Source organism: Asterias rubens, chromosome 10 (assembly GCF_902459465.1).
Source record: "Asterias rubens chromosome 10, eAstRub1.3, whole genome shotgun sequence".
Classification (NCBI taxonomy): Eukaryota; Metazoa; Echinodermata; class Asteroidea; order Forcipulatida; family Asteriidae; genus Asterias; species Asterias rubens.
The window spans coordinates 10,454,268-10,568,920 of NC_047071.1; the positions used below are offsets into that span (position 1 = coordinate 10,454,268).

Here is a 114,653-nt window from a genome sequence, read left to right on the forward strand (position 1 = left end):
GAGGTTGCCAAAGTCTGCAGTAGGGTTTACAAAAACATCAGTGTTTATACACGAGAGAAATTAAAATTTGGAATAATAGTTTTTATTTCAATTATTTTGTAAGACTTTTATTTAAATGATTTATTTCAATTGAAAGTCAAAAGTTCATTGATATGGTAGATAATAAGTGAAATAAATAAATATCAGATATTTTGACAATTTTTCGGGGGGTTTATGTATCGGTCACAGAGCTAGCTTTATTTAGGGAGATATTGGGGGGGGGGGTGGCGATTTAGAAAAGTTTAAATAAGATGAATTCTGTGAAGGGGTTTCTTTAGATACAAGGGAAATTATATGGATAGATACATTTGGGGTCATGACATAATGACAAAAATGGTCTGAGCTGAGGCTGCTTAATTTAAGGAAATATTTTGACAAAGAAAGATTTTAAGCTTTGCATGGTGCAGAAAGTAGGAAAATAAACTAGTTTCTCTGCTAGCAGCCATTAGGTTGTTTACCATTAACTTGTTTCCTCAGGCTTATTTACAGTCATAATGGATGCTATAAGACTGACTATCACAGGAAAGCCAGTTTTAAAATATTGTTTCAGATAAGACACTATATTGGCAGTGATTCTTTAAGAGAATGGCATGTAGTAGCATACTGTCGTTTTATTGTTTAAACTGTAGATACTTCAATTAAAGCACTTATCTATGTACCTCTTCATCAGAGATGAAACTCGTTGACTTGACACAGAAAAAGATGTAATTTATTTACCCTACAATAATTTTGGGAACGTTTTTCAGCTCTTTTTTTTTTCTCCCCTCAAAGCGTGCATGTAGGCCAACATACCCCTCTAAGAGAAACGACCGTAATTATTTAGTATTAGTTCTTGAAGAGGGACTTAGGTTGGGCGCTATACCAAAATTAAAGCTAACGTCGACTTGAATACAGTGCCCAGGAAGCAATTTGATTTACAGCCAAGTCTGAGATCTCTGGAGGATAAAGTTTAATGGAGATTATATTGATAGGGCGAATGTTATGCCATAACATCTGGGCCCATGCACCAACGACTCTTGAAAACATCTGAGGGGGTGATACAACGCTGCCGGCTGGAAATTAAAAGCTTAGGTTTACGGTCTTGCTGTCAATTTTTTTATTTTTTTGTACGGTCATTTTTTTTTAAGTGGGTGTTTTAATGAGCCAGGAGGAGGAGTGAGTAAATATTTTGTTTTGAATTAAGTCAAGCCACAGTGAGTTGTGTAGGCTGTAGGTTTTGTTACTGTTGTATTTATATGTTTTTTGGCGACTCTTTTTTTTTTTTTGGGGGGGGGGGAGGGTAGAAATGCTTGAGCTAATGTTGACTAGTGGTGGTGCTGGAGTTATATTCTATTGTTTTTAGTTGTTGTTGTTTGTAGAATAAAAGCAGCCTTACATGTTGTTTAGCATATTAATAGTTTGAAAACTTAGACGCAGGGTTTTGACTTCATGGTATTGAAATAGAGATGATGATTTCATTATTCTTTAGAAGTTGTTCCTTATCCTTAGGAAAACAATCACGACACCAAAGAGAAAAAACTAAGTATTACTCTTAAATCATTTCTTTTGCCATCAACACAAAATATACAGCAAGGCAATAAATTGAAGCAACAAAACATAAGGAATCTCGGGTAGGCATTTTGTAAAAGAACAAAACATGCAAGCTTTTTATTTTTTTGGTGAAGCGTTAAAAGGTTGGAAGAATATGTAGAAAAAGCCAGGTTTATGAAAGACTGATCAAAGTTTAGATCAACAAATTAGGCTAAAAGTAAGCTAGCAATTACATATAGAAGAGAACTCTGTCTTATTTCTTTACTCAAGCACAATTTGATGTGACGTTCTTCTTAAAACCAACACTTAATTTACATGTACTCAGTTCTAACTTACTATACACCATGCAAAGTTTCAAATCTCTTGTAAAACCAAAGTAGCTTTAGACTCCCATCTCTTTAGACAATGACAGTACAGTACAATTGACTCTAGATCAAGTTTATGTGATGGTAGATGACTAAAGTGTTATACACCATAATGTTACCCTCAAAAACGTTCTCTCATAACAGTGGTCCACTAGCCAGTATGCCAGTCAAAACACCAGAGGGCCAGTCAAAATTCACTCCAAGTGGTCCAACTGGCTAACTGTTCAGTATTCAAAGGCGTCCATATTTTAGCATAAAGTGTGGACTTGTGAAAAAAGCTGGCGGACTAGCTCATTAATCCGGCTGGCGAGTCACTGACAAATTTGAGGGCACACCGTGCCTCATGTATTAATTTACATGTGATTGGATATTCATACACACATCCCAACCAGTCTTCATATAGCAGCTGCTGTTGTTATTATCTTTACAGGGATAACTGTTATCACAACACCACTTTTGTTTTGTTTTAAATCCCACCATATGGTACGTACTTAAAATAGACGATCAATACGTGTGGACTTGTACCTTCATGTCATTTTTTTTGTACTACTCCATAGTGGCTCACACAGAAAACACCAAACTGCATGGATTAAAAAAAACCTAATCATTTTACAAACAATGCTCACATTTTGTTGTTTTTTTTACCCTTTCTCCCGCCCGTCATGTAAATGCCTGCTTGCATGGACAAACACACTGCTGGTGAGTAAACGCACACGGATTATTTTATCTCATTTTCTGAGCTGTCTAAAAATTCTCGTCTTGACGTAATCATCACATCGCCTCCGGGGGTCCCACCCCCTATCTCATGTCTATTTTTTCCTCTTCATCTGTTGCTTTTTCACTTCTTCTCCCTTGTGGCCCCCCCCCCCTTTATGTCTCGCTGTGAGCATGCTAATTGAGTACTCTCAACCCCCTACTCTTAAATTCCGTCTTTGCTAATAACTGCACTCTTTTGATGAATATTGACTGGTGTGGGACGATGCTTTCCTCCGATCGCCCCTGCGCCGCCACCACGGTATCATTAGATAACTAACCATGTCACCAACTGTCTCCTAGTCCTACTACTGTAGAGTACCCATGCTTGTGTCTTGTGTTGTAGAGCACGTGTGAGGTACATAGCCATTCTAGTGTAATATGAACGGTATTACTGTATCACTCCACATATCCGATCCTCGTGTGCTGTACTCTACATGTATAATACGTGTGCGTGTCTCTTGGCCTCTGCTGTTAACCCGTAACCAGTCAGTGGAGTCTTTTTTCGTCTCTTTCGTGTCAAGGGTGATGAGGGAACATTGATCACTAACGCCTCCTGCCCCACTCTTGTCTCGAGAGATGGATTATTAATTACCGAATCTCCGAAACCCCCTTGCCCCCTCCCTCCTACCCCCTCGTGGGTTCGGACAATGTGGATTTATCAGGGGCGATGAGTCCTTGTGCATGCTTGGCTTGTCATGATTAGGTACGCGGGTCCAACGTTACTACTAGATTACGACTACAGGATAACCATCGATGGTAAGTTTTAATAAACAAGAAAGGGGTAAGTGAGCAGCTGTGTCAAGAGACTTGTTCTGTATGTGTTAATTTTGTCCGTTGTGTATGTCCGTTTCATGCTCAGAGTGACTCTTTATCAGTATTTACATCATTATTAAAGGTTATGCGCCTTCCGGTGAATTGAAACCAATTTTTGGACGGTATTTTGTCCATATTAAATGTGACGCACTGTTCTCAACTTATAAGTGCTTAATTTCATGCGAGTCGTTACAGTTTGTACTAAGTGCATTCATGTTTGTGTTACACGACGAGGGTAGGATTTTACGTATGTTTAGAACTTTTCAGCGAATACATCGTTGAGCTCGGCGGTCATGTCAAGTTGTAGCGGCGTTTAAAAATTAAAATGATCAGTTGGATCCGATTCATTGTAGGAGTTTATAAGGATGTAATTGCAAGTTGGCTTCTATTTTGGTGGTCTGGATAGTTTCAATGTCTCCACAGACTAGATGTACATTTACATAGACTAGAACATGTAGTTCTTAAACTCGTGTTGTGTAGATTATAGGCATGATATTCCTCCTACTTTAGTCTGGTGTCTGACTTTTGTGCCATTGGAAAAATCTGAATTTTATTTGAGAAAAAATAGCCTTTAAGAATAAGTATTTTGATACTCAAGATATTTATCACACTCTAAGTCATTATAAATTTGTCTTTAATTACGCAGTGAGGGGTTTTATTATTCAATGGGAGACTTTCTGGGACGATAGAGGGCAGCAGACTTACCGGGTAAATCCATTGTTCTCAGAATTATGCGCATGTTCAGAACCACGTAAACAATGGAAATTTACCCGGTATGTCTGCTGCCGCCTAGCGTTGGAAAGTCTCCTATTACGCAGTGAGGGGTTTTATTATTCAATTGATCAGCAAACAAACCATAAGACTAACAGACTTGTACAGTCGTGAGTTTATTGGCCCGATGCTAGAATCACTTGCCTCTCCGGCCTGCGGCCCAGTGTTAAATTCAAGTCCTGCTTTTCACATAGCCAATTATTTTAAAAATACTCACTTGGATACTCAAAAGATTTGAAAGATAGTTATCAGACTCAAAGTCAACCAATGTGTTCTTAATAACACAGCGAGGTATTATTACTATTATTATTCAATATAAAAACAAATCAACCTGACATGTAAGGTATTATGTTTACTGACTCAATGCCTAGAATCACTTGCCTCTCCGGCCTGCGGCCCGGTGTTAAATTCAAGTCCTGCTTTTCACATAGCCAATTATGTTAAGAATACATACTTGGATACTCAAAAGATTTGAAAGATTGTTATCAGACTAAAAAATCAACAGTTAGTCACCCTGGTTTGTTTTTAACTACACGGTGAGGTATTATTATTATTCAATATAAAAGCAAATAAACCAGACTTGTACGTTTACTGGCCTGTTGCCTAAAGTCACTGGCCCCTATCCTCCGGCCCAGTGTGAAATACGAGTCCTGCTTCCGCATAGCCATCATGCCCTCATCAACCGGTCTGTTTTGTCATCCGATTGTTTGTTGCTGTCGCAGGCGTGTCGTAACTCACGTATCATTCTATCCTTCACAACGCTGTTTGTTGTATTTCCTTTTCGGTGAGGATTCAGTCTAATCTCTCCCTAATTTATTTACGCGTAGTTTGTTGCTTCAGATCACCGTCTGATCGACGAGGAGGGCGCGTTGTAGAGTTTTGTCGTGGACAGAGTCGCCTTTAATGTGGGTAGGGTTTTCTAGTTAATGAAGTGTAGCCTATACGACCCGCTCATCTGTTTGTTTAAACCATTCATGGTCTCCAGTCCTGTTGACCCAGCTGCCGGGTCGCATGTGAAAGAATTATGCTTAGGATATGTCTACCTTGTTTTTACTCTGTGAATCTCGTCGTAGAGTCAAGCTTCTGAATTAAAATGTTGTGTTGGTTTTTTTTTTTCCGTTTTTTTTTCTTCCCTGGGTTGATTGGCAGCATATTGCGCCACAGCACCTTGTAAACCATTACATGGTGCTTTATAAAAGGGGTACATGTAGGTCTCATAATTCAAATGTAGTCCCACATAAACGTGCAGCAAAATACTGTATGTTACATAGTGACAAATATGCGCCCTAAGACTATTACAGTGTATTATTATTATTCTTAAAAACGAATCAACTTTAAGCTATAAGGAATAATAACAACGTCTTAGAATATTTTCTTTTGAAAGATGACTGAGGCATGATATAGTTTTTTAAACTTTCTGATTGTGTGTTTCTTCGTTCGTTTTTGTACAATATGAAGATGATCTTTTTGGAGGATTCAAAGTCTGGGTACATGTCCGATGTCTAAGCTATTTAGTGCAAGGTTTTAGCCAGGATCTAGTAAGGGTGTCCAACATTATATGTAAATGACAGATAAAAACAGGATGCCAAAATTTAAAACAGGATGTTCAAAACACACGCAGACATCCCTCTGGAAAACACTACATGTATGATTTGGTGGCAGACAGACGAAAGGTACAAATGAGTAGGATTTGAACTTCTAGTAAATATCCGTTGTTGACCAAATGGAACCTCTCCCTGTATAAATTATTTTAAGATCTATCATTAAAACAAAAATGTACCTCTTAGAATTTGTATTTCTTCCCATGAAGTTGAACTGACCATCCATGACTTTGGGTCCATTAGTTATCTGTCAACTTGTTTCACAGCAGATCAAAACAACAAAATTACCTCCTTTTAGCCAATGGCATTAAGGTTTCATCCATGGGCAGAATCCCCAGTTTACTGTCCCCATTTTTCCATAATTCCTCTTTTTATGTTCCCAGTGTAATATAATTTACAGACACCCACTGAAAGCTTTTGCCGTACCATTTTTTTTTGCATCTCAAAATTCCCTATTTCAAAGTGAGTTTAAAAACCTGGCGGCTACATTATTCAAACAAAACCTGGTGACTAATGAAGAGTTTGATCATCACCCTCCAATAAATCAGCATTTTTTAAGAGGACGGATTTCATCCCGACTTGAAATCCGCAGTAAGTGTCAGCAATTGGCGTATTAAGTGAGGTGAAGGCACTTGATAGACTCTGTTCTACTCAAACGGAAAAAAGTACACTCAGATTTGCAAACCATCTTCCTCATCCTTCTTTAAATGTCAAACTCTCCATCTTAAAGATAGTCTGGATTATTGCTCAGAGAAGAGAAAAAACACGTGGAGGATCGGACACAAAAATGCATTACATCGTTCCATAACATGATTGCACAGGTTTTTACTTAATCCTGTTATGGAAATAATAACGGCAATTTACATGCGTGTTGAACCGACGGCTCCATTAATTTGTCAAGTACAGGAAATTGTTATCGACTAAGAAGGAGTGATCAGCGAGCAAGGCAAGGGAATGTCCGCCCTTGTGCTCTCATCGCCTGGATTTCTTTTTCAAAAAAGTTGGAGAGAACACCTGTATCTTTTATCTTATCACCTTTGGATGTTGGCGACAGATTTAATACGTGCGCATGGACACGTGTGACGTTCTTGAAATTTACGGTAAGAGGATTTCTCGAGTCTTCTCTATGTCCCATTTAGAGACACTCTATTTATACACTTTGTGAAAATGCCCGCTCGTTGGCTAGTGGCTGCGAAAGATTGTGAACGCTTGAGTGATCTCGCCGTCGCTTATTAGTGTCAGTGTGTCGTGGGAGAAAGCTTCCTGTTGTACTTGGGTCTTTAATCGAATGTGTGTGGACTTCACCGGCAAATATTTAGAAACTGCCAAAATACTTGCAGACAAACTGCACTCACCATATAGCATTTAAACTACAAGGATAAGTTGTGTCTTCTCTCAAGTGATGATACCAGTATGTCGGTTTGTCCTAGTGCCACTTACATGTAGGCAGAACACAAACATTTCCTTTTAATTTTTAAGGTTATGCTTTTGTCTGGACAACTTCTTCTCTAAGGGCAGAAAATTTATGATTATGCAACGAGGTTATGATTGTTTGGCAATCCTTGGCTGTTGATTAGTTGGCCTTTACTTGGAAAAAAGGGAAAAAACCAGATCTGCTGATAGTCAAGTGGTTGACCTTTTCAAATTTAAATTGTCTACCCCGCCAAGCTCGGTGGAAAAAGCTACCCCCGCTCAGAGTAGGGTACATGGTTAAAAGTAAATAAATGATTGACCAAAAAAACTTGCTTGGAAAAAAACACTGCAGCTGTTGATTGATGGTTTAAACCGTTTTTGAAAAAGAATATCTCTGTAAAGAATTTCACTTTCACATTTGTGATAATTTTTTACCCAAAACATCTGAATGTGAGAAATGATTTATGCATGCATTTAATTCTCAGACTTTGAGGGTTTTGTCTGTTCACGAATTCTTTGGCCATATTTGCCGTTGGTACCCTCTGTCACCTTACTAAATGTGAATGGATTCATTTTAAAATACCTTTACATTTTGTTTTCTCAGCAACTATACACTGTCCTCAGCTGGAACTTTCACATGTGACATTTATTGTAGTATTTTGTAAATTTTGTCTATGGATAAACAAGCATTGTGTTGACAAAAATCAATCTGTTTGGGCTACCTTTAACACGGACATGTGATTTTCTGTCAGGAAATGAGATTGAGTCTTGGTATCTTAGTGTCTTATCCTCTCTTCATGCTCTTCATGCAAAATAATGTAGCAAGAAACCACTGTCTTCGTTTTAACACATGTTGTATTTCTTTTGTGACAGTTTATGTAGAATTCATCTGGACTGTCATAAGGCTACTGAGTCTCGAACTTGAACACCAATATTTAGCTGAATAGGTAATTGATACATGTTCAATGTTGAATGGGTAAATGAATGGTTTTTCAATGTTGAATAGGTAATGGATACTTTTTCAATGATGTGTTTGGTGTTCAATGTTGAATAGGTAATCTATACCTTTTCAATGATGTGTGTACATGAATTGGGAGATGTGTTTAAGAGGCAAGGAGTTCTGCGGGTTCCATGCTTTACAATGTATTTGTCATGGAGGAATCTTGTTAGTCATTAAAGGCAGGGTAAACTTTTGGTAATTGTCGAAGACCGGTATCCTCACTCGGTGTATTAAACACATGCATAAAATAACAAACCTGTGACAATTCGGGCTCATTTGGGCACCGAAGTTGCAAGAAAATAATGAAAGAAACAACATTCTTGTTGCATAGAACTGTATGCTTTCAGATGACTGAGAAAGGATTAATGCCTCAAACCTTTCTCAGATTCAAATTTGTTGGTGAAAACTTACCTCTTTTTCTAAAACTAAATTACGTTAAAGGGTGCCGTTTCTGACAATGTTTTATAACATCATCAGCTCTCCAATGATCTTTATCAAGTAAGTTTTTATGCCCATTAATTTTTGGAGCAATTATCAAAGGTGTTCTCTCCCTTAAATATTCAAATCTTTATTGTTACAATCTTTAAAAATATAAAAATTGAAAATTTTTACATTTATAAGAAAGCCCCAATAGGACAGTCAATATTACTGCATGTGCGTACAATCCCCATTGTCTGGTTTCATTGCTGTTTTTTTTTCTTCTTCTTATTCTGAAGTTGCTCATTTCCCAACAGTGTTTACTGAATAAAATGCCATAGCTTTGATTAAAAATTGTCATAACAACCCAAGGTAAACTTTGTATCAGTGATTCAATTTTTGAAGAAAAAGTCAACAAAGGTCTCTCTGCGGACGCTAACATTTTACTCAAGATTCTGTAGTTTGGGTTTTTATTTTAGGTAATTTCTCAAAAAGCAAAGCATGTTTTTCTTCTCCTTACGAAGAGTCAGACGCTTTTTAACGCAATTTGCATGGTATAAAAGATGGTCAAGGTGGGAAAATATTACCTTGAAATAGTCCATGCTGAAAAATAGTTTGGGAGAAATACGATGATTGAAACTGGGATCGTTTTTCCCCACTACTTTTTTGTGTCTCTGATGGTTGATTGAGATTATACTTTCACAGGTTTATTGTTTCATGTTTATGTTGGGTCACACAAAGTTTGGGGATACGGGTCTTTGACAGTTACCAATATATTGGTCACTTCCCCTTTTTCTGTTTTACTTCAAATTGCTGCATTTCTTATGGTAATAAAGCTTGTGCTAACTTACAATAAGTGGCCTTTTCAATGCTGCTTTGGTTATTTTAAAGTCAGTGTTTGATCAGTTTACCTAAACCCAGGTTATCTGTTATCTCTGTCTGTTTAAACCCAGCTTACATCTCTTTAAACCCAGTTTATCGCCCTTTAAACCTAGTTTACAGCCCTTAATTAAGCTTTACACTGGCATAAAAACATAAATATACAAATCGGAACATAAAGAAAAAAAAGAAGCAAGTTTACCTCACTTAAACCCAGGTTATTTTACTTCAAACTCAGTTTACCTCTATTTAAACCCAGTTTAAAGCCATTGGACCCTTTCGGTACAGAAAAAAAAAAAAAAGTTCACAGATTTACAAATAATTTACAGGGTTTACAGAAGGTAATGGTGAAAGACTTCTCTTGAAATATTAGTCCATGAAATGCTTTACTTTTTGAGAAAACAGTAAAACAATATAAATTCTCGTTAGCGAGAATTACGGATTTATTTTAAACACATGTCATGACACGGCGAAACGCGCGGAAACAAGAGTGGGTTTTCCCGTTATTTTCTCCCGACTCCGATGACCGATTGAGCCTAAATTTTCACAGGTTTGTTGTTTTATATATAAGTTGTGATACACGAAGTGTGGGACTTGGAAAATACTGTTTACCGAAAGTGTATAATGGCTTTAAATTCAAACGTCACTCTACATACATGTAGCTGACTTTGCCTGCAGCCGTACACTTTCTTTCAGCTTCTCATATCTTCATTTTATTTTAGTGTACGTACATACGTAACATGTTGATGGATATTTGTCATTGTTTGGACCAATGTGCATCGGATGTGATTTAAGATCAGGACTGCCTTTTAAACTAATTGCGTCTTGTGTTTTGATGAACAATCTTTGACTTGCTCCTCCAAGTAAATGGCCTCTTCTGAAGAGAATACCCTCCCCTAGAAATTGGAGCGAGTTCCGTCCCGGCAGCGTATTGGTTTACTCGATCCATCAGTCAGATCAGGGATGCTTTCCATTAACTGTATCCTGAGTCATTGCGGGAGACGGTAACCACAAGAGGAGAGAAGAAAAGAAAGATACGCAGGGATGGATATCTTTAAAGGGTTTGGGTACTTTTTTGTCCGACACAAAACACAAAAGTCCTCACAGTTTTACATTATGCTTACTTTAAAGATAATGATGGTAGAAAGCTTCCCTTAAAATATTACTTGCGGAGGTGCTGTAGTGTTTAAGAAATGAGCAAAAGATTTGGCTACTTTTTGGACGAGCTCAAAGCACAAACACCCATAGATATACATTAAACTTACACAATTTTAAGATAATGTTGGTACAACGCTTCCCTTATAAAATAGTACTTGCTGAGGTCTTGTAGTTTTTGAGAAGCTAGGAAAACAATTTAATGAAGGTAATTTTTGTACTCAGTGAGAGGAAAATTATCTTAGTAGTACAAAAAAAATAAAAATACAATGGATTTACGTGACTCTCTGAAAACATTGCTCTGTGATTTTCATTGCTCTGTTGTTTTCTTCTGTTAAATAAATTGACAACTGATGAGGCTGTAACTTGTACAGGTAAACTATATTACATACATGTACATCTTCATTCACTATGATTCATGTCATGGCCAAAAACTTGATCTACAGAAGATGTAAAAACCCTTTAAAGAAGAAGTAGAATAAGAGGAAGACCACGATCCTGTGCATCATCGGGTGACACATGATCAGAGAGATAGTCTTGGGTCTTCTAAACTTTCCCATGGTAGGCCGAGTCTATACCCACTCTTGTGATCGACTACGAGTGTCGAATATCAATCCGTCAGTTGTTTGGTCAAAACAGGGCTCGGTATTTATCTGCCATCACTCCTCCGCCGTTGCTTCGGTTGGTTGTCCTGGGCTGCACTGTGGCCATCTTCATTCGGCAAACAAGGCCGCGCATTGACATGAATTCAACAATAAAGGAGGAGTGTGGGCTGTACTCTTTTTTTGTATCAGTAGTTTGACACATTCACAGAACGGAATTTGATATTTCTGATATGTTATTAATTGTAAATGGCATGTCTATCAAGAACGAAAAAGTGTACTAGATGAGGACGTTGTTGTTGTTGTTGTTGTTGTTGACGTGAATTCTACAATAAAGTAGGAGTGTGGGCTGTACTTTTTTTGTATCAGTAGTTTGACACATTCACAGAACGGAACTTGATATTTCTGATGTGTTATTAACAGGGATGAGATTGTTCAGACTTTTGGCTGAATTCAGACTTTTTATGTCGGCCTGGTGAAGAAAATCAGCCAGGTAATGTTTTTTTCCACAAATAAAGAAATCCTGCTCATTGGTCTACTTACTTCTCTAGTGCTTTGGATACTATTTCCAAAAGCTCCTTGGAATCTATAACCACAGGGGTTACCAAACGGTAGAAATGGCATCATTTCAACATACCTTTGAATTTGTATCCAAGTTTCAGACTTTTTCGTTAGTAATGACTCTCACCCCTGCATTAATTGTAAATGGCATGTCTATCAAGGAAGAAAAAGTGTACCAGATGAGGATTTGTTGTTGTTTTTGTTGTTGTTGTTGTTGACAAGTACATGTATGCCGATTGAATCCGTTATCTATCTATCTGTCTGTCCCTTACATGTAGCTAAGGATGAATGTGTGACATGATTGTTGTTCCAGACACAACCAGCCTCTTCGTGTCCCTGTTCCATCGTCGACGTACTTCTCAGCATGTAGCTTTTAACCAGTAAACACCTCTACTGCATATTGTGCTCTGAACGCTGAAGCACAATTTGCTTTTGTGTGACAGCTTTAGGGGGGTCATGTTTAATGAAGTCCAATTTTGGAGGTATTTGACACAATTTGAAAACCGCTTCTTGTTAATCCGGCATTAATGTTAATTGCTTGAGCGTTGTGATTTATAAATAGAAATAATGATTTGGAGATTGTGAAATTGGAAATAAGTGTGGGGGAAGAAAATGTGTAAACAAATTATTAGCTCACCGATTTAATTATAGCACAAGTTTTAAATGATGAGGAGTCGGGGTTTCTCACATCTAAAAAAAAACTAAAAATAAAATGTAACCCCAATTAAACCATCTATGACAACCCTTTGACTTCATATTACATGTACATGTAACATTAAACAAACAAAAACTGCCACTCAAGATTTGCACTATGTATTTAGCCACTGCAGTTGCTTTTCTACCAATCGCTAAATTGACACGTCCTCATACCCTACTGTCACTGTAGACAAGGTGTCTCACTATTCTGAACACGCGTCTCATTTGGAATTCCTGTAGAACAAGTGGCGTTTGGAAAGCAAGATTATTTTCTGTGCGAAGACATGGTAAGAGTAAAAGGTCACAAAGTGGGAAAAAAAAGGAAAACAAAAAAAAAACGACTCAGAGAAGATTTGACCTATCTGCTTGCAGTGGGACAAATACACTACGTTCCGCCCTCAATACTAAGACATGAGTCCATCTCGGGAGGGCTATTAATTTCCAATACAGCCCTCCTCTGTCTCCGTCATAATCATATTACATGTATGAACTATCACTCAATCAATACCACTCCCAGCCCCTAATTATACTGATTGGACTTTTAAGTAAACTAAAGCGCTGCATAACATTAAGGAGTAAAGGTACCCTCTCTAGTCTTAGTCATGCCGCCATCGTACATCATCAACACCGCTGAGGTAGTCTTGCAGCTGGTAGTTGCGGTAAACGCCGGTGACAGACAAATGAATGTAACACCGTCTTTTTTTCCTCTCAAATGCCGAATTATTTATGGAATACTGAGCGGGACGACGAGCCTTGGAAAGCGAGTATAACGGATGATTCAAGTATTGGGGTCACACGTTTTAGTCGAGGGTATTGTAATCTCGGCTCTTGGCCTTATACAGTTGTAAAGAATAGCAGGACAACATCTAAGATGGCATCTTACACAACGTAATAATTTTCTGCTGAGGGAGTGTTGGCTTTGAAAAGAGCCAGTTTGGTCTCGACAATCAAACAGTATTCTCTGCTCGTCTTCAGGAGATCAAGAAAAGTATGTCTTCAGAGACCATTCACTTCTGTATTATCATCACCATACGCCTAGATTTTACGAATCTTGTTGATTAGTTTGACCTGTTATTTTCAGGGGGAAAAAAAGCAGGAAAACTATTTAGGAAATGGAAATTTATGGTTCTGATTTAGAGTTGTAGATTCTATGTTATCATTGGAAACATTTGAAATTGTCAATTGAGTTTAACACCTTTTCTTTGACCCTCTAATTTGAGTGAAAGTAGGTCAAAGCTTTGCAGGCGTTATGAGCATTTTGGTACAAATCTGATAGCGTTTCCCAGCCGCTATGGTCTCTAAAGGGGGTAAAGATGGTGGACGAACTTGAAGACTAATACTCCTTAACTTCCCTCGATGAAAACAATAAACTTCAACTTGTGCTGTCAAAATCGTTTCCGTGTATGCTTTCTCAGTGAAATTGAAAACTTCATTTCCTATTTCCTATTTCCTTTTATATAAAAGAAAAAAAACACACCTCGCTTTCGCTCTAAGTCTTCCGTTAGAACGTCTTAAGAGGACGGGAGTGCCAGATGAATTTTTATATATCATAAAGGTGACATTTAAAGAGTTTGGCTGGAAGAGAGTACCTTGGTGTTTGCTCTGTCCATGTTGATGTTGAGAGCCATACATCACGGCGCGTCTTGAGGTAGAATTGTCACTTCAGTCATCGAGCGGCAGAAAAAGAGAGCTGGAGAAGTGAGCTGGAGAGAAGAGTAGGAGAAAAGAGCTGGAGAAAAGAGCTGGAGAAAAGAGCAGGAGAAAAGAGCTAGAGAAAGGGCTGGATAAAAGATGAGGACAGACTTACTCCACTTCAGAGAGCTATCTAGCTGGGTAGCGCTGATTGCAGCATTGTTTACTGTCTGTAACAGATGTCCCTATTTTTCTGACAGTGCAGGAATTTTTGTTGTTGGGGCTGCTCATCCTGTTTGTCCCATCTCTTGATTGCCAGCATGCATCTTATTTTATTGATGAGGATGTGGTTGGTCTGACTTTCTTGTTAGTACCTGATGATTGATTACCATGTTTGTCTGTGAATCAAAAGCAAGCAAGACACTGATTGTGTTGGTTGACTACTACTGCAATTCAGGGCTCCGTTTGGAAGGGGGGGGGGAGGTTGGAATCCTCAAGACTGCAGTGTTTGTAGCTTTAATTGTTTACAGGGCAAGGATTTTATCAGACCCAGGCCTGTTACTTTGCGGAGGCAATGAAGGCGATTGGAAGGGGGGGGGGGGGGGGAGGTTGGAATCCTCAAGACTGCAGTGTTTGTAGCTTTAATTGTTTACAGGGCAAGGATTTTATCAGACCCAGGCCTGTTACTTTCCGGAGGCAATGAAGGCGATTGTCTCCATACCTCGATGTCATTAGCCTTTTTTGTATGTATGGCGGATGTGATATGAGTGTACTGCTTGGTTTGGGTGTATACAGACATATTTACCCAAACCGTTTAGTATTATATGTAGTATTGTGTCCGCCATATCTCAAAATGGCTTATTGCCTTGGTGCCCTTGAAATGCTCCAGTAGAAATTTCCTCATACGGTGCACTTCACTTTGCCCTTTCAAAAATGGCACATACAGGCCTGCAGACCAGAATGAAAATAAAATAGATGTACTCCATTTTGCATTTGAACTGTTTTAAATTGAACAAGCACACAGAGGATGAGCAGATTTATCTCATTTGTATCGTAGAAGGATGTTTATCAGATTAAAGGTCAGTATTTGAACAAAATACACAAGACTGTCTGATTTGTCCAGTTACAAGTTTATACAGGCCTGATGCTAAACTCACAGTCTTCGGTCCTTTGGTGTTAGTGTAAATTTTCAGCACCGCAGTTTCAAGTGCTGCGCATTTGACGTAATGTTGAATAACACATTGTATACATTACAAAGATAGGTCTATAAATCCGTCTATCAATCAGAGAGTGATTTGTGTACATCGTAATGGCAGTTGCGGCAATAGTGATCGCTTTATACATTTGTAAACCCTTTATACATGTAGGCCACAGCAGCCGCAAAAATTGCTTGTACCAAAATTCCTGAGGCAGCCGCAAATCAGCTGCAAGGTTTGACTTACTCCCCCACTGCTCAATGAAAAGGTCAAAAGTAAATGTCATATCCTCAATTGATTGTTTGCAACTTTTACCATGTTTAAGGTAAAGTATACCTAGATCGGAACCATACTTTGGTAATCGGGGATACTTTCATTGCAAAAGGCAATAGTGTTTTTGAGGTATCGCGAAAAATCTGGAGTGGTTACGTCCATGCAGGAAGAATTCCTTATTTGGAGTACATAATCTGAGAAACGTTTCATGCGCCTCTGATCATTTTGTATGTAAGGGGCGCATTATAAATTTTAAATATTATTATTATTATTTTTAGTAAACGTTTATCAGATTGAAATTGTTTGAATCTCTTCCTCTGAACCACTTTCCTTGGAATGGAATAGTTTCTCAGTGCGTCTTACCAAATAAGTTTTTTATGGTCATTCAGTTTTGGAATCATTACCTAAATGTGTATTTGTGTTTTCCGAACATTTTCTCCCAATGAATGGGCTGTTAGTCTTTGTCACCTCGCTTTCTGATAAACGAATCATCATCATCAAGAACCTGAACTGTATTGATCAAGGACTTAGTAGGGGACTATGGTTTCCTGTCCCACTACCAGGAATAGATGCTCTTCAGTCACCTACTCCAACCCTGTGTTATTGGATTCATTTACCCGTAACTTTCTTGTGTTTATAGTAAGCACTTGGCTTGTCCCCTTCATGGCATCTCATGAAGTAGTTGTTGCTGCAAAAGCTCATGCATTTGTAGAGTAATGTAAACAGTCCATTTTTACAGTTCTTGCCAGGAGTGTCCGTGCTCAGAACTACATTTGTACACACGCAATACTAAGCATGTGTGCCCAGATTTGCAAAATAGGACCAGTATGTCTGCTGCCGCCATTGCTCACAAGTCTCCTATTACGGTTTTTAAGTGCTATTATTATCTTCCTATCTACATGTACATGTATGAGACTATAATGACGGTGATTGACTCCATTATGCCTTGGTGCCCTTGTAATGCTCCAGTAGTAATTTGCAAATTCCTCAAAGGATGCCCTTGGGCTCTACCAAGGAGAAAATACTTTTGTGCCCTTGCCCTTTCGAAACTGAAGCATACAGGTCAGCAGATAGTAGTGCCTGCAAGTCTTGCTCGTATTTGAACCTTGACGTACGCAATTTCGTTTCCTTCACATTTTAATGCACTGTCTGTGAAAACCCAAGTTTTCTTGAAGACGTTTAGAAATACATGTATAAACTAAGACTTGCATGGTCTCAATCAGACAGGGCCTTCTGATTTGATTTTGCATCTCTATTGTAATTCTTTCACCACAGTTTTCATCGACAGTGATTGCTCTCCCAGACAATTGGGGAAAACAAAGTATATAAAAAATATCTATATGAAGGGGTATAATTTGTTTTAACCCTCACATTGTTGTCTATTAAGCATTGTATTGTACATGTACGTGTACTCATTACTTTCCTGAGCTATGTTAGTTTTTGTTTGGTGGGATTCGAACCCACAACCTTTGCATTGCTAAGAAGGAGAGTTGTCTCATTTAAAGATGGACCCCAAGGTCAAACTCAGTTTTGTGAAGCACTTATTTGTTTCTGAGACACTCAAAAAAATTCTTTTCAAGTTGTTGTACATTACGGTACAATAGATAAAACCTTGAATGTGCATTAAAACATCAAGTTAATCAACATTTGATTTTTTGTCCTTTTATGTAAAAGAAAAAAGTCAATTCGCTGCACGTATTTTGTTGTTTCCAGCGCAGCTATTTCTCAAGGGAAAGAATTTGCTTCTTTTCCTTTTTTTTCCTAAGCTGGGTTTTGAAGTTGCCAGTCAGACTCAAGGGGATATGTGACATGACCATAAATAGGTTTGCCAATGTCAAGCGTTGTCTCTTAAATTTTGTACAATTGAAGAAACCCCCAAGCCAATATTGTCCGCCAGTAATTATGGAAGGCAGCTTTGTTTGCCACTATCCTTCTCTTAAAGGGTCTGGTTACACTAAACACAATGTCCACAGATTTACAATAAACTTACATGGTTTGAATATTAATACCAACACTTATTTGAAGATAATGAGGGTATAAAGCTTCCCTGAAAATATTACTTGCTGAGGTGCCGTTTTATTTTTGGAGATAAATGAGTTAAACACTGTCATGAACAATGTCGATTTTAGCATGCACATGATGTACAATGTATTACACGACTCTCCTAAAAATACTGCTCTGTGATTTTCAATTTTTTCCCTCAAAAACTTTAGGACTAAAGTAGCTGAATCTACTACAGGTAAATTACATTACATCATCTTTACTCCCAGTGAGTAGGGATACACGTCATGGCCAAAAACTTGATCTACTAAAGGTATCAAAACCCTTTAACATTAGTACTTGAAAACCTGAGCCAATATTGTCCGCCTGTAATTATGGTAGCCAGGTTTGTTTGCCACTATCCTTCTCTTAATGCAGATAAGGCTTAGTGTATTTATTACATTTATTCTGTCTGAATGAATTGATGAAGTTAAGGGGATCGTGGACTGAACGTAAAGAGTGGACGCATGTCTGATTTAATTGTAGGATTATGTTTAATTCAGAAAAGTGCATAATCAGGGGAGCGTTCTTTTTTTTTCTTGTTCTCCACTTAGGGCCACAAAGTATAAGATTCACTAACTGGCAGTCAGGGCAGGGGCACCAGAGCATTTTTTTGTTCTTGGTTAAAGGGCACCCTTTGAGGAAACTACCAATTTCTACTGGAGCATTTCAAGGGCACAGAGGCAATGACATGGGGGCATGGAGGCAATTGCCTTTGTTGCCTCCTTGGAGTATGAGGACTGGTCATTTTGTCACCTGGTGCACTCGCTGGTCTTGCGGTTAAGATATCTGCGCTTAAGATATCCCACTGGAGTAGCTTGCCTGTTTTTTTTGGGGGGTACAGGACTGGGAAAAAGCATAGAGTGCATAGTGCGCATTAAACACCAGTGTAGGAAAGAAAAAATAAACAAGTTTTCTCAAATTGCAGGTCGAGGAAATATTTCTTTAAAACGTTCTTAAAAAATGTTTGGACTTATTTTCCACTCCCCCTGATGTGTCTTTCTTGACATTATGTATGTCAGGTGTCAAGGCTTGGGCGATGATGAAGTTAATACTTCAGTTTTTTATTTCTCCAGTTTATGCTTTTTATTTTCAAGAAGGCAAAAAGGTGAAGAAGAATGTGAGCACAAAAGAGTTCCCCCTCGATAGTGTTGTGTTTCCTTGAGTCACAACAATAAGACCATAAAACCAGGTGATGTGTGAAGACCATAAAATCCATGAGAAATCGCTGGGCTTTTCTCTGGCATTCGCACTGCCCAGATTCCCCTACATCCATTACCCACATCGTCGTTGCCGTCGTGCTTGAGGACTTGACTCTAAACAAGGCTGTTGGAGCAAGCTATTGGCCTCTCAAAGCACTCCGTTGAGCATAAGCTCTACCTTTTATGCCCCGTTACTCCTCCCGGAAGAATTTGATTGCGGAATTGTTTATTCACGCACAGTTTTTTTTCTTTCTTTTCTTGGAGCTTTTAAATAATGCGTATTGGTGTGGACTTTTTTAAAGGTTCAAAGATGGCAGTTATAAATGGAGAGAAAAAAGAGAAGATTGAAAAAAAAAATAAAAAATAAAATTAAAGGAAGAGTATGGTTTAATGTAAATCTGTCATAATGGCGCGTTAATAAATCATAGAAATTGGGTCACTCTTCACATCATGCAACTCTAAGTCATTTAACCCAATTTCATATTTCAGTTCTGTTGAGTGGTTGGCGGGCGTTGATATTTCGTCTGATATTTTGAGCTTTTATTTAGCTTCCTGAAAATCCTTGAGTTTGACAGTCACTCTGACATGGTTTTTTTCTTTGTTTTTTTCCCCCTTCCCCCTTTTTTTGGGGGGGGGGGGCTGTCTATAAATTGAGAACATTTTCGACATTATTGAATGAATTGTGCAGTTTTTGTTTTGGTGAGAGTTCTTTATTCAAACCAACTCAACTGAATTGCAGGAAACAGTCCTTCAAAGTAGACTGTGGTGACTTTGGTGAAATAGTCACATTTTTTTGTTTTGATAGCTGTGGACTATTTTTTTTAAAGATTATTGTATTTTATGGTTATTCTTCTTCCCTGGCCAGGAAACTTTTGGACAGAACAAGTAAATTCAAAGTGGAAATTCGTTTAAGCGGTTTTTGCAAAAAGTTTTTTTGACTTTATAACAAAGAAGCTTTTGTACTGCAGACTGTTCGTTGGCTACATGGGTTTGACTTCAAAGGCAACATTAGTATACCTTTGATTTTTTTAACTGTTCTAATTGTTTTATAGTCCTACACTGTATACCAATGTAGGTAACACATTATAACTACGTGTAATCTGCAATTTCATTTCAAAAGGTGGTCGTTTTTGAGATATTGTCAAAAATCCGGAGCAAATATGTCCAGGCAGGAAGACTATAATCCTCAAACAGGAATACACATGCTGAGCACATACGCAATAAAACTTTTTAGATTAACATTTTCTGGGCATAAAAGCTTATTTTTATTTTTGACATAAACCATATTACTTCTCAGTGAAATGTTTCTCAAAATGTGTAATACACTCTAAAGCTGCTGTAGGCTTCCATCCAAAAGTTGTTATTGCCATTCATTTTCAAGAGTGATTACCAAACGTGTACATGTACCTTCCCTTTAAATAGCTCATTGATTAGTTCAGGTTAAAGATTGACAGTGTTTAGCAGTGTTTACAGGGAATAACAAGTGTACCATTTGAAGAATCAGTACACCATTCGGTTAAATATTTGTGGCCCGAGGATATAAATCCAGAGTGATTGATCGACATGCTTGAATTGTGGATGGATATAGCCTCCTTAGTGGAAAGAGTCTACCTCAGGAGAATTCTGCTGTGTTGTAATGATGTCGCTTTATTCCAAGCTGCACTCTCATCACACCAAAAAATGCAATAACTTTTTGGATCAATAGACTGATGTCACCGGTGCAATCTCAATAAAGTTAGCCAAGTTTTTGGCTGTGCACAGATATTGTGGACAGCACAACAAGTTTGTCAACTGTGTTAAAGGCACAGGGTACTATTGGTAGTTACTCAAACGATTGTTAGCATGAAAGCTTACTTGGTAATGAGCAATAGAGAGCTGTTGATAGTACACGTATAAAACATTGTGAGAAATGACTCCCTCTAAAAGTAATGTATTTTTTGAGAAATGGGTTATTTCTCACTCAAATATTTGAAGACTTTAGGCCTAAAGCCTTATTTAGGCATCTGAAAGTACAACAGTTTGTGCAACAAGGGTGTTTTTTCTTTCCTTATTCTCTTGCAACTTCGATGAAAGAAATACTGGTCTACGACAATTACCAAAGATTTTGTGCAAGTAAAAATGCAAATGATTTTGCAGGAGCCTGGAGCCAGCTTTTTGAATACATTTGAGTCTTTTTTGACTGGCACGATACTAAAAGATTTTGAAGAATGCTAGACGACAAAAGAAAAGAGTTAAAAGTTGTTTTTAAAACTGCCTTTTTGTGACTAGTTGCACCTTCTATTTAAACTTTGTCTTCAGATGTTATGTACAGAAACAACACTACCCCAATAAAACAAACAACCTTGATCATTTGATTACTGACGTATATTTCGTGGACTTGCGTAATTTCTGACCAATTTGTCATCTTTGTTTTTTTCATAATACGAAATGTAGTAAGTTAAAGGATGATATTGTATAGTAGTTAATTTGAATGACGCACTGCAGGGAAAAAACCTGGCGTGGCTGTTTACTGCATTTGCCTCATAAAACTGTGTTTGTCGCTAATTAAATTTTAAAGAGAGTTTGTAACCATAGAGTGATTCCCTTGTATTTCATCATAGTGTTAGCCAGAGGGGTATCTTTTGGACACACTGTTTTTACATTTGGACACCTTGTTATATCTGTCTTTTACATGAAAATGTATTGTAGGTGAACCATTTGGACATCCAGTTTTAAAGTTCCCAGCAAACTTGGGCCCCGTTTCGACAAATTCTTTGCATACATTTTTGAAGATTTCACATCCGATTTGATGTCAAGTTTAATGTCACTTCACCATACATCACGCTGTAAAACCAATTCTCGGTCTGCCTTGTACAGCAAATTGCTCAGGTAGTGCTTAGGTTTTTTATTAAGCCAACCCTGCCATCAGCATATATCCAAAAGGCCCGAAGGATTTAATCAAAGTATCAGACTACGACTACGACTTCACACGAATGCAGCTCATTTTGTCCACGGTCTCTCTCTCTTTCTTTTCTTGTGTTTTCAGTCTTTCTAAATTAGAAATAAATTACTTTAGGTTCTGTACGTTAACGACCCTTTTTTTGTGTCGTTACTGAGAACTGTTTATTGCCTACAGCTGCACCACACAAGCGTCTCTACTAGTTTTAATAATGTTTCAGGTTTGGGCCCGTAAGGTTCTTAACAGAAGTTGCAATAACAAATTGGCCAAGCATTTCCTATGCATCTTTGTGCGGGGGTATAAGGAGAGTTATCATTGAAGGTGTGGGGAGAGAATTGTATCGCTTGATGTTAACGCTGCGTTGAGTAGCATCGCTACATGGGTGGAATTCAAAGATGCGTGGAGAAATTATGCCATATTCCAAAGGTTGCACTTTTTGTTGTTGATGGTCTCTCTAGGTTTGATATAACTTTGTGGAGGAAATTACGCCTTAGTGCACCTTGAAATGCTCCAATATGATGCCATATTGCAAATGTCGCACGTTTGTTTTTGCTGTTCTGCAGGCCTGGTACTCCGTGGAAGCAATTATTCCCCAGTATTTTGGCTTAGTGCCCCTTAAAATGTTCTAATATTATGCCATATTCCAAAGGATGCACTTTTTGTTGTTGATGTTCTCTTGTCTTGATACTTCATGGAGGGAATTATGCCTTAGTGCCCCTTGAAAAGCTCCAATATTATGCCATATTGCAAATGCTGTACTTTGTTGTTGTTTGTGTTCTGCTGGCCTGGTACTTCATGGACACAATTATTCCCCAGATTTTTGGCTTACCTTGAAAGGTTCTAATATTATGCCATATTCCAAAGGTTGCACTTTTTGTTGTTCATGTTCATTTTAGGCTTGAGACTTCATGAAGGAAAGTATGCCAAAGCGCCCCTTGAAATGCTCCCATATTGTGCCATATTGCAAATTTTGCACTTTTTTGTTGTTATTCTGCAATCATGGTACTTTACGTGCAACTATGTCCTGGTTATAAGTTCAAATTTGATACAATATTGCAAATGTTGCACCTTTTTTGCTGTTCTCCAGTCCTGATACTTAATGGAATTGCGTCCGTGTTTCTGGTCATTACCTTGGTGTTGTTGTAGTCGCTGTTCTCAATGACCAGGTACTTAAAGGATTTGGGTACTTTTTCAAAATGTCCATAGATTTACATTCAACTTACATGGTTTGAAGATGATGATAGTGGAAAGCTTCCCTTCAAATTATTACTTACTGAGGTGCTGTAGTTTTTGAGAAATTAGTAAAACAGTGTAATGAAAATACGTGTGTAAATGCTTAGACCAAAATTATTTTCATGACTTTGTTTTACACATTACCCAAAAAACTACAGCACCTCAGCACGTAATATTTTCAGGGAGGCTTTCTACTATTATTATCTTCAAACTGTGTAAGTTAGGTGTAAATCTGTGGACATTGTTTTTTTTTTGTCCTACAAAAAGTACATACACCCTTTAAGGGAGGCAATTGCCTCCAGTGCCTCAGTTGCCTTAGTGCCCCAAAAAAGCTAATCAGAAATTTACAATTTCCTTAAAATGTTCCAACAGAAATTTCCTATTTACCTTATGTAATTCCCTCATAGAGGTGCCCTTTTAACGCCCTTGCCCTTTTAAAACGAAACATCACGAATGCTCCCCTCTGGACCAATTTCATAGATAGGGAAAGTAACTCACTTTAGCAGAATTTCACGTCAAGCAATTTGTGTTTGCACATGCGGTTGAAAAAGTATGCCAAGGACTGCAGAATTGGAAAAAAAGCAAATAAATTAAAGTGCAAATTTGTTTTTAATGGCCGGACGCCTCAACCCGTAGCAGAATATTTCCCAAAGGCTAAATGACAGTACAAGTATACTTGTGTTACAGAAGCACTCAAGTGGAATTTATTTATTTATTTATTTATTTATTTATTCAAAATTATAATTGACTGAAACAGTGTGGCTGGTACTGAAAATATTAAATGTTCTCAATAAATTATTTGAAGTAAACAAATGAGCTAAAATTCTTAGTCTAATAATGCGAATGAATGCTGTTCTCTGCTGACTTGTATGATAGACTACCATTTATTCATAACTCAAACCAGGCCTTGAATTTCCCTCTTGAAAGGGCTTGGCAATTTTTTTTGATAAGGGGGCACTTCTATGATTAAAATTTAAACTTGTGTTAGAACTTTGCAAATTACACCACAGCTATAGTACAGGGCACCAAACACGTAGCAGTTGATGTGGGTACTATGGGCCGCTTTTATAAGGCCTGTTAAATTTAGCGATTGTTGGTTGAGTTGGCTGACTCTCATCTGAAGTTGATTCAAGTTGATTTTGAAATTTTTTGTTTTATAAAAAAAAAAAAAAAAAAAAAAAAAAAGACTGAGTTCTGAGATTTGTTTTCTAAAAATGGGCTTCACCTGAGGCATTCCTTTTCTTTCTCAGTGTTGTAAAGATGATGTTATTATTTTTTATACGTTGACTATTCTGAACGACCCCTTATTGAGCACAGCCTTTAAAGGCACTGGACACTATTGGTTATTACTCGAACAAATTGTTAGCATAAAAACTTACTTGGTAACGAGCAATGGAGAGCTGTTGATAAAACATCGTGAGAAACAGCTCCCTCTGAAGTAACGTACATGTAGTTTTGGAAAAAGAATTAATTTTCCACTGAAATATTTGAATTTGATTTCAAGACCTCAGAATTATATTTTGAGGCCCCGAAATCAAGCACCTGAAAGCACACAACTTCTAAACAAGGGTGTTTTATCTTCCATTATTATCTCGCAACTTCAACCCCCAATTTAGTTCAAATTTTCACAGGTTTGTTATTTTATGCATAGGTTGAGATGCACCAAGTGAGAAGACCAGTCTTTGACAATTACCAATAGTGTCCACTGCCTTTAAACTAATCTGATGCCCTATGCAATGGCAGTGCTGTCCTGTCCACCCCATTTCCCTCTGGTTAGTCAGCTCTTTTTAGGAATCTAGGACGGTAGAGTCAAGACAACCTGTTAAATTAAACGAAAAGGGACCACCAAGAAATGTGTTGCTCCTCCCAAGTGTCCAATAAACTGTCAAAGAACAATTTTTTTTATTATGTGAATTGGTATCAGATTTCGCTTTCTCTCTTTCCTCGGCTTGTCGTCGGGACAGGATGTCTTACAAAACAGTGAATTATTTCCCACCAAAAGTGGTTGAGAGGCCCGAGTTATACACATGCATTATGGACATTTCGCCCTGGAGTGCCCCTGGGCACTGGGTCCGACAGGAGAGAGGAAATGGTTTTATTATGCAGGCTGCCGCTGTTCCATATTTGTTATTACAAGTGAGGTAAGATTTCTGTGAAGTCAAGGATGGCTGGAGGTGACAGCAGTCATTCGGAGGAGGCTGGGGGGGGGGGGGGGGGGGGAGAGAGAGAAGGAAGAAGAACGGGTGAAGAACGGGCGGGAAATGTTAATATTTAACCTGGATAATGTGTGGACGACATCCTACAACATGGCCGCCATCACACATGCATTGTAATATGATGTGACTGGAATTTTAAAGCTTAGCCCTGTGTTCGCTCATGTTTAAAAACACTACAGACATCTTTCAACCGTTGGATCGCATCATGGTTTTCAGAATTAGCTTCTAGCCATTGTTTGTGACAGTGTGGATTACTCTGTCTTTCTAGTTTCCTTTGAATCAATAACGTTGATGTTGTCTTATAATTTGTTTAATTGACGCCTTTTCTCATAGACAATCTGTTAACTAGCTTTTGGAATGCGCATGATTATCCACGCATATTGGTGTGTGGGATAGACTAATTCTACAAAACATGAGCTCCTAAAAAAAATTTTTTAAGGCATACATGAAAGTTGTTGTAATTTGTTAAATTTACTCAATTTCTCTGTAGACAATCTGTTAATTAGCTTTTGGAATGTGCGTGATTATCCTCGCATAATGATGCTTGAGTTAGACTAATTCTACAAAGCTTTGACAGGGATACACATGTACATTGTCCAATGTAGGACATAGGAATTGTCATGGCATACAGTACATGAAAGTCGTTGTAATCTGTTAAATTGATAGTGTTTTGCTGTATACAATCTGTTTATTAGCTTTTGGAATGTGTGTGATTATCCACGCATATTCCTACTACACTAGTTCAGTTAACAGGGATAGCTCCTAATAATTTTAATGGCATGCATAAAAGTCCTTGTAATTATTTTAGTTAAATAGACACTGTTTCTCTGTAGACAATGTGTTAAAATTTAGCTTATGGAATGTGCTTGATCATCCACGCATATTGATGCATAGGATAGACTAATTCCACAGTAAACAGGGATAGCTCCTAACAATTTGTACAGCGCCCATGAAAGTCGTTGTAAAGTGTTGTTCTCGGTTCTTGTTGACTTTAGTCTAATTGGTATATGCCAAGGGGGTTACACATTAACCAATGTGATTTCTTACTCTATCTTCAATCAGTCGATAGATCATGTCGGGATTTCTGGCTTGTTTGGAGAAGCAGGTGTAATATTCAGCCGTTTCCATTGTCTGTATACGTGTCGCGATCATACACCCACGATATGACAAGAAAAGAAGAAAAAGAAGAGGGGAAAAAAAAATCAGCATGCACAGTCACGTCACCAGGGCCCCATACCCCGGAGCGTTACGGCCGGTCGTTCGGCGTGCTGATTAGTCAATTATTGTCCAGCAAGACGAAACGGCATGGACTATTTTCTTCTACTCTCTGTTATTGGGAAAAGGGTAGGGGGAAGGGAGGGCTTGCGCGTTGGTACCCTGTGGCAATTGGTAACCAGCGATGCACACATAAATCTTGCACAGCGTGGTCTCCGCCCCAATGTACCCAAAAGCCAAAAATTAGGGACATCTTACAATCTTTCGCTTGCCATATTTCTCCACTTTTATTTCCTTTCCAGAGATTTTTTTGCCTACGAAATGACGGTCAAAACGAAATAAAAAATACTGACGCATTTGGTATAATCTGAAATCATACATTACATCTCAATTATTTTCTGGTTTAAGGACGAGCAGAATTTATTAATTTTGTTTTGGGCTGGGTGATGATGATAATTTCTTCAAATAAATAAATATCAGCTTCAAAATTACATGATGTGTTTTAAATCTTGCCATCTCAGCAATGTTACTTCCTGTATTATGTTCAAACTGAATGGCTTATTGTGAATTCGGCAAGGATCGTTTGTCTCACATAGTCTACATGTATGTTTTTCAGATAAAGTCATTATGGAGGAGGATTGCTTTAAAACATTGGAAATCTAAAGTTCCAGCGTGTCTCGCCATTAACGTGTGGAGAATTCTAACACTGAGAAAGGTCACAGCGTTCGACTTGCACAGTCTATTTGTAATATAAACCACTCTCTGAATAGAGCCGGCCATACTGACTCTCTACTAATTGGAACGTAATACCTTTTGTTGTTGGAACTGTTCGTTAGTTTGAATCCTATAAAATGTAGATTATACAATAGAACAAACCTGTGAACATTTCATTTCAAAAGGGGTAGTGCTTTTGAGATATTGCTGAAAATGCGGAGCAGTTTAGTCGACGCAGGAAAAGTAATCTGTGATTAGAATACATAATCTGAGAAAAGGTTATGACTGCAGCGTTTCTCAAATTCAAATTTTGGGGATAAAAACTGATATATTTTTTTGTACAGGAATTGAAAGGAACAGGAATGAAATGATTTTCAAAAGGCTTTTTACTATCGAAAGCTGTTGTACTTCTAACCATGTCAGTTTTTATTACCATTAAGTTTAGTACCTTTCCATTAACTTGATTTATGGGGTGACTTTTTGGGGGGCAAGTATATAGTTGGGCAGCAATTTTATAGAGTTTCCTGATAGTGGGCATCATCATTTCTGTTTATACTTAGGTTTTCAGTTGGTCATATTCAAAGCCAGATTTCATAGGACACTGCACAGTTTGTCTGCAATGCTTGGAGCCTTTATTGAGTTAAGACAAATTTTAAGACTGATTACCAAACACATACCTTCCCTTTAAACTGATGATGTAAATGTATGCAGATTCTATGCAGTGCCTCGCTGCTGTGATTGTAGATTCCGATTGTGTCTCAATAATGACAAAGTTAATTGACTGACACATGAGGGAATTACAGGATGGTATTAGTCAACTACCTTGAAGATAATAACAATCAATCACTCCAAACTCTTTTAATTTACTTACTTAAGTGTCTATAATAACTGAGGGTTTCTGATGTCATCCTCTTACCTTGGTTGGCGTGTCTTGGCTGAGCTGTTTAGTGCTTCGGACTCAAGCTCTAGTGTTTAAGGTCTTCAGGTTGGAGGTTCAAATCCTGTTCATAAAATGGGTACCTGTGAGGGTAGAGATTTTTCTTGTGAAGTCATCAGGGTGTGGGTTCAGATCCCAGTCATGACACTTGTGTCCTTGAGCAAGATCTTTAAAAATGCTTTTCTTTTCCACCTAGTGGTAAATGGGTACCTGTGAGGGCAGAGATGGTTCTTGTGATTGATTTAGCTTTATGTGCTATACATTTGGCTGCATACTCCCATGGGAGCTGAGAAGGTTTTAAGGAATGAAACAGATGGTTCAGTAAACCAGGATGTTAAAATGTTGGAGTCTCAGCCACTATTATTATTATACAGGCTGGCAAATTTTCATTTATCCTTCTTTTTTCCCTCTTTTATCCTGATTGCCTCTTTTTTTAAATCTCAGTTATTTAATTACCATTCCAAATTTTAAAATACTATACAAAATCATTGAAGTTTTGTTATTTCTTCTTTTTTGTGTGAAGTCACAGTCAGTTACATACCACTATTATAGCAAGCCACTATTTTTGCTATAATTTTTGACTGCTCCCCTTTTGTGCCAGAACATATGGCGTGATTGTTGTGATAGTGAACTCATACAGCAGGTTTTCTTGTTTGTTTATTGTGCCCCTATGCCCTGTTAGTAATGCCACTGCCACTGCTGTTACACCACCTGCTTGTTAACAAAAGCTCCTTGAAAATTCCAGGGGTTACCAAAAGGTGGAAAGCCATCGTGAGTTCAATATACTGCCTACATTTTGGTTCCTATTTTTATACCTATTTGTCTGAATTGACTCTAAACCCCCAGTGGTGTCATGAGATCCTTGAGGGTTCTTCTGAGTCGTATTCTTGACCTGGTTCCCTGGAAAGCCGGATGTTTTATTGCAATTTCATTTTTCTTCTTCCCACGGCCCGTTTAATTTTCAGGGAACTTTGAATACAAAGCAGAATGAGTGAGATTTCTATTGAGGTTTGTAGGGTAATCTAGTCTAGAAATGATTGGCCAGGAATTTATAATGAGGAAGTTCTCCAGTATTTAAAGCTCAAGGATTGGGGACAAAAAGGGGGAACAAATCTAATTATTATCTTGTGCGTATTCAAACTTCTGAGACCCAAATGGTCCAACCTGATGTTGAATTTTATGTGTGCGCAATTTTGTTTCTAAAAAACATAGTTTATGGCTATGAAAACTTTTTTTATCAGGAAAATAAAATAAAAAGCGATGAAATAGGGCCTATAGGAAAGTATAATACATTTAAAAAATCAGTGAAGAAAATCTGAGAATAAGACTTGACCTTCACTTCCGGTTACTTCTGACCGATAAAGACTTTTGCCCAACTGACAAATCATACATGTAGGTGCCCTGTCCAGAAATATTCCTGCTGACTTTCAGACTCTCCAGTTTGTTTGTTTTGTTTTATTTCCATTCATACGATCATACTTAGAGATAAATAATGAACAATGTTCAATACAGAATGTATCGTACATTAAAAAAAATACAGCTTGAAGAAGGTTGACATCCAGAGAATTGGACTGGCCTTCTGTAATAGCACACATCCAGTAAAGCTACATGTACCTTTTCATAAATGAAGTTATCCTGACAATGATGAAATTCAATGCCTCGTGCCCCCTCTGCTGAAAAAATAGGCCACTCTTGATCAACAGAGGTCTCAAATCTGCAATCTCGACTCCCCACCATACTATGCAACAGAGCCCTCTATTGACATTATCCTGGCAGTGAATACTAGCCCTAAGCTAAAGTCACCCACGACACTGCGCAGGTGAAATGGTGATGCAGTCTTAGAAGAGGAATAGTGGCTTTAGACACAGGGAGGTGTGAAATTTCATCTGGTGGGATTTGTCAGTGGCTGTATGAATTTGGGTCTCGGCATTGACTCCGTGAATTCTTAGACCTCTCAAAAGAGACTCTCGGATGAAATGTTATTAAGTTCTCTTTCTCTCGTTGGGGAGCGATAATTTATGGAGTACACTTCTTGACACGGTCAACGATCTTTTATATTGGCATTGAACGTTGGATGATTTCTGGGGTATTGTACATTGATATAAATGAAGGGGAATTTCATTAGTGATGCTCCGCTCTTGCCGACTCGAGGATTTTCTTTCTTCTGATGATGTTGCATGTTTTATTTTTTATTTTGAGGCAGTTTTGTTAAGGATAAAATTTGGGTTATGGATTAGGTTTTTGGGATTTGACGTCTTCATTAAGAAGGGAGTGCTGGACTGGAAGGAAAACATTGATTGCCATGCTTAGTTTAATTACTATTTACAATTTAGGATCAGTGCCTTTGTGGAATGTTTTTATATTGTGCTTAAAGGGAGTGGACACTACTGGTAATTACTCAAAATAATGATTAGCATAAAACCTTTATTGGTAATGAATAATGGAGAGCTGTTGGTAGTATAAAACATTGTGAGAAACGGCTCACTCTGAAGTAACGTAGTTTTCAAGAAAGAAGTAATTTTCCACGAACTTGATTTTGAGACCTCATGTTTAGAATTTGAGGTTTATTTTTTTTATATAAAAATGAAGCATAATTATGTTTAATAGCGAGTTCATTTAACATTCTTAAATCACGCATTAACAAACAGAATTTTTCTGATTTTGTCTAAGTGGTTCAAAAGCACACACCATGAGTTAATGTGCTGTGTACTGTGCATTTATTGTGCACGATATCCTTCCTACATGTACTCAAGTTAGATTTCATTTTTTGGACGGTCAGAAAACCAGCAATAACACTAAACAATGGGCTATTATGTTAGCCTTTTTGTGGTATGGTGGACGTGATAGGAGTTTACTGTGTGGTTTGGGTGTATGCACACAAATTTACCCAAACCTTAGTGTTGTTGTATTGTGTCCGTCATACCTCAAAATGGCTTATTGTAATATGTTTTCAGGGCTAATGTTAAGGCTGAAATCGTCTTCATTTCAATTGTCATTTCCCTCCTCCAAAGAAGTGAAAATTTGAGCTCAATCGGCCATCGAAGTTGCGAGATAATAATGAAAGAAAAAAACACCCTTGTCACACGAAGTTGTGTGCGTTTAGATGGTTGATTTCGAGACCTCAAGTTCTAAACCTGAGGTCTCGAAATCAAATTCGTGGAAAATTACTTGTTTCTCGAAAACTATGCCACTTCAGAGTGAGCCATTTCTCGCAATGTTTTATACCATCAACCTCTCCCCATTACTCGTCACCAAGAAAGAATTTATGCTAATAAATATTTTGAGTAATTACCAATAGTGTCCACTGCCTTTAAAGTTGGTCATTCTGAGAGGGTGCTCGTTTTGTTCTTGTTCTTCAGTCAGCTACGGAGCTCGGAGACTGATTAAGAAATAGTCCAAAGATAGAGACCAGGATCTGTATCTGCTTACAGGAAACACAGAGTTGTTGACCTTTAATGATGCACGTGAGGTTCATACCGTATGTATTGTACTCCGTCATTCCTGGCGAGGTGTCCTGATGTTAAAAACCTCTGAATACCTTAAAACCACCGTTGAATGATGAGCGAGGGTTTACTGTTGGAGATTAATATGAAGGACATAGTGTGGTGTTTAGTTTTTAAAATGAGTTATGCTGAAAGCTGTTTAACCCTTTAAGGGCACTGGACACTATTGGTAAATTGTTAGCATAAAGACTTACTTGGTAATGAGCAATGGAGAGCTGTTGGTAGTATAAAACATTGTGAGAAATAGCTCCCTCTGGAGCTGCAAAGTTTTTGTAGAAAGAGGTAATTTTTCACTTAAACCCTTTTTTAGTCATTTACATTGTAAAGCACACCAATTTGGGTACATGTACAGGTTTTGTTTCTTCTTTCATTATTCACTTGCAACTTCTGAGACTAATTAAGTCCTACAATATTATTACATCAATAAAATAAAATAAAAATATATTATTTTTTAAATCCATCTTGAGAAATTGTAAGAAATCGAGAGAGAAAATCTAAGTTGCTAATTCGGTGTAAGTTCCTGCTTGTCATTGATCGTGTTTGACGATGAATCCATTTGACCTGTTTTTGTAAGCTCCGGCCGGCCTTGTTTTTTTTTCTCGACACGTGCTTAATCGCCCTTCAGTCTGATCATCATTCTTTACCCGAATGAACCCCTTAAACCCAATGACCACAGATTTACATTAAATTCACACAGTTTGAAGATTATTGATGGTAGAAAGCTTCCCTTAAAATATTAATTGCTAAGGTGCTTAAGTTTTTGAGAAATGAGTAACACAAGTCACACAAATTATTTTAGCACTTGGTAAAACGTATTTTTGTGACATTTTTTCACTAATTTCTCAAAAACTACATCACCTCATCAGCAAGTAATATCTTAAGGTAAGCTTTCTACCACCATTATCTTCGAACGGTGTAAGTTTAATGTAATTCTGTTGACAAATTGTTTTGTGTTACAAAATGTACCTAGACCCTTACCTTTAACTAATAATGGCTAGTAGAGACAGGTGGGATCGAGCGAGAGTCTTAATTGACCACAGGTCATCAACCAAAGGTCAGTGTCTATAACATGTCTTAAGGCATATATTGAGTGTTGTCATAAGCTTTACTAGGAAAGGGGTGGGGAGTCCATAGAACAAACAAAACCCTTGTCTCATTGTTGAAGATGAACACTTAAGATGAGTAACTTATAACATTTGCAACACTCGTCTCTGGTGCTGATGCTTAGAATTGTTGGGACTTACATACATACTATGTACAGAAAGTAATCAGCACAACAAAATTATGTTGCTAAAATAAGGTTACCAGCCAAAAGAACATATCATATATTTGATTTGTGACTGGTGTTCTGCTTACTATTTCCGCTAAGCAGAAAATGGTTAAGCAACTTTCTTCTGCACTGCTTTGGTCCAACGTACGTTACTTTAATGCGTGAAGGTAAAACAAACTCCACACTTTAGCGGGTCTCAATGTTTGCACAAATTCTTGCTTGCTAGAACTAAATTTTCTTTATTTCTTGTTGGGGGAGTGGTAGATAAACATTATTCTCTCTACTCCATGCGGTGCAGACAGGAGTGTACATGTATGCATTACAGACTAGAGTGTAATATTGCACTGTAAACCAACCATGAATGATGTAATTAGTGATGATGACCAATCACAAACTAACAATGTGATACTAGATCCCAATCTGTCTCGTTATTTGAACACCACCGGTGGTCCGCAGCTTCTTGTTTGTGTTTTTGTCTTCTTCTTCATTCAGATAAGAAATTTAGTGTGTGTATTGTGCACTTAAGGTATACACGTGGCAAAAATTTGTTAATGCACTCATGATGTTAATTTGTAACAACAAATACACATAATTTAAGAAGTATGTACAAGATGAGCCACAGCTTCTTGGGTTTTTATTTGATTTTCTTTATTAATTTTAACAGACTGAGCTCTCTACAGTCTAACCTTGCGTATAGTTTTTGAGGCAAAACAAAATGTAAAATCTCAGTACGGATATACAAACCTGTAGCCTATAGTCTTCAGATTTTTACATATTCCCCGTTGTATTAGTCTTTCGTAAATTGTTTAACCACCAAATAATTGAAATGAACGGGAGCCTTGGAAGAAAGTCATCAAATATTCAAGACGCAAGAAAACAGCAGGGGTTTTCTTTGACGCATGATTTACACCATTTTGCCGACGTTATAAATTCACATCGTAGTGGTCGCAGCTGCAGACCCTGCACATAATGAAGTCCGTTCCCAGTTCGTCACGCGTTGCGCGCATCACCCTGGTCTCTCCTGAGCTGTGACGGTGAGACTGAGGAATCTAAAATTGAGAAAAACTCACCCAGGCGTGATGCCATCATTTACAACAGGTCTTAATTAGATCACCAAATGTGTGCACTCGAAATGTTACTGATGTCATTCCTCCCTTGGAAATGTTTTGTTTTAACTCTTTGATGTTTGTTTTTGTTTGTTTGTTGGGGTGTCTGTTTGCTTGTCTGTTTGCTTGTTGATAGTTTGTTTACTTCATAGGACTGATGTAGGTTTTTTCTCAGCTTTGCTTGACTGTCATAGGTTGCCTGTGGGAGGAACTACCTTCACCCTATCTTTACATTATAACTGTACATTATGTTATACCTACAGGTTCAATATAAGATGCCATTCTTTTTCCATATGTTGAACTTCGCTACTCAAAGTATCCCCCTTCCATGTTAACATGCCATTCTTTTCCCATATGTCGAGTTTCCGCTGGCCACGTGGCACTTGACTTACCCCTCCTTCCCAATTTTTTTTTACGTACAGTGTAGGCTTTGGTTTCCTGCCTCAAATCTATATAGTTGACTACCACGTAGTTGGTGACAGCATCTGAAGTGATTCAGTGGGTGTAAACAGGACAGGACATGAACTACAAGGCATTAGCCTTTAAGTTGCTTCCCGGTGCAATTTGTCATGCTACACGTGTAGCCGGCAATTACTGTTTAGTCAATGCTCGTCTTCATCACTTTCTGCTGTATGGCTAAAAGGCAAAGGTTGGACGAGTATTTTTCCTCCTCCTGTTGTTAGTTGTCACTGTGGGTTTACGGACCAACCGGAGAATCCACTATAGAAATGAGGCCTGCGTAATTTAAAGAGAAGGTAGCTTTTTAGTGTTTGCTGAATTTCTTTAATTGTGACACTTAAGCCCATTTAAAAAACAATCTTGCCATCTTGAATAGCTTTTTGCTCCATTAAATTAACGATAAAACAAAGCAACGAATGAATTATGTCTCCCATGAAAATTTCCTCTCCCCCCTGTTATTGACTTAAATGGAACAGTCCATCGTAAATGGTGGTTTCAAGTGCTGGCTAAAAATAGGTTAATCACTCTCGAAAGTAAAGGCACATAATATGAGTGAGAGTATAATGTAAGATCATCATGCACTTCCTTTTTGGCGTCTTCCCTTTTTGTTTATTTTTTACAACTGACAGATATTGACAATCAAAAAACGTAAGATGTTGAGAGTAAAATTCTTTGAATGTCATTTTCTTCAGTGGATATGCAAAAGTGTCGTTAGTAACATAGGGGTCTACATATTTCATTTCTGAGTTCCCAGCAATTTTTGATAAAAGTCAACTGGAGCTTTCCAGATGTTTATACTTAATTTATGCTCAACATAAATACCTTGATTTGTTCGTGGTATATTGTTAACTCATCAGCACCTATGTAGTCTACAGTCACCAACCTGACCAAACTTGGTTTCTTTGTTTGTGTGTGTCGCTGCGGCTGTGGCTCTTCACAGCTCGGCAGAAGGAGATAATTTATTTTTGGTCATGCTCCAGCTATCCCCTGCAGGAGAGATGGTAATGCTCCCATCACAGGCAGGTTAACGCTGAGCCCCCGACACGCTAGCGTACTATTGATTGTTCGCGGGTCACATCACAAACTTCTCAACGATTGCATCCTACGATTTGGCATCGCGTTTAACTCCCCGATAAACCGCCGCCTTCGTCTGTACGTGATTCTTGCCGGATTTCTCATCTAAGTTGGTTGTGGGTGTTAATGTCTCTCTGTCTTAACTCTCTATCTACTGCCTGCGCTTGCCCCCCCCCCCATATTACGTCCCACAGGCATAATCACACGGTGTGCTGAGTGTTAATTTCCCCTGTGATGGCAACGGAGAAGGTACTGGGATCCCTCTCCCCGTGGAAGGCAGCTGGGCCGTTGCTGAATAAACACCCGCTTGGAAAAATGCGCTTTATTAAAGTTATGTCAGGTTGTGTGGGTTTAACACAGTGCACACAATGATCTGACAGCACATTATGAGAATTTATCACGACTGGATAGCTTGTACTTCTTCCTCCCCGGTGCCGTGGCACATTAAGGGGCCGCGGACACACAGTGTCTTAAAAACAAATTCTCCCGTGAATAGAATATCAGCTGCCCGGGACGGCGAGATTGGAGAATTATTCCATTCAGCTTTTCAACATAATATTCACAATCTACAGGTGAACCAGCACGGGCTTCCAGGGTAATTCTACCAGTCTTTAAACAACACAGCCAATTTAAAAAGAAGAAAGCCCTGGGTAAAGTTGCAGAATTAGCATCGCCTCTTGCGTGTTTGTGTCGACACTCGAGTGAATATTTACCATTTCCTGTATCTATTCGGAATACGTGAGGGAGGTTGTCAGTCTGGGTTCGCAGCCAGTCATCCGACATTGTTTCCACCCCCCTGCCTCTACCCTCCGTTTTTTTAGACACGCATTGTTTGATTTAAATAAAAGATAGGATACCCGGAGATTGTTGATCTTTTGTGCCTGTCCCCGACGACGGAGCAAAGGATCACTGCCATTGATGATAAACTGCGTGCCTTCACCGTCGCTGGCCGAGTTTGGAGTACAGCACGACCGGGGATTAATTGATGTGAACGTTGCGGTAATAGTCACTTGGGACTCATCTGTGCTTTGTGTGTCAATTGGAGTAAACACAGTCTGTGGAGATGCGGAGGGTACACCCAATTGTTTCTCTATATCCAGCCTTCACATTGGCCTGGCTTGGGCGTTCATGTGGGGATGAGAGTGTTCGGTGGATGTCTTGGATTATAAAGACCAACAGTTTGTTTATATTGTGACTACTGACACCTTCCCAACATTGAGGAGACTACTCTATATTGCATTGCTCGTACCGATGGGGATCATGCTTTGGAAGATGAAATTGACATGAGGGATGTTGCTCTTTACTTCGTTTCTTGACAAGAAATAATCAGAGTGGAGATTGTTGAAGCTACGTGTTCTTCATCAAGTCAAATCAAGTCAATGTGGTTTTATTAATTGGCTTTGAAGGTGTTTTCTATTGAAGTTTTACCCCGTTGGCTTGCCACTCAGGTCTGCCTTGGGTGTAGCTTATTTTAATGAAAGATAGCTTTTTGGTTAGGAGATGTAAAGTTTGTTCAGGTGGTGAAGGAAAACAATATTTTTTTTTTTTTGAAATACTTGGAAATGACCAAATATCATCATCTTTTGATGTTGCATCTTTTAGTTGACATTTCAGAATATTTTGATCAACTGTGATTTTGATGTTTCTACTGAAGGTTTTAACGAGGTGGAACTTTTCGTAAACAATTTCTAACTTAACCCTGCGTGCACTAGGAAAATAATGACAGAGAATTGTCTTTTCTTCTATGATGACTTTAAGAAGGTTCAATAAACCTAATTGGGAATAAACATAGAGCCAGTATTCAGTTGGCACCGTGTGACTGGCTTCAAACTGTGTAACGATCGAAAAAGGCCACGGAGTGAGGTCAGGACGCTGTGAGCTGCGCTGGTATAATACCAAAGGCCACTTCAAGGTGTGTCTGAGTCTATCTTCTCAGCCGGCTGAGGGACGACACCATGATGTTAATTGTTCATTTCGTAGATTACTGACGAGACTAGACACCTTGGCTGTTTCTTGAAGTAGTAGTAGATATTACCACAGATTAGTTGCGAATGGTTAACATCGATGACTGCATGGATGTGGCAAATGTTCCATTACCAGCTTATTAGCTTACAGCGCTAAGGACTCTTCATGTTGGATTGGTCTTTGTCGTCATCGACTGCTCCTAGATAGAAGCCAAGGTGGTGATGATGATGATGACACCCGAACTACCATCATCAGACTGTGCCTTATATTCTCTACAGCTCTGTTGGGATCTGTTTTTTTCTCTCTCTCTCTTCAACCGATAAATAAAACGTGCATTAAAGCAGGCCCATCAAAGTGAAACAGGAAGCTGTTTATGTTAAGCATTGGTGAACATGGTAGGCAAGTAGCACACCGTACAGCAACCGACGTGCACCCAGTCAAGGACTCTGTAGCTACAAGCCAAGAATTTAGCGGGTTAGCACACAGCTTGGGACTTTCCAACAACAATTTTAAGCAGTAGAGATCCCTTTTCCTGTCGGAGCAGTTGGTTGCAGACTTTATGCACAGAGTGGTTACTTGTTGTGAACGGAGAGTAATATGTGAGTCACCATCGTGCATTAAGGTACACGTTGTAGTAAACGCAGCTCGATGTGTGTGTATACACACGCACACATGTCCAGGGATCCTTTTTTAATAGCAACTCTGCGTCAATCACATTTTGGAACCCAACTTTGAGTCGACTCAGAGTGGGGAATTGGTGGGTATAGCGGACCCACTGGAACTCCCTTCAAGAAACTGTCGGAGGGGGACTTATAAGAAGGATGGCTGTTGTTGCATCCAAGGCGCTAAGAACTGAGGATAACTATCTACTACGGTATAGGTGTCGCAAGAGACCGGGAGGTTGTAAGTTTGATAAGAAACTGTCTCATTCTGTTATTTAAGTTACTTTTGTAGTTTGGCAAACTGTGTGCAATGTAGTGTTTTACATGCGTGGCTTATAAATTTGTTTCAAACACTTGTTTTTGGAATATTTCGCTAAGGCATTGTACGTAAGGCGGTGATTATAAGCAGACTCTTCTAAGATATACTTTTTAAAAGTATAACAAAGAAATTTTTACTTCAGACGTGACTTTTCACTCTTAGTGCATTTTGGTATATACATGTACATGTAATGTCCATAATTATGTACTATTTGCATTACAAATGTGTTTTACAGATTTACAACAGGTTGATAGCATTTTGAAAAACGACTCCCTTGTGGTTTTTGAGAAACAAAATTCAATCTGAAAGATGTTTAAAGGCAGTGGACACTATTGGTAACTACTCAAAATAATTATTATCATAAAACCTTTCTTGGGTAACGAGTAATGGGGAGAGGTTGATAGTATAAAATATTGTGAGAAACGGCTCCCTCTGAAGTGTCGTAGTTTTTGAGAAAGAGGTTTATTTTTCCACGAATTTGATTTCGAGACCTCAAGTTTAGAATTTGAGGTATCGAAATCAAGCATCTGAAAGCACGTCACAACTTCATGTGACAACGTTGATTTCTATTTCATTCATATCTCGCAACTTTGATGACCGATTGAGCTCAAATTTTCACAGGTTTGTTATTTTATGCATATGTTGAGATACATGTACACTAAGTGAGAAGACTCAGTCTTAGACAATTACCAATAGTGTCCAGTGTCTTTAAGGCCTGAAACTTTTCTCAGATTGTGTAATTCCAATTATTTATTATTCTGCCTGCGTGACGGACATACATTTAGCCGCTCCGGATCGCATAAGCGCAACCACCATTGAAATGAAATTTTCACAGGTTAGTTTTATTGAATACAATCATACAGGCTTTGAGCGATTCCAAAAACCAAGCATATACTTTGCCCTTTTAGCGCTTCCTTTGTGATTTAGTGATACTGACGTCTTTCCGTTGTGACACTAATTCATATGTACATTAATGTAAATTTATGCGCATACACTGTACACTAAGGAGACATGTTGACTCGGATAAACCTTTACACTTTCCTTGTGAAGGCATTCAATTCAGCGCTGCAACATCCGTCAATTATTAAAAACTATTGAATATTTTTCCGGCATGCGCAACGCATGCACTTTTTTCCCTTTCTTTTTTACCCGTTGCACTTTTTACGTACTTTGTATGCATATTTTCTCTGCACTGCCTGTGCATGATTTCAAATGTACCCCCTCTGCTTGGTTGTGCACACTTTGTGCCTGGTAACCTTTGACCCCTTTATTAGTTTGTGATGTCATTACAGGGGTGTGAACCATACTTTTTTATGATCTATTTCTAGGGAGCGAAAAATATTGAATCAAACCATCTTTGTATTCCTACCTTTAAAATTGTGGAACAGGCATTTTTTTCCTCTGATGCACCAATTCCAAAGTTACAAAAGCCATTTTTGCTTCTGCGAATGTTTGTGGGATGAAAGTGGTTTGCCACTAAACACCACGTGAATTGTAATGTTTTTTAAAATTTGTTTTACTTTTTATTTTTTTATTTTAAACGTCAAGCACCGGTTCTTTAATTTTCTGAACCAACCTCACAAGAGATTTTCACATGGTGTTACCGCAAACCACCTTTAGTTAGTCCATAGAGCAAGGATGGCTAGTCTGCGTACATGGATGTAGGTATTTATTTATATTTTGTTTTTGAGGGAGTCTATATTCAATCCGTATGCCAGCACTTGACATTTTCCCTAAAGGGAAATGGTGATGCTTCTAAGTACAGGACACACATGATAAAGAAGTTGGACTGCATAAAAATCAGGAGGTACTGCGGAGTCTCCTTTCACTTAAAGGCAGTGGACACTATTGGTAATTACTCAAAATAATTATTGGCATAAAACCTTACTTGGTGACGAGTAATTACTCGTGGTTGATGGTATAAAACTTTGTGAGTAACGGCTCCCTCTGAAGTGCCATAGTTTTAGAGAAAGAAGTTATTTTCCACGAATTTGATTTCGAGACCTCAGATTTAGAATTTGAGGTCTCGAAATCAACCCTCTAAATGCACACAACTTTGTGTAATAAGGGTATTTTTTCTTTCATTATTATCTCACAACTTCGACGATCAATTTAGCTCAAATTTTTACAGGTTTGTTATTTTATGCATATGTTGAGATACACCAAGTGAGAAGACTAGTCTTTGACAGTTACCAATAGTGTCCACTGTCTTTAAACACTGAGCGACCAATTTTTAAATACATTTTGTCTGTATTTAGAACCGCGGTCATTAATCATCCTTTATAGTCCATTTTGGTGTAATATTAACCAAGATGGCACCGGGATGGGTGGGCATAGTTCCTGTAGTTAGTGACACGGTAATGGCCCTTATTCATCTGTTTTTCCATCTAGAGTCTACGTCCCGAAATACAAAGGTTTTATACATGTGCAATCCTGTTGGTGCATGGGAAGTATTTTTAAAGTAGTAAACAGGTAACAGGACTAACTTTGTCCAGGGAAACTATCTCTCACTCAAAGTTCAGTATTTTGGGGTGAGCAGACTGAAAAGAGTTTAATCTTGTTTCTTAATCTTGAAGCCCGGTGTTAAATGGTGTTAGTTAACTATCAGTCTACAGCGTGTTTGCTTTTTAGAGAATGGTTATTTATGGCAGCTTTGCTTTCAACACAATTTTTTGTATTTGTGTGAATGTTGCAAATAGTCGAACCCTGTTTTAATTCGCGATCTCAGGGTGACAACGTGCTTTTTACATGTTTTGTAACTATCAGATTATCAGTTATTTTCAATGATTTATGCAACGTGTTTGCCATTAGAGAGTGCTTATTTATGGCAGCCTCGATTTCAAATCATCCGTGAATAACGGGAATGGGTTTTTATAAAACGTTGGACAGCCTTCACAAAAACCTGGACCTCATTTCATCTGCAATACCTTCCTCCTTCGCAATTAGACCAGGCTGACTGATTTGACCAGAAGAAAATAGCAGGAGAATCAATTTTGTGCAAGGTTTGGCAAGTCATCGTCAAGTCCCTGCAGACGTTTTCATTTTGTTCCCTTTTTTTTTTCTTCTTTTCTTCTTTGTGTGATGCAGCTGAGAGCAACCCTACAAATCATTTATGTTTTGCATTTCCAAAGGATCACATGAGAATTCAATGATTCATTGTAAGAAAGCTTTCCCGTCGTGCGTGTTTCCACCGCCTTCGCAAACTCTTAAGAACCGGCCTTTTTTTTATTATATATATATAAAAAATACATTGACCCAGTTTTATAAATTGGAATGAACACCTTCAGAAATTCTTCCATCTTGAATTGGATATTTCTTTGAAGTAAGGATTTAACGTTTTATGCATAAAAAATACATCAACCCAGTTTTATAAAAATAGCACGAAAACCTTCAGCAATTCTTCCCATCCTGCGTTAGATAATTTCTTTGAAGTAAGGACTTAACATTACCGCCTTCGCAAACTCTTAAGAACCGGCCTTTTTTTTATTATACATATATAAAAAATACATTGACCCAGTTTTATAAATTGGAATGAACACCTTCAGAAATTCTTCCATCTTGAATTGGATATTTCTTTGAAGTAAGGATTTAACGTTTTATGCATAAAAAATACATCAACCCAGTTTTATAAAAATAGCACGAAAACCTTCAGCAATTCTTCCCATCCTGCGTTAGATAATTTCTTTGAAGAAAGGACTTAACATTACTTTGTGGAGGACATCTCTACTTCAAGGTCTCTGCTTCCTATAGAGATGACTTGAGTGTTGTCATAGTTGAGCATTATCAATTGTCTAGATTTATCTCTTTGTCTCCTTTGTAATGGAAAATTTATGTCAGGCACTTTAGGGAACACTGTGTATTTCAAGGTCTCTGCTTCCTATAGAGATGACTTGAGTGTTGTCATAGTTGAGCATTATCAATTGTCTAGATTTATCTCTTTGTCTCCTTTGTTATGGAAAATTTATGTCAGGCACTTTAGGGAACACCGTGTATTAATATCTTCCAGGGAGAGCTGAGCTGTGTCCGAGTTGGTGATTAGGGCCATGGCAATATGGCTACAGCTCTGGGCCCAATTTCATAGAGCTGCTAAGCACACAAACTTGCTAAGCGTGAAATTTCTTCCTTGATAAAAACAGGACTACCAACCAAATTTCCATGTGATACTCAGGATAAGCAAACAACAGCTGAATACCAGTAACAAGCAATATGCAATGAATTTGTTTGTTTTTATCAAAGAAGAAGGTTCATGCTAAGCAAATTTTTGTGCTTAGCAGCTCTATGAAATTGGGCACAGGTTACAGCTAAGGCTACTGCTTGATCATTGCATCAACATGTTTGATAGATGTTGAAATTTGTATTAGGGAAAGAGAATATTCTAAGATATTACCCATACCGATGTGTGTAATACTAAGTACTTTCCTGAGTCTTGGGAGAAAAACCTCCCACATGTATATCACTTGGTTGGGATTGAAACCCATGACCTACTGGTAAGACATCTGCAATCCCAAGTTGTGGGTTCGAATCCCACCTGAGTAATTTCCCACCCCACTTTTTTTTATAGGACTTGGGAAAGTACCTAGTATACAGTGCTTTACAAGCATTGGTGTAAGAGTAAAACCAAACGATATTCCTTATCCCTGATACAGATTTAACATAGATGTTGCAGTACCCACTTCTGAAATTTAGGAAAGCTGCCTACATGGCTATCTTGGTGGTTTAGTGGTTAGATAGCTGATCTAGAGTGGCAAAGGTCTTGGGTTTGAATCTCACAGAGTTGTATGTCTGTAGATTTTTTTTCACAGGACTCTGGAAAGTACCTAATAGACACTGCTAACATGCAGAAATAATTGTTGATGATTATAGGCTAGCTTTAGCAACTTGCAGTCTTAGCAACAGCCATAGCCACAACTTGCCGCAGCCTTCTCTTTTTTTCCAGAGCCAGCATTTCTTGATTGAAGAAATAAAAATATGCAGTGTAAAGGACTTTACTGTAATGCCCAACTCTACCACGCTAAGCCTAAAATCTGACAGTGTGGAAAAGGCTTTCAGAAATCAAAGGGTCTTTGTTGTCACTGCACTTCAGTAAGTCATGTATGAAATTTATTCAAACGCCAGCGGCGGGGACTTAAAACTGAGTCATACCTGTCGTAGCACGATGACAATATCTACTCTAAAATTGATGGAGTTCTGTTCATAACATTGGTTAGATTCAAAATATAAATCGTCACGGATTTGTGTGTATTTTCATGGAATTAAAACTGTCATGATTTAAAGTTGATTAAAATTTTGTTTTTATGAAGTTAGATCAATCAATTCGTTTCACAAAAATTAAAGATTAAACCATTTGATATTTCACAGATTGGGCAGTTGGGCTTTTTAAACCAAAATAAACATTAATTAAAAAAAAAAAATGGAAAAAAGAAAAAGAAATTCAGCATGCTTAAAGGCAGTGGACACTATTGGTAATTACTCAAAATAATTTTAAGCATAAAACCTTACTTGGTAACGAGTAATGGGGAGAGGTTAATAGTAAAAAACATTGTGAGAAACGGCTCCCTCTGAAGTAACGTAATTTTCGAGAAAGAAGTAATTTTCCACGAACTTGATTTCGAGACCTCAGATTTAGAATTTGAGGTCTCGAAATCAAGCATCTGAAAGCACACAACTTCGTGTGACAAGGGTATTTTTTTTCTTTCATAGTTATCTCGCAACTCCGACGACCAATCGAGCTAAAATTTTCACAGGTTTGTTACTTGATGCACATGTTGAGATACACCAAGTGAAAAGACTGGTCTTTGAAAATTACCACTAGTGTCCAGTGTCTTTAAGCCAGTTACTAAATCTACATGGGTTCAGACGTCTCCATAGTTTAGACAAATCCTGGGGAGCAGACAAATCCTGGGGAGCCTACTAAAGGTGCGAGCCAGAGGAGTGTAGTGTGTCTTTTGTAAACCCTGTTTTGAATTTGGACAGCCTGTTTTATCTCTCATTTACCTTAATGTAAAGTAAGGCAAGTCAAATGAACAATTTAGACATCCACTTTTTAAATTTCCAGCAAATTTAGACACCCTTTTACATAATTCTGGCTAACCTGACTGGGAACAACCCTGAGTGTCCGCAGCTAAAATCAGTCACTAATCACTGCAATTGATTAATATGTCGTTGTGAGAGCCTCAGTTAATGGGAAGACGATTTTTAAGTACAGAAGATTTTCTTCCACTCCTACAAGTGGTAGGGTGTTCTTAACCAATCCAATCTCCGTTGCCGAACGAGACGACGTGCTTCAATTTTCATAATTTGCACTCGGACTGAGTAAACTGTCACCCTTCAATGGGGGAATTGTTCCCCATAGTCCTTGTAGCAGCCTGGAGTCCGGGCTTTCAGTTACACCCCCCCCCCCCATTTTATTTCACTTCGGCATGTATCAGGTGTCACATCCATCATTGGGAATTTTTTGTGTAGCCATTTATTTCACCTAGATTTTCCACTTGTTTTTCTTCTCTCTCCGTTTTCCGCGAAGACTATATAAATTTAAACATGCAGGTTGTCAAGGAAACTGCTTTAAATTGCAAGGCAGCTTTGTGGAGCTAGTTGTTTTCTCTATATTGATTGCGTTATGATCTATACGGTTTGATTTGGAGTGATGGGATAGCATATACATGTAGCATTATGTGAGAAGTTTGACGTGTCACAAGATTAAAGAAGAATTAGAGTGGACCAGTGGCTCTGTGACTTGATTCCTCTGTCGCAGGCTACCATACTCGAGCACCCTCGTAGAATTGATCAGGACTAATTAACAAATATCCAATTTAATTGTATATTTCAAAGTCACACTTTCATGGGGTTATGATCGAGCGGGCGAGTTCGTACACAACTGGGAGCAAGGCTGCACACGAGCTACAGATTTATTAACAAGTACACTGATAATCTATTTTGGCATGTAAATAAACGTGTCACCACAACTCCCCATTAGTCCAGTCTCTGAGGTGATTACTTTTCTCTAAAATAATATTCATTTTGTCAGAATCAGAAGATTAATCTCTGCGAGAAGGAAAAAACCCAATGTGTCAAGATTTCTGCTTGTTTACACACTTCAATTTGCACCCCTGATAAAGTAATTAGTTTATTCACTCAACTGTAGAATTGACGTACCTCTCTGCCTGCAGCCTAGCCCCGCATTAAGTTGAAGGTAAAATACATCATTAGTTTTGGGGAGAGTGCGTGCGTTCATTTTCGTGTTTGCTCCAGTACAGCCTGTGCCAACATCGTAAAATTAGGCGGTAATATCTTAAAGAAGTACCACCGCGATTTTATGTTTTGTTGTAGGATTCTGTGGAGGCTTTCGGGTGTGCTTACTTTTTATTTTGTCCAATCAAACCACAGAGGGCTAAGAACTGGGCATCCTTGGTTTCATCCATAGAAATACATAGCAATAATATTTTTAGTGAAGTATATGCCAACTATAGCCCTGGCGGCCTTACACTTTCGTATTGTACATGTACTACGGTGACATCCTGGATATCAGGGTACATTTCTTGGGCGGAACAGTTTCAAAGCTTCATAACTCAAATCTTACCTGCACAAAACCACTAATTTCAACAAATTCATATTCCATGGCAGCATATATAATTCTGCTGTGGGTTTTGATCATCAAATATTCTTCACAAATCCGTAATTTTCATGAAATGATGCAGCTCCCAACGTTAAGGAATTCCCAGTTTTGTTCTTACTCTCACAGTCTGCCGTGTGTACGCAAGACGCAAGATGCACAAAATCTTGCGTTGCATTTGCGTGTTAACGCTGTGTATCATGCATCTTGCACGTGAATGTATACGCGTACGCACGGCAGCAGACACCAATTTGAGAAAACGATCAAAATGGGAATTTTTTTACGCTGGGATCGGGAGCTGCATTATTTCACGAAAATGATGGATTTTGGAGGAATGTATTTAAGACCAAAACCCACCGCAGAAAAATGTATGCTGCCATGGAATGTGAATCTGTTGAAATTAGTGGCTTTAAATTGTTGCAGGTAAGATTTGAGTTATGAAGCTTTGAAATTTTTCCGCCCCAGAAAAGGGCCTTAATAGTTAGGACTCTGTATCTGTGTACAGAGAAAGAGTCCTCTTTAGGGCTAATGCCAACTGGACTACTTCTGCGTAAGACGTAGCAACCCAGCACTTGTATAAGATAAGGAGCACCAGAATAAAGCATCTCTATTTGCAGTGCTTTCCTCCCCACCTGTTGTATATTTGTTAGTCTAATTGTAACACACATAAAAAATTGCTTAATTTCAATTTTGAAATAACGGATCAAATTCATTAGGGTAGAGATAATTGACTTGCATCACAGGATCGGTTTCATTGGGATTTTGAGATCATGTCGAATATGTAAAAAGGCGTACGTAATTTGATCTCAGTTCAACTGGATTGGAGAGAGTTGTGTGGAGTCAAGTTTAAAGGCCAGGTGTCCGTTTGGTAATAAATCTACAAGTCAATGACCATAGGAACTTACATGTACTTAGTGAAGAGCACAGGAGAGCTGTTGATGTTCTAAAACCTTGTTAGAAATTTCCCCGTTTGGCGTAATGTACTGTACATGTAGTTTTAATGAAAGAGGTAATTTCTCATCCACAAATTTGAATCTAAGAAAGACTAAAGACAAACTTTTGAATCTAAGAAAGATTTTTGAGAAAAGGCTTCAGACACACTTTTAAGTTACTACATGTAAGTAGGGTGTTTGTTTTTCTTTCGTTATTTTCTTGCAAGTTCGAAGAACATTTCAAGCCTAAATTTTCACATGGTTGTTATATTATGCATGTTGGGATATACCAAATGAGGACAATGGTCTTTGAAAGTAACAGAAGTATACCCTGCCTTTTTAAAGTAAAGCTTTATAAAATAAATTGTCAAGAATGCATCTCATGTCCTGTCTCGTCATAAACATCAACAATTCTTTTCTCGTCCTAACTTTTCTAAATTTGCCCTTGTAACCCTCCCCTTTAATGCCCTTCTGGCTTTTGTTTCGGGCCGATTTTTGCCTTAGAAGAAACAAAGAAGGACTACACTACTTTCCAACGCTCTTGCCGCACATTTTTGTCCCCCAAAACCCTTTTAATCTAGACGCAGCCTTGCTGAAGGCCTTGCTCGGACTTCGTCTCACAATCCTCCTTCCTCCCCAAGGTGAATGAATTGTACCTCGTTGTTTGACCGCAGGTGTGCACATCGCAAGATCCCGTCTTGGGCAGTGACTTCGAGGCTACCATCGATTGTTTTCTTTGATGTTGTAATGTTCCCTCACGTAATCAGCAGCGATAGGAAATGTCTTTGATGTGTTTTCGGAGCGACAGGGACCCATTCTTTATATTGTAGGACAACCATACATTTATGATGATCTACATGTACATGTACAGACATGCAATGTGGTTTGTACACAACTTACATACATAGTACATGTACAGTACATCTATTTTAACATTCTTTCATTTTAGCATTCTTTATAGCATTTTACCATAGTTCCTTTTGGTTGGTAAGTAGTTTGCAACAGCTAATTCTATTTTTTCAATTTACACAATGTATGTATATTGTACATCCATACATGTACATGTACATACACTGGGCCGATCTAGTCCATTAGGAGACTGCCATTTTATTGCTTTGCGCATGACAACTGTTTGGGACACAACGCCACACAACTACACACTTGATTCCAGTCTCTCAAGAATGCTTTGCGGAATTTTTTTACTCAAGATTGCAATTTTTATTTTTTTTCCTGACAGCGATTATCATGCCAATCACCATAGTTATACCCAGGTCGTAAACAATCGGCGAGTGACTTGACCAGTCTTAGCTCAGGTCATGGAACTATAAATAGCTCCATGCTCAGGTGTAGTATTTTCCTGAAAAGTCAGTCAAATACTGTTTTCGTGTCATTGCAAGGTCAGCCTGGGAACTTATATTGTCCCTCTCTCTTAATTAGTATGAAATTGGATGTTTTGGTGTTGCCCACTCCTTATTAGGCCTAATTTATTGTTTATTGCTTGCATTGGCTCTTGCATTTTGTATTTTTGTTGTTCATATCCTAATTATACGTAACTTTATAAACATTGTAAGCATCGGGTAGAAGTCTTTGGATAAAATTTGCTTGGTTTGAGGTTTGGCGATGTTGACATTCCATGTTTCATGTTGCTTCTGACAGCATAAAAAAAAACGGAGACTTACAGAGACGTGGAATCAATATTTTTTTCAAGTCGGGCAGCTTTAACCAGCTGCATAGCTTTAACCAGTTGCGTGTTACTGTATTAACCGTTGGCTTTGGCGAGAAGTCCGTCTGGATTTCCCCCTAGAAATCTTACAAGTGTGAATAGAACTGAGTCAGACACATCAGTTAAGGCGTCAAACACCTTCCCCCCTCCCCCCCATACACCTGCCTCGTGTTCCGCCCTCAAGGGCTAATGGATTGGTAATGAGTCCAAACTGGGGGGGGGGGGGGGGGAGTCTCAAGTACGAGTGTGTTCAGTTAGTAGTTTCCAACGTTTCTCGTTGACGTATACTCAACTCCACACTCTTAGAAAATTTGTTTCTCCTCGCCAATCGAGAGGAAGGCATAGACTGACCAATGACGTCTGTGGTCTCCGTGGATACGCCATGCTTGAGTTGAATGCTCTTTAGGCCCCATCGTGGTAACCCCCGATTGTGCTTATTTTGCTCCCCTGCCAATCTTCGTTTTCAAATTGTTACTTGGGGTTTGCAGTGTTGTCTCCTCCTTGTTTGAGGGGTACTTTACGTTCGTGATGCTTCAGAACGACTGCTGGTAGTTGATTTGATTCAGTTAGTCAGGTTTTTTTTCCATGCAATGTTTACATTCATGAAGGATTTTTATTAGATTTCGTATGACGATATTCTTTTGATTTATTGACATATTTATAGTGCAGCTAAGACCAGTTAGTCGTGTTTTTTTGTCCGCAATGTTTACATTCATGAAAGATTTTTTATTAGATTTCATATGATGTCGACATTCTCTTGATTTTATGTCATGTTGGTGTTGCTGCTGTGACCAGTTACTCGTTGTGTTTTCTCTCCAAAATGTTTAAAGGATTGTGATTTAATTTCATTTGACGACATTGATTTGATTTATTGACATGTTTGGTGATGCAGCCTAGCCCCGTTTTTCTTTAACAATGTCTTACAACCATACAGGAATTTTTATTAGATTTTGGGAGACAACATCCTTGCATGCAAACGCTCATATCCGTGAATGGTTTACATGTACTTTTTGAATACATACATGTACTTTAAAAATATTAAAAATAAGACCTCCTCAGCCCCGCTGATGAATACAATGGTCTTTTCTTGGTCTGCCGGAAGACACCCCTCCCACCTGTCGCTGAACCAAAGCTCGGAGCTAATGCATTAACCGCCTCGAGGGGAATCAAAATACCATCAGTCTCACCTCTTCCCTTTTTTATTTTTAACCCCTCGCCAATTACTTGTTCCCCTCGTCAAAATCTAATATAAAAAATTGTAGGATGTGTTTTTCCATGTTGGGATGTGGTCGTAGCGCCCTTTATTGGATTGAATCTTGCCTCTGGAAATTCGCCGGCCCCCCGAAAAAAGGGGGAGGATTTCTGAGAGATGGAAAATAACGGGGTTGTGTAGCCACTTGGCAGGCGAATCACGTACGCTTTGCCGTACTGCCCCGTGGTGTAGAAGATTGGGTTTAGTAATTCTCAGGATGTGTACAGTTCGGATAACATCTCCCTCTCTCTCTCATAAGATTCTCCCCTTGATATCTTGTGACGCTCAAATCACAGGAATTTACGCGGACATGAATTTATCATAATAATACCGGGGGACGGCTATCAGACCCAGGCACGATGCTCGGCGTGCGCGTTCGACGGAGCTTCGTTAGCTACCCCTTCTTCACACGTAAGTAACAGGTCATGTTTAAATAAATCATTTCGTTTTCATGGCTTTCAAATCCATACTTATCTTGGTCGTGGATTTCTTTTGTGGAATGACAACGAAGTCTTTTTCGTTTGGAGATGTAGCGAGGTATTCTTTCAGCTTTTTTTCCCGATGTCCCTTCAGGCTCTTTGTTGTTAATGTAAAGATACTGCGGCTGGATGTGGTTAGCACTCGGGATTGTTTACTTCGTCTGCATGTTATTGTCAGGCGTCACGTTCGCTGCTGGATATATTCCTCAGCTTCGTTGCCCTCATTTTGGGCAATAACAAGTATCTTAAGATTTGTATTATTGTGTTTTTTTTGGGGGGTTAACCCTCTGCTTTCACTCTCGGCATGGTTTTCTGTGTCGGGGGATGAGTCATCGTAATCACTGTGTATTGAAATGATAATCTTGATGTCATTATGTTAAAAAAAAAAACCTAAGGAAACCTGTTTGAGTCGATGGTTATTTAATCATGGCGCTGACGACGTGGGATTATAGACTAGTCGGTTCCTTAATCAGTTTCTTATGTGAATGGCCTGTGAGACTAATGTCAATTTCCTCTAGTATTCAATTTGATCAGATTACAATTTTAATTTCAGTCGTGAGTTTATTTTCCTGGAAAAATGATCATTAAGCTTGTGTTACACAAGTTAGTATCACCTCAAATTAAAAGTAGCATACAAAAAGGTGAATTGAAAGTACAGTGTACTGGATTATTAAATGAAGAATAACTATAAGTGACCTGCGATAATGTCAATTATTTTTTTCAGGTATTTTGAGCAAATTTGGTTAAAGTGAAATTAACAAACACAAAGAATTCAGAAAAAAACCATTGCTTAGAAAAAGCAGAGTTATCCTGGTTTCGGTGAAAAAGACTACATTGCTTATTTCAACCCAATGGCGTAAGCTGTAGAATTGTAAACTTGTATGTCTCTCATTTGACACATTGTCTTGCATTTAGACACTATAAATCTAATATATATTAATGTAGTTTGAGTAGTTTTCTTTGTATGTTTGTTATCATGCCTGTACAGCGCATTGGGGTCTGTCTTTGACGGAATGCGCTCTACTAGAGTGATTTATTATTATGATTTATTATTATTAATGAATATTTAATAGCATTTAAATCTTTGAAATCATGACTTGTCAACAGGCTTTTTTACTTTGCAATGAATATTAAACCAATGTTGCAAATATCTGGCTAAAATATTCATGAACATTGCTCGTGACTGGTTGCTCATTGATGGATAGGTTCTGACTATGAGATCTATCAAATTCTCTCCTTCAGTTTTACAAGTTACAAAAAGTGTTAATGGAATAATTAAGTTATCAGTGTGTTTTCAGAGATTTGGTTAAGAAGCAATACTTTCAGTGTCATTCAGGCATGCAACTCTTGCGCAAAATTTTTTTCAGATGTTTTTTTTAGCCTAATTTATGCAAGGCAACAACAGTGTCAACAACTACAATCATGTAAAATAAGCCTAGTACATGCTAACAATTTGCACCTAGTGTAAGAGCATAATAAACCTCAACATTTTCTAGGGTACCATTGTGGGTATCATGTCCCTGGGAGTTTCGGCTGCCTCGCTCCGCACTTGCGTTGTGCCTTTGAAAATTTCCCTTTTTTTTTTTTTCAACGGGCAGTTGCATGCCTGGTCATTAGTAGTACATGTACACCAACTCTGTGTCTGAACGACACCATAGTTTGATTTGGGTAACTTGTCATTTGGTGATGCAAGATGTGAACAATTGAAGGTAAGAAATCAAGACTGAGTACAAATTAAGTACAGTTATGGCTACGACCCAAATGTCCAAAAGTCCTGGGCCCAATTTCATAGAACTGCTTTTCACGGCTGATTTTGTGCTTACTACGCAAGTTTACAATTCACAGTGCTGCTACAGTAAGCACATGGAAAGCCGAACTAACCTTTCGGTGCTTACTGTATGAAAGACTACATACAGTGCAAATCTGTGGTGAATACTAACCTTTCAAATACTCTTGCGCTTCAGGACATTGTTCTGCTATTATAATTAGCACACAAATTTATTTATTTTTAAGCACTTCCATGAAATTGGCTCTGAAACCTTGTCAATGTATCCAACAGCCGAAGCCGTAGCCAAAAGCGGTAGCCAAAGTTGCTTGAATCGGATGCGACTGAAATTTGTCTCGTTTATGTTGAGTTCAGTGTTTGTCTATGCTTTATGGTACTGGTTAATACGCTTCATGTCTGGCCTTCATGACTTGAGGTTAAACAATGCAAATGTACTGTCGTTCACGTCAACGGTAAGTGTTTCTTAGGTAACAGTCCGCCATTTTGGTAGGCAAGACTTGAGCTTCCAAGATTGTTTCCACTAGGTTTAAGATGCTCAGAGTGCATGCGGAAACAAAAAGTAGATTCGCCCCTCACAAATTTCTTAATCCTCTTTTTCAAAGGAACATGGATCTACATGTATGCACTCTTACATTGAAACATTCTTATACACTTCATGCATGTACTTTTGAATCCTTAAACCAACTGCTGTCCAATCTATGTATGAAAGCGGTGGATGCTTTATTGTCCACTATTCAAGAGACTCCCAATTGACCCCTTGCTCGTGCGTCACACGCGGCGACTGATGCCACGCCCACCATGTTGGTGGGCAGTTAGGGTTCAGTGTACTAACGCCGGGTCGCCTAAAATGCACACTTCACTGCATAACGCACGACATACAGTTATACATGTATACACGTATGAAAACGCACAGTGAAATTGCCCACCAGTACGGCGCATTCAAGATTTTTCTGATGATGACGTCAGATGAAATGGGTCAATAAGAGGAGGTTTCAATTCTTTCAGGGGAATTGATGATTGTCATATTACATGTATTTGGTTTAGTTGTCTACAGTCTGCCGTCTTCACATGCCACAGTGATAATCACTGAGCTAACATTTCATTTAAAAAAAAGTAGCCTGAACCCTCATTCCATTACATACACACTGTACTTTCAACCTCAAAATCCATATGTTCTTTGTGCTTGACATGGGAGCTAGGGTCTCTAATGGTTGCACTTGTACATTGTATGTCATTCACACCTGTTCTTTGTCCTAATTGCTTCAAATGTATCAATTCACAAACGCATTTCTCAAGTTTTATCGCACAACCTTTTTGAGTCGCACATTTCAAGAGTATTCTCATTTCTGTACAATTCTTTGTATATACATGTCCGTAATTTTGTTGTTGTTCTTGTGATTGCTTAAAGGCTTTGTTCTGACATGTCTGAAAGTGTTGGTCGCCATATACATGTAACTACAGGTGTTGACAGGCATGACTGGTTACAGCTGTTTTCCTATTTTGTTTTGCCCTCAGAAAAATCTGAATTTCTTTTTTTTTTTGCCCTCAGAAAAAAAATCAGATTTTTTTTTATTAAAGGCAGTGGACACTATTGGTAATTACTCAAAATATTTATTAGCATTAAACCTTACTTTGTATAGAGTAATGGGGAGAGGTTGATAGTATAAAACATTGTGAGAAACGGCTCCCTTTGAAGTGACGTAGTTTTTGAGAAAGAAGTAACTTTCCACGAATTTGATTTTGAGACCTCAAACAAAGATGAGGTCTCGAAATCAACTTGTATCTGAAAGCACACAACTTCGAGTGACAAGGTTGTTTTTTCTTTCATTATTATCTGCAACTTTGACGACCAATTGAGCTCAAATTTTCACAGGTTTGTTATTTTGTGTTTATGTTGAGATACACGAAGTGAGAAGACTGGTCTTAGACAATTTCCAATAGTGTCCACTGCCTTTAACACCTTGTGTTTATGTAGGTTAGCCCTTGTATTCAATAAATTGTTCCTACTTTTTCCAAAGGACCAAACATCATGTCTGTATTTGGTACATGTATCTCTCGATGCTGTACTATTCCTGGAGATCCATGTCAAAACTAGACACTTCCTGCCAAAACTGGGTTGATTTGCTCATCAGATAGATGAGGCAAGGAGATTTCGAGTGGGCCTAGAGGGCATGTATTCCTCAACATAATATTGAATGTTTGAAGATGCCATCGCATCACATTGAAATCATGGCTGATGTTTGGATTGTTGTGATGTTTTGATTTTCAGTGTTTCCAGGAAGTGCCTCAGTGTCTGTGTGCAGCGTCACATTTAATACGATAATAATTGCTCATATCTGCCGACTTTAATCCACATCTTTCTGTTCTACTTTTAAAAACGCTGATTATTATCGGAAACCCTGCAGAAGAAAACAATGGTCAAAACAAGCCTGTTTTCATGCATTTTAGTTAGTTCTCCATGGTTGTGTTATTTTCTATTTTTTATACACAAGTTGACGCTTTTGTCTTTTTTGTGACCTACAACATGTGTACATCCAGGTGGCTTTAAACATCTTCACTTTTATCGGATCAACTTGTACAAAACTGTTTAACGTCTCCCAGATTCAAATCATCTCATTCTTATCGTCAGATCTGTGGGTAGAACTCAAATTTTAAATTCAGTTCAGAGGAACTCACATGAAGCAGGCTCTTCATTGTTGTTAAATTTTCTTTTTCTAAATGAATAAGTAGGAAGGGGTAACATCATCAGGAGTTACAGTTGGGCCGATTCACATGGACTGGATTTCTTTTTGAAAAAGGAGTGATCATCAGTCTTCTCAGGGTTAAAGACACTGGACACTATTGATAACTGCCAAAGACCAGTCTTCTCACTTGGTGTTCCTCAACATATGCATAAAATAACAAACCTGTGAAAATTTAAGCTCAATCAGTCGACGAAGTTGCAAGATAATAATGATAGAACAAAATACCCTTGTCACCAGAGTTGTGTGCTTTCAGATGCTTGATTTCGAGACCTTAAATTCTAAATCTGAGGTCTCTAAATCAAGTTAGTGAAAAATTACTTCTTTCGCGAAAACTACGTCACTTCAGAGGGAGCCGTTTCTAAGAATGTTTTATACTATCAACAGCTTCCCATTACTTGTTACCAATAAAGGTTTTATGCTAATAATTATTTTGAGTAATTAACAGGGTTACTGAGAACATGGCAACGGTCGCAGTACATGACAAATGTTTGAGACATTGTTTTTGTTATCGAAGCTCGGATATGTTTTGAATTATTGGAAGGGGGGGGGGGGTTGGCCTCTGAGCAGAAATAATTTCCTGGAGTAGAAATATCCCCCGGATGTGATATAATCTCGGCCTATGGTTATGAAATACTCAAGGTCTTTTGGTACCTTCATACACTGCCAGGACAAACTTCTCTCGTTACAGGTCTTCGTCATCTCGGCATTCATTCTATCGTTATGTCATCGTTGTGACTTTAGGGGTAGATAGCCCGGATGGATGGGAAGGAGATGTGAGATCTCCTGTTCATTCTTGATTACTCCCCCCCCCTCTCTATCTGACTGTTTGTTTCCTTTTGCATTGCCTGGCCTGAAGACAGAGCTAATATTTTGTTGTTCTGGAGAAGACTCGACGGGAATAAAAGGTAGAGAAGTTGAGACGTACAGGCAGGTGTTGCTTTGTATGGGTTGCAAGTGGAGACCGGTACAATGTAGCTCGCGCCATCAAGACTATTTATTGAGAACATACAAACCCATCTGCCTGTTCCGACCGTCCTTCACAAAGATGAGAAATTTTAGACTTTTATTTGATCTCTTTGGGACTACCTGTGGTAACAAAAAGTTTGTTTTATTATATCTTCAGATTTTGAGAAATATAAGGTCTGATTCATTTATCTAGGTCTGAGGATACTGTTTCCAAATGAGGTTGAGATTGTACGTGTAAGCAACCTTTTTTTTACCCAGGGTTGTTGAAACAAATGGCACAAAAGTCATTTAGCAAATGTACGCATCTGCCTTTAGGAGTTTTTGATGTTGTTGTTCAGATTCAAAATGTCATGCATGCAGTTTTCCTGATTGAAGCTTTCCAACTCTTTTGGCAACTGCCCTGTGGTCGGCGGACATGTGCAGTGTTCAATGTGACACCCCTTAGTCTTGATTAAGTTTTCCTTGACTGTTACTCTCAACACAGGTTCATTGCTAACACTTGGCGTGTCGTGGCCGAGCGGATAAGAACGCCAAACTCGAGCTCTGGTGTTTCTGATTAGCAGAGTGTGGGTTCGAGTCGCGGTCATGACACTATAAGGAAGACACTTGTGACCATTATTGCTGCATCATTCAGATGGGACGTAAAGCAGTTGGTCCTAAAACCAGTACACTTTTCGTAAAGAGAAGGGTCCTGCCCCGGTGATCCTGGTCTGATCGGCAGCATTGCGCCACAGCACTTTGCAAACCATTGCATAAAGGAATAGGTCTCATCCTCAAAAACATAGCTCTACGCCCCTACATATATAAGAACACTAGTACATGTAGTATTATTAACAATGTTTTGTACAGAATGTTTGAGGAACATTTATCCCCCAAAATACAGATTTTTTTTCTCAGTCAAACACTATCTGAAAGTAAAACGGTTTACTCTAAATTCTATGTTTGCATTCAACACAATTAAAAACAGTGACCCCTCGCATTGATTTTGCTACCCCCTTGAGCCAGGACGGAGTAACCTCAAACAGAGCTTCTGAATTTCCAAGTTACTTCCTTCTCATGTGGGAGTATGTTAATTTCTGCATTTAATCCAAAGCCATAAAAATTCATGACTAAGAGAGAGAGAGAGAGAGAGAGAGAGAGAGATGTCAATATATTGATGGCTCTCGGGTCTCACAAACCCTTTTCATGTACATGTCGTCTTAAAGATGAAAGCATTTCTTCTCAATGCGGAGGATGGTGTGATAGTCTCGTGTCAAGGCGCTAACGTTTCCATTGATTCACCCTAAGACGCATGGACACCTTCTAGATGGAGACCTGATTGGAATTTTATGCGTGATTGCAGAACAATTAAGAAACGTTGAGGAAACAAAACCACGCTCTTTATTCAGCTTGCCAAAATCCACAAAAGCCACAAAAAAACGAAGAAGAAACTTCATTGAGAAGACCATTAAGTATGAAGCTTTCATCCGCATATATCGTTTTTCACTTTATACGTTGTCTATATGCATTTCTTTGAAAACTGGTACTGGGGCAGAAAGAAATGAGCGATTGAGTCGCCATGCAGAACCCAAGACTCTGCGCATTGAACAGAATTGAATGGGTGCACCCACGCATTGTCAATGCACTCTCAATCTCCTGCATGTATGCATGACCCACTGTAAGAAACGTCAACAATCTGTCTGTTGACTCTCGAAAAAAAGTAGGTTGGAACGAAGTGATGAGAAATCTGTCTGGAAGAAACTAATTCATCTTTAAGGTTTGATACAGAATTGGTAAGGGTTAAAACTATACTGGTTATAAAGTTCATAACAGATTTTTTTTTTTTTCTGTGAAATAGTTCCCTCTGAAATGTTGTCATATTCTGGGAAAAACTGTCTGAAAACCCATAAAAAAAACCATCTGACTTCAGTTGTTACAACAATTTTGTGTGCTTTTAGATGCATAATAAAAGGCTAGGCTTCAGGCTTGAAGTCTTCCAATATTTGAGTGAGAAATTACCTCTTTCTCAAAAACTATGTTACATGTACTTCAGAGGGAGCCGTGTTTCACAATGTTTTATTCTCTCAAAAGCTCACGCCATCGCTTGTTACCAAGTTATTATTTATGATAACAATTATTTTGAGTAACTACCAATAGTGTCCAGTGCCTTTAAGGAAAGCTACATGTGTGTGGCGTGACCGTAGCTTAAGGATAAATTAACAATCCGGACTGAGCTCCTGAATTCTAATTAGACACCTGCAGGGCCTTTTATACTTAAAACAAAAATTCACCGTTGTTTATTTCCTAACTGTATAGTGTTAACACACAGTGAGGTAATCCAAGAAGGGTGCTTGCCCCAGTGTTTTCTGGCCTGGTGCGCCACCTCACCTTGTATCCTCTAACAAGGTGTTGTATCTCTGACTTAATCTTCCGGAAGTGTTGCTTACTGTTGTGGAGGGAGAATTCACCAAGAATTCTGATGGACCATCCATGCCCTTGAATTTCGTTCGTGTCGGGGCACATGAATGTTTCTGTGGTAAGGGGCAGTTCTATGAGGAAAATGTGAATTTTCAAAACTCCTAGCTGTGAAGTGTCTGAGAATTAAGATTTGTGACTGAGCAGAGGGACTGAGTCCCTCTGCCCAGTCACAAATCTTTAATCTGAAATTCATCATCGATGGGGTATCACAAATCTTATTTCAAAAATTTATTGTTGATATTGATATTGATTTATAGTGTAATGTAAATATTGATAAGCTATCAATAGCCATCTTCTTTAAATAAGAATGATCTATTGGTAATTTGAGAACGAGGTAACTTTGTACAAAGTTTAGCTTTTTAAATATCAATCCTTTTTTAAAAAGGCCCGGTGTTCAATGTCTCTCGCTGCCCAGCACTGGTGTATCACAAACCTTAAATTCTGAAACTTAAAACTACGGAAATATCATTTTCTTGAATATAGAATGATTGGATGTAGAATTTCCAGTACATGTACCAATGGATCGGAGGGAAAACAGTTTAGATTTCTAGCTGATCCAGTACAATTCGATATTAAAATGATTCAATTAGAGGTGCATGTAACTTTATACCTCGGCCGATTGGTTTAGCCCGGCCTCTCTCTTTCAGGCAAGGTTGTAGGTTTTTTATTGAAGTTTCTTATATTTATTTTGCAAATATGAGATGTTAGAGTGGAGGACTAATTTGTGCTAAAGAAATAGGTTAGAACTAGATATGGGGAGGTAGGAGCTCAATTTGATAAACAATTGTTTTTAAAGTTTTTTTTGTGGAATATCAAGTAGAAAACCACATCAGACTCTGGCTGTGGGTAAATTTTTTAAATATCAAACTTTTATAATAAAAATAAAAAAAATTGTAAAGATTTTTGTTGTAAATGACCACAATGCACAATGAGATGTGAATGCTCACACCTTGCATGTGCATCCATACAGCATGTTCATGATGATATCATCTTCAAGTGTTTCCAAATTTTTCAATATTAAAATTTTTCATGCAGGCGTGATGTTCTTCCTGCATAAGTCTGTTTTCGATAGTTTTGATCCCTTAGAGAAGTCTGAAAAACTGCCGTTAATAAAGCCAGAAAAGGATACTAGAGCCTATCCGCAGGTACATGTACAATGTAGGTCAGCCCCTTGTGCTTGATCAAATTTTCCTACTTTTTATCCAAGGCACAAATATTATGTAAATTCAATCTTACACCTGAAACTATCTTTAGGGGGGCGGGGGCACACACAAAAGTCCGTAATTTTAGTTGGCATGAATTGATTGGCAACACGACGAGTAATACGACTGAAGGTTTTTTTCTCCTTAGTTTTGTAATTTTGTCACCCCCCCCCCCCCCCCATCGCTCAAAGCCATTTTCAAAATCGTGTGACTGTGTACAGCACCTTTAGGGGACGTGTCTCTTGTTTGTGTGTAGAGTGACACCAGTGTATCATGCATGTTAATACACGGCTCATGATCATGTTTAGCGATTTGCATTGAAGCCGGACTCATCCAAAGTCGGGTCAGGTTTCACGCTCTGTGTTCCTTTGTAAAGGCGAGTTGACGGGAATTTTGCATTTTGGATGTTAAAGTTAAACATCCCCAACTCTTAAGGATCCCTGGCGTGGTTTGGTTGATTCTGTTGGATCTAGGCGTGCACTGGTAAACGTTGGGGTCAGGGGGTGTCAAAGTGATCAGAGTCAAATGGTGTGGGTGTTGAGTTCCCATACATGTAGATGGTGGTGGTGTTTTGTTAGAGTGTGGAAGCATCCCAGTACATGCAGTAAAGCACTCAACGTTAAAGAGCATGCAGCCTTTGCCTTTCTTTCATTTTGAACAAAATTTGTTGTTCAATTATTGTTTTACTTAGATTGATTTTTCTTGAAACGTTTGGGTCACAATAATTTAGCGACTGAAGAAGAGGTCTGTTTTGAAGGTTAGCCATTTTGATGCTGTCGATATCATTCAAATATTACACAATGTGGTGTTCGTACTCAACATTACAGGGAGCAAAATTTCTGAACCGAACGTCTTTAAAGAGGTGTCTAATGTCTGAATTTGAAAAGCACCATCAAAATGTATGAGACACTCAGTTGGGACAGAGAGAAGTGACAGCTTAATGTAGGTCAAGGACTGGCAGACGATAGTTTTGTATAATGCCCATGGATTACAAGAGACTGTGTGAGTCTCGCTCGTGTTCGACTGCCGGGACCCGATGAAGTGCTTCTTTTGCTTCCCTGTAGACATTAAAGGGTTTTGATACCTTCTATAGATCAAATTTTTGGCCATGACATGAATCCCTACTCAATGTGAACGAAGATGTATGTAATAAAACTTAACTGTAGAAGTTTCAGCTCCAGTAGTTGTGAAGTTTTTGCGGGAAAACAAAGTGAAAGTCCCTTTTTATTGTCTTCTCTACGACAAGTTGGTGTGATGTTTCAATCAGGATGATTTACGGACTATGTACATGTAATTCAGATCCTGAGATGAGATTTGTCTGGATTTTTTCTTTGATTGCCTTCAGATTTTCTCAAAAGATGCAAACTTGACCCCTATTCCAATCCCACCAAGGCCCAAAAGCCTTTCATGTCGACTGGGTTTTCAGTCCCTACCTGATTGCGTGGCTATTCCCCCCCCCCCCCCCAACATCTAAAACTAAACATTTCTTCTCGTTACCTTATCATCCTGTTATCTGCGCTAGCTGTGCTGCCGGGTTTTTAAACCAATCAAAAAAATATAACGGATTTACTGGGGAAAAATCTAACGGACTATATCAACAACTTTGCATGACTGTCAAAGCAGTTTGTCCCGGAGAACAAAAAACAGTAACTTTCCATCTTTAAACTGCAGAATTACACTGAGTCGGCTGTAACAAGAGTGGAGATTTGAAGCTGCGTCGTTCCCAGAGGGGACTTGCGTTCCTTTGAGGTTGCTTTCCGATGATCTCGAGTAAACCCTCCTCCGTCACTCTTTCTAGTAGAGCAGTCAATCTTGCCTTTGCCTCAACTTTCCTTTAAGAGGACGGTTTTCTTCATGTTTCATCCTCGATTTGCAATTGAAGAAACTCTAGATAGTGTCTCTTCAAGTCAGTGACCGTGCCAGAATACCGATGTTTTTCGGTTAGAATAATACAACATGTAGCGTATTTCAGGGTTGTCCAAATTTTGTTTCTGCTATTGAAGTCACTTGACATTTCTCTTGTTGTTTTACGTTTGTTATGTTTTTCCCACCCCACATAAATTTTGTATTAATTTTCCTTTGGGAGTGTCTGTGTATGCTTGATTGATCAAACTTTCTGATGGACACTTAACTTTTTGCATACGGGATGATTAAATCATGACATAAAGACACACTGAGATGAGGTGACAACGCGAAAGTACAGACAAGTGTCAAGCAAAATGGTCTCTGAAAATGTCAAATGCCCTCTAGCCTGTTACAGTCAAACTCACTGTTAAATCATTCAACGCACATTAGAACACTGCTGCAACTACAACTGGCATTCTTCATTCCTGGTGTACTAATACTAACCATTGCATAGCATCACCCTTTTAGCTTTTCTTTCATATCTTCATATTAACATTTTGTATTTCCCTCTTCACCTTGCTTCCAGCCGGACACCCCAAACAAGATTCTAGATTTGTTGTTCTCATTTGTCTCATTGTTTTGATCGCCTCTGCGACTCGTGGCTTGTCGTGGCCAAGCAATTAAGAGCACTGGACTCAAGCTCTGGTGTTTCTGATCAGCAGAGTGTGGGTTTCAAGTCCTGGTCAGGTCACTTGCGTTCTTGATGAGCAAGACACTTAAAACTATAATTGCCTTATTTTTCAGATGGGACTTTATGCTGTAAGTCTCATGTGCTAGGACTGATAGTGCACATCGAAGAACCCAGTACACTTGACTTATCAACAAGCACATTTGTTTGTAGGTTTCCGTAGGCCGGCTTGCGAGCTACAGTGATTAAAGTCACCTTTGAAGCATCTTTGGTTTTATTACCAGATATATATAACAATAATACAAGCTGTAATAATTACCTGTACAAATTCTCTTGACTTATGAGTATTTTTTTCGTTTATATTTTCTTGTTGTAGCTCGTGGCCCTCATGATGAGACAGCCCTCAGCAAAGGCATCATTTACCCGGCTGCGTACCTGGGTTCCACGCAGCTGGTCACCACCAAGCAGCCTACCAAGAAAGTACGCATGCAGCAGGCACAGGAGGCCGTCAACAGAATCAAGGTCAATATCTTATACCACTCTGTCATGGCCAGTTTGTTGGTCTGTCTGTCTGTCTGTCTGTGTGTCTGTTTGCCATTCAATCTGTATAAGTTTGTGTCAACTTGTTTTTAGGGTGTCTTTTTTAACAATGTTTTGTAATATCAGCAGCTCCCCGGTGCTCTTCACTTAAAGTTAGTTTTTATAGTCATCAATTTTTTGGTGTAATTACCAAAGGTGTACACTCCCTTTAAAGATGCTTTCTCAGATTTTGGGCTGATTTGACCCCAAAATTTTGATTTAAAATTCAATGGGTATTTTGATGGGGGTCGAGAAAGGCACAAGCTTTCATTTGAGACATTGCTCGAAAAAGTCCGCCAATTATTAGTAGCAGTGAAATAAAGTGCTCAAAATTATCGACAATATATCACGTGACCAATTCTTATGTGTTTTATAAGAAACGTTTTAAATTTTTGTCATGGTTCCTGACCATTAAAAGTAAAAGTTTAATTTTTTTTTTAGAGCGGGTGATATACTCTTTGAAATACCATTCACTCAAACAAAATCTATTTTTGAATGTTTGGGGCCAAAAATCTGACATACATGTGTACATGTAGCATCTTTCAAATGTTGAGTAAAAATTTGCAAAAAACCACTTGCGAATTGTAACAGTCTCATATTCTTCAACACCTGTAAGTAACACCTTGTGAACGTGTGTAAGTCCACACACTGTTTCAAGTCCTTACATTATGTGGACATCTTTCGTTCTCAGGTCCACACTTCATATGTAGTGTTTTCTGTGTGTGGCTTTACTCATACACTGATTTGTGTTAAGCACTGTATACTCAGTACTTCCCCTTATACGATGAAAAAACAAACAATGTGTATGTTACTGGGTAAGATTTAAGCCAACTCCTTTTACCATTCAAGAGCAGATTTCTAACCACAAGTCCACGGTGCTAGCCTGGTATAGCTGGAGGCAGTGATAATCCCCCCCCCCCCCCCCCGCCCCCACAAGACTCGCTGAAAGTAATGGGTAGGTAGTGCTTAACACACGTTGGTGTACAGATAAAACACATGAAACTAACATTCTTTTATCCCCTGATGCAAATTCTTTATCTCTTAAAATATTTACGAGTCGTTTCGTAAGCAGCTGTTAATTTCTGTTCTCAATCTGTCACGCCAAGCACTTACTGTCAGTTTTTAATAACTATATTCGTCCAAAACTGACTCTTGGAAAAACAAAAGCCCTGTAATTTGTCTCTTGTGCGTGAGAATGGAATGTGTTTATCCCTTACATTAATGTGTCAGGAATGAAAGAGCGAGGCCAAGAGACTTCTATCTCGATTGTCGATGGTTGTGGATGTAGCAATGCCATTAAATTTCATGGTCAGAAATTATCAGATGCTCGCAAAGACTAGAATATTTAAGTGGTCCAGCGTGACATGATGCACAAAAATACTAAACAAGGCCAGAAGCCATCAAAAGACTATGGTGATGGAATCATTGATTTCTGCTGAATAGTGTTCTGGACTACTATTTCATGTTATTAAATTATTACAGATAAAATATGGGGGAAATTCAGCATGAAATAGTAGTTGATTTATTGAAATCGGAAAGCTTGCTGATGATAAAGCTTGTACAAAGGCCTATCCTCTGGAAAAGATGTTGCTATCTGATGAAGCATTTTCCAAATTGACAAAACAGCATTTAAAGATCCCTCAAATTATTCAGCTTTGCAGTTTAACAGTCTTTTATGCAGGTTTTTTAAAAAGACTTTTTGCAGAATGGTTTTACAGACCTCTCTGCAAAATGGCTTTCACAGACTTCTGCAGAATGGTTTTCACACTCCTCTCTGCAGAATGGTTTTACTAACCTTTTGCAGGGTGGCTTTACTAACCTTTTGCAGGGTGGTTTTCACAAATATATCTGCAGAATGGTTTTACAGACCTCTCTGCTGAATGGTTGTACCCTCTTTACAGAATGGTTTTACGGACCTCTTTGCAAGTTTTTTTACTGACCTCTCACCAGAATGGTTTTACAGACCACTCTGCAGAATGGTTTCAGTGACCCTTTTCCAGACTGGCTTTCTCATACCTCTCTGCAAAATGGCTTTTAAAGACCTATGCAGAATGGTTTTACAGACCTCTCTGCAGAAAGGTTTTACAGACCTCTCTACCCTGCAGAATGGTATTACAAACCTCTCTGCAGAATGGTATTACAGACCTCTCTGCAGAAAGGTTTTACAGACCTCTCTGCAGAATGGTATTACAAACCTTTCTGCAGAATGGTTTTACAGACCTCTCTGCAGAATGGTATTACAAACTTCTCTGCAGAATGGTTTTACAAACCTCTCTGCAGATGCAAGTTAAAGTGGTGTCAGACACCCACTGTTTGTTATTTCTAGCTGTTTAGTAGGTGGAGGGAGTGTGGGGTTTATTAGTTGCTGTGTAGTACGTGTAGTAGGTGGCATGATTAGCCTGGGGTTTTGGGGGCTAGTATCTTTCCCTCGACCTTTTCCCTCTCTCCTAACATTGATTAATCTTTCTCTTCTCTGCATTCCGGCAAAATAGACACGTATTCGGAGGAGATGGAACAAGGTGGCGTGTTTTTTCACTCTCTGGATATATTTCAGTGTATTCTCAACACTTGTTGTAGTTTTTTTTTCTCTTTAATTTTTTCTTTTCAGTCGTTCTCTACGGAGAGATTTTATTTTGCTAATTGGTGGTTTTTTCTTTCTTGATTTTTTTAATCTTGTGTCAATGTGGTGGTGATGGTGATGGTGGTTTTTCATTATTGTGGCTCACTTTTTTATTTTGTTTTCAAAATGTTCGAAAGGAAGTCGAAACCATATTTTGGTTAAAAAATACACCAAAAAAAAAAACGGGTGGTCAAACATAAATGATGAACTTGGTGGGTTGCTCCTTTAAACAGCTTAAATTAGCTGAAAATCTCCATGAAGGTATAGTCCTGGATCGATCCATTTAAAAGAATACTGTGTTGAATTTAGTCAACAATTCTGACAACTATTGTGAAGACTTCAGCAAACAAATTTGTCTTTCAGAAACATTTTTTCACTCGCTGAAAGTTTTTTTTTGAATGTCCATCATCTCTCAAATTCATGAATAGATTCATTTAGGAATGTCCAGTAAAACTTCAGTAAAGATGTTTCGTTTACCCAATTTAATATATGGATGAAAAACTGGAAAACAAACTCACAAATTTTTCAGTGACATTTCACTGCTACAATAGGTGGCTTCATCAGACTGGCAACTCATCACAGCTAGTTTTCTCCTTTTAGTTACATAGTTGTGAAGTGTCACTGAAAAAAAATTGTGAATTTGTGAGTTTGTTTTTAATTTCTGATCCATATATACATAGGATGGCACATGACGCCATTGACCGCCATCTTTGATGTAAAATTGAAAAGTGCATGTGTGTACTCACTGTGCACTCAACTCACGCATGCATGTTTCTTTAAAGATGGCGGCCATTGCAAGGGGTCTATTGGAATTGGTTAAATGTACATCTTTCCTGAAGCCATCTTCTCTTTGCTAACCTTGCCTATCATTTTGTGCCTCGTCTCACCATGTAGTCCGCTGTGAAGCATGTGGAAATATTCCCCTAAACAATTGTCCACTTTTAACAGGAAGTGCTTCAGAAACGTATTCCCATTGTGTCACCTGACTGCTTTCCTTTCATCTCTCATGTCGTCTCATTTTAATGTTCCACCGTGACATTCCATATGTTGTTTTATTAATTTGATGTGAATGATTTTTTAATGGTTTTGTGTTGTGTGCTGTACTTATACTGCTTCATTATAATTTCTACGAGTGTGTCACATTTGTTGTACGAGTCGTGTTAACAATCATGCACTTTAAGGGAGTACAAATTGTGCTTTTGTAGTGTGACGCTAGCGTGTCTGTGGTTCCATGTTGTGCAAATACAGAAACGTCACATTGGTTTTATAAACATCTTAAACCACAACACTGGCTTCGCTTCATGCTGAAGCACTGTGCACAATGCACACTGCTCCAAAACGGATAATGAAGCCCAACCAAAGCCTAAACCTTAATAGCCTCGGTTTTGAAAAGGCCCCACGTGCTCCAGTTCTGTAAGCGTCAGCTATTTGAAGCCGCAAGCCTAAAGAGCCATGTCACACAAAGCAATTAACAACTGCAGTTCCAGGCTCTCTCAAGGATCAAAGTCTTTCATTTTTTATTTTTCACACAATTTTTCTTGAGGTGAGTGAAACACTGTTAAAAAAATACCTTGTCCCGCTGTCGAAGTGTGTTCCTTTGCATACGGTGCAGTTGTTTGACTCGAAGTTACCTTACATTTGACAGACCCTTAAGACATATGGCTTGAAAAACGGCCGACAAAGGTACATGTAGTAGTGGGAGTTGCGGTTTGCAGAAGGCAGCTGAAATTGCAGTTTTAAACAGAAAGTCTATAAGTGATGAATTCCGATATTTGCCATCAGGAAATGGAACTTGCTCTGTGGCAAAATGAGGTTTTTTTTGTTGGTGATGTCAGGCTCTGAAAATTCAAAGAAGTCTTTAATGTGTTTCTGTTTATTCTGTTTACGGGTGCAGAATTAGCTTCCCTGGGTCGACCCCGGTTTGCCCTCAGTATGTTCGAATAGCTTTTACATCATCCATGGGCTCAGCCAGGTCAGCCCCCAGTGCCCTGCTTGTGGGACGGGTCACTTGGGGCTGGCCCGCGAGGTGCATGATGTCACCACGAGTGTGCGAGTGACATACGATTAGCTCTTGTCAGGGGCTCACCGGAATGAGCACTGTGGGGTCAACATGGGGAAGCTAATCAAACACATTTTTTGTTGGGTTTATAGCTGTTTCATCAGATCTTGACTCCTACCGAGGAAGGGGCTGACCTGCAATTTGTCATCAAAACAGAAACAGTGAGGAATTTTAGAAAAGGATGATCTTTGGACTTGTGCATTTTGGAACGTTTTTTAAAGTTTGTTTTCCAATTCTTCTTCTCTGTTTCAAGTAAAGAATTTGAATGAAACTATTTTTTAGATATAAATAAATATAAATAAAAAATAGTTAAAATAGTAGCGTACAGAAAAGATAATAAATAATGAAATTTCAAACAACTAAACATAGTAACAGGCTTTGTTACTCAAAATAAATAAATATTTCAAGATAACAAAAACTGATTTAATTCAAAAGTTTTGTAATTTGTTATCAAACATCAAGTAATAAACGAGCAAGGAAAACTGACTGGTTAAGTTGTTAATAATTTGGGGTTGAACTAGGAAAAAAATTGCTCAAGCGAGACTTAAACTTGCGGCCTCCGGTTTAGCATGCCTGCAATATTAGCAGTCTTGTTTTGTCAATAACTTTGTTCTCAAAAAAACTTTGAAAAATAAAGGGGGGGGGGAATCAATTAAATAAACACCCAAATAACTTGGATGATGAATTTTAATATTGCATACAGGGGCTCAGCACTTTCTCAGTTCACAAAACAAAACACTAACATTTTTTTGGGTCATTTATAGTTCTTAATTTGGTGAACAATAACAAAAAATCCTTCTCAATTAACTGATCATGTCATTTAAACCGCACACAGTTTAATTAATTGCATAATGATTTTAACAAATGACTCGAAACTCGACCCAAGTGTAACCGAGACTCACATTTTGGCCTGAGAGACCAGACTACAAACTCTGCCTGAATTTTTAAAGCATGTGCATGTATTTAATAAGTAACACAATCACAAGCTAGTCTTGAATTTGCATTACATGTACGTGTATGTGCAGATGTTTGTGGTGTAGCTTGACAAGCCGGGTGTTAGAGTATGAAGGGGCGATGGGTAAGGTGTTCTGTTTAGGGGCCCTCCTCGCCAGGTTCAAACTCTGTAATGCTGGATGAAATGGTTATCCTTTTTTAAGGCACTGGACACGTTTGGTATTGTATGCGTCATAGACCAGTTTTTCACTTGGTGTATCCAAACATTATGTATAAAAAAATAATAATAATAATAAATTGCAAATTTGAGACTGAAAGACTGCTCCAAAGAAGGACAGCAGTGTAGATGAAACTTTTGTCCAAGCAGAGAGTTCTTGTAACTTGCAAGAGAGAGCATGTACATGTACAGGCAAAGATATACTGAAGCGGGTTGCGCGACGCCCTAAGTATGTTATTTAGGGGAAGTAATTCTGTGCATGTTGCTCCTTATGCCCTTTTTTTATTAGCAGCATTGGGTGAGATTTTGGAGTGACATTTTTTGTTACCGGATAGCCGTACTTTTTGACTTACTTGATGGCTTCAACGGTTGGATTGTATTGCAAAGTCGAACTAATTGAATGCACCGACACGTAAATGAAGGCATCAAGACACATGGCACGCACAGCAACTTCTGCACTTTAGGGCGTCTGTGTTTGGCGTACATAGAAGCTTCAATGGATTATACTGGAAATGTGCCGGCAATACTTGCCATGCACAAAAATACATTCCTTTAGAACGGTGACAATTCAAGTTTGTAAAGCACGTACATGGTAATGAAAGCATCGATTTGCCGATGCCCAAATTTTGCACTTGATAACAATATTTTAAATCTATTAGGTTTGACTTCCATACTTGGAAACTAGTGCAATCGGCTACTTCACTCGATCGTCTTTTGCTGAGGTGCCTCTTTTGCTGTTCAAAACAGAACTTCTCTGAGATAATTTTTAGCAATTTTCTTGAACCTCCAACACTTATTTCAAGAATTAACATCGCTCAGTCTTGCATGAAAGATTCCGACACAATGGGAAAGAAGTAGGGGGCCCCAGGGGGGGGGGGGGGGTAACACCATGCCACAATTGAGAATTAAATAAAAAGCTAGTGCTGGTATGAGCTTTCCTAAGAAGCCTTGTTGTCAGCAGTCTTTCATATTATTATTGGTTTATTAAAACACATTCAAACATCGCAGCTACAAGCTGAATTGAGTTTAAAATACAGAGATTCATAAAAAAAAGAAATGTTTAAAAATAACAAAAAAAACATTTCGAAGAAACTAAATTTTAAAGCAATCTGTATCCTCAGTTGAACTATTTGGGTAATGCAGAAATAATTAATGGCCACTTACTTAAATGAAAGTTTTGCTGGCTAGCCAGATGATTCCGATGAATGCCCTCTTCCAAACAGCACCCTTATTTCACTTCCCTTAAAAGAATGCTGAAGAAATGATATGAAAATAAACTTTAAGGGCCTTCATGCGGCCCCCTCACTGTCCACATTAATATCAAGCTGTGGTGACCACCACACTGTAAACCCAGTTTGAACACGAATGTTTGTGCATGTTGCTTGAAGTTGAACGTCTAAAGCTTGAATGTTTTGTTTTGAGTTACAATTGAGCTGAATGATTCCTTTGTTCCTCAGAATAATTAATGCCCATTTGTAGTAAACCACCTGCGGATTAGTTAGTGTTATTAACCCCCATGCGCTAATGTCACCCATTGTCTTGCCATTTTGGGAGTCTAATGCATGTATATTTAATATTGTGCATGTAACTGCCCTCATGCATTGTTTAACCCTTTGAAAACAATAGCGACCCCATAGAGGCTTGTACCAAACCGTCGCAACTTTTCGAGTTGGATTTGATTACAACTTGATACAATGACTTGCTTAGTCACAAGTTATCACTTAAAGGCAGTAGACACTATTGGTAATTACTGAAAAAAATTATTACCATAAAACCTTTCTTGATAATGAGTAATGGGGAGAGGTTGATAGTATAAAGCATTGTGAGAAACGGCGCCCTCTGAAGTGATGTAGTTTTCGAGAAAGAAGTTATTTTCCACGAATTTGATTTTGAGACCTCAGATTTCGAATTTGAGGTCTCGAAATCAAGCATCTGAATGCACACAACTTCAACTTTCTTTCATTATTATCACGCAACTTCGACGACCAATTGAGCTCAAATTTTCACAGGTTTGTTATTTTATGCATATGTTGAGATACACCAATTGTGAAGACTATTGTAGTCTTTGACAATTACCAATAGTGTCTAGTGCCTTTAAATTTGAATTCATCATCACACTACATGTGTAGAGACAATGGGAGACTTTCCACTGCTAGGTGGCAGCAGACTTACCGGGTAAATTTCCTTTGTTTACGTAGTTCTGAACATGCGCATAATTTTGAGAACAATGGATTTACCCGGTAAGTCTGCTGCCCTCTATCGTCCCAGAAAGTCTCCCATTGCTATGCCACATGTATAGCAACCTCCAGATGAGCAAACCCTGGTACCATGGTGCCATACACATTCATTCAGAATTGTGTAAGGGGGTTCACCGTCTCTTACGTAAATACTCAAAAGCTTGCCCCGAAAGATGGGACATAGCAACTGTCTCTTTAGTCTGAGGAATTAAAATTAAAGCAGTGAGTTTTGACTAAGCAAGTCAAAGTACCAGACACTTTTCATACTTCAAAAATATCAAAAAACTAAAATTAAAATCATAATTGGAATTTTTGATTTTTTCTATCATCAAGACCGTCAGATTTGTTTCCTGTTGTGTGACACTATTGTTGTCCCATTTTCTACAATCCCACTATAACCAGTCCTAAAAGCACCACCGTAATTGTTTTTAACAACTCATCTTCCCTTGTCACAATTTTGTACATCACCACTTTACCATCACCGCCACGCCACGTCACACAGACCTCTAATGACCATTTACACCAAACCATTTTTTTGTTGTTACTTCTGATTTCAGAAAATGCTAATTTCAATTTTGGTTTTCATTAAAATTCAAATCATAAAGTTTGGCCCCCCCGCCAAAAAAAAAAAAAAAAAACCATTTAACATTTTATTTTTAAATACAGACAATTGAGAAATGCTTTCAGTTTTTTTTTAAACTTTTTTCTCCCTCTTGGTTTTCTCCCTTTTCTCTTAAGTCAACTTGCTTTTTGTAAATTATTATCACTTGGGAAATATGTTTTTAATGCCCCCATTAAATGAGACTATGTACAGTTTTTACTCCATGCAGATCTCTGACAAATTTCACCACTGCTTACTGTATAAGCGATAAATAAACATATAAAATTGGGCTAAAATCTCTTGTTCACAGATCCTCAGTTTTGATTGGGCTAAAATCTCTTTGTTTTTAGATCCTCAGTTTTGATTGGTCTAAAAATCTCTTGTATAAATGGTTTGGAGAATCACTTTTAATTTCTAGAAAGTTCCCTCTTTCTTTTAGCTGTTGATTATAATGGTAGAAGTTAATCATCACATACATGTATCAAGACAAGGGTAAGGTACTAGAAAAAGTAATCCTGTAGTTTGTGGTATTTTGAGTAGCCTTGATTGTCTGAGTTTACATGGTTCTCTCTCCTTGTTTTTTAAATATCTTTGCAGGCACCAGAGGGGGAGGAGCAGCCAAGCACTGAGGTGGACCTCGCCATTTCCAGTGAGAAGATTAAAGTGCTGAATGCAGACACGCAGGTCAGGATAGATGAAATAATGTTTGAGATGGGGGGGGGGGAAGGTGTTTTGGGGAGGGGGGCGGGGGAGAAAGGGGGGATTGACGAGAGAGTGGTCTTGGGCTCAATTTCCCAAGGCACTAAGATTCATCTTTACTTACATGTAGCAACTACGATTGATTTTGCAGTCTAAGATCAATCTTAGCTCTTTGTGAAGTCGGCTCCTGGCCCCTAATTCACTGTGCTGCTTAAGCACAAAAAGCAGCAAAGCAAAACAAAATTATGCGAACCAGAATAAGGTTGCCGGCCAAAATACATGTACCAATTACCCTAATTTCATAAAGCATGCAAGCACAAAAACTTGCTTAACAAAAATGGGTACCAGCCAAAATATAATACATTTACTATTGCTGTGATGTGTACCCCACCAATTAGTTGCTCTGCCAAGGAACTCACTGAGTAGATTCTTCTGCTTAAAACCTTTATGCAATTGGGCCCAAGTCACATGCACCATTTCTGACTGGTATCTTGCTAATTAATTTGCTGAGAACAAAAGGTGTAAGCAAAAGTTTCTGCTTATAAATAAATAAGCAGCTCTATGAAATTGGGTCAGGTGTAACACTCTAGAGTCTAGAACTTTCATGAGGCATAAGGGAATCATATCTCAAAGTGCGAGCAGTTTATACTATCAACAGCTGCAGTACCTCTCACCGAGTAAGTTTTTAGGGTCATTATTTATTGGAGTATTTACCAATCTATGACCAAATTGCTCATATGAAACTTGCACCAATAAAAATAAGGTGAGGTTTGTGGTAAGACTCATGTAAAAATCTTTGACTTGTTTTAGTAGTTTTGGTTCGAAAAAGAACCAGTGACTGACAATAAACGTTTTGATCAGTATGCTCTGTTCATCTTCAAGAGACGAAGACAATCAGAGCATACTGATCGAAACGTTGAGTTGTCAACCACCGGTTCTTTTCAGAACCAACACTACTCAAAAGAGATTTTCACATGGTGTTCTGGTGTTACTGCAAACCTCACCTAATTAAACTTCCCCCATGCAAAATTTCAAATCCTACTTAAATGCACTGGACACTAATGTTAATTACTCAAGATAATTGTGAGCATAAAAACTTACTTGGTAATTTGCAATGGAGAGCAAGCCTGTTGATAGTATAAAACATTGTGAGAAACGGCTCCCTCTCTGAAGTGACGTAGTTTTTGAGAAAGAAGTAATTTCTCACTAAAATAATTGAATTCAATTCGAGACCTCTGCTGAGGTCTCGAATTCAAGCATCTGAAAGCATACGACTTGTGCAACAAGAGTGTTTTTTTTTCTTCAATATTCTCTCACAACTTGGATGACCAATTGAGTTCAAATTTTCAGACTGGTCTTTGACCGTTACCAAAGGTGACCCAGTGCCTTTAACCATTTAAAAATGAGTTTTAACGAGATGGATTGAAATCTTCCTGTTTTAGGAGACGATGATGGACCATCCGTTGAAGACAATATCCTACATTGCTGATATCGGAAACATCGTGGTCATCATGGCCAGGAGGCGAGTGACTAGGACACTTGATGAGGCCATGGAGGACAGTGGGATGCTGGTAGATTCAGAGGGACGAAGGCAACCCAGGAAGATCATCTGCCATGTCTTTGAGACGGAAGATGTAAGTAAGAGGAGAGAGTCGTGAAGTGTAGAGAAAGGAGCAATGGGGTGTCGTGGCCGAAGGCTTTGAGCAGCGAATTCAAGTTCTGGGCCCAATTTCATGGCTGTGCTTACCTCAGCCCAGAAGACGGTCAGAGCAAACTGACCAAAACGTCGAGCAGTACCACTAGCTCTTCTCAGAGCCACCATAACTCTTAAAGAGATTTTTACATGTAACAACACAAACCTTACTTACTTCAGAAGCAAATAATCGCCGCTTGCAAAAGCTGGGAATTTCATGCTTACATCCAGCATATTTTACCTCATAGTGTACTCAACGTTACCAGGCATTCTTCGCTTACTGTGCTTGTCCAGTAAGCGGAGAATGGTGATCATACATTTAAGTGCAGAATTTGGCGGTAAGCATAGCTAAAAAATTGGGCCCTGGTGGGTTATTAGTCATTGTAGTGTGGGCTCGAATCCCGATCATGACACTAGTGTCCTTGAGCAAGATGCTTTACTATAACTGCTTCTCTTCACCCAGCAGCCCAGGGGTATGATTAGGTACCTGCAAGGGTAGAGGTTGCTATTGTGTTTGGAAAAGCCTTCGGAGCCCACAGCAGCTCAGGGCTTTATTCTCCCCAGGGAGCTGAGAAAGATTACAGAAATGTTATTGGCCTAATGACCAGGGCACTAAATATAAAAATGATACATTATTGTATAATGCGCTATACAAAAACTAGTATAATATAATTAACATTATATGAACAAGATAATCAAACTTGGTTATCGCCCTCCCCAACTCCTTCTTCCTATTCCTATTCCTATTCCTTCTTCCCGGAAAGGATCAGGCTGTATACTTCATGGAGGCAACAGAAGCAACGCCTTCCATGCCCCTTGGTCATTGCCTTGGTGCCCTTGATATGTTCCAGTAGAAATTTACAATGGTTGGCTTGTGCGTAAAGCGCCTCTCACCAAGGTGACCCCAATTCGGTTCCCGGCCGGGCCATATGTGAGTTAAATTGTGCGTTGGTTCTCTGCTGTGCCACAAGGGTTTTCTAGACCATCTGGTTTTCCTCCCTCAGGAAAAATAAAAAAAACTTTCGATCTTGACTGTGCTCCGTGGTCATAATGGGTTGATGTGGCTGGCAGCCAAAGGCGCCCTGCATGCCTTCTTCTCAAACACGTTGTAGCCGCGTCCTTCGCAATTCAGCTCTTAGCTGCGAGTAAGACTGATTATCCCCCAAATTATTATACTAAGGGTGCCCTTTACCAAGGAGGAAATCCCTTGGTGCCCTTGCCCTTCCAAAAACGTAGCACATAGACCTGAAGGATTGTTGCTTGGTGAAAATAATTAGGGACGTAGCGACATTGCAGTTCGTTGACAACAGAATCTTAAAGGATGATCATGCTAAAGAACTGTGTGTATCAGCATAGCATGTTAAGCACACTGGTGCCAGAAGCTACGTTTGAGCGCTAACAATAGATGTCAATGGTGTATTCTGTACGGCGCCTACATGGCTATCCTTGCCAGCTAGAGCCCCCTAACCGGCGAGGCATAGTTATGCTAGCCAATCCCTCAAATCAATACCGTAGACTTTGGGCAAGTCAATAAGATAGAAGAAGGGAGTAGAAGAAAGAAAAAAAAACGTCTGAGGCTTTATCTGTATTGGAAACTTAAGAAGAGGCTTTTCAGCGAAGTTGGTTTTGGATTAAGATTTGGATGTTGTTCCGTTCACTGGGGAGATGAGGAAGGTTTAAGGATGAAGCTTTTCTAGACGGGATTACTTTTTTGATAAATGCTGAATTTAATACCGTGTAAATATCATGGAGTCAATGTGAATTAACACAACAAAAATGTGTTTTTGTTTAGTTTAACCTGCTTAGAATGAACATTAAACATAACATTGCAAGCGTCTGTCTTAGAAATGCCCTTTATCAATATTTACTGTTTTACAATCAGGCAATCAACACGACTCTAGGGACAAGTAAAGCAACAGTCACGTTTTCAAGTGTTGTTCCTCAACCCCCCCCCCCCCCCATCACTTTGTATACAACTGTGGTCCTTCTTGATGGTTCTTGAAACCATAGCAGCTGCCAGCGGCCACAAGATTTTACCTACTTTTACTCGACCCAAAAGGTCAGAGTAAAGGTCATGACTAGAATTGACCTGGGCCTAATTTCATAGGGCTGCTAAGCACCAAAATTTTGCTTAGCATGAAATGTTTGCCTTGATAAAAACAGGAATGCCAACCAAATTTCCGCTTGATTTTTAAGACAAGCAAACAACAGCTGGATGCCAGTAAGAAAGCAACATGCAACAAAAGGAAATTTGGTTGGTAATCCTGTTTTTATCAAGAAAGAGATAACATGCTAAGCAAATTTTTGTGCTTAGCAGCTCTTTGAAATTGGGCCCTGTTCAGCCTGTTTCAAACGATGGTCGTTTGCAGCAAAATTGCATGGGTGTAATACAACAGAGCACCAGTGAACTTATAAATAAACACTAGTGTGATCTCGCATAAACGAAAGATCTTTTGTGTGATCGTGTGATTATGTCGTGGAACTTTTGGGACAAACAACTGGCGTCCAAAACGATTGTCGTTAAGTTTTTTGGTTCTCATGTGAAAAGGGCTTTCTAATGTTTCTCATGTTAAACAAACACTTGAAGGATGTGATTCAAACCCAACTGATTAAAGGTCCCTAATGGAGGACGATATGACCGTCTTGACCGGTTTTATAGCACTGCTTTCCATGGAGGGAAAAGTTTCCGTATGGCGCCACTACTTTTTCATGCGATATGAAATAATACAGTATCTAATTTACATCAATGAGATATCCCTTTTGGTAAAATTGAGTGAAAAAGTGGTGGCGCCATACGGAAAGTTATCCCCATGGAGTTCCGCACTTATAGTTTGTGGGCCATTAATATGGCTCTGCTTACTGGGAAATTAGCTTGATAAGCACATAATTCACTGTTATTAGAGCCATGAAAGCGGATCCTGATTCTGTCTGCCGTAAATGCAGAATCTTTGTGGTAAGCAGCACTGTGATTTGTGGCTCAGAAAGCTAGTGACACAATCTGCTGCTGAGGGACCGTTCAGAAAAGTCAATGGCAATTAATAATTGATTTAATAGGCTTTGTTAATTTTTTGCATCGGGGATAAAAGAATATTATTTGATTATTACCCTTCCCCCCAATGTGTTTTTCGCTATGTATACTCGGTGCTTTCCCGAAAAGCACCATGGTTAAGTGTCTTGCTCGTGCACATGTACTGTACGTCTCGTTTGATGGACACAGCAATAGTGGTCAAGTGTCTTGCTTAAGGACACATGTGTCACGACTGGGACTCGAACCCACACTCCGCTGATCAGAAACACCAAAGCTTGACATGCTTGAGTGCGGTGCTCTTAACTGCTAGGCCACGACACACCATGTATGATTTTCCTGCATACGAGTTGTGGTGGTCCCAGGCATGATATTTTGTCCTACCTTCGTCTGATTTCCTGATTTTCTTTTTGCCCCTGGGGAAATTATGAAAAATGCCCTTGGGAAATTCTGAAAAAGTTGTGATTAGATAGCCTGCAAAGTGTTCTAAATCCTTCACCATGTACATGTAGGTCACCCTTTGTACTCGCTCAAATTGTCCTACTTTTTTTCCAGGGACCAAATATCACGCCTGGTGTTCTATTGGAATAAAAAAACAAAACAATGGTGTAACAATTTGAAGCATACATTTTTACATCTTTTAATTTTTCTTTAGTCCCCCAAATTTGTATTTATATTTTTTAAATTTACCCAATCAGTTTATTTTGAAGAAAAACTATAACTTTCTCATCTAAATACTGTAGCTACTTCATGTTTAAATTTTGAACGTTGATGCGCCCCCCAGCCCAGGAATTTAATGCTGGACGCCTCGTTAAGTGCACTTGACTTACACATTAGCTTCAATATTACAATTGTCTTCCACTAACAGACTAAATAACAACACCAAGAGTGCAAAGGTTGAAGCAATAATAACAGCCTCTAAACTCCTTGCAGGATATATCCCTGAGTCGAGACAGGAAATTTGTCCTGTGAAAACACGCCATGTTCCTAACTGCCCACTTCCCCCTTAGCAGTGTACATTAAACCTACACAAGGCACTCTGGTACTATTATCAGCACGACGGGGGGGCTTGCCATAGCGTACACGGCTTCCTCCCGCCTAATGGACTATTTTCTTTATGGGAACCCATTGATTTATCCTATACACAGCGGGGCAGCCGAGGAAAATGATGTTGTGCACACTACGTATCATAGTTGTTTTTGTGCTATGAAAACAATGAGAAGAACGTGCTTGTTTTGAAGAAACGAAAGAAGACAACAAAATTAAAATGGGAGACTCCATGTGGTGAGTCTAGACCGGACTGTCCGATTTGTTTTAGAGGTAGAGACAGGGAAGTATCTTTAAAAATAGCTACATTTGTCAATAGTCATAGCCGTAACTGTTCACGTTGATTGATCCTAATCAGTTATTGTTGATTGACACGAACTTTTTCCTTTTCCCCTCTTTTTTTTCTTTCTTTTTTTCTTCTTCAGGCTCAGTTGATAGCCCAGACGATAGGCCAGGCCTTTGCTATGGCCTACTTGGAGTTCCTGAAAGCCAATGGGATCGAGGACCCTCACGTTCACGAGCTCGACTACCACGACGTGCTGAATTCCCAGGAGATCTACGGGGACGATCTCATGTTGTTCTCCAACAAGGAGTGCGAGAAGGAGGTAGGCTCAGCTGTTATAAATTCTCTGGCACGCCTTTGTATGTTAACTTGTGTCTTTTGTGTTTTGGGACAGTACATGTACTCCCATAAGCCTTTTTTGAGGTATGGCGGACGTGATAAGGAGTATACTGTTTGTTGGGTGTAATACACACAAATTTACCCAAACCTTATAGTGTTGTTCCGCATTGTGCCCACCATATCTCAACAAGGCTTATTACATCAAGCATGATCTTCCAGGCTACTTTAGTCTGATTCAGCAACACCAAATACATAGATGTAAGCCAACACTGGTACCCTACCTTTTTTTCGAAAGACCAAATATCATGCCTGTTAATTACATGTATGATTCACAATATACAGGCATTATATTCGTCCTACTTTAAAGCCATTGGACACTTTCGGTACAGATTTACAGATTTACAAATAATATACAGGGTTTACAGAAGGTAATGGTGAAAGACTTCTCTTGAAATATCATTCCATGAAATGCTTTACTTTTTGAGAAAACATTAAAACAATTAGAAATTCTCGATATCGAGAATTACGGATGTTTTTTTAAGCACATGTCATGACACGGCGAAACGTGCAGAAACAAGGGTGGGTTTTCCCGTTATTTTCTCCCGGCTCCGATGACTGATTGAGCCTTGGACAATACTGTTTCCCGAAAGTGTCCAATGGCTTTAACCCTGCCTTTTTACCCCCTGAAAAATCAGCAGAATTATTATTACATGTAAATAACATGAAAAGTCTCATAAGGCCTGTTCCATATACACTGTAGGTCAGCCCTTGCACTTGATTTTTGTTCCAATACTGTTTTCTAACGGCCAACGATCATGCATAAATAAGCCATTTGTGAGTAAGATTTGAAAATATGTCTGGTACATGTAATGTACATGTACATTGACTTGCTTAGTTATGAGTTACCGCTTGCAATTGAGCTCCTCGGACTATCAAGACAGTTGCTACGCAAAATGGTTGGGGTATCAATGTGTCATTCACATTCATTAAAAATTGTGTGTGGGTGTTCACCAACTCTAATGTACAGGTGTACGTATGTACCTACATGTACGAAAACAAGATTTCTGCACAGTGGAAACTAACCAAGACCGTCACAGATTTCTACAAAGTGGAAACAAACTAAAATTGTCCAAGTGTTTTTGGTCATTACTGGGACATATTTATGCTCGGGTATGAATATCATTTACTATACATGTACATGTAGGTTGTACACATGTACACGCTGGCGTTTCAAAATCAATTATCAGAAATGCCTACTGATGTATAAAACAATATGGTATGGAAGATGCTTAACCAGCAATAGACTAGCCAAGTCTCCTGCATATTCAAACTACTGGGACCAAGTTAGTCCCATGCATATTGAGTTTTACATTTGTGCAATTCTGTGTCTTCAAATACTTCAGTTTAACTTACATGTAGATTATGGCTATAAGAAAAGATGAAGATAAGATAATAATTTAACAGCCAATTATTTACTTTTAAACAAGTTAGCATCTTGACCTCTTTTTAAGAAACAACATAACACTTAACAAAGAAGATAAAGAATACAATAGCAGAAGAAAATCGACCTTATATAAAAACATGAAGCGCGCAACTTATGGCAGTTGATGATTGTCACTTGGATTGGCGTATCAACATTCTGATGTGTTGTTTCATTATGAACAAAGTATTGCAAATCACGTCAAGTACTATCGACTAGGGGAGTGACAACTACTTCTTGCATCACTGTTGACCCATTTCACCTGACGTTATCATCAGAATAATCTTGGATGCGCCATTTTGGTGGTCAAAGTCAAAGTGTGTTATTCAGTGAAGTGCGCATTTTTAGGTGACTCAGCGTTTACACGTAAGCCTATTGACCACCAACATGGTGAGCGTGGCATCAGTCACCGCGTGTGATGCGCGTGCAAGGGGTCAATACACTGTATGTGGATTTATAAAACTGGCGTTCCTACTTCTGAGAGGTTTTCAATGTTGGCAGGTTTGTTTCCTTAGCACTCCTCCTTTATGTCACAGAGGTTTCTCCCAGTGGGGGTTTGAGGGGTAGATGCCAACCCTCAGTCCTCACCAATCCATCAGGTAGACCAGTGATTGTGATGAGGCTGACTGTAGGGACAGCCCGGAGGACACACTCTGGTCGTATCGCGGCTAATCACTCAAACGTTATGCTCTAATTGGATCAGTCTGATTTGATAACAAAGTACAAGACGAAATGCGGTCGCTGGATAATCGTTGATTCTCCAAAGTGTGGGTGGATTGTTAGACGGGGAGAATTGAGGTTAATTGGATTAGACCCTATGAGTGGAGTATGTTTGGGAAGATGTAATTGCCTTTGTGCCTCCAATCGATCAAAATCGTTGTAGTATCAAAGGTAGACCGTGACCAGTTATGTACTTTACTTAAAGTGACGTTTAACTGTTTTGTTGACAGTGATGTGTATGTTTGGCCCATCTTTGATTTTGATTTTTTGACTCTGGTTGGATACATCCTAATGCTTTGCAATCTCAGAGTATGTTTGGGAAGATGTAATTACCTTCGTGCCTCCAATCGATCAAAATCGTGTGTAGTACATGTATCAAAGGTAGACTGTGTCCTTTTATACTTTTTTTAAAGGCGAAGTGTACCTGTTTTGACAAAAGTGAATTTTATGTTAATTTTTGACCTTGGATAAACCTCCTTGCATTTTGCAACTAGAAAAATATATACTTTGGTTTTTTTTTAGCCATCAATTGTTTTAATCCTTTACAAATGTAGATATTATAAAATAAAGCTTACCGTAAAAGCGTTTTTGCTAAAAAATCTGGAGTGGTTATGTACATGCAAGAAGAAAAATCCGTAATTAGAATACACAATCTGAGAAACGTTTCATGCAGAAATGTTTCTCAGATTTAAAATGTTTTTGGATCCTTCTGTCTAAAACCACTGTCCTTTGCAGGGAATTGTTTCCAAAAATGTCATACATTATCAACAGCTGCAGTGCTTCTTAACAAGTCAGTTTTGATGGTCATTTTTTTTTTTTTTTTTTTTTTTAGCAATTGCCAACTATTTACCCTCCCTTCAAAGGTTTATGTAAGGTCATACATAGATTGGTAATTACTCCAAAAATAATGGCCATAAAAACTTACTGATATTTTAAACGGATATTATTCACCATTTTTGTGGTAAAGAGTTCTTGTAACAACGTTATACTTTTCTTCATTCTTGCGTTAGGTCCTAATAGAGAAAGAGCGTGGTGAGATCATGGGCGTAGTCATCGTGGAATCTGGGTGGGGCTCCCTCATCCCTACAGTAGTCATAGCTAATATGTCACAGTTTGGGGCGGCGGCTCGGTCCGGTAAACTCAACATTGGTGATCAGGTCATGTCCATCAACGGCACCAGTCTAGTGGGTCTTCCTTTAGCACAGTGTCAGCAGATGATCAAGGTAAGCCCCATGTGGAATGAGGCCGATACTGGATGACCAGGGTCGATTTTACAAAGAGTTAGGACTAGTCCTACATTGTAAGTTAGTACTAGTCCTACATTGTAAGTTAGGACTAGTCCTACATTGTAAGTTAGGACTAGTCCTACATTGTAAGTTAGGACTAGTCCTACATTGTAAGTTAGGACTAGTCCTACATTGTAAGTTAGGACTAGTCCTACATTGTAAGTTAGGACTAGTCCTACATTGTAAGTTAGGACTAGTCCTACATTGTAAGTTAGGACTAGTCCTACATTGTAAGTTAGGACTAGTCCTACATTGTAAGTTAGGACTAGTCCTACATTGTAAGTTAGGACTAGTCCTACATTGTAAGTTAGGACTAGTCCTACATTGTAAGTTAGGACTAGTCCTACATTGTAAGTTAGGACTAGTCCTACATTGTAAGTTAGGACTAGTTCTACATTGTAAGTTAGGACTAGTCCTACATTGTAAGTTAGGACTAGTCCTACATTGTAAGTTAGGACTAGTCCTACATTGTAAGTTAGGACTAGTGCTACATTGTAAGTTAGGACTAGTCCTACATTGTAAGTTAGGACTAGTCCTAGGAGATATGAAAAACGTATGGCTAGACCTAAGTTAGGACGACTCCTAACTCGAGGTAAGACTAGTCTTAACTGTTTGTTGAATCCACCCAAGCTTCAGGCAATCACCTACGAGTAGAATATTGTAGAAGAAAATTCAGAAGACCGACTCATTTCCGAACTGGTGGCTATAGCTACTGCTTTTGGTTTTTTCCTCGCTTCATCATGCGTTGAAATCTAGTTGTAGCCGTAGCTGTAGCAGCCAATTCGGATAGAGCTTTATGCATGTTTTAAAACTCTGCATGGTAAAGTGAGGTTTTCAGAGAAACATGTAATAAATCTTTTCATGAGCTCTGTTGGTCCTGAGAAAATGTTTTGCATAAATTTCTTGTGGATATCAAGAAACTTTGAAGAGAATTCCAAATGTATACCTTCCCTTAAACTCATATCTCCTTTCCCTTTAACTCATATCTCCTTTCCCTTTAACTTTTATCTCCTTTCCCTTTCTGCCCTATAGTCCTTGAAGAGCCAAAGCTTAGCGAAGTTCAACATTGTCTCGTGTCCACCGGTAACCCAAGTACTCATCAAGAGACCAGATACAAAGTACCAGCTGGGATTCAGTGTGCAGAATGGCATAGTAAGTTTTATAATCGAATGGGTCGTTTACAAACTCAATCAGAGGTCTCATGGTAATGGTATATTTGACCGCACAAGGGCTCCTTTCAATAGCGAATAGCCTTGCTTCACAATTACAGGTTTATTTTGTTGTGACTTCCTGTATGTAATTATTTTGCGTATCCATAGTGAAATAGCTATTAATATTATCATCAATGCAGTACATCAATGTGTTCTCTTTAAGGGAAGTAACGATTTGATGTTTACAAAATGACTTGAGCAGAAATTTTTATTAACAAAATTAAAAAATTAAAAATAAGATGATAAGGTGTGTTGTGTCTCCTAAATGCTGAAAAGCTAAAAGTGTCGCTGACCGGTTTAGGTCAAGACCCAAGCAGAGTCGGCAGAGATTTGGTTTGAATACAGGTTGTGACTTTTGTGCCCTTGAGCAAGGGACTTAAAAATAATAATAATAATAATAATAATAATAATAATAATAATAGTAACAAGTATTTAGAAACGCTCCCCTTAGAAAACTATATCACAGCATTTTTTCAAAAACTGAAACTAGGCAGAACAAACAACAAAATGTTATCAGAAAAGCTGCATATGTACACGATGTTAGAAAAGAATGAGAAAAAGAGAAAGCTTAAACGAGGAAGAGATGTGTTTTCAGAAGTTTTTTAAATTGGTCTGTGGATTTTGTGACTTTAATGAAAGAAGGGAGGTTGTTCCATTCTGTGGATGCCGTTACAGTGAATGTGCGATCGCCAGATTTGCTAGGGGTCCTAGGAATGGGTAAGCAAAATGGGTCTCGAGAAGAGCAAAGATTAGGCGAGATGGGTTATAAGAAGTAAAGCAATCCTTGATATATGTTGGCGTCTGTTCATGGAAGGCTTTAAATACAAACAAAAGTACTTTGAAGAGAGTTAAAACAATTGCTTCCTAAAAAGTTTGGAAGGTAGAGTATGAATTTGCTGTGCATAAGTGCTCTGTGAAATTGTGCCCTAAAAAGGTTTGCTACTGAATAAGTACGTGTTGATAATTTGAGTTCTTCTTCCCTAGATCTGTAGTTTAATGCGAGGTGGGATCGCAGAACGAGGAGGCGTACGCGTTGGTCATCGAATCATTGAGATTAATGGCACCAGTGTGGTTGCAACGGCACATGAGAAGATTGTCGAGATGTTATCAACATCGGTCGGAGAGGTAACTAAATACCTTAGATGCTCATAGCCTTATTGATATTATTATTATTATTATTATTATTATTATTATTATTATTCAACATTTATATAGCGCCTCTCCAATTGATTGAAGCGCTATACAATAAATTTTGAATCAAAATCAACTCACAACTATTATATTGAACAGTGAATAACAATCCACTGCACAAAAGAAAGACTTTTTAAAGATATGAAAAAATAATACAAAAAGTATAAAAAATGTTACTAGACAGCAAATGTTCAAAGATAATTTAAAGGTACTAATAGTGTTCATACAAGCAAGGCATAATATTATCACACAGGAATAAGATAAAAAGCTACTCATTAAAATGACACAAAACCTAAAACCAAATACTCGTCTTTGACAATTGCCAAAGGTGTTCAGTGCCTTTCTGACTTAAAGGCAGTGGACACTATTGGTAATTACTCAAAATAATTATTATCATAAAACCTCACCTGGTAATAATGGGGAGAGGTTGATGGTATAAAACATTGTGAGAAACGGCTCCCTCTAAAGTAACGTAGTTTACGAGAAAGAAGTAAATTTCCACGAATTTGATTTCCAGACCTCAGATTTAGAATTTGAGGTCTCAAAATCAAGCATCTGGAAGCACACAACTTCGTGCGAAAAGGGTGTTTTTTCATTAATATCTCGCAACTTCGATGACCGATTGAGCTCAAATTTTCACAGGTTTGTTACTTAATGCATATGTTGAGATACACCAACTGTGAAGACTAGTCTTTGACAGTTACCAATAGTGTCCAGTGTCTTTAAACTACACATGTAAATGCCAACTTGGTGTAAACAAACCCCATGAGAGATGGTGCATAGTCCGAATCTGTGTCACTAAAGCAACAACAGCTTATGCCAGATTTCTTACACCTAACACTCAAATCAAGAGACGGGTTTAGGTTTTTATCCTGAAACGTTTTATCAACAACTTGTTTTGAAGAGATTTTTTTAAGAGGATTGGAGAAGTTTCTTTCTTGGGGATATAAAGTGTAAAAATGTTATTTTGGTCTGGCTTATAGAAGTATTAAATAGTGTTGACCTGAAATGTTTTGAACTTTAAGTTAGTTGTTTGTTACAACATCTAGTGTTGTTTTTGTAGATTTCATGGAAAAGAGAATTATTTTGAGAAAGATTTTGAAAAAATCGTATTGCCATCAATCTCAACAAGTAATTTTATTTGGGTAAACATCCAAAGCATCAAGTATCCCCCCTCAAAAACAAAACCCAAAAACACGTGGCTTTTGGTTCTCAGAAAAATCAAACTAAAGTGACTTGAAAATGGTGAGGGAAGATATTTTTGATGCGAATGACTTAGCAACCTGTGGGCAAATTTGGCTGTCGGTTCAGCATACCCCAAAGGAGATGAGATAAATGCTTATTAGACTCAACAAACAGTGATAGTATTGAGTGCTTTCAGATGCCTTCTTGCTTTATACACTTTCGGAACAGAAAATAAATAAATAAAAGTTCACAGATTACAAATAACTTACAGGATTTACAGAAGGTAATGGTGAAAGACTTCTTTTGAAATGGTATTCCATGAAATGCTTTACTTTTCGAGAAAACATTAAAACAATTACCAATTCTAGATATCGAGAATTACAGATTTATTTTAAACACATGTCATGACATGGGGAAACGTGCGGAAACAAGGGTGGGTTTTCCCGTTATTTTCTCCCAAATCCGATGACCGATTGAGCCTAAATTTTAAGGTTTGTTATTTTATATATAAGTTGTGATACACGAAGTGTGGGCCGTGGACAATACTGTTTACCGAGAGTGTCCAATGGCTTTAAAAAGCGCATACTGTGGCTTGGGCACTGCCCGGTTAGTACTTCGAGAAAATTGGATTCAAACTGCCTCTAGCTACCTGGCAATCTCGGTGGTCTAGTTGATAAGACACTGCTCTAGAATTGCAAAGGTCATTGGTTCGAATCCCACCCGAGTAATATGCCTGTGATTTGTTTTCACAGGACTCGGGTAAGTACTGAGTATACAGTGCCTATAAACACACATTGGTGTTTATGGGTAAAAATCAAAATCAATATTCTTTATCCCTGATGCAAAATTTCAATCTGTTATTCTAACTGTTGATGTTTTTATCTATGCACAGATCCGCATGAAGACGATGCCGTTGTCGATGTACAAGCTCCTAACGGGACAGGAACAGCCTGTTTATATCTGAGCCCAGAAAGACTCAATCAAATCAATTAATTGTAAATATCAGATGAAAGATAAACAAACAAACAAACAATTGTTTAAAAGTACAAGAGACTACATTATAAAAGGTATGTCGCTGTGCTGTTACTCCAATAATTGTACGAGATAACATTCCATGATGGCGTTGGACGTAGACGTTGGTGTTATCGGTTCATTAGAGATATACATTGTATCAACGGCTCCTTGGCATCCTATACAAGTGGAAGCCGTACATGTAGCTTACATGTAGTTCGTCTAGCAACCAGTACCGTCTCCACATGAAGGGATATGAAAGTTACGTGGTATCAGTCGTGTTGCTCTTAGTCCGTCTAGCATCCTGTATCAGCTTCACATGAACGGATACTAAAGCTACGGGGTGCCACTCTTGTTAAGCTTAGTCCGTCTCCACATGGACGGATGTGGTAGTTATGGGGTACCAGTCTCGTTAAGCTTAGTCCGTCTAGCAACCAGTGTCGTCTCCACATGAACGAATATAAAAGTTACAAGGTACCAGTCTTGTTAAGCTTACATGTAGTTCGTCTAGCATCCAGTATCATCTTCACATAGACGGGTATGAAAGCTACGGGGTACCAGTCTCATTAAGCTTAGTCCCTCTAGCAACCAGTGTCATCTCCACATGAACAGTTATGAAAGTTATGGGGTACCAGTCTAGTTAAGCTTAGTCCATCTAGCATCCAGTATCATCTTAACATGAACGGATATGATAGCTACGAGGTACCAGTCTTATAAGTGAGTTCCCAATGAAGTACACCAGTGATATTTGTGTGCGAGTGTGACACTACTCAACATCTGAGGACTACAGACTAATGTGTCGACAGCTGCTCCAATATCGAGGAGATGGGATTCAATGTTGAGCATTTATGTGCACTAGTACCACGATTGGATTATAATCAAATTTTTAAAAGGCGAAGAAGAAAAAAGAGGAGTAAAATCTGGTATACATGTAAAACTACCAATCTAAAAACAAAATAGTGTATAACTTAAAACTGGGAAGAGAATCGAGGGTAATTTTTCGTGGCCAGTGTAAATAAACTTTTGTAAACTTCATTTGAATGTCTGGTTCACCGACTCTCTAGGGTGAGTTGGCCAACATGTACTTGCATTTGAGGTTCACAGATAACAGTAAACAGACCATTGCTATGCCACATGATCATTCATATATAAGGTTGTGTGTGAATTGAAGGCAACGGCTATATTTCCGTGTCATTATGCTTTGAAGGACGACCACAGCGAAACCGCAACAGTCTTAGCCTGAGCTGTAGCTGCCAATTTGGATATGGCCTTCTCTTACAAAGTGACCAAAATTAAGCGGCTACTGCTATATGGCCATTGGCTGTAGCGATAATATTGAGGAATAGGTCTTTGAGCGGCTTCATCAGAAGCAATGGCTGAGAAGCCACTGGTTCAGACATGGCTCAATAAGAGTTGGTACCACACCAAATACAGGGTTGATAAAGACCTAAAGCCCAGTTCACACTTTCTGCAAATGCGATACAAATTTTGACGTCACAAATTGGCAACAAGTATAATTTGCAAAAGTTGAGCCGTGTTCAACTCCTGCGAAACAATCACTGCCAAAAAAGCCATGTGATGTCAAATTAAGCTTTGCATTCTCATTCGCAGGAAGTATGAATCGGGCTTAATATTCCTGTATCAAACTATCCCTCTATTCATGGTAAAAAAAAAAATAATAAGTATGATCAGAGGCCGTGAACCGAACATGTTTCCATAATGTCAATTTGTGTAATTTATATAATAGTTGTGATGTTCAGGCCTTGTTTTTTATACCTCATAACCAAGTCACTAATTGGGCGTTAGGAAGCTAAGTTGGCCCAAGTTGGAACAAACCTTTTCATGATTTTTCTTATTGTTAAAGTAATGAGCACTAGCAACTTGTGTCTCCACAGACAAACTCTTCTCTGATGAAGTAACTTGCTAACTTGAAGTAACCCCTGTTTTCCCATACCCCTAAGTTCAAACACCCTTAAGTTCCCATACCCCTAAGTTCCAACACCCTTAAGTTCCCATACCCCTAAGTTCCAACAACCCTAAGTTCCCATACCCCTAAGTTCCAACACCCTTAAGTTCCCATACCCCTAAGTTCCAACAACCCTAAGTTCCCATACCCCTAAGTTCCAACACCCCTGATGTATTTTCCTGCTTCTAACCCTAGTCCTAACCCCAACCCTAGCATATACCTGTAGATCATGAAGGGTTATCATGGGATTGTCAAAGCATAGGTACTGGTAATGAAGTCTCAGATCCCCTTTCGAAGTGCTTAAACAAAAACTTGAAAACAAAATGATTGCGTAAAATAGTGATTTTTAAAACCGTTATCAATAGTTCAGTTGACGGTATGATAATTTATACACCAATTAAAATGTTCCGATAAATAGATTTTCCCGAAATTATTGTGTTATTGAAAAGTTTTGTAAGGTTAGGTTGTTTATTGATACATTGGTATCATATTCCATTGTAACATTATAAGATTGTCACAATAAACAAAGCAGCCGTTGTATTCATTGTTTTAAAAAAGTACATTGTTTAACTGGTGAAAATTGTATGGTTTAAATCATTGACCGTCAGTCATATTGATGACAGGTCGACTTTGTTCGACGCCGTCTAAAGGTATGGTACACAGGTCCGTATTTTTGTGCAAGTACTGTTTTACTTGGTAAACTAACAACAAATTTTGACTAAAAGATCTGGGGTGGATTTCACAAAGGTAGTCCTACCTTAGGACTAGTCCTAGGCAATGCTAAGAGATAGGACCAGTCCCAAGTTAGGATGGGTTACTGGTCCTAACTTAGGACCAGTCCTATCTCTTAGCATTGCCCTAAGTTAGGACTACCTTTGTGAAATCCACCCCTGAATATTTAATGAATAAAGGTGTAATTCACAGTAACTCAGTACGTACATCAAACCAGTCAAGAGATTGTTAATGATTCTGAATGTGAAGCAAAATTAGTACATTCTACAATAATTAATAAATTTGAACATGAATATAAATACCGTGAGTATTACACCCCCTACAAAATGGTGCTTATTATTTACAATTCCTAGATTATTTGAGCGGTCAATTGACCCAATTACTATTATTATTAATGATTATTATTGTTTTTCATCTTATTATTTTTATTAAAATGACTGTCGTTAATCTGTATTATCTAGGCATTTTTGAGAATATGTTGTAATTAATAGTAAAGTAAAAAACAAACAATCTAACAGTCTTTAATAGCTCCAAGTTGTAATCTATTTAAATGTTGGGTGTTTAACGGAAAGAGAATTTCAAAAACCTTTTTTTTTATGAAAACTTGGGGGGTCTGTACAGAATACGCTTATAGCATGCAGTCTCCCTAACTCGCTAATTATTTAATGGCAACTATCTATTTAAAATTATGCTGAAATTGTAAATGTTAATTTCTGTGATTCTGTGATGGGGGAATGCTTCCATGTTGTATGAGGGAAGAGGGGGTAAAAATGATGTAAATATGTTCACCGAGAGAGGAGTAGAAGCGATGTTTGGTGACATGTAACCAAAAAATAATGTACTCCAATTTATTGTTCATTCTCCTGTACAAAAAAAAATAAAAAATTGGGGGTTGGGGTTGGTTGTGGTCAGCTAACAAGGAGAGAAGGAACAGCTTACCAGCCAAATTGCCATACGGTTGCTTGTGATGTCACTGGTATCCAGCTCTGCAGGGGTCGAGTTCACACAAAAATTTGGACTAGTCCTACAGTCATATATAGGAGGTGTCACAAACTTATTAAGGCTAGTAACCCGTCTTAACTCCAGATAAGACTAGTCTTAACTCTTTGTGAAATCCACCCATGATTTGTGATTCTTGGAACCGGCCTTATGTCTCATTACAAAGGCAGTTCTCAAGTCACTTTTGTAATAAACTCAATAGGTCAGTATACGCATTCATAAAATACTACAATGTCTGATGGCGAGGTTTGATAGAACCTAACAGTTGTTATTATTTTGTGCATGACTTGTGTACTGGTTTGTATTCTTTAGATACTATAAGATTTTCTGTTCAGTCTTGTGTAGTTACAATCATGGTTTTGGTTGAGAAAAGTGCAAAAGCTGAACGCGAACAGCTTTGAAATGGCCGATTGAATCTGGGCCCAATTTCATAAAAATATTAAGCCAAAAATACTGCTTAAAAAATTTCTTTCCTAAAATAAAATTGGGTGGGGTACCAGCCACAACAATACAAACTTTATGTGATTTGGCTGGTGACCTATTTCTGCTTATCCGTACTTTGCTGTGCTTAGCAAAGTTGACTGATTACTGGCTTTATGGAATGGAGCCCCGCACGTTGTTGGAGAAGGGCAAAAGGGGTGATCTGTTTTGAAAGTTGATTATACAAATTTGTTTGTAGGTGTCCAGATTGCCAAGCTTTCCCAACTGTGACACAATGAAAGACTGAGACGTTATTTTTTGGCTTAACAGACAAAATATTCTTTCTGTAAATCTTCTTTTACTCTTGAGTTTATGTAAGCATTGTAAAATTTTAATTAATAACAACAACTACCGGGTAAAAACTATGTGCTTTCTGCCAAAAGGTATAATGGAATTTTTGTTTTAGAAACAATGAAATCATTGCACATTATTAATTAGTTAATTAATGCTGATTGTTATTTCACCTAATTTGATCGATAAGCTATGAATAATAATTACCGCCTAGTCGTAGTGTGATATTAACAAGCAACAATTCAGAAGTTAAACATTAAGAACCAAAATGCTGTTTATTTGTTTTTACATGAATTGGAATCATTGGTTAATACATCCCAGGTCTTTCTGTTGTCAGTTGATTTCTGTTGTCAGTTGATCCGAATCGCGCATCTTTTTTTCCTTATAGTTTGAGGAAGCATTTGGAGTAAGTGAAGGCTAGTATTACGCACAACCGAGCAACCTTCTTTTGAACCTCAACCGAGGGCGTCCTACTCAAATGACGTTTTATGCATCTTGTATATTTGCTATTCAAAACACGGCAGCAAACTTTGCGCATCTCTGAACTGTTTTGTGGGAACTATAAGTTAAAGTTCTACTATTAGACCAAGTTACTGGGGTGCTGTACTCCCTTTTCAAAATTTTGAGGAAAATAGTAGCCTACACGTACAGTGCCCGAGTTACTGGAACTTGTGCGCTGCCGCATTGCATTCGTAAGCCTACTTGAAGACAGTCACCAATTCTCCATCACTTTTTATTTTGATTTATTATAAGCAAACTGAATTGTGTAAAGTGTGGGATATTTCATTGGTAACCATCTTGATCTGTTAATTAATTTGAGTGTCCCTGGTACTTTGGACATCGAGGATCTCTCCTTATTATTGTACTCGGCCCAGTTTCATGTAGAGTCGCTTAAGCAGAAAACACTGCTTAACAACATTTGTCTGCTCAGCAGAAATGAGCAGGCTACCAGCCACAAATTGTACACGTGACAATGTAGTTTGGCTGGTAAACTTATTCTAGTAAGCATAATTTGATCGTGCTTAGCTACTTTTGTTTGTGCTTAAGCAGCTTTATGAAACTTGGCCCATGAATGAATTTTGTCCGTTGTTGTTATAGATAGTCACTAGTTAACATGTGTCCTGATGTGAGTGGTTGATTTAATTCCCACCATTTCTGTACAGTAATAAATGATCAATACTTCAGAAGAAGAGCTTAAAAACAGTCAACTAATCAATAAAACAAAGATTGTACTCGGCTTACAGTGTCAAGAAGGTTTCTTTCTGCTTTGTTTGATTTGTTTTATGGGAAGGAATGGTGTACGTTTGGTAAGGGTATAGGTATACGTTTGGTAGTCACTGGTTAGAACAATAACTGGTTATCAATAAACGCTGCATATCGATCTGCACTTGATAGACAGAAGTGGAACTCCATCATAACCAGGTTCACAAAGGATCAGGCATGACTCATAGGACGACGACGACGACGACGGTTAGAACATATAGGGCAATGGTTAGAAGTACATCAGTTTTCAATAACAACGCATGCTGAGAATCAGTTCACTTTGAAGTAATGTTGAGAAAATTTTTTAATTTTTCATCCCCAAACATCGGAAATTGAGAAATATTTCTCAGATTGTATACTCCGATATTGGAATATTCTTTCCTGCGTGGACAAGATCGCTCTGGATTTTCGCGGGAAGTAACAAAACGCCACCACTTTTTGAAAGTAGACCTACAGCAAAAACAAAACCGACGAAACGGCTCTGTATCCTGCCACCGTTTTTTCTATCGTTGTGAAATAAAATAGTATCTAATTCATGTCAAATTCGCATGGCATTCGCCGGTATGAACCGGGCTACAGTAAAATACAACGTATGGTAATAGTGGGATTCGAACCGGGTTCAGTATTATTGAGAGCCACCAACCCACCATCTTACCGCATAGGCTACGGTTCCCTTAGCACACTTCATATATTGGGTGCGTTCGTTTAGCTTCCCTGGGTCGACCCCGGTGTGTGGCGGTTTTTATCCCAGGACAAGTGTGTGCAGATAATTACCCAGGTTCGTCCTGGTAAAAAAAATGCCATGCACCGGGGTCGACCCAGGGGAGCTAAACGAAAGCACCCAAAGAGGTAATGCAACATGATGCGTCGCGTTGGTCCTTTAGAAGAACAGACTAGCTTCAAAGTGATGACTTAGATCTACTCGAATGTTATATAAACATCCCCCTTCCTCGAAATGCCATGGTTTCATTATTTACTCCCGAAAACAGGGGAAGGGAAGTGAACGTTGCAACTAAAACAAATTTACGCACGTGACCAGCAACTCCAGAAAAAAGGTAACTTTATTGCCTTCGAGTACGTCATCACTTCGAAACTCGTCTTTAATTATGACGTATAAAAACAGGACCGATACCGTTGCATAAGTTTGCATTATTTTCACAGAGTAAGTGAAAAGAACCGTAGCCTGTGCGGTAAGAGGTGCTCTTTCAATGCTACTGTTCCGGGTTCGAATCTTTTTCTTTTACTAAGTCGTCCCAGCAGCGCATTATTTAAGTAGTGTTTAAAATCACCCCCTAACACCAACGGGCACTGTGGCGACACGGTGCACTGGATCGTTCGCTTGCGTGCGTTCCAGAGCTGGGAGACCCGGTTCGAATCCCGCCCCGTACCAAAGGGACATGACTTTTACTGCTAGCACCAGTAAGTGATTGGGGTCCGTCATGTCTCTCCCCAAATTAGGGTAGGATGATTATCCCGGGTCGGAAAGTAAAGGAGGGGCCGGGACTAGCCATCCCTTAAGGGTTCTAATGGGTGATCACCACGCTGGTTTCGATCAGACTTTGAGTCCCCTGAATGCCTGGTCTTCACTCTAACTAACTTTCTGCACAAATTTGTTTTAACTTAAAAAAAAACCTTTTTAAAGATATTGATTATTTAATGTTTTAATGGATTGTTTCCGCAAATTTTTAAAGGAACGTTACATAATTTGTAAGAAAACAAGATCGTGAAGATTACAAATTTACATCAAACTTAAACGGTCTAATAATGATGATTATAGGAAACAACCGTTGAAACATTTCATGTCGTATTTTATGAGAAATAAATAATTTTCCTTTGCGTTTGGAGTTTATTGCTCAGTGAGCGTTTTATTCATTTTTGTTCATTTTTGTGACAGTAGCATTGGAAGCCCACCTCTTACCGCACAGGCTACGGTTCTCTTCACAATCTTTATGCATCGGTATCGGTCCTGTTTTTATACGTCATAATTAAAGGCGAGACGATCAGCCTTGTATTTTTGATGAAATTGGGCTCAAATCAGATAACTCGCAAGGGGTAAGTCTTGCATTTTTGATGAAATTGGGCTAAAATCAGATCAACTCGCAAGGGGTAAGTCTTGCATTTTTGATGAAATTGCGCTAAAATCAGATAAACTCGCAAGAGGTAAGCCTTGCATTTTTAAAGAAATTGGACCCAAATCAGATATAATTCGCATGAGGTAAGACTTGCATTTTTGATGAATTAGGGATAAAATCAAATAAAATCGCGAGGGGTAAGTCTTGCATTTTTGATGAAATTGGGCCCAGATCAGCAAAAAATCGCGAAGGGTAAGATCTGCATTTTTGATGAAATTGGGCTAAAATCTGATAAACTCGCAAGGGGTAAGCCTTGCTTTTTTGATGAAATTGGGCTGAAGTCAGATTATCTCGCAAGGCGTAAGCCTTGCTTTTTTGATGAAATTGGGCTAAAATCAGATCAACTCGCAAGGGGTAAGTCTTGCATTTTTGATGAAATTGCGCTAAAATCAGATAAACTCGCAAGAGGTAAGCCTTGCATTTTTAAAGAAATTGGACCCAAATCAGATATAATTCGCATGAGGTGAGCCTTGCATTTTTGAGTAAATTGGGCTAAAATCAGATAACTCGCAAGGGGTACGTCTTGCATTTTTGATAAAATTGGGCTAAAATCAGATAAAATCGCAAGAGGTAAGCCTTGCATTTTTGATGAAATTGGGCTAAAATCAGATAACTCGCAAGAGGTACGTCTTGCATTTTTGATGAAATTGGGCTAAAATCAGATAAAATCGCAAGGGGTAAGCCTTGCATTTTTGATGAAATTGGGCTAAATCCAGATAAAATCGAAAGGGGTAAGCCTTGCATTTTTAATGAAATTGGACCCAAATCAGATATAATTCGCATGAGGTAAGCCTTGCATTTTTGATGAATTTGGGATAAAATCAAATAAAATCGCGAGGGGTGAGTCTTGCATTTTTAATGAAATTGGGCCCAGATCAGATAAAATCGCGAAGGGTAAGATCTGCTTTTTTGAAGCAATTGGGATGAAATCAGATAAACTCGCAAGGGGTAGAGCCTGATTTTAGCCCAATTTCATAAAAAAAATGCAAGGCTTGCCCCTTGCAAGTGGGCTCAAATCAGATAACTCGCAAGGGGTACGTCTTGCATTTTTGATGAAATTGGTCTAAAATCAGATAAACTCGCAAGGGGTAAGCTTTGCTTCTTTGATGAAATTGGGCTAAAATCAGATAAACTCGCAAAGGGTAAGTCTTGCATTTTTGATGAAATTGGGCTAAAATCAGACAAAATCGCAAAGGGTAAGCCTTGCATATATGGAGTGGGCCCAAATTAGACAACTCGCAAGGGGTAAGCCTTGCATTTTTGATGAAATTGGGCTAAAATCAGATGAACATTTTTGATAAAATTGGGCTAAAATCAGATAAACTCCCAAGTGGTAAGTCTTGCATTTTTAATGAAACTGGGCCCAAATCAGATAAAATCGTAAGTTTTGATGATATTGGGCTAAAACCAGATAAAATCGCAAAGGGTAAGTCTTGATTTTTTTAAGAAATTGGGCTAAAATCAGATGAAATCACAGGGGAAGCCTTGCATTTTTGATGAATTTGGGATAAAATCAGATAAAATCGCAAAGGGTAAGCCTTGTATTTTTGATGAAATTGGGCTAAAATCAGATGAACATTTTTGATAAATTTGGGCTGAAATCATATAAACTCCCAAGGGGTAAGTCTTGCGTTTTTAATGAAACTTGGCCCAAATCAGACAAAATCGCAAGGGTAAGCCTTGCAATTTTGATGAAGTTGGGCTTAAATCAGATAAAATCGCAAGGGGTAAGCCTTGCAATTTTGATGATATTGGGCTAAAACCAGATAAAATTGCAAGGGGTTTGAACCGGGCTTCTGTAAAATAAAAGTATTTGTTGCAGTAGAATGCGAAATGCCATGGTTTCATTATTTACTCCCGAAAACAGGGGAAGGGAAGTGAACGTTGCAATTAAAACAAATTGACGCACGTGACCAGCAACTCCAGAAAAAAGGTGATTTTATTGCCTTCGAGTACGTCATCACTTCGAAACTCGTCTTTAGTTATGACGTATAAAAACAGGACCGATACCGTTGCATAAGTTTGCATTATTTTCACAGAGTAAGTGAAAAGAACCGTAGCCTGTGCGGTAAGAGGTGCGCTTTCAATGCTACTGTTCCGGGTTCGAACCCCACTACTACCACCAATCTTTTTCTTTTACTAAGTCGTCCCAGCAGCGCATTATTTAAGTAGTGTTTAAAATCACCTCCTAACACCAACGGGCACTGTGGCGACACGGTGCACTGGATCGTTCGCTTGCGTGCGTTCCAGAGCTGGGAGACCCGGTTCGAATCCCGCCCCGTACCAAAGGGACATGACTTTTACTGCTAGCACCAGTAAGTGATTGGGGTCCGTCATGTCTCTCCCCAAATTAGGGTAGGATGATTATCCCGGGTCGGAAAGTAAAGGAGGGGCCGGGACTAGCCATCCCTTAAGGGTTCTAATGGGTGATCACCACGCTGGTTTCGATCAGACTTTGAGTCCCCTGAATGCCTGGTCTTCACTCTAACTAACTTTCTGCACAATATTGTTTTAACTTAAAAAAAAAACATTTTTAAAGATATTGATTATTTAATGTTTTAATGGATTGTTTCCGCAAATTTTTAAAGGAACGTTACATAATTTGTAAGAAAACAAGATCGTGAAGATTACAAATTTATATCAAACTTAAACGGTCTAATAATGATGATTATAGGAAACAACCGTTGAAACATTTCATGTCGTATTTTATGAGAAATAAATAATTTTCCTTTGCGTTTGGAGTTTATTGCTCAGTGAGCGTTTTATTCATTTTTGTTCATTTTTGTGACAGTAGCATTGGAAGCCCACCTCTTACCGCACAGGTTACGGTTCTCTTCACAATCTTTATGCATCGGTATCGGTCCTGTTTTTATACGTCATAATTAAAGGCGAGACGATCAGCCTTGTATTTTTGATGAAATTGGGCTCAAATCAGATATACTCGCAAGGGGTCAGCCTTTCAAATTTGATAGAATTGGGCTAAGATCAGATAAACTCGCAAGGGGGTAAGTCTTGCATTTTTAATGAAGTGTTGCTTAAATCAGATAAAATGTTGCATTTTTGATGAAATGGGCTAAAATCAGAACAAATTGCTAGGGGTAAGTCTTGCATTTTTGATGAAATTGGGCCCAAATAAACTCGCAAGAGGTAAGCCTTGCACTTTTGATGATATTGGGCTAAAATCAGATAAATTCGCAAGGGTTAAGCCTTGCAATTTTGATGAAATCGGGATTAAAATCAAATAAAAAAGCAAGTTATAAGTCTTGCATTTTTGATGAAGCTGCGCTTTAATCAGATAAAATCGCAAGGGGTTAGCCTTGCATTTTTTATGAAATTTGGGCTAAAATCAGATGAAATCGCAAGGGGTAAGCCTTGCTTTTTTGATGAAATTGCGCTAAAATCAGATAAAATCGCAAGGGGTAAGCCTTGCATTTTTGATGAAATTGGGCTAAAATCAGATGAAATAGCAAGGGGTAAGCCTTGCATTTTTGATGAAATTGGGCTCAAATCAGATGAAATCGCAAAGGGTAAGCCTTGCATTTTTAATGAAATTGGACCCAAATCAGATATAATTCGCATGAGGTAAGCCTTGCATTTTTGAGTAAATTGGGCTTAAATCAGATAACTCGCAAGGGGTACGTCTTGCATTTTTGATAAAATTGGGCTAAAATCAGATAAAATCGCAAGGGGTAAGCTTTGCATTTTTGATGAAATTGGGCTGAAATCAGATAACTCGCAAGAGGTACGTCTTGCATTTTTGATGAAATTGGGCTAAAATCAGATAAAATCGCAAGGGGGTAAGCCTTGCATTTTTGATGAAATTGGGCTAAAATCAGATAAAATCGCAAGGGGTAAGCCTTGCATTTTTAATAAAATTGGACCCAAATCAGATATAATTCGCATGAGGCAAGCCTTGCATTTTTGATGAATTTGGGATAAAATCAAATAAAATCGCGAGGGGTAAGTCTTGCATTTTTAATGAAACTGGGCCCAGATCAGATAAAATCGCGAAGGGTAAGATCTGCTTTTTTGAAGCACTTGGGATGAAATCATATAAACTCGCAAGGGGTAAAGCCTTGCATTTTTGATGAAATTGGGGTAAAATCTGATAAAATGGCAAGGAGTAAGCCTTGCATTTTTGATGAAATTGGGCTATAATCCCCTTGCGATTTCATCTGATTTTAGCCCAATTTCATAAAATCCTTGCAATTGGGCTCAAATCAGATAACTCGCAAGGGGTACGTCTTGCATTTTTGATGAAATTGGTCTAAAATCAGATAAACTCGCAAGGGGTAATAAGCCTTGCTTCTTTGATGAAATTGGGCTAAAATCAGACAAAATCGCAAAGGGTAAGCCTTGCATGTATGGAGTGGGCCCAAATTAGACATCTCGCAAGGGGTAAGCCTTGCATTTTTGATGAAATTGGGCTAAAATCAGATGAACATTTTTGATAAATTTGGGCTGAAATCAGATAAACTCCCAAGGGGTAAGTCTTGCGTTTTTAATGAAACTTGGCCCAAATCAGACAAAATCGCAACGGGTAAGCCTTGCAATTTTGATGAAGTTGGGCTTAAATCAGATAAAATTGCAAGGGGTAAGCCTTGCAATTTTGATGATATTGGGCTAAAACCAGATAAAATCGCAAGGGGTAAGCCTTGCATTTTTTTTTCATGAAATTGGGCTAAAACCAGATAAAATTGCAAGGGGTTTGAACCGGGCTCCTGTAAAATAAAAGTATTTGTTGCAGTAGAATGCGAAATGCCATGGTTTCATTATTTACTCCCGAAAACAGGGGAAGGGAAGTGAACCTTGCAATTAAAACAAATTGACGCACGTGACCAGCAACTCCAGAAAAAAAGGTGATTTTATTGCCTTCGAGTACGTCATCACTTCGAAACTCGTCTTTAATTATGACGTATAAAAACAGGACCGATACCGTTGCATAAGTTTGCATTATTTTCACAGAGTAAGTGAAAAGAACCGTAGCCTGTGCGGTAAGAGGTGCGCTTTCAATGCTACTGTTCCGGGTTCGAACCCCACTACTACCACCAATCTTTTTCTTTTACTAAGTCGTCCCAGCAGCGCATTATTTAAGTAGTGTTTAAAATCACCTCCTAACACCAACGGGCACTGTGGCGACACGGTGCACTGGATCGTTCGCTTGCGTGCGTTCCAGAGCTGGGAGACCCGGTTCGAATCCCGCCCCGTACCAAAGGGACATGACTTTTACTGCTAGCACCAGTAAGTGATTGGGGTCCGTCATGTCTCTCCCCAAATTAGGGTTGGATGATTATCCCGGGTCGGAAAGTAAAGGAGGGGCCGGGACTAGCCATCCCTTAAGGGTTCTAATGGGTGATCACCACGCTGGTTTCGATCAGACTTTGAGTCCCCTGAATGCCTGGTCTTCACTCTAACTAACTTTCTGCACAAATTTGTTTTAACTTAAAAAAAAAAAGTTTTAAAGATATTGATTATTTAATATTTTAATGGATTGTTTCCGCAAATTTTTAAAGGAACGTTACATAATTTGTAAGAAAACAAGATCGTGAAGATTACAAATTTACATCAAACTTAAACGGTCTAATAATGATGCTTATAGGAAACAACCGTTGAAACATTTCATGTCGTATTTTAAGCGAAATAAATAATTTTCCTTTGCGTTTGGAGTTTATTGCTCAGTGAGCGTTTTATTGATTTTTTTTCATTTTTGTGACAGTAGCATTGGAAGCCCACCTCTTACCGCACAGGCTACGGTTCTCTTCACAATCTTTATGCATCGGTATCGGTCCTGTTTTTATACGTCATAATTAAAGGCGAGACGATCAGCCTTGTATTTTTGATGAAATTGGGCTCAAATCAGATATACTCGCAAGGGGTAACTCTTGGAATTTTGAAGAAGTCGGCCTTAAATCAGATAAAAACGCAAGGGGTATAGCCTTGCATTTTTGATGAAATCGGGACTAAAATCAGATAAACTCGCAAGGGGGTAAGTCTTGCATTTTTAATGAAGTGTTGCTTAAATCAGATAAAATCTTGCATTTTTGATGAAATGGGCTAAAATCAGAACAAATTGCTAGGGGTAAGTCTTGCATTTTTGATGAAATTGGGCCCAAATAAACTCGCAAGAGGTAAGCCTTGCACTTTTGATGATATTGGGCTAAAATCAGATAAACTCGCAAGGGTTAAGCCTTGCAATTTTGATGAAATCGGGATTAAAATCAAATAAAAAAGCAAGGTATAAGTCTTGCATTTTTGATGAAGCTGCGCTTTAATCAGATAAAATCGCTAGGGGTAAGTCTTGCATTTTTGATGAAATTGGGCTATAATCAGAAAAACTCGGAAGAGGTAAGCCTTGAACTTTTGATGAAATTGGGCTAAAATCAGATAAACTCGCAAGGGTTAAGTCTTGCATTTTTGATGAAATTGGGCTAAAATCAGATAAAATCGCAAGGGGTAAGCCTTGCGTTTTGATGAAATTGGGCTAAAAACAGATAAACTCGCAAGGGGTTAGCCTTGCATTTTTGATGAAATTGGGCTCAAATCAGATAAACTCGCAAAGGGTAAGCCTTGCTTTTTTGATGAAATTTGGCTAAAATCAGATAAAATCGCAAGGGGTAAGCCTTGCATTTTTTGATGACATTGGGCTAAAATCACATAAAATCGCAAGGGGTAAGCCTTGCATTTTTGATGAAATTGGGCTAAAATCAGATACAATCGCAAGGGGTATCGCCTTGTATTTTTGATGAAATTGGGCTAAAATCAGATAAACTCGCAAAGGGTAAGCTTTGCATATATAATGAAATTGGACCCAAATCAGATAACTCGCGAGGGGTAAGCCTTGCATTTTTGATGACATTGGGCTAAAATCAGATGAAATCGCAAGGGGTAAACCTTGCATTTTTGATGAACTTGGGATAAAATCAGATAAAATCGCAAGGGTAAGCTTTGCATTCTTGATGAAATTGTGCTAAAATCAGATGAAATCGCAAGGGGTAAGCCTTGCATTTTTGATGAAATTGGGCTAAAATCAGATGAACATTTTTGATAAAATTGGGCTAAAATCAGATAAACTCCCAAGGGGTAAGTCTTGCATTTTTAATGAAACTTGGCCACCATCAGATAAAATCGCAAGGGGTAAGCCTTGTAATTTTGATGAAATTGGGCTAAATCAGATGAAATAGCAAGGGGTATAAGGCTTGAATTTTTGATGAACATGGGCTCAAATCAGATAAACTCGCAAAGGGTAAGTCTTGCATTTTTGATGAAATTGGGCTAAAATCAGACAAAATCGCAAAGGGTAAGCCTTGCATATATGGAGTGGGCCCAAATTGGACAACTCGCAAGGGGTAAGCCTTGCTATTTTGATGAAATTGGGCTAAAATCAGATGAACATTTTTGATAAAATTGGGCTAAAATCAGATAAACTCCCAAGTGGTAAGTCTTGCATTTTTAATGAAACTGGGCCCAAATCAGATAAAATCGCAAGTTTTGATGGTATTGGGCTAAAACCAGATAAAATCGCAAAGGGTAAGTCTTGATTTTTTAAAGAAATTGGGCTAAAATCAGATGAAATCGCAAAGGGTAAGCCTTGCATTTTTGATGAATTTGGGATAAAATCAGATAAAATCGCAAGGGGTAAGCCTTGCATTTTTGATGAAATTGGGCTAAAATCAGATGAACATTTTTGATAAATTTGGGCTGAAATCAGATAAACTCCCAAGGGGTAAGTCTTGCGTTTTTAATGAAACTTGGCCCAAATCAGACAAAATCGCAACGGGTAAGCCTTGCAATTTTGATGATATTGGGCTAAAACCAGATAAAATCGCAAGGGGTAAGCCTTGCATTTTTTTTCATGAAATTGGGCTAAAACCAGATAAAATTGCAAGGGGTTTGAACCGGGCTCCTGTAAAATAAAAGTATTTGTTGCAGTAGAATGCGAAATGCCATGGTTTCATTATTTACTCTCGAAAACAGGGGAAGGGAAGTGAACCTTGCAATTAAAACAAATTGACGCACGTGACCAGCAACTCCAGAAAAAAAGGTGATTTTATTGCCTTCGAGTACGTCATCACTTCGAAACTCGTCTTTAATTAAGACGTATAAAAACAGGACCGATACCGTTGCATAAGTTTGCATTATTTTCACAGAGTAAGTGAAAAGAACCCTAGCCTGTGCGGTAAGAGGTGCGCTTTCAATGCTACTGTTCCGGGTTCGAACCCCACTACTACCACCAATCTTTTTCTTTTACTAAGTCGTCCCAGCAGCGCATTATTTAAGTAGTGTTTAAAATCACCTCCTAACACCAACGGGCACTGTGGCGACACGGTGCACTGGATCGTTCGCTTGCGTGCGTTCCAGAGCTGGGAGACCCGGTTCGAATCCCGTCCCGTACCAGAGGGACATGACTTTTACTGCTAGCACCAGTAAGTGATTGGGGTCCGTCATGTCTCTCCCCAAATTAGGGTAGGATGATTATCCCGGGTCGGAAAGTAAAGGAGGGGCCGGGACTAGCCATCCCTTAAGGGTTCTAATGGGTGATCACCACGCTGGTTTCGATCAGACTTTGAGTCCCCCTGAATGCCTGGTCTTCACTCTAACTAACTTTCTGCACACATTTGTTTTAACTTAAATAAAAACATTTTTAAAGATATTGATTATTTAATGTTTTAATGGATTGTTTCCGCAAATTTTTAAAGGAACGTTACATAATTTGTAAGCAAACAAGATCGTGAAGATTACAAATTTACATCAAACTTAAACGGTCTAATAATGATGATAATAGGAAACAACCGTTGAAACATTTCATGTCGTATTTTAAGCGAAATAAATAATTTTCCTTTGCGTTTGGAGTTTATTGCTCAGTGAGCGTTTTTTTTTCATTTTTTTTCATTTTTGTGACAGTAGCATTGGAAGCCCACCTCTTACCGCACAGGCTACGGTTCTCTTCACAATCTTTATGCATCGGTATCGGTCCTGTTGTTATACGTCATAATTAAAGGCGAGACGATCAGCCTTGTATTTTTGATGAAATTGGGCTCAAATCAGATAAAATCGCAAGGGGTAACCCTTGCATTTTTGATGAAATTGGGCTCAAATCATATGAAATCGCAAAGGGTATTGCCTTGCATTGTTGATGAAATTGGGCTAAAATCAGATGAAATCGCAAAGGGTAAGCCTTGCATTTTTAATGAAACTGGACCCAAATCAGATATAATTCGCATGAGGTAAGACTTGCATTTTTGATGAATTAGGGATAAAATCAAATAAAATCGCGAGGGGTATCGCCTTGTATTTTTGATGAAATTGGGCTAAAATCAGATAAACTCGCAAAGGGTAAGCTTTGCATATATAATGAAATTGGACCCAAATCAGATACATCGCGAGGGGTAAGCCTAGCATTTTTGATGACATTGGGCTAAAATCAGATGAAATCGCAAGGGGTAAACCTTGCATTTTTGATGAACTTGGGATAAAATCATATAAAATCGCAAGGGTAAGCTTTTCATTCTTGATGAAATTGGGCTAAAATCAGATGAAATCGCAAGGGGTAAGCCTTGCATTTTTGATGAAATTGGGCTAAAATCAGATGAACATTTTTGATAAAATTGGGCTAAAATCAGATAAACGGTAAGTCTTGATTTTTTAAAGAAATTGGGCTAAAATCAGATGAAATCGCAAAGGGTAAGCCTTGCATTTTTGATGAATTTGGGATAAAATCAGATAAAATCGCAAGGGGTAAGCCTTGCATTTTTGATGAAATTGGGCTAAAATCAGATGAACATTTTTGATAAATTAGGACTGAAATCAGATAAACTACCAAGGGGTAAGTCTTGCGTTTTTAATGAAACTTGGCCCAAATCAGACATAATCGCAAAGGGAAAGCCTTGCAATTTTGATGGTATTGGGGGTAAGTCTTGCATTTTTGATGAAATTGGGCTAAAATCAGATAAACTCGCAAGGGGTAAGTCTTGCATTTTTGATGAAATTGGGCTAAAACCAGATAAAATCGCAAGGGGTTTGAACCGGGCTTCTGTAAAATAAAAGTATTTATTGCAGTAGAATGCGAAATGCCATGGTTTCATTATTTGCTCCCGAAAACAGGGGAAGGAAAGTGAACGTTGCAATTAAAACAAATTGACGCACGTGACCAGCAACTCCAGAAAAAAGGTGATTTTATTGCCTCCGAGTACGTCATCACTTCGAAACTCGTCTTTAATTATGACGTATAAAAACAGGACCGATACCGTTGCATAAGTTTGCATTATTTTCACAGAGTAAGTGAAAAGAACCGTAGCCTGTGCGGTAACAGGTGCGCTTTCAATGCTACTGTTCCGGGTTCGAACCCCACTACTACCACCAATCTTTTTCTTTTACTAAGTCGTCCAAGCAGCGCATTATTTAAGTAGTGTTTAAAATCACCTCTTAACACCAACGGGCACTGTGGCGACACGGTGCACTGGATCGTTCGCTTGCGTGCGTTCCAGAGCTGGGAGACCCGGTTCGAATCCCGCCCCGTACCAAAGGGACATGACTTTTACTGCTAGCACCAGTAAGTGATTGGGGTCCGTCATGTCTCTCCCCAAATTAGGGTAGGATGATTATCCCGGGTCGGAAAGTAAAGGAGGGGCCGGGACTAGCCATCCCTTAAGGGTTCTAATGGGTGATCACCACGCTGGTTTCGATCAGACTTTGAGTCCCCTGAATGCCTGGTCTTCACTCTAACTAACTTTCTGCACAAATTTGTTTTAACTTAAAAAAAAAACATTTTTAAAGATATTGATTATTTAATGTTTTAATGGATTGTTTCCGCAAATTTTTAAAGGAACGTTACATAATTTGTAAGAAAAAAAGATCGTGAAGATTACAAATTTACATCAAACTTAAACGGTCTAATAATGATGATTATAGGAAACAACCGTTGAAACATTTCATGTCGTATTTTATGAGAAATAAATAATTTTCCTTTGCGTTTGGAGTTTATTGCTCAGTGAGCGTTTTATTCATTTTTTTTCATTTTTGTGACAGTAGCATTGGAAGCCCACCTCTTACCTGTTTTTATACGTCATAATTAAAGGCGAGACGATCAGCCTTGTATTTTTGATGAAATTGGGCTCAAATCAGATAAACTCGCAAGGGGTAAGCCTTGCTTTTTTGATGAAATTGGGCTAAAATCAGATAAACTCGCAAGGGGTAAGTCTTGCATTTTTGATGAAATTGTGCAAAAATCAGATAAACTCGCAAGGGGTAAGCCTTGCATTTTTGATGAAATTGGGCTAAAATCAGATAATCTCGCAAGGGGTAAGCCTTGCTTTTTTGATGAAATTGGGCTAAAATCAGATAAAATCGCAAGGGGTAAGCCTTGCATTTTTGATGAAATTGGGCTAAAATCAGATGAAATAGCAAGGGGTAAGTCTTGCATTTTGGATGAAATTGGGCTAAAATCAGATAAACTCGCAAGGGGTAAGCCTTGCATTTTTGATGAAATTGGGCTAAAATCAGATGAAATCGCAAGGGGTAAGCCTTGCATTTTTTATGAAATTGGGCTATAATCCCCTTGCGATTTCATCTGATTTTAGCCCAATTTCATAAAAAAAATGCAAGGCTTATCCCTTGCGATTGGGCTAAAATAAAATAACTCGCAAGGGGTAAGCTTTCATATATAATGAAATTGGACCCAAATCAGTGACCTCGCGAGGGGTAAGCCTTGCATTTTTGATGACATTGGGCTAAAATCAGATGAAATCGCAAGGGGTAAGTCTTTCATTTTTGATGAAGTTGCGCTTTAATCAGATAAAATCGCTAGGGGTAAGTCTTGCATTTTTGATGAAATTGGGCTATAATCAGATAAACTCGCAAGAGGTAAGCCTTGAATTTTTGATGAAATTGGGCTAAAATCAGATAAACTCGCAAGGGGTAAGTCTTGCATTTTTGATGAAATTGGGCTAAAATCAGATAAAATCGCAAGGGGTAAGCCTTGCGTTTTGATGAAATTGGGCTAAAATCAGATAAACTCGCAAGGGGTTAGCCATGCATTTTTGATGAAATTGGGCTCAAATCAGATAAACTCACAAGGGGTAAGCCTTGCTTTTTTGATGAAATTGGGCTCAAATCAGATAAAATCGCAAGGGGTAAGCCTTGCATTTTGTTATAAAATTGGGCTAAAATCAGATAAAATCGCAAAGGGTAAGCCTTGCATTTTTGATGAAATTGGGCTAAAATCAGATGAAATAGCAAGGGGTAAGCCTTGCAATTTTTGATGAAATTGGGCTCAAATCAGATAAAATCGCAAGGGGTAAGCCTTGCTTTTTTGATGAAATTGGGCTAAAAGCAGATGAAATAGCAAGTGGTAAGCCTTGCTTTTTTGATGAAATTGGGCTAAAATCAGATAAAATCGCAAAGGGTAAGCCTTGCATTTTTGATGAAATTGGGCTAAAATCAGATGAAATAGCAAGGGGTAAGCCTTGCAATTTTTGATGAAATTGGGCTCAAATCAGATAAAATCGCAAGGGGTAAGCCTTGCTTTTTTGATGAAATTGGGCTAAAATCAGATGAAATAGCAAGGGGTAAGCCTTGCATTTTTGATGAAATTGGGCTCAAATCAGATGAAATCGCAAGGGGTAAGCCTTGCTTTTTTGATGAAATTGGGCTTAAATCAGATGAAATCGCAAGAAGTAAGTCTTGCATTTTTGATGAAATTGCGCTAAAATCAGATAAAATCGCAAGGGGTAAGCCTTGCATTTTTGATGAAATTGAGCTTAAATCAGATGAAATAGAAATAGCAAGGGGTAAGCCTTGCATTTTTGATGAAATTGGGCTCAAATCAGATGAAATCGCAAAGGGTATTGCCTTGCATTTTTGATGAAATTGGGCTAAAGTCAGATGAAATCGCAAAGGGTAAGCTTTGCATTTTTAATGAAATTGGACCCAGATCAGATATAATTCGCATGAGGTAAGCCTTGCATTTTTGATGAATTTGGGATAAAATCAAAGAAAATCGCGAGGGGTAAGTCTTGCTTTTTTTATGCAATTGGGCTTGGTCCCCTTGCGATTTCATCTGATTTTAGCCCAATTTCATAAAAAAAATGCAAGGCTTATCCCTTGCGATTGGGCTAAAATCAGATAACTCGCAAGGGGTAAGCTTTCATATATAATGAAATTGGACCCAAATCAGTGACCTCGCGAGGGGTAAGCCTTGCATTTTTGATGACATTGGGCTAAAATCAGATGAAATCGGAAGGGGTAAGTCTTTCATTTTTGATGAAGTTGCGCTTTAATCAGATAAAATCGCTAGGGGTAAGTCTTGCATTTTTGATGAAATTGGGCTATAATCAGATAAACTCGCAAGAGGTAAGCCTTGAATTTTTGATGAAATTGGGCTAAAATCAGATAAACTCGCAAGGGGTAAGTCTTGCATTTTTGATGAAATTGGGCTAAAATCAGATAAAATCGCAATTGGTAAGCCTTGCGTTTTGATGAAATTGGGCTAAAATCAGATAAACTCGCAAGGGGTTAGCCTTGCATTTTTGATGAAATTGGGCTCAAATCAGATAAACTCACAAGGGGTAAGCCTTGCTTTTTTGATGAAATTGGGCTCAAATCAGATAAAATCGCAAGGGGTAAGCCTTGCATTTTGTTATAAAATTGGGCTCAAATCAGATAAACTCGCAAGGGGTAAGCCTTGCTTTTTTGATGAAATTGGGCTAAAATCAGATAAAATCGCAAAGGGTAAGCCTTGCATTTTTGATGAAATTGGGCTAAAATCAGATGAAATAGCAAGGGGTAAGCCTTGCAATTTTTGATGAAATTGGGCTCAAATCAGATAAAATCAAAAGGGGTAAGCCTTGCTTTTTTGATGAAATTGGGCTCAAATCAGATAAAATCGCAAGGGGTAAGCCTTGCTTTTTTGATGAAATTGGGCTAAAATCAGATGAAATAGCAAGGGGTAAGCCTTGCATTTTTGATGAAATTGGGCTCAAATCAGATGAAATCGCAAGGGGTAAGCCTTGCTTTTTTGATGAAATTGGGCTAAAATCAGATGAAATCGCAAGAAGTAAGTCTTGCATTTTTGATGAAATTGCGCTAAAATCAGATAAAATCGCAAGGGGTAAGCCTTGCATTTTTGATGAAATTGAGCTTAAATCAGATGAAATAGAAATAGCAAGGGGTAAGCCTTGCATTTTTGATGAAATTGGGCTCAAATCAGATGAAATCGCAAAGGGTAAGCCTTGCATTTTTAATGAAATTGGACCCAAATCAGATATAATTCGCATGAGGTAAGCCTTGCATTTCTGATGAATTTGGGATAAAATCAAATAAAATCGCGAGGGGTAAGTCTTGCTTTTTTTATGAAATTGGGCTAAAATCAGATAAAATCGCAAGGGGTAAGCCTTGCATTTTTTATGAAATTGGGCTATAATCCCTTTGCGATTTCATCTGATTTTAGCCCAATTTCATAAAAAAAAATGCAAGGCTTACCCCTTGCGATTGGGCTAAAATAAAATAACTCGCAAGGGGTAAGCTTTCATATATAATGAAATTGGACCCAAATCAGATAACTCGCGAGGGGTAAGCCTTGCATTTTTGATGACATTGGGCTAAAATCAGATGAAATCGCAAGGGGTAAACCTTGCATTTTTGATGAACTTGGGATAAAATCAGATAAAATCGCAAGGGGTAAGCTTTTCATTCTTGATGAAATTGGGCTAAAATCAGATGAAATCGCAAGGGGTAAGCCTTGCATTTTTGATGAAATTGGGCTAAAATCAGATGAACATTTTTGATAAATTTGGGCTAAAATCAGATAAACTCCCAAGTGGTAAGTCTTGCATTTTTAATGAAACTGGGCCCAAATCAGATAAAATCACAAGTTTTGATGATAGTGGGCTAAATCCAGATAAAATCGCAAGGGGTAAGCCTTGCATTTGTGATGAAATTGGGCTAAAATCAGATAAACTCGCACGGGGTAAGTCTAGCATTTTTGATGAAATTGGGCTAAAATCAAATAAAAAAGCAAGGGGTAAATCTTGCATTTTTGATGAAGTTGCGCTTTAATCAGATAAAATCGCTAGGGGTAAGTCTTGCATTTTTTATAAAATTGGGCTAAAATCAGATAAACTCGCAAGGGGTAAGCCTTGAATTTTTGATGAAATTGGGCTAAAATCAGATAAACTCGCAAGGGGTAAGCCTTGCATTTTTTATAAAATTGGGCTAAAATCAGATTAACTCGCAAGGGGTAAGCCTTGCATTTTTTATAAAATTGGGCTAAAATCAGATAAACTCGCAAGGGGTAAGTCTTGCATTTTTGATGAAATTGCGCAAAAATCAGATAAACTCGCGAAGGGGCCTTGCATTTTTGATGAAATTGGGCTAAAATCAGATAAAATCGCAAGGGGTAAGCCTTGCGTTTTGATGAAATTGGGCTAAAATCAGATATACTCGCAAGGGGTTAGCCTTGCATTTTTGATGAAATTGGGCTCAAATCAGATAAACTCGCAAGGGGTAAGCCTTGCTTTTTTGATGAAATAGGGCTAAAATCAGATAAAATCGCAAGGGGTAAGCCTTCCATTTTTTATAAAATTGGGCTAAAATCAGATAAACTCGCAAGGGGTAAGTCTTGCATTTTTGATGAAATTGTGCAAAAATCAGATAAACTCGCAAGGGGCAAGCCTTGCATTTTTGATGAAATTGGGCTAAAATCAGATAAAATCGCAAGGGGTAAGCCTTGCTTTTTTTATGAAATTGGGCTAAAATCAGATAAAATGGCAAGGGGTAAGCCTTGTATTTTTGATGAAATTGGGCTAAAATCAGATAAACTCGCAAAGGGTAAGCTTTGCGTATATAATGAAATTGGGCCCAAATCAGATAACTCGCGAGGGGTAAGCCTTGCATTTTTGATGACATTGGGCTAAAATCAGATGAAATCGCAAGGGGTAAACCTTGCATTTTTGATGAACTTGGGATAAAATCAGATAAAATCGCAAAGGGTAAGCTTTTTATTCTTGATGAAATTGGGCTAAAATCAGATGAAATCGCAAGGGGTAAGCCTTGCATTTTTGATGAAATTGGGCTAAAATCAGATGAACATTTTTGATAAAACTGGGCTAAAATCAGATAAACTCCCAAGGGGTAAGTCTTGCATTTTTAATGAAACTTGGCCACAATCAGATAAAATCGCAAGGGGTAAGCCTTGTAATTTTGATGAAATTGGGCTAAAATCAGATGAAATAGCAAGGGGTATAAGGCTTGAATTTTTGATGAACATGGGCTCAAATCAGATAAACTCGCAAAGGGTAAGTCTTGCATTTTTGATGAAATTGGGCTAAAATCAGACAAAATCGCAAAGGGTAAGCCTTGCATATATGGAGTGGGCCCAAATTAGACAACTCGCAAGGGGAAAGCCTTGCATTTTTTATGAAATTGGGCTATAATCCCTTTGCGATTTCATCTGATTTTAGCCCAATTTCATAAAAAAAAATGCAAGGCTTACCCCTTGCGATTGGGCTAAAATAAAATAACTCGCAAGGGGTAAGCTTTCATATATAATGAAATTGGACCCAAATCAGATAACTCGCGAGGGGTAAGCCTTGCATTTTTGATGACATTGGGCTAAAATCAGATGAAATCGCAAGGGGTAAACCTTGCATTTTTGATGAACTTGGGATAAAATCAGATAAAATCGCAAGGGGTAAGCTTTTCATTCTTGATGAAATTGGGCTAAAATCAGATGAAATCGCAAGGGGTAAGCCTTGCATTTTTGATGAAATTGGGCTAAAATCAGATGAACATTTTTGATAAATTTGGGCTAAAATCAGATAAACTCCCAAGTGGTAAGTCTTGCATTTTTAATGAAACTGGGCCCAAATCAGATAAAATCACAAGTTTTGATGATATTGGGCTAAATCCAGATAAAATCGCAAGGGGTAAGCCTTGCATTTGTGATGAAATTGGGCTAAAATCAGATAAACTCGCACGGGGTAAGTCTAGCATTTTTGATGAAATTGGGCTAAAATCAAATAAAAAAGCAAGGGGTAAATCTTGCATTTTTGATGAAGTTGCGCTTTAATCAGATAAAATCGCTAGGGGTAAGTCTTGCATTTTTTATAAAATTGGGCTAAAATCAGATAAACTCGCAAGGGGTAAGCCTTGAATTTTTGATGAAATTGGGCTAAAATCAGATAAACTCGCAAGGGGTAAGCCTTGCATTTTTTATAAAATTGGGCTAAAATCAGATAAACTCGCAAGGGGTAAGCCTTGCATTTTTTATAAAATTGGGCTAAAATCAGATAAACTCGCAAGGGGTAAGTCTTGCATTTTTGATGAAATTGCGCAAAAATCAGATAAACTCGCGAAGGGGCCTTGCATTTTTGATGAAATTGGGCTAAAATCAGATAAAATCGCAAGGGGTAAGCCAAGCGTTTTGATGAAATTGGGCTAAAATCAGATATACTCGCAAGGGGTTAGCCTTGCATTTTTGATGAAATTGGGCTCAAATCAGATAAACTCGCAAGGGGTAAGCCTTGCTTTTTTGATGAAATAGGGCTAAAATCAGATAAAATCGCAAGGGGTAAGCCTTCCATTTTTTATAAAATTGGGCTAAAATCAGATAAACTCGCAAGGGGTAAGTCTTGCATTTTTGATGAAATTGTGCAAAAATCAGATAAACTCGCAAGGGGCAAGCCTTGCATTTTTGATGAAATTGGGCTAAAATCAGATAAAATCGCAAGGGGTAAGCCTTGCTTTTTTTATGAAATTGGGCTAAAATCAGATAAAATGGCAAGGGGTAAGCCTTGTATTTTTGATGAAATTGGGCTAAAATCAGATAAACTCGCAAAGGGTAAGCTTTGCGTATATAATGAAATTGGGCCCAAATCAGATAACTCGCGAGGGGTAAGCCTTGCATTTTTGATGACATTGGGCTAAAATCAGATGAAATCGCAAGGGGTAAACCTTGCATTTTTGATGAACTTGGGATAAAATCAGATAAAATCGCAAAGGGTAAGCTTTTTATTCTTGATGAAATTGGGCTAAAATCAGATGAAATCGCAAGGGGTAAGCCTTGCATTTTTGATGAAATTGGGCTAAAATCAGATGAACATTTTTGATAAAACTGGGCTAAAATCAGATAAACTCCCAAGGGGTAAGTCTTGCATTTTTAATGAAACTTGGCCACAATCAGATAAAATCGCAAGGGGTAAGCCTTGTAATTTTGATGAAATTGGGCTAAAATCAGATGAAATAGCAAGGGGTATAAGGCTTGAATTTTTGATGAACATGGGCTCAAATCAGATAAACTCGCAAAGGGTAAGTCTTGCATTTTTGATGAAATTGGGCTAAAATCAGACAAAATCGCAAAGGGTAAGCCTTGCAAATATGGAGTGGGCCCAAATTAGACAACTCGCAAGGGGAAAGCCTTGCATTTTTGATAAAATTGGGCTAAAATTAGATAAACTCCCAAGTGGTAAGTCTTGCATTTTTACTGAAACTGGGCCCAAATCAGATAAAATCGCAAGTTTTGATGATATTGGGCTAAAACCAGATAAAATCGCAAAGGGTAAGTCTTGATTTTTTAAAGAAATTGGGCTAAAATCAGATGAAATCGCAAAGGGTAAGCCTTGCATTTTTGATGAATTTGGGATAAAATCAGATAAAATCGCAAGGGGTAAGCCTTGCATTTTTGATGAAATTGGGCTAAAATCAGATGAACATTTTTGATAAATTTGGGCTGAAATCATATAAACTCCCAAGGGGTAAGTCTTGCGTTTTTAATGAAACTTGGCCCACGTCAGACAAAATCGCAACGAGTAAGCCTTGCAATTTTGATGAAGTTGGGCTTAAATCAGATAAAATCGCAAGGGGTAAGCCTTGCATTTTTTTTCATGAAATTGGGCTAAAACCAGATAAAATTGCAAGGGGTTTGAACCGGGCTTCTGTAAAATAAAAGTATTTGATGCAGTAGAATGCGAAATGCCATGGTTTCATTATTTACTCCCGAAAACAGGGGAAGGGAAGTGAACGTTGCAATTAAAACAAATTGACGCACGTGACCAGCAACTCCAGAAAAAAAGGTGATTTTATTGCCTTCGAGTACGTCATCACTTCGAAACTCGTCTTTAATTATGACGTATAAAAACAGGACCAATACCGTTGCATAAGTTTGCATTATTTTCACAGAGTAAGTGAAAAGAACCGTAGCCTGTGCGGTAAGAGGTGCGCTTTCAATGCTACTGTTCCGGGTTCGAACCCTACTACTACCACTAATCTTTTTCTTTCACTAAGTCGTCCCAGCAGCGCATTATTTAAGTAGTGTTTAAAATCACCTCCTAACACCAACGGGCACTGTGGCGACACGGTGCACTGGATCGTTCGCTTGCGTGCGTTCCAGAGCTGGGAGACCCGGTTCGAATCCCGCCCCGTACCAAAGGGACATGACTTTTACTGCTAGCACCAGTAAGTGATTGGGGTCCGTCATGTCTCTCCCCAAATTAGGGTAGGATGATTATCCCGGGTCGGAAAGTAAAGGAGGGGCCGGGACTAGCCATCCCTTAAGGGTTCTAATGGGTGATCACCACGCTGGTTTCGATCAGACTTTGAGTCCCCTGAATGCCTGGTCTTCACTCTAACTAACTTTCTGCACAAATTTGTTTTAACTTAAACAAAAACCTTTTTAAAGATATTGATTATTTAATGTTTTAATGGATTGTTTCCGCAAATTTTTAAAGGAACGTTACATAATTTGTAAGAAAAAAAGAACGTGAAGATTACAAATTTACATCAAACTTAAACGGTCTAATAATGATGATTATAGGAAACAACCGTTGAAACATTTCATGTCGTATTTTATGAGAAATAAATAATTTTCCTTTGCGTTTGGAGTTTATTGCTCAGTGAGCGTTGTATTCATTTTTTTTTCATTTTTGTGACAGTAGCATTGGAAGCCCACCTCTTACCGCACAGGCTACGGTTCTCTTCACAACCTTATGCATCGGTATCGGTCCTGTTTTTATACGTCATAATTAAAAGCGAGACGATCAGCCTTGTATTTTTGATGAAATTGGGCTCAAAACAGATATACTCGCAAGGGGTAACTCTTGCAATTTTGAAGAAGTCGGCCTTCAATCA

General features: G+C 38.4%; 1 protein-coding gene across 3 annotated transcripts; it reads left to right on the forward strand.

Moving 5' to 3' along the window:
- Positions 1-35,603: 35,603 nt before the first annotated feature.
- LOC117295245 (amyloid-beta A4 precursor protein-binding family A member 1-like) lies at positions 35,604-86,883 on the forward strand. 3 transcript variants are annotated; one of them, XM_033777780.1, is made up of 10 exons: positions 35,605-38,474; positions 62,612-62,757; positions 65,307-65,333; positions 72,100-72,186; positions 73,644-73,835; positions 78,392-78,571; positions 81,799-82,011; positions 83,107-83,226; positions 84,270-84,410; positions 86,554-86,883. In XM_033777780.1, the coding sequence occupies exons 1-10, from the start codon at positions 38,393-38,395 to the stop codon at positions 86,623-86,625; spliced, it is 1,260 nt and encodes a 419-aa protein (XP_033633671.1). In that variant the 5' UTR covers positions 35,605-38,392; the 3' UTR covers positions 86,626-86,883. The 3 variants fall into 3 exon arrangements, with proteins under 3 accessions (XP_033633672.1, XP_033633671.1, XP_033633673.1); XM_033777782.1 differs by lacking the exon at positions 35,605-38,474 and adding an exon at positions 50,250-50,479; XM_033777781.1 differs by lacking the exon at positions 65,307-65,333 and having other exon boundaries at positions 35,604-38,474.
- The last annotated feature ends 27,770 nt before the right edge of the window (positions 86,884-114,653 follow it).

Excerpts from the sequence above, each read along its gene's own strand:
- LOC117295245 (XM_033777780.1), top strand. The coding sequence starts at position 38,393 with ATGGCTGTTGTTGCATCCAAGGCGCTAAGAACTGAGGATAACTATCTA. Across the intron at positions 73,836-78,391 it reads ATGTCTTTGAGACGGAAGAT|GCTCAGTTGATAGCCCAGAC; the intron begins GTAAGTAAGAGG and ends TTTCTTCTTCAG. Across the intron at positions 84,411-86,553 it reads TATCAACATCGGTCGGAGAG|ATCCGCATGAAGACGATGCC; the intron begins GTAACTAAATAC and ends ATCTATGCACAG.